Genomic DNA, 144,179 nt, shown 5'->3' with positions numbered 1-144,179 from the left:
TTTACACGGGCCGGCAGTCTTTTACATGACTGCCTGAGTACTGATGTCACCGCTAAAGCCATCAGCGCTCATGCAGAGCATTTAAACTAAAAGACTTGCCACCGGCTTGCGGGCTTCTCATCTGTTTCTCGCTCAGCACTTCAGCTCCTATGGGACGTGTTGAGCGGAGAGCATTTACACAGAATGAGCAGGTTTTTTAAGCTTACTGAAAAGTCAGCTTAAGAAACCGCGAGCGACAAGTGAGCGATTTTTTTTTCACATTCGCATTGAACACTTTACGCTCAAATTTGTTCATTTGAACCAATTTTGAGCAATAATCGTTACATGTAAATGGGCCTTTAGTGCAAAGACAATAAGTCTCATCACCTATCCAGCTATTCTAGCTACAGTAGTTATGTGGTGTTTTCTATGGAGACAAATTCTCTTTAAGGGTATGATCGCATGTCATAAAGTAAATCCATAATCCACATGCAGATTTGGTGCGTATTTTCAGCACGGAATTTACTCATTGCATCCCAATAAATGAATTTCTAAGAAAACCCCATTCGTTTACAGCAGAAAAAAATCCACGGCAGAAGATAGTTATACTGCAGATTTTCCAATCTGGAGCATGTTGTCTTTGCAGAAATGCTGTAGATTGGAAAATCTGCAGTATGACTATCTGCTGCCATGGATCTTTTTCTGCTGTAAGCGAATAGGGTTTTCTTAGAACCTCATTCACTTACATTGTACTGTACATTGCACCCACAGCTTGTATGCCAAAAGGTTCCACAAAAGTGTATGTATAGGAAAACGTAAATAAGCACTACACTTTGAATACTCTTGTGCTTACATGATGGACAATGTGATAACTTGCAAAAGTTTGAATTACTTTAACTAAAATGATGTTTCTGTGCTGAAAAATTTGCTGTAAAGTGCTGGCCACTGGGGCCTTACTTCCTTCTAACTTGCTGTCCACTGCCTTTTATCATATCAAATCCATTTCAGAGACACCGAGACAAATTAGAGGAAGTAGTGGATTCGCCGCGGCAAATCTGCTTGCGGACGCTAATCCTGGCATTAGCCAGCCATGTGGACGAGATTTCTCAGAAATGTTAATTTTTTTCTTCTTCCGCTGCAACCGCGCTCTCCTCTATGGGAGCGCCGGCCGCAGTGGAAGAGCGTGCAGCCAGGCCGCTTCAAAACCCGCGGCTAAGTGCCATGGGTTTTGAAACAGCGGATTTCCAGCGGAAATCCCGCAGTTTTCGCTGCGGCCAAAACGCAAGATCTCCGTCCAGAATCCTCCCAATGTGAACCCAGCCTTACAGTGCAATCCTACTCCACCTCATAGCTGACACAGATCGGTCTGTCTGGCACACGATGTGGCTGGAGATTCACTTAATTTATTAGGAGGCATGTGCCTCTTAATAAATGAGGTGCATGTCTCTCCAGCCCACTTTATATTACAACATATACACCATATGGAAACACCTGTCTTTATATATTCCAATGTTATTTGAGCAGATTCAGTGACAACTGAACAAAATGCCTATAAGAAGGGCCAGGTTGAAAAGAGTAGGGCGATTCAATGAGGTTGGCATAGTCTGTGAATGAGGTTCCTTTCAACCCAGTGCAGCCACATATCTGTTGGTGCCAGGTAATCTGGGGAGAGGTAAGGGGACAATAGTGAGACGTCCTGTAGCTGCAAGTATAAAGTTAACTGGATGAGGGGATTAGGAATGGAGTAGTGTGGAAGGAACCAGTGAGGGATAGCAGGATAATCCTGTTTCTACAATAGGTTGTAAACCAAATCAGGTCCTGAGGCTACTGTCTAGACTATGAGATGGTGCCAAAGTCTTCATTAACACATATATAGTGTCCATAGTATATGTAGACATAATGAATGCTCTTTTGTTTGCAAGTGTAACTTTGTGGCACTATAGTTTAGCATACAAAAGAATGCCTGCTCACAAGTTAAATATCCCAATGTGGTATCTAACCTTCTACAATAATATGTAATTGTATAAAATGGATGGGCATACAATTACTTGTATGTTGTGCTACAGGGTATTAGCAATGCAATGGAATTTTATATAGCTGCACATGAAAGAATCATGAAGTTTTCTTCTAACAGGCGGATTTCATGTAATGTTTTAAGTTGTCAGTTAGAGAATACGTGAAAAGGAGATTAAAGCATGAAGATCCCAAAGGGCTATAACCATCTGAGGCTTTCATGGTATATCCACAGCATATATCATACCCCAAATAGATACTGTATGTACTGCAATAGACAAAGAGTTGAATTTTACCAAAGGACTGCAAAAAGAAAATAAGTTTGGTACAATGTAAGCCAGTTAAAAAGGGGTGTTATATTACTTTCAGTAAGAGGAACAAAATAATCTTGTAGATATTACTGGCTATTACTTACTGGATATTACTTTTACTGGCTAACAAAAATAAATAATATTAAACGGCAAGCTTTCAAGACTACATAGGCCTCTTCATCAGGCAGGCATGTCTGAAGAAACATATATACACGCACCTACAACATAGTTTATTTTAACACATTAAATAAACTGTGGCACAAAATATTTTTGCCATTTTAATTGCTTTTGTTGTGTTAAGATACCTTGTTGCAGCAAGTGTTGGGTTAAGCCCTGCTACATGTGTACACAAACGAGCAGAGACATCATGTAATAATTTGACATAAAAAACAGAATAAGGGCTCACACCCACTTGTGTTTTTTTAACGCTGTGTTATCGCTGCGCTTTTTTAACACGGTTGTCAATGGGACTTTCTAATGTAATGCTTCGCACAAAAATCGCAAAGCGCAAACTTGCAATTTTTGTGCGATGCATTTTTTAACATTAGAAAGTCCCATTGACATTTGCGTTAAAAAAACGCATCAATATTGCAGAGTTTAAAAATCGCTAGTGGAAAGGCACCCTAAGGGCTCCTTTCCACTGGCGATAGCAATGTCGCTGCGAGAAAATCGCAATGTTAAAATGCATCGCAACTCTGCAAAATCGCAAGCTTTTGCGTTGCGAGAATCTGTTTTGCCATTGCAGTGTATGGATGACAGAAAAATGCAAACCGCTGAAACAATCCTCCTGCTGCGATTTTTAATCCTCGCATCGCAGCTTGCCCTTAAACATCGCTAGTGGAAAGGTTGTCATAGAACAACATGTGTGGGATTTTCTTGCGAGAGCTCGCACTCTCGCATCACACTGAAAACGTGCAATTACCTCGCCAGTGGAAAGGAGCCCTAAGAGAGTGAACTTGGAGAGTAAAGGCTCATTTAGACAGGACACATACTCACTCTCGTGCTGCTGCACAGGAGCTAGTAGCGCTGGCTCACAGCTGGGCGGCTGGAGATTTCACTCCTCGCTCTCCCTGCCCCTCTCTATAGACTTAACATAGCGGCCATTCAATACTGAATTGCTGGTATTTACACTGAACGATCAGCTCATCGTCCATCGTTTATGCAGCATAAACTATGGTCGATGAGCTGAACGATGATCCTTCAGTGTAAATAGCAGATGTTCAGTATTGAACGGCCGCTATGTTAAGTCAATGGAGAGGGGCGGGGAGAGCGCGGAGTGAAATCTCCTGCAGCCTCCCGACCCCCTTGCTGGTCGCTCTGTGAGCAAGCCAGCAATACTAGCTCCCTTGTAACAGAACAGGAGCGAGTATGTGCATGGACGCGTGTCGGGGGGGATGGGGGGCCAAACAGACCCTATTAGAGTCAATGGGGTTCATATGACACTGTTTGGGTGCAGCATATTCCAGAGCTAGGGGTTCCAATATTACCATTATTTGTCTCCAAAGATGGAGACAGACAATGTAAATTATAGTAAAGTGCTTCACACGGGTGTGAGTGAGGTCTTATCATTTTAAAAGTTTGTCTTCAAATTGAGGTTAGTTCAGAGACCTGGGTGCCCCTACTATCCCTGCGGCAGCCATATTCTCATTTGCACAAGGAAAGACTAGAAGCAATGGGATTAAACTGAAAAGGTGGATAGCACTGAAAGCATATTTCTCGGGTTCTTTTGTTTTTGTTTTTTTTGATGATGTTCATCATGCGGGGTAAATAACGTATTATTTTGATAGCTCGGATATGTATTTTTGTTTTATTAGTTTGATTCTTTTATTATAAATATGGCAAAAGGTTTATTTTTTTACTTTTTTTTAATAATTAGTAAAACTTTATTGATCTTATTTTTATTTTGTCTGGGGACAATAACTTTTGATCGCTCCTGCAGTATGATGTAATCCCATAGCATTACATCATACTGTGATCGGACAGGGGCATTTTGCTAAGACAGCCCTGGGGCCTTTCCCTGCGATCTCATCGTAGGAGGCCGTATGGAACCCCCAAACATCAGTCGGGGGATTTAAATGCCGCTTTCAGAATTGACAGCATTTAAAGGGTTAACAGCTCCGATGAGCCGCGTGGCTTATTAGAGCTATTGCTGCTGGGTGTAAAAAACAGCCGACACCCACAATGCCACAGCTGCAGGACATAAAGACACTATAGGCTGGTCACTAAGGGGTTAAAATAAGTTTACTACTGATTTGTGCCAAAAAGAATGGAGGTTATTCCTCTTACTCCAGTTTTCAAAAGTGTCTAGAAAAGAGGGCTGAGCTTGAGTTGAGTGAAGATTTTCGAGACATTTTTGAGGCGCAACTTTTTAAAAAGTGTGAACTGTACTCTGTTTTTGCACCTGCTATACTTTGATATGAAATAAAGTGCTGCTTTTAATTCTGCATAGTCCCGCCTTTTCATCTTCCCTTTCTGGATATTTGATGCTCTTTAATTCAGGTTGAAGCACCTCTGAGTTACCATGTAGAGTCGCGGTCAGCGGTGGTTGTACATTGGTGAGTGCCATTTGCCTCTTTTCTAAGTTGGATTTTACTTTTTAAAAAGTTACAAAACTTATCACAATCTCACTTCAGTAGCTCAGGGGCATATTTAACCCCTTAACGACCAATGACGTACCTGGTACGTCATGGAGCGTCGGGGTATGTATGAAGAGAGGTTGCGTGGCAACCTCTCTTCATACAGTGCGGGCATCAGCTGTTTATAACAGCTGACACCCGCGGGCAATAGCCGCGAGCGGCCGCGCGGCCGATCGCGGCTATTAACCATTTAAACGCCGCTGTCAATTCTGACAGCGGCATTTAAATCCCCCGAACATCCCGCGCGGCCCCCCCGCGGTGAGATCGGGGGAGCCATGCACGTATCATGGCAGCCGGGGGCCTAATGAAAGGCCCCAGGGCTGCCTTAGCAGACTGCCTATCAAGCCGTCCCCGTGGGGTGGCTTCATAGGCTGCCTGTCAAAAAGCAGTATGACGTAATGCTATAGCATTACGTCATACTGCAGGAGCGATCAAAGCATCGCATCTTAAAGTCCCCCAGGGGGACTTCAAAGTAAAGTAAAAAAAAGAATCAATAAAGTTTTTTTTTAATTGAAAAAAAAAAAAGTTGTAAAAGTTTAAATCACCCCCCTTTTGCCATATCTATTATTAAAAAATCTAAATAATAAATTAAAAATATGTATTTGATATCGCCGCGTCCGTAAAAGTCCGATCTATCAAAGTAGCACATAATTTTTCCCGCATGGTGAACGTCGTCCGAAACAAAAAATGAAGAACGCCAGAAATGCACTTTTTTAGTTACCCTGTCTCCAAGAAAAAGCGCAATAAAAAGCGATCAAAAAGTCATATGTATTCCAAAACTATCAGAAACTACAGGACATCCTGCAAAAAATGAGACCTTGCTCAACTACGTCGACGGAAAAATAAAAAAGTTATCGCGCGCACAAAATGACGACAGAAAATAATTGAAAAAAATGTTATGTCTTTTTAAAAAAAAAAGGAGTATAGTAAAAAAAAAACTAAACAAGTTTGGCATCGTAGTAATCATACCGACCCATAGAATAAAGTTATCATGTCGTTTTTGTTGCCATTTGTGCGCCGTAGAAGCAAGACGTACTAAAAGATGGCAAAATATCGTTTTTTTTTCCATTTTACTCCACTTAGAATTTTTCAAAAGTTTTTCAGTACATTATATGGTACTTTAAATAGCACCATTGAAAAATACAACTCATCCCGCAAAAAACAAGCCCTCATACAGTGACGTGGATGGATAAATAAAGGAGTTATGATTTTTTTAAAGGGGGGAGGAAAAAACGAAAATGGAAAAAGAAAAATGGCCGCGTCATTAAGGGGTTAAAGATGAAACAAATTTCTCAATATCATGCAACATTTGATACATTTACACACCTTTAAAAATGAGAGAAGGGAAGAAAAGCGGTCATCAAAATTCCCCTGATGATATATATTCCCTGTAGAATTGTAGCACAGATTCATATTGGCTGCAGTGTACATCTGGTGGTAAGTTGATCCTCATGGGGGATGTTGGAATACAAAAACTCCATAGCCATGGTGGCTGGGATAGCAACATTGGAGAGGGGACCTTTAGCTGATAGTTTATTCAATAGGTCAGGAGTGTCCTGCTCTGGAAGTATGGGTATCAATAGATACTGGCAGAATGCTTTGTGCTTATAGGACTCAAACAGTAAGCAATGGAAGAGGCCAGGATATCACCACTGATAAGGCGCCCACAAGCTATGTAGAAAAAGCACTTGGACTCAGTATGTAATGTATTGTTCAAATTGGATGCTTACATTCGTCTGACTATGGGGATATGCTCAGATAGTCACAAATGTTAATCAGGCTTATCATCATGCTGATCAATGGCTACCGAGGTCAATTCAATGCAGATATATGGATGGCCCTAAAAGTGGGCTTTAGGCCTGGTAGTATAATGGATGGTTCTAAGAGGATGGCATACTTTGGTCCGATATTGGTCTTAGTCGTCTGGGCACCAAATCTTTGCTTAATCTGGTCTGAAGACTGTATGTGGGTTGTGTTCTAATATTGGGTACTGTATTTAGTGGGGGTCCGTATTTAGGGAGGTTTCATCTGCGATCTACTTAGGGGGGGGTTGATCTGGGGGTCTGTATATAGAGGAGTCTAAACGGGGATCTGTATTTTGAGGGGCTTGATCTGTCTGTATGTAGGACATCTGATCAGGAGGTCTGTATTTGGAAAGGGTCTGGACTGGGGTTTGTATTTATGGGAAAGCATGGACTAATGTGCGCATTTAAGGACTTCGGGGCTGTGGCCTGTATTTAAGAGGGGGTATGGAGAATTAATTTGTGGTTCGTTATTTAGAAGAGGTTTGAACTAAGGTCTGTATTTAGGAGGCAGTTTGGACTTGGGTTTGTAATAGACGGGTGAGGTCTAGACTAAGGTGTGTGTTTAAAGGGTGTCTGGAATGGAGTCTGCATTTAGGGGTGTCTGTATTTATGAGGTCTACACTAGAATCTGTATTTGGGGGTCTGGACTAGGGTGTGAATTTAGGGGGATTGATCTGTGGACCTTTATTTTGGGAGGGGTTTGGGCTGTGTTCTTTATTTAAGAAGGTGTGGTATGGGTCTGTATTTAGAGGGTGTGGGATCTGTAGTTTTACCTACAGAATGCATTTCACAAAGAACTTTCTGAAAAGCGAGTTTACACAAGGAGGCCACAGGGCAGACTAAAACATTTTTTGACAAGAAGTTTTACCACAAATTGGGAACACGTTATTCAGATTGATTGTTAATGCCTGTGCGGTTAAGTGAGTGAAACTGCTGCTTACCTGCAAAACTACATCAGGGTACTCCAGGATGATACTGGTAAGGGTTTAACAACTACACTCCTAATTATATTCACTGTCATAGAGTGGCCTCTACTAACAACATTCTTATAGAAAAGAAGCAAGAAATAGTAAGCATGGATTATTCAGACTACGACAGTAAGAGCTCTTCGGGACCTTTCACATGGACTGAAACTGAAACTGGGGAAATCTGTACCAAAAACCACAAGGCTGCATGTTTGAATTTATCTGTAGTGAAGAGGGTCCCTCTAGGCATACACTATCCAGAATGTATAATATACACTCACTCCTGAGGAAAGAGAAAGAATTTTCATCATCACGCACTCTTCATCAATATCTATTAAAATACAAAAATCGGGATTTAAGGTTCCCTCCAGGTGGTACAGGGTGCCCTCCCATTTACATAAGATATTTCTGTCGGTCTCTCCTTTATGCTGCAAATGCGGGGCGGAGCAAAGGACTCTGCTGCATGTTTTTTGGGACTGTCCGGTGCTGGCGAGCTTCTGGTCTGAGGTTTAGTGGATTATATCTAAATTCACACTTTACCCTCTACCAAAATCTCCAGCTTTTTCCCTTCTGCATAAGGCCGCCTGCAGACGAGCGGGTCGGATCCGGCAGCGAGAATTCTCGCCGCGCGATCCGACCCGAGCGCCTGCAGGGACGAGCGCGTACTCACCCGCGCCTGGCGGCCCCGGCTCTTTCATGTGCCGGCTGCCGCGCAGCCGGCGCATGCGCAGACCGGAGCCGGCGGCCGCATGAGTGCATGCCCCGCAGAAAATTAGAACATGCCGCGGTTTGTTTGCCGCGCGAGATTTCGCGCGGCCAAACCGCGGCCGTCTGCATAGGAGTGCGTATTTTAATGCACTCCTATGCAAACTTTCAGCGGCGGAAATCCCGCGGGAAATCCCGCGGCGGGATTTCCGCTCGTGTGCAGGCGGCCTAACAGTGATATTCCACTGGCGAGCTACAAAAAAATCTGTTGTGTGCGGCAAGATCTTGTATTCCCAGACGCTGGAGACAGACAGCCCCGCCATCGGTTGTGTAAGATGGATTATGGAGATGGAGGACCACTTGACATCACTAAAGGGTACACAAGAAATGTTTTGGAGAACCTGGTATCATTGAATAGTGTTTCAGGACTCAGGAGTATAGGTCGCTACTCAACCCCCAAGCTGCTTAGTTTTGTTATAGTTACATATTTACATTCATTGCTATCTTTATTTGTACCCCCTATGTGTCCTGTCTGTTTTGTTAGATAGAATAGGTTTTGATGTCTGGAGAGAAAAGATATGAGGTTTTATATAGTGTTCTGTTGAAAGAGGTGCAGATTGAATATAGAATATCGGTGAGACTCGGCTATTGGAATCTGCTTAATGTTGTGTATTTACTTATATTAGAGAAACGTTTTTAATTTTTGATATTAAGGTTTTAGTGAAGTTTGTATTATGCTGATCAGAGAAAGTAACAACCATTTTACTTCACTTTGAAGAATAAAATTCATCACGCTAAAGACAAGCCCTCAAACAGCTATGTAAATAGAAAAATAAAAGAACTAGGATTTTTTTTAAGTGAGGAGGAAAAAAAATGAAAAGAAATAAAAAAGGCCATGTCTTTATGGGGTTTATGGTACATGCTCTTATTAGCTCAAAGTTACTAGTTGGGTACCACAGGGGTCAGTATTGGACCCTATTTTTAATATATTAATGACTTTGTAAAAGGATTGCGCAGTAAAATATCAAAATTTGCAGGAGGACACAAAATTATGGAAAGTAACAGAGGACAGTATACATTTGTAAATGAATCTGGATTAGCTGGAGTTTTGGACAGAAAAGTGGCAAATGAGATGTAACACTGATGTAAGATTCTGAACATGGGTAGAGGAAACACATGTCAGCATTACACACTGAATGGGAAACCACTGAGCAAAACAGACATAGAAAGAGACTTGGGGATTTTAGTCAACTGTAAACTTAACTGGATCAACCAGTGTCAGGCAGCTGCTACCAAGGCAAGTAGGATCATGGGGTGCATCAAAAGAGGTATAGGGATTAACACGATTGCACATTGTGTGAACAAGTACGCTCATGTGAACGAACCCTCAATTTATTATTAGCTTTTCTGACACTTGCCCTTCAGTTTCTGCAGACTGCATTATATTCTTCTTTAGATATGCCCTCCACTTTCCATTTGATAAACATATGGTAAAAAGGAAGAAAAATAAGTTCTGTGCTCATCCATCCTGGTTTCTTTAAATGCTTCCCATTCTTCCTTCTTTTAGGGATTGTTACAGATTGTGTTTTGAGAATCTAATTTCCCAACCTTCTTGTGCATTTCTTTCTTTAAGGACATCCATCCGTTGGATCCTTCCTGCCTTCTTTCTGAATTCATAACATCTGCCTTTTTAAAATCCAACCTTGAGGTCTGAATCTTCTCAGGTCTTTCTCCCCATCTTGTTATCTAAAATTCAAATGAAATCATGATCACTGCCTCATAAAGGTCTCAGCCATCCTTACTTCCTTAATAATTTCCTCACTGTTGGTAAGAATTAGGCCCAAGATAGCAGATGCCCTTGTTTTCTCTTCTACCTTTTGGAAGATAAAGTTGTCACCAAGAGCGGATAACAATTTGTTGAGCCCATTACTTTTGCCGGAGAGAGATTCCCAACAAATGTCTGGATAGTTAAAATCTCCGATGATCACTATGTCGTATGATTTAGAGAGCTTGGCCATCTTAGAAAAAGTTTATCCATATCCTCTGCTTGTCCAGGCTGCCTATAGTAAATGCCTACAATGGTCTCCTTTCTATTGTTTTCTCCTTGTATTCTTACCCAAACAGTTTCTACAGAACTACCATGCTCTGAAGCTTGAATTTCTGTGGAGATGTATGCTTTCCTAACATACAACACAATACCTCCTCACGTTTTATTAAGTTGGTTTCTTATAAAAAGGTTGTATCCCTCAGGCCTTCTATTCCAATCATGTGTATCATTCCACCAAGTTTCCGTGATGCCTATGACATCATATTTCTCTTCCTGTGTTAAAAGCTCCAATTCTCCTAGGTTTGTTTCCCATGCTCTGTGCATTTGTGTAGAAACATTTTAGTTTATGTTTAGTGTCTCTTGCTCTTCTACTTTCCCTAGGAATTTTTGTTCCTTCTTTTCACTTCTAACAGAAAGGTTGTCACTTGTATTCATTGTGCTTCTTTACAAGTCACTAGTCAAACCACGCATGGAATATTGTATACAGTTTTGGGCACTGGTACTCAAGAAGGACATATCAGAGCTTGAGCGGGTACAAAGGCGGGCAACTAAAGTAATAAGAATAGGTGGACTACAATACCCAGAGAGATTATCAAAATTGGGATTTAGTTTAGGAAAAAGAACGGATGTAGGGCAACCTAATAACTATGTACAAATATATCAGGGGACAATACAGGAGATCTCTCCCATGATCTATTTATACTCCGGACTGTGACACTACGTCTAGAGGAAAGAAGGCATGCAATGATACAATATTATATGTTATAATCGTTAATAACTTCAAAAGGGTTGTTATCCAGGGATTATTCCGATTGCTGGATTGGAGTCAAGAATTAATTTTTCCCTTAAGTGGGAAAAATTGGCTTTTACCTCATTTGGTTTTGTTTTTGCCTTCTTCTGGATCAACATTGGGGGGTAATAGGCTGAACTGCATAGACATGTGTCTTTTTTCAGCCTTACATACTATGTTTCTATAACTGTATATTTTTGCCTGGCCTTTTATTTCCCTTCCCATATTGTTCTAGTTTAAAGCTCTCCTGATGAGTGTAGCATGGTGCCTGCCAAATATATGCTTATCTGTGTTTGTAAGGTGCAACCATCTCTAGCAAGGAATCCATCCTATAGGTAATTTACTCCACAGTCTAGAAATCCAAATCTTTGCTGACAGCACCATCGATGTAGCCAGTTGTTGAACTCTAGAATTCTGTTCCATCTACTTATTTCATGGCCATCCACTGGGAGAATGAATGAGAAGTAGAGATGAGCGAATGTGCTCGGCCACGCCCCTTTTTCGCCCGAATACCGCGATTTCCGAGTACTTCCGTACTCGGGCGAAAAAATTCGGGGGGCGCCGTGGCGGCACGGGGGGTAGCAGTGGGGAGTGGGGGGGAGAGGGAGAGAGAGAGGGCTCCCCCCTGTTCCCCGCTGCTACCCCCCGCACCGCCATGCCTCTCCCCGCCCCCCGAATCTTTTCACCCGAGTACTGAAGTACTCGAAAATGGCGGTACTCGGGTGCGTAAGTACTCGAAACGAGTATGTTCGCTCATCTCTAATGAGAAGACTACTTGTGCCCTTAGTTCCTTCACTTTCCTGACGAGGTCTTCAAAGTGTTATTTGCTCCTACATGTATCAGTAGAAATGGGTAATGGTCTGTAGGACTGAAGAGTCTTGATAGATCAGAGACATCTTTGATTTGTGCACCTGGAAGACAGCACACCTCTCATGAGGTTACGGCAGGTCTGGAGACAGCAGCCTCTGCTCCTTTCAATAGGGAATCTCCCACAACCGGCACTCTTTTTCTTCACAAGAACACTTCTTTTTCTCCATCCAAGAGCATTCTGGGAGCCTATTATAGTGTTCTTTGTGTACCTCTTTGTTGCTCTGCTACGTTAGAGCATGGTATTGGTTTCTGAGGATTATGGGTGCTTGCTGATTCCTGACCCTCCTGCTTGTTTAAGTCACATGCTTTCATTTCTTTGCTTCTGCAGGTACGCTGAAAATTTATTTTGCTTCAATTTTCTGAAATAGATATTTCAGTTCTGTCAAGGAAATCCTCATCTTCCTTAACCCCTTCCCTTCCCTCGTAAGGGTACGTCATGGGAGCAGGGTACTTCCCGCATCTGGACGTACCCTTATGTCCTAAGGATAGCGCCAGATCATGGCAGATCTCATGCTATCCCGCAGCGGGAGCCGGCCTCCCGCTGTGACAGCGGGGGTGCGTCGGAGATGCGCCCACCCCCCCCCCTTCCCGCTGTTAACTCCTTCCCTGCCGCGATCTAAGTAGATCGAGGCAGGGAAAGGGTTCACAGAGGGAGCGCGCTCCCTCTGTAGCTTCAGACGGTTCTCGCGATGTTATCGCAGAGAGCCCAGCTGGTTGCTATGGCAACAGGACGCCAGATACCAATTACTTTGGGACGTGGCCAAGGCGGTTATACGTGGTAAAATAATTACCTATATGTCATCACTTAAAAGAAATATGAACGATAAAATTACCCAATTTAGCGATCAACTACGTAACGCCTACTCGCGATTCCAAGAAACACCAAACAACAAAAACAAGCAAAATTGGATCATAGCATAGGAATCCTACGAAACCTGGCTACATAAAAGAGAAATGTTGGCCTACTCACGCAAAGAAGCAAAACTATTCAAATTTGGTAACATAGCAGGGAAACTAATGGCAAATTTAGTACGAGGACCCTTACAGAAGGCCAACATAGTAGGCTTGAAAGACACATCGGGAAATGTTCAAACACACCCCAAAAAGATCAACCACATATTCTATGAGTTCTATTCAAAACTCTATGCACAAGCACAAACGAGAACAACTCCACAGGAAGATAACTCTCAAACATAACCTGGCCTACACTCTCGGAGGAACAGCGCGCCATGCTAAATTCTCCAATTTCCCAAACAGAAATTAAAGACGGTATCAAAGGGTTGGGAAATAATAAAGCCCCGGGACCTGATGGATATACGAGCGAATTTTTTAAAATATTAAAAGAACAAGCTACCCCAGTGCTTGAAAAATTGTTCGAAGGCTATATGTGAGATAGCCCCATTCCCTCGGACATGAACACAGCATACATCAAATTACTGCAAAAGCCGGGCAAAGACCCCGCCGATGCTAAATCCTACAGACCAATCTCCCTAATCAACACCGACTTAAAATTAATGGCCAAAATTACGGCAGATCGTCTAGCCAACATCATGCCACACATGCTTTCACCAATGCAAACAGGTTTCACGAAGGGACGCTCGGCCATCACGAACATAAGAAAGATTCTAACAATCCTAGATGACATCAAACTACACCCGACGGCCCACCATTCACCGGCCCTCCTCACAATAGACGCGGAGAAGGCCTTTGAAACGTGTCGTGGTCATGGCTAAGGGGAACATTGGATAGGATGGGGTTTACAGGCCCCTTTTTACACCTATCAATGGAAACTATACTCCTCCCCTCAGGCACAAATCAACACTCCAGGCTTTCTCTTAACAAGATTCCCTCTACAGCAGGGCACAAGGCAGGGATGCCCCCTATCTCCCCTTCTATTTAATTTGGCAATTGAACCGCTAGCAAGACTATTAGAGAACAGCACAGAAATCAGGGGCATAAAAATTAGAGGAAAGGAGATAAAAACCATGCTATTTGCAGATGATAACCTACTAACACTCGCCCAACCAAAATCGGATCTGCCAAAAGTTTTTGCTTTACTTAAGGCCTTCGTAAATATGTCAGGTTTCAAAATCAATACCACCAAGTGTGAGCTACTAAATATCTCCCCCCAGGGTAAAATTACAGATAAAGACCTCGAAAAATGCCCCGTAACCATAGCACAAAGTCACATTAAATATCTAGGTATAAATATAGGCAAGAGACCGGAGTCCCTGTACACACTAAATTACCCCCCCAACATAAATCAAAATAACAAAAGAATTAGACAGATGGAACAACCTCTCCCTCTCTGGTAGATGCCACTTGATTAAAATGATCAGCTTCCCAAGACTCCTATACCCACTACAATCAATTCCACTACTACTCCAAAGACGTGACCTGGCGAAACTGCACACAGCGTTTCTAGCCTTTGTGTGGTCAGGCAAGAAACCACGCATTGCTTTGAAGAAGCTAATGCTATCCAAAAGTAGAGGAGGACTCAACTTCCCAGACATCAGGCTATATAACATCGCTAGTCTTATGAGACACGCCTTAGACTGGCTGAAGGGCACCAATAACTATTCAAACATTACCCTGGAAAAAGAACTGTTTGAACCATGGAGCCTCAACGCCCTCATTCACACAACTTACGCTAAGCTGCCTGCGAAATGTAAACAATCCATTATGGCAAGAGATACTATAGCGGCATGGAAAATAACACGCAAATCATTTGGTTTACCATTTAAAATCTCAAAACATATGGATATATGGAACCACCCAGAATTCAAAGAGGGGAGAGATAATAAAATGTTTAAGACATGGTGACTCAGAGGAATTACTAAAGTCCACCACCTTCTCCAACCAGAGAATTCTAGATATAAAACCTTTGAAGAACTGCGTAGGGAGTATAACCTACACGCATCGCATTTTCTGCCCCTAGCACAAGTGCAGAACTTTCTAGGGGAAAAGACTAGCAGACATAACAAAAGAAAAAAATACTTAACCCAACTGATATAGTGATAAACAATCGCACATGCAAACAATCAATCTCTGGCCTATACAACAGACTTAGAGAGGGATAGATGAAAGAAAATGACTCCGGGCTATTTAAAAAATGGGCAAGAGACTTAAATGAGCCAGAACAGCCTGAGGGAATAGTTAAAAGTTGGAATGTAGTGAGGCAGGCGACACCAAACAAGCGATGGCGAGAAACATACTTCAAATTTATTCACAGAGCAATATACGGGTTTGACAAACCTAGGAGCCATAATGGCCCAGAGAGACTACAGGCATGCCCTCGATGTTCCCTGTCACACTCGGACTTCCTACATGGCATATGGCATTGCCCTAAAATTGAGAAATACTGGGAAGAGGTACATAAACTAATTCGAGATATGGAGAAACAAAATCTACATCTAACCCCACAAACATTTATATTTCACCAATTACCAGAAAACACATGAAAGGCCAAAATGATTTACCACATCCTATTAGTTAGCAAAAGATGTATTTTAAACAACTGGCTGATAGCTAAACTACCAGAAGTAAAAGACGTCATACAACAACTAAAGTATGTGTTAAAAATGGAGAGAATAGAGATAGACAGATGTGCGGAGTCCCAAGCTAAAAATGTTTACAAAAAATGGAGAGAATTTATAGAAAAATATCTTGACCCTAACGAAATAAAAGAATGCATGCAACAATTTACCAACACAAAATGATACCATGAACAAAATCACATGAACCTATTGGGAATTCTTAAAGTCACATGACAAAATATAGAAGGAAAGTGACCATGGGAAAGCGTACTGCGGGTTAGTTTAGTAAACCACTAGCCACTTGTTTCATTTATGTTTATTTAACAAAGTATTACGTTTTGGGGAATTAGGGGGAGGGGGGGATAAAAGGAAATAAATAAAAGAAAAATTGGATGGCACATAAGTGTAATTAAAAACGTTTGACAAACAGAAACTGTTAAGATGCGACTAGAACTTTATGTTTAATATGTTTTTATTGAAATTTCCATATTAATTACATATAAACAGAGTAGACATTAGAGAGAAAGAAAACAAAGAGAAGTGGCAACCATTTTATGGCTGATCTCGCGGGACTGCCGCTTGCGATTAAGATTTTTAAGGACAAATGTCGCTACAGCTGCATACATTGTAACTTCGTTTGAGAGTCCTTCTCATAGAGTCCTTCGGGAGTCTTTCATAAACTGTTAAAGTATGGCACTTAGCCCTCGTATCCAATACTTTCGGATAACCTATCAGGCTCGCATATGTATAAGTTACTGGCCAACTTTGAGATAACAAAATAACATAAGAAGTAACTAAGGGAGATTAGAATATAGAGACATGGGAGAAAGAGAAATTCCCGTAGAGAAGGAGGTAGTGTAGGGGCATGTGAAAGGAGCCCATCAAGGTTTATGCTGTTATTAGTTTGTCTGGTTAAGACTAAGGCTGGAGGCTTGCTCCATTTGCCCTCTGCGGCCCATCCCATCACCACCCCACTGCCAGTTGGAATTGTGGTGAGTCACGGAACATATTCCATTGCACCCAGGCTCGGTCAGTCAGTCTGGGGACCTCTACTCCTATATCACCCAGTTCTTCCATGTACATTACCTGGTTTAGTTCTTGAATGAATTCTAGGACTGATGGCGCCTAATTACTGCGCCAGTGGCGTGGTATGACCGCTCTGGCTGCCGTAAGGAAGTGTCGTAATAGTCCTTTTTTGATGGCAGCGTACGGGCCCAGGATGACTGACAGTAGCGTTAATTGAGGGGTGACCCACGCTGCGCAGCCCGACGCCGCCTCATATAGCTCAAAAACTTTCCTCCAGAAAGGTTGGATGAGTGAGCATTCCCACCATATGTGCAGCATGGTACCCCGCTCGAACCCGCACCTCCAACTGTCGTCCGGGATTGAGGGGAATATGCGGTGTAGTACATCTGGGCATCTGTACCACCTGGAGAGGAGTTTAAAATTTTTTTCTTGTGCAGCGCAGGCCAGGAGTAGGTTGTGTGCGAATGTGAAGGCCTTCTCCCAATCAGTCATGCAGCTCCACTGAAAGCTCCCTCTCCCACTTCCCGACATAGCCTGGCAAACCCCGCGTGAGCCTATCCAGGATGATTCTGTAAATTCGGGATAGGGCCCGGGTCGGAGGCTCGGTTTTTAAGATCAGTTCCTCAAAGGGCTCAGGGGGGCCCCCAAAATTACGTGACCCCAACTGGGAACTCCAGAATGAGATAGCTGAAGGTATTCCAACCATAGCAATCTCTGCTCGGGCCTGGACCTTTGTAGCTCATTGAAAGATGGGAGTCCCCCCACGCCCACAATCTGACACCATCGGATATCTTCCGACTCCCTCCAGCCTAGAAATTTCCGTCTATCCCAGCTTGGTGGGAATGCCGGGTTATGAAACACTGGAGTTAAGGCTCCCCTGCGGACTCCTACTTCCCTTTTATTCGTCACTCTGTCCCATACTTCTAAACAATTCAATGTCACCGGGGTGTGGTGTGGGGCAGGTCTATCGGTCTATCCTCCTTCTTGATCCAAGGCAGTAGTCTCATGTGGGGCCAAACCATTGTTGCCTCCAATCCCACCCATTGTTTTGAGGCTGAGTGGTGTTGCCAGTCTACCAGCCTAGTAAGGACTGTTGCTGAATAGTACAATTTAAGATCCGGAAGGCCTACCCCTCCCCTGGATTTTAGGCGTGTCATGGTTCGATAGCTTATGCGGCTGTTTCTTCCTCCCCATACAAATCTACAGAATATTTGATGGATCTGTTTGAAATACTGTACTGGAATCCTAATTGGTAAGGCCTAAAAGAGGTATAGGAACTTTGGGGTCACGTCCATTTATAGGACATTTATCCGCCCGAACCAGCTTAACTGTTTAGTGGCGTATCCCTTCAATTCTTTTGTCACTTTTTCTAGTAGGGGAATATAATTAAGATGATATAATGATGTCGGGTCCGCTGCTATGTGAACCCCCAGGTATTGTATGGAGGTTGAGTGCCATTTAAAGTTGAACTGGTCAGCTAGATGGGCTACTTCTCTAGGGGGGAGCGAGATGTTCAAGGCCTCAGACTTATGCAAGTTTACCTTGAAGTTGCTCAGGTGGCCAAAGTGGGCGAATTCCTGTAGGATTGCTGGGAATGTGATACGGGGCTGAGATATAAATAGTAGAAGGTCATCCACGTAAAGAGTTGTCTTACAGGGCTGGTCTCCCACCTGCACACCCCTCACATCTAGGTTACTTCGCAATGCCACAGTCAGGTGTTCCATGACGATGGCATACAGAAGGGGGGATAAGGGGCATCCCTCTCTCGTCCCGTTCCTGATGGGTACCGGGTCGGACACGAGGCCATTTACCCGGATCCACCCCGATGGGTTCCCGTACAGCGCCATAGTCCATCTCAGAAAGCGTGGACCTATACCCAGCTGCGTCAATGAAGCGTCCAGGAATTCCCAGCTTACGCGATCAAAGGCCTTTTCGGCGTCGATTGAGAGGAGACAAAATGGCTGCGGCAAGCGTTGGGCCTGGGATATCAGGAGAGTTTTATTGGTGTTATCTCTAGCCTCCCGTCCTTTTATGAAGTCTACTTGGTCGTTGTGGATATGGGATGGGAGCCAGCCTGTTCGCTAGTATCTTAGAGAACAACTTGACATCGATATTAAGAAGTGATATGGGGCAGTAGCTAGAGCATAGATCAGCATCCTTGCCAGGTTTGGGGAGCACCGTGATGTGGGCCATGAGCGACTGCGGAGGGAACGGGGCCGAAGGTGAGATTTGGTTAAATGTCTCTTTTAAGATTGGGGTGAGAATCTCTCAGAATTGTTTGAAAAAACGGGGAGTAAACCCGTTCGGACCCGGGGCCTTTCCCGCCGGTGAGGATTTAATGGCTTTATTGACTTCCTCCACCGAGAATTCTGAGTCCATGAACTCTTTAGCCTCTCCTGGGATACCCGGAAGGGCCGTCCTTTGTATATAAGCCTCTATCTTAGCTATCCGAGCGACGGGAGTCATATCAGCCAGTTGACCTTGTATGTTATAAAGGTCGTGGTAATAGGCCCTGAAGGCCTGTTATTTCCCTAGGGTTGAACTTCTTTTGACCTGTACCATCCGCTACGTGGGGGACATGTGCTGAGCTAGCTTTATTATGGAGGAAACGCGCTAGCGAGCGCCCGCATTTGTTAACGTGCTCGTAAGAGTATCATTTCAAGTTGTCCCTGAGGCATAGATATTTCTGGTCTAGGAGGTGTCGCAGGTCTTCCCCGGCGTTCATTAGTTCGTTTTGCGTAGATAAGTTTCTTGATTGACAGAAGGCCCTTTCTAAGTTTGATATTTTTTCTAACAGGGAGCTAATTTTGGCCGCTTTTTCCTGTTTCAGACGCGCCCCTTGTTTAATAATCACCCCCTTCAAAACGCATTTAAGCGCCTCCCATTGGACCGGTTTAGGAGTTGGGTCTGCAGAGTGGTCAGCCAGAAAGTTCTCAATGGTGCTTCGTACCTCTGCACAGCACACAGTGTCCTTCAAGAGATTATCGTTCAATCTCCACGACCACGGTCTCTCCAAGGCCCCTGGGACTGTTAGGGTGAGGAGGACTGGTGCGTGATCTGACCAGATTGCTGATCCAATAGATGCCTCCGAGTTCCAGGTCAGGGCATGGTGACTTGTGACTAGCGACTAGAACTTTATGTAAAATTGTATTATGTCAATGTATATTTTTTCTTTATCTGTGTTAAAGTGCCAATAAAAAAAAGAGTTTTCAAAATAAAAAAAACACCTTTTTTTATGCTTTCTCTCATATTAGCATAAAAAAAACACATATTTGGCATTGTCCTATCCATAAAGACCCGTACAATAAATCAAACATGCTTTTTAGCCTGCACGGCAAAAAGCGTTAAAAGCTAAAAAACCAAGGCAAAATGCTAATTTTTAGCATTTTGCCTCCCAAAAAACACAATAAAGGTGATAAAAAAATGTATCACCAATAAAAACTACAGCTCGTCTCGCAAAAAATAAGCCCTCATAGAGCTCCGTCCATGGAAAAATTTAAAAGTTATAGGACTTTGAATGCAGCGATTTTAGAAAAAAATCATTTAAAAAAAAAAAAGGGCTTTTATTGTGGAAAAACCTAAAAAAAATTAAGAATTTGGGTATCGTAACCGTACCATCCCGCAGAAAAAAATGTTGTGTCATTTATGCTGTATAATTAACGCTTAAAAAAATAAAATAAAAATCTATGGCAGAATTGATGTTTTCTCTCCCTACGATCATAAAAAAATAATAATAAAAGTTTTACACTATATTCTATGTACTCAAAATGGTAGCAATAAAAACTATAGTTCACTGCGCAAAAAACAAGCCCTTATACGGCAGCGTCGACGGAAAAATAAAAAAGTTATGGTTTTTGAAAATTGGAGATAAAAAAATACCAAAAATCGTTTGGTTATCAACGCCAAAATAGGCCATGTCCTTAAGGGGTTAATGAGTTTTAATGTAGCTATTCTCTCCTGAAGACTTTTCACCTTTTCCTCCAATAGCTCCTCCAATAGCCAAGCTTGCATTTCTGGAAGGTGAAGTTTGACTTTTCCTCTGGTAGGTCTGTAGACATATAGCATACATTGCAGCTCACCATATGGCTAGTCTCACCTTCCATGTTTATGTCCACTTTCAAACATCTAAAAGTCAAGAATTCTGGTGATATTAAGTGTACAACTTTGCACGAGGCGCAGAGAATCGCGATGCCCTCGGAGCAGCTAGACCTAATGCACCATGAATATGCACATTGCAGCTGCTGGAAGGTAATCTCGGGTCTGTCGATGTCCTCTAAGCAGCTAGACTCAGCTAAACTCAGCAATTGTCACACTCATAGTGACTCTTCGCTCTTCCCAGAATGTATTATTGGGTATGTGAGGGTATATGTATATATTGCATATGTTTTTTATGCCTTTATACCTGTATGCAAGTTCTATTCAATGCTAAAATAAAAAAAATTTAATATGCCGCCTTACATCAGATATTCCAAAGGCCTTGCAAGGCGAAGACAAAATGTATCTTGAACACCGCAAGCAAGAACCGGATACGAAGGCCGTGTGCTTGGCTGTTTTCCCAGAAGCGCCGTATCTAGATAACGACTGTTTAACTACGTATATAACTATCAGTGCCTCAGGCGGAAATGCGGACATCGCATATATGGTTATGCGGTGGATTTGAGCCAATAAGCCCATCGCCCATTCCTAGTGACGTGACCAAAGGGTATAAGATCCCATGTAATCTGTAATAAAGTGCGCAGTCATGTCCCCGTGTGAGGAACTATACCAGACCTCCGTGTGTGGTGTCTCTTCTTTACCGCCAGCAGCGGGGCATTGGGGTGGGCCTGATTGGTGCTGTAAGCAGAAATGTCCATAACAGGTATGTGCAAATTACCTTCCAGGCGCTCCAATCTCTGATATTACAAGTTATATCACTGATTACTTCAAAAGGTTTAGTGATCCACAGATTTATTCTAACTGCGATATTGAAGTTGGGAAGGAATTTTTTTCCTCTAAAATTACGCGGCGACCGGCTGGCTCCACAACAGTAAATGCTACCTCCACATTTTTTCGGCCTCTCTGGCATGTTTTTATGTGCCCAAATACACGGGCCCATCAAAGTGGTGCACAAATATGCAGTAAATACATAGGTTTCCTGTCTATATGCAGCGGTCCATTCACTTCTACAGCCTATTGCGGTGTGTAATACGCACCAAAGTAGGTCATGTTGCATTTTTTTTAAAGTGATCACACATTGGGTAAAAAAGTACAAATGTGAACGAACCATTGAAATCAATGTGTTCTAGTAACCAAGTATAAGCCCGTGGCTCACACTCGTGCAATTTCACCGCGTATTATGCGTATGTAATACGTGGTGAACGGAGTCAATGAAAGTACATCGATTTTCATTAATCTAATCACACTTGTGTATATTCATTTCGTATATGTGCGCAAAAATGAAAGTGGCATGTTCTATTTTGCCATGTACTGAGTGCGATAAAGCCCTATTGTTCTCTACGGGTGCCTAGGTATTAGTGTATCTTGACGCCACCGGAAGCTAGGGGTTTGACAGGAGGAACGCCACTCTCCCACCCCTAACTCCCGATTGGGGCAAGAAGCAAAGGTCCTGGAATGAGCTAAAGTGCATAGGGAAGCGGTGTAGTAACTGAGTGAGGAGGGCTCGGTCTCAGTTAGCCGCTGCTCGCCTAAAGCGCTGTAAGCGGCTCTCCTCGTCCTCGCAGTTGTCATCCTGCTACTTCTGCTGTCTGAGGCAGTGTGCGGCCAGCCCATGTCTGAACATCTTGCCCTCCGCTGCTGCTCTGATGCTGTGGGTGGACGGGCCAGCGCTGTGTCCTGGCAGATGGCGACCTGCGGTAAGGCAAGGGGGGGGGGGGGGGGGAGCCTTAAGCTGCGCCGCCAGGAAACGCGGTTCACTGCCCTGTGGGTTCCCTGATGGCCACCCCGCTCAGCGCTGTCACACACAGCGGGGTGCGCTGCTCTTGCCTGCCGCGGGTGAGCCCTTTTCAACTACGCCAATGCGCGCGGCCAACAAGAAATATATGTGCAGCCCTACATTAATGTAAGCGGGGAGGCTTTGGCCCGACGGTGGGGAAGGGGTTTCAGCTGGGATGCATAGCAGAGGGGTCCGTTCTTGTGACCGGCTGAGGGGAGTGAGTTTTAGGTGTCCCCAGGCACGGATTGGCAATAAACGGAGCTAAAGGAATACTTCTGCTGCAGCCTCAGCTTACTGGACTCCCAGGACCTGCTGCACAGCAAGCTCCTCCAACCAATCAGGTAGAGGGGGCTTCACTCCCTGTCAATCTTGACTCCACCAGTACACCCTGGTGGCGTCAAGATACACTAATACCGGGTACCTAATTAACCCTGTATATACATGTGTGGTGTTTATACACGCCATTGTGAGCTGACAAGAGTCGGAAATTTGAACAAAAAAAGAAACCAAAAAGACCACATATGACGGCGGGCGTGAGATACCGGCGGCGGGCGTGAGATACCGGCGGCGGGCGTGAGATACCCTGTTATGCACAGTCCCAAATCGCTGCCATACGCGGCGACTGGCCGGCTCCACAACAGTAAATGCTGCGGGATACACACAGCATGTTAAGCTTACGGTCGTATCAGCGGCCTTAGGGTGCGGGCAGACGAGCGCATAAACGGCGCGTTTTTGCGATCAAACATATATACGTGACCATCTGAGGCAATGGTTTCGAATGTATTTGTTCACATGGGCGATTTTACGGCGCGTAAAAACGGCAATTCGAAAAAAAACGGAACATATGTGACCGAAATACGCGCCAACACATATTCGATCGCCGAAAAGACCGTTTGCAAAGTAGGAACAAACGAAAATACGCTTTCTAGCTCTGGTCATGATCGGTGAAAAACGATCGCTCGGGCGATTATACGTTGCGCTCGTGCGAACGTAAATACGCCTACGCTCGTCTGCCCGCACCCTCATGGACACACAAACTGCGCACATAATACGCTGTGCAGGTACGCTGGTGTGACCGAGCCCCGACTACACAGCGGTACAGCAACAAGCCGCCCTCTGGAGGCAGCGGGAAGGTGATGTGGCCCCCGTGACAGAACAGATAGCCCCTGCCATTACTAAACTGAAGCCAGCTGTCAGAGGCAGGAAGCACCGGTGGCCACTTACAGCCCCGCTCGGCCAACGGCTGGTGGGAACACATCACTGATAAAAAGGACAGCTTTGTCTCCGGGTAGCAGCCGCCGGTGACTGGGAACTGCGGAGCTGATAGAAGGCCCCGTGAGGTAACCGCCGGTCCAGAGGCCCCTGCGCGGTGTGCCAGCCGCGGCCCCGTGAGGTACCCGCCGGTCCAGAGGCCCCTGAGCGGTGTGACAGCCCGGCCCCGTGAGGTAACGGACCGCTCAGTCTTATACCTCAAAGTTCCACAACGTCAAATCACTATATGAAAATGGGCGGAGCTCTTCGCCCGACACGCGGCTCCTCTGCTGCCCGTTCATTGGCTGAGACTGCTGTCAATCTCACACTATACAATTTCCAGTCACCCCCGCTCCCGCCAATTCCCGGTGAGCTTCGGCTCAGAATCCGCAGTCTATTGGTCGGGGCGGGGTCAGAGCTCTGACGTCACGGGGAAGTTAAAGCGCTGCTGATAAAGTGAAGTGTTGCAGTGGTGGAGCTGCGGCGGCGGAGAGGGAGGTGAGTGCGGGCTGCTGCAGCGGCGGCTGATGGGGGAGGGAGGTGAGTGCGAGCCGCGACAGCTGTTATAGGGGCAGTGTATGTAATTAGTGTCCCCCTCACAGAGCAGTGTATAGTGCGCTGTAGTGACCCTTCGGCTAGTGGAGCTGTATGCTGTCCGCTCAGTAACGGTCCCCGCATCCAGGGCGGCGTGTACATTGTGCGGCTCTTCTTACCGTGCAGTCATCAGCCGGCTGCTCCGTGTGCTGTCCGGGCCTCCTGCAGCATTTAAGGGGTTCAGTGAGTCTGTACCCTCTGGTGACCTGAGGTCCTCCAGGTGTGACACTGTTGGCAGGGGTGGGCACATGGCACCCTGCATTGGTTGCTCTGGCATTGCCAATGTTTCTTAGAAGTATTGTACCCTGTCTCTGGATGGCTGCTGGCATGGTGACTGGTGGGTCAGTATTGGGCAGCTTCTTGGGCTACTTTTTACACGGAGAGAAACATTGTTCGCCCAAGCAAATGAGAGAATGGTGAGTCTGTGCGGGCGCTGAGTTTAAATGCAAATCACTTACGTTTTTTTGTTGCGGTAATTTTGTCCGCTGGCTGTTAACCTGATCGAGCCAACTATTACTTGCATAAAATAAACGATAAGCGACAGGATTGGTGCTGGCAGCGTTTACACCATCACTACCATTTGAATGATCCTGCCTTTGTTTTCCCGTTTCGTGTAAAAGTGCCTCTATGCTGTCTTGTAACCCATAAAGCCCCTGCCCTGAACCTCAGGTGTTACTGCTGGGGATTCTTTACACCTTTCCTTTATTTTAGGGGTTATCCGACTACAGACAACATTCCCTGAAGTTTCCATGTTCTGCTTACATCTGTCTTTGACCCCCTGCACACGGGGGATAATTCCGCAACGGATTTCCCTGCAGAATTTCCGCCCGTGCCCGCTGCCATAGGCGTGCATTAGATAACGCAATCCTAGGCAGACAGCTGCGATTTGATCGCACAAAAACAAACTGCGGCCAGTCCTGTCTCGGTGCGAGCCTCACTGAGCCCCGCACAGAAACGTCACGGCTGATGCCGGCCCTGCGCTGCGCATGTGCCCTCCTTATTAATTTCAATGGGCTTTCATAAAAGGAATGCGTTCAGCCTGCTTCCATTCCGTTATGTCTTCTCTAACAGAACAGTTGGCACCGTCGGCAGCGCTGTTTGTACAGTTAGTAAGGTAAACATAGCGGCACAGAGGAGGCGAGGCATGCTGCTTTTTTTTAAACACACTGAAATCAACAGGGAAAGAACAGAAGCGCTTATTCACATTTTAATTTGAGTATCTGCTCCAAAAACGGAATGGAGAGACGGAAAGCCGTAACACAGGTGTGAATGAGTCCTAATAAGACTTTGTTCTAAGCCTCGGTCGTGACATGTGGGACAGCAGGGTTGTTGGGTGCCGTCTGTAAATTGCTGGACCCGGCACTTCTGCTATCTTTGTGGTTCAGCTCCTATGACTGCCCAACAATGGAAAAGATGAGCAGAGCCTAATTATGTGGTGTGGCGCAGCACCATTACCACATGCAGCTTTGCAAATTAGGCAGTGGTGCCGCTCAGGTAGTCATGTTGGTTCTATCTATTTAGGCTGGGTTCACACGGGGCGGAATTGCCGTGGAATTTCCATGCTGAAAGTCTGCAATTTTTGTCCACTTTGCTGCTTTATTGCAGAATAAGACTTGCAAAAATCTCGTCCACAAGCCTTTTGCATCCAAGCTGCGCTGAAACTGACATGCTGCGCAGAATTCAAAGTCGTGGTATGTCCACTTTATCGCCATCTCCGCTGCGGCCATCTGAGGAGAGATGGCTGCAGCAGAATGCAGTCAGTGAAGCTGTTTCAAAACCTACAGTGCGAGTTTTGAAGCAGCATTTCTATTGTGACACTCTTGCGGTATTGCTGTGCGGTCCTGCTGCGGTCATTCAATGAGATTTCCATGGGATTTACGACCTGTGTGAACCCAGCCTTAGTTGGTTTTCTTACCACTCTTTGCTACAGTCGGTTTGTAGAAAACTCCTAGAATAGCCTCTCTGAACCTGCAATGGTCATACAATAAAAGTGGGGTTTTTGTATCTGCCACTGACTGTTGATAGTAATGTAAGTAGCTGGTTCTCTGCTAAGAACGTTGTCTGGGCACGTCCTTCCTCAGGAGACGTGATGGCCGTGTGACTGGACCCCACAGCGGACAGATTATGCCATTTAAAAAACGTAATGATTGCACTTCATCGGGGATCCAGATACACATCGGCCTGCAGAACCGCCTACAGATTCACAAGTGAAACTGACCATTCCCAGCGGCTGTCTGAAGCACGGTCAGCATGAAACCCAGACGGGTACCACACTGCACAGATGTAGGCTGCTTTTTGCTCTGAAAGGCTGTGCCACTTCAGAGGATACATACTTTGAAGAGCTGCTGGGAACACGGGAAGCGATGTCACCGGGCTTCTTCCTGCTCGGCTAGATCAACAGGTATCGCTAAACACAAACTGTGACAGACCTGTCAGTCTAGCTGGCCCAGGCAGGGGGAAGCCTCTAGGGTTTTGTGTTGCCCACAGCCTAGGCTCCATGAAGCTAGTGACAGGTTGTCTTTAAAGCATACTAGTAGCTTCAGGGGACTCATTGACCCTTTCACATGGCCTAATGATTGGGTAAAATGGATAACCCCATTTCTGGCCCCTGTAACTTGTTTTGTTTATCACTAAGCAGGCTGTACTTCTAACCTTTCCTGAGCTGGAGGGTGGAGACTGCTTGTAGATCTCATGTATACTGTGAAGGGAACGTAGAGGAGGAGATCCTATTCCACTATCACTTGCTGGGAAGTAGTAATACCATAATTTAGGACCACAGAGTAGTACTGAACAGTATGGGCATGAATAAAGCACTTGGTGTGTCCCACCTCTCTACATTGACTCCTATTGGCAGCATGTAATTTGATCTTACAATGAGCTGAAGATGGACTTTAGCTTTATGGAACCATTTAGAAGGGAGCCTGATAAAGAACAAAGCATTTTTTCTAAGATCTATGATGCCCCATTTACATGGGACAACTGTTGACTAAACGCTATGCATGAGCGGGTCACTTTATTGCTACTCGTTAGCGCTCCTGTGGAGTGCTTAGACGGGCAAATCCCAGCTGAGTATCCGCTGGGCAGAGGGCCTTTAGACGCAATGAAAAGGGAGTGAACCAGCTATGATTTTATGCTGGATGAAAGTGAGTGACAAAGTAAACCAATAGTTAACAATGGCTTTGCATTTAGACGTAACAATTATTGTTCTTTCTTTGTTTGAAACAATTTTTGTGCGCTACTAGTCCCATGTAAATGGCTTTAAGCGGGGTTCATGTCTGCGTCAGAGGCTCTGCTAAGGATATGTTCACATGTAGCGGATGTTTCACAGCAGCAATTCTGCAGCTAAAAATACGTGCCCATTTGAAGAGGTGATATCTGCACTGAGAATACACAGCATAAATTGACATGCTGCAAGTTCACAATTTGCACCTCATGTTGGTTCTGCTACGGATTTCGTGCAGAATTTCTCTGCGTTGTGTGGATGAGTTTTAAAGCTCGTCCACATGGCTTGTACTGTAAAAGCGATGCTATATGAACATATCCCTAGAGCCTCGGCACAAAGTACTGCAGCATGGTGGCCTATCTAGTCTGAGAAAATGCTGGGTGGCATAGCATAAGCCCAGCAGACCTCGTTATAGTCAGCGGGTCCATCAGGCAGGTGCTTTTCATACCAGTCATGTCCCGGATTCAGCATTTCAGTTGCTTGGCTGCTATAATGGAGCTGAATGGAAATATTTCGCAGAGGTGTAAATGAGGTCCAAAGCGTTTAGAAGAGAAGAAAAACTACAGAATCTCCACAGTACCAGGGACCTCTGCTATGAAGAATCCAGTTCTGAATCTCGTCCCCTCCAGGCTTTGCATTCTGAACTTTTCTTCTGGCTTCCAGCTCATATGACCAACACTCTGATAACGTTCTGCGGGACCCGACCCGAGCGCCTGCAGAGACGAGCGCGTACTCGCCCGCGCCCAGCGGCCCCGGCTCTTTCATGTGCCGGCTGCCGGGCAGCCGGCGCATGCGCAGACCGGAGCCGGCGGCCGGGTGAGTGACGTATCTGTGCGAGGCTCTGTGAGCCCCGCACAAAAATAGGACATGCCGCGGTTTGTTTGCCGCGCGACATTTCGCGCGGCCAAACCGTGGCCGTCTGCATAGGAGTGCGTATTGTAATGCACTCCTATGCAGGCTTTGAGCGGTGGAAATCCTGCGGGAAATCCCGCTGCGGGATTTCCGCCCGTGTGCAGGCGGCACCTCATGTCCACGGGCACACACACAGTGGAATCCTGCAGCGGTTTCCACGTGTGCCCCCAGCCATGAGGCTAAAAATTTAACTATCCTCACCTGTCTGGATGTTACGGGTCTCCTCTGTCGCAGCTGGATCTTCTTTTTTCTGCCCGGCGGATGTACTCGGCATGCCGGCAGCGCGCCACGTGCATCTTTATTTATTTTTAATCTTCTGCTCTCCCACGTATCCGCTGCACAGCACAAAAACAGATTGACGTCAATGGGACCCGTCCGTACGGGAGATCTGCAGGAAATGGAGCATGCTGCAATTTCTTCCCGCGCGTGCAATCTGAATCCGCATGCTTTAAATTGCCCTGCAGATGCTAATGCATCCCTATGGGCTTCTAGAGCTGTGGATCTCCCAGATGTGGGCATTGGGTCTAAAACTTTCTCACTACCTGCTCTGTTTATTTGGGCTAGGCTACATTTGTAAGTTAAGCACATTTTTCCTAAGAAACATCATGGCAAAGGCAAGAAAAGTGTGTAAATGCACGTTTATCCATGATTTGTTAGCAAAAAGAAAATTGGTAGCAAAGAAGCGTTTGTTAGTTAAATAAGCCTGATGAAAGGAAGTTGTGGTGTTGTATATAATCTATTTTTCAATTTCTCCCCAGACTAAAGATGGCGTTATGAGTTATGTGACCCGTCTGCATTCTTGTGCTTGGCTAACCAGCTACCCCAGTTACACCCACTTTTCTCTTCACCTTGTAATTGGAAGACGTTGCCTTAGCTTACTCATTGATTCCTTGCTTTACTGCTTGGGGTCATGTCTTAATTATTTGTCATTTTGATGAGCTAATAGAATTTGTGCTTTTTTGACTGTCGGGCTTCTTGTTGGAGCCGTCGCCTTTTTAGTCACTATTTTTCATCCACCTTATTTTATCTAAGTGATTAATGGGGAGCGACTGTATCTCTTCAGCCTTGAAAGCCGTAGAGGGCAAGGACTACTTGGAAGGGCTGTCCCCGGAGTGTTGGCGACTGTTACCCTCAGCATATAAGAGTTGTTTGGACTATATATAATCTTAGAGGTCACAACCATGCCACCTGTTCCTGAACACCGAGATGATGGTGTTGCTGCCAATGGGGTCTATCCTGCTCTGGAGAACCAGCAACACTTGGATGTAGATAACAATCCTCTCATGGTGAACCCAGACTTCTTGGAGCCAGATGAATCTGAGGTAGTGATAATAGGTTCCCGTGCAAATACCAAAGGGGTGCAAGAGGAGGATGCCTTACTGGAGAATGGTAGCCAAAGCACAGAGAGTGAAGATCAAAATATGGAGCCTTCTTGTGAGGCGGTGGTGCCATTGAAAGAAACTTCTTTTTCTATTGGACTCCAAGTTCTGTTTCCTTTCTTATTGGCGGGATTTGGAACGGTGGCTGCAGGGATGGTTCTCGACATAGTGCAGGTAAGCCTTGTGCCATATGTATCTTGTAGATAAGAAAACTTGACTAAGTTGATGAACATATTGCTGTCTACTCATACAGTGCTGAAATTTGGATGCTGTTAGGACATGTACATTGAATCTGCTGGAATGGACAGAACATATGTGGAATGTATGCCAACTTGGGTTACTTGGTGTGACGCGTACTACAAGTGAAATATCACTTAGTGGCCATACGTGCTGGTATACTAGTACAAAGATGCACAAGGGCAGGTATACACCATTTCCCAACCACAGGCAGAAAGGCAGATTGCTATATGGAGGAGCATTGCACAGGGCAATATACTGATGAACAACCACTCACATACTGACCACATATTGGGGTGTCTACTTGGTACTATACATGCACACAGGGAAGGCATACAAAGAGTGCCAGACCAACTGATATATGTAGTGCACCATGCAGGCTTACATCCTATTAATGATGCCACACACTATACAGCATGGCAGGTTGCCCTGCACCTCAAATGTGAACCACACTGGCCCTGACACCAGCCTGACTGCTTCCTGCAAATATAATAAATATGAGGTATTGGTTCACAGCACACATCAAGGGTCCTCGTTTTCTCACGCATCCTTACATTAACATTACAAACCACAAAAAGGACAGAATTCAAGAATCACAGAAGGTGGTCATACCTACTCGTATACTAGTACAAAATACAAGGGCAAACTGCTTTAGGGTGCATTCACATGTGTGTTTTTTTTAAACCAAAACCCAGAGTGGGTCCAAAAGACCTTAAAGGGGTTGTCCCGCGCTGAAACGGGTTTTTTTTTTGTTTTTTTTTAACCCCCCCCCCCCCCCCCCCCCCCCCGGTTCGGCGCAAGACAACCCCGGTGCAGGGGTTAAAAAAAAACAAACCGGGTAGTACTTACCCGAATCCCGGCGGTCCGGCGTCTTCATACTCACCTGCTGAAGATGGCCGCCGGGATCCTCTCTCTCTGTGGACCGCAGGGCTTCTGTGCGGTCCATTGCCGATTCCAGCCTCCTGATTGGCTGGAATTGGCACGTGATGGGGCGGAGCTACAGAGGCGGCATTCTGCACGAGCGGCCCCATTGAAGACAGCAGAAGACCCGGACTGCGCAAGCGCGTCTAATTTGGCCATTAGACGGCGAAAATTAGACGGCAACCATGGAGACGAGGACGCCAGCAACGGAGCAGGTAAGTGAAAAACTTTTTATAACTTCTGTATGGCTCATAATTAATGCACAATGTACATTACAAAGTGCATTAATATGGCCATACAGAAGTGTATAGACCCACTTGCTGCCGCGGGACAACCCCTTTAAATCCCTTTCTCCTTCTATGATCCTCAGCTGGCTTTGCTGCAAAACCTGCTCATGTGAATGCACCCTTATAGGAGCATTGCACAGGTGCAATATATGCAAGTATAAAACTAAACCGCTGTGTCGCCCAATGTTTGGTAGGTGTATGAGTGGTTGTTCATCAGTATAAGGCACCTGTGTAATGCTCTATATAGCTTGCTTGTCTGCCTGCTGATGGATGTGGTTCTACACCCTCCCTTCTATTTTGTATCAGTATACCATTAAGTACGGCCACTTTTTTTTTTTTTTTTTTTTTTGAATTGGTAACTTCTGTATATGTGACTTGTTTGCACCTTACAATGGGGCACAACCTACCCTTAAAACTAAACGTAATTCACACTCAGCCATCTGGGTGGTTTTCATTACGTGGTGCTCTTCCTTGCATTTACATGAACGATTCAAAAAAATCGCTGGACTGTTCGAATGTGACTGGTTTGGTTTAAATCGTTCAGTTGATGGGATGTGCCGCAATGCTGGAAAACACTGTTAATTTGTGACCCTTAAGTACTGGAGTTGGAAATGCTGCTGTATAGTGGAATTTGTTCATCAAGGCATGTGCATTTTAAAACCCTGAACATAGCCATAGGGTGCAATTAACCTTATATGGTATACTTCATAAAATCACGGAGGTGAGAGAAAAAAATGCACAAAGACATAACTCGCAGAAAAAGAAGCCAAATATGCACCACCTGCTACTGCAGGGCAGGCTCAATCACCGTATGCCCTAGTAGTATGCAGACAGCCAGATTGCAATATGAGGGAGCTAAATGTTCAATGCAGACTAATGTGCAGCCACTCAACTCAACCCTAGTTTGGGGGGAGAGGTGACTGCAAACAACATAGTCTGCACATCTGAACTAATACCAAGGATGCCAGCCATAGAAAATTTTGACACTTCATACAGTAATCTAATCCCTACTGGCAAAGCAGTGGATTGCCCTGTATCACCACAGTGTGCCACACTGGCAGGGCCTCCCAGGCTCCCCCATCTATAGTACATTGCGTGTTGAGGAAAAAAACAGCACCTGATAGATGCAGGTGTATACTTCCTTTTAATGTTATGGCTGAAATCTTGCACTTTGACTATATACTGGCATACGTCAGAGGTAAGTCAGTAGTGTACACCTGACCTATACCATTAGTGTGGTGTGAACAGAGCCTACAGGCCACTAATTTCTGCAAGGTCGCTGACTAAATGTACATGTAGACAGGCTGGTTTCCTGACTCTCCCCTCGATGGATGTCTGTGCAAGAAGGATCGTGTACATGGAGTCTCAACCCTTACTCCTTGTGTTTCTTGGAGATAAGCAGTCACCAGCAGAGTCTGGTAGTGACTTCCCTCTATCCATGAACAAATCAGCTGAACCCAGCATTGAAGTAGAGGGGTTGAGAGTAATGGCTCTCTTGGCTGACCTCTATTGAACATATGTGGGGATCTTTTAATCTGTTAATTTTAGTACCTAAGGCTTCTTTCCTACGAGCGTATATCAGCCGGCCTTTTTCACAGGTGACTGATATATGCTGTGATCTGCTGCATTGGATTCCAATGCAGCAGATCACATGTCCGTATTCCTGAGACGTAAAAGCGCCCGACCAGGCCAATATAGTGCTAGGTGTTTTTACATTGGGCCCAAAAGATGGTCCTGGAACTATCTTTTGGTCCGGAATATGTTGGCTGCTGCATGGGTTCCTTTGGGAGCCCATGGCAACTGCTGCAGGTGGGAGGGAGTTTAGCAGCATGGCTGCTAAACTTCCTCCCCACTGGCTCTCTGCAATGGGAGGGGATGGTAGAACAGGGGCAGAGCTAAGCGCTGTCTCGTCTCCTTCCATTGCTGGCTATGGATAAGGGGTGGGATGTTGGCAGAGCTAAGCTCCTGCCCCTTGTCCATAGCCATCAATAGGAGGAGGTGGGATGGGCTGGTGCTTGGCCCCACCCCCTCCCATTGCAAAGGAGGAGTGGGAGGAGAGGACAGGTGAGCCTGCGATAGGGAGGGAAAAGGGGCGACGTCATGGTAGTCTCGGTGTATGTGTGGTGGGACCCATGCCGTCTCAACAGGCGCACAAATGCTTGCTTTGTGCACCCGTTGACCAGTTTTAGCTCTCCCAACGTAGCGTATATTGGCTGGCCATGAAAATGGCGGCTGATATACGCTTGTGGGAAAGAAGCCTAAAACTGTATGCCAAGATAAATTGTAATTAAGGTTTGTCACTCATTTAGCAGCTTACAATTCTTGCCTTGTTAATCCTCATTAAAGGTGGAGCGGCCGTTTCCTGCTGGTTTCACTTGAATGTTTGAAGACGATAAGTGGGATCTAGAAACTAACAATTATTGGATTTAATATTACCTTGACAACAAAGACCTTTATTAAAAACCCACTTTTACATTGCATTACATTTGTCCGTCAAGTATTAGTTTAAATTAAAGCCAGGACAAGGCTTTCATTATATCTTAAGAGCGCGCTCTGAAAGCTAGTGACTGCACACTGTAGAGGTGGGTTCACTCAAACTGATAGAGGGTAAAACATGTTACAATCACACCTCACTCTCCTTACTTAGCAGCCTACTAATTGCAGCCAAGCTTAAAGGGGTTCTGTCAGCAAAATAAAAAAAATTATACTCCCCTGCATCCCTTTACAGTCTAAACTGTAGAAAGAGAAAAGTTTAAAAAAACTAAGCATACTCTCCTAATCCCATTGTACTTGGTCCCTCCGTTTAGGTGCTGGGAAGGGGGACGCATGCGCACTCACCGTCGACTCTTTGGCCTGGCTGCGGCTAACCCTGCCGTCCTCAATCAGTGGGCAACGCATCACTTGTGACGCATCAACCACTGACCCGGGCGGCAGGACTTTCCATCCGGCAGGGGTCAGAGCAGGGGTGGGAGCTGGAACTTTGCCAGCTTCTGCCCTGCGATCGGATGGCTGCTAGAGTGAGAGAAGACCAGCAGGTTCCCAATGACCGGCCCCATAAGGCACAGGTGAGTTATTATTTTTTCTGATAGAACCCCTTTAAGGGTATGTTCACACTTAGCAGAGAGCAGTGTGACTTGTCCATTGTAGACCATCCACACAAAGTTCTGCATGAAAACCATGACCAAAAATGAGACCCAATGCTGTGGTTTTTGATGTGGATCCACTGCAAATGTCACTCTTTCAGTTGAGTGTGAAATCTGTTGTGGATCTGTCTCAAATACACAGCAATGGTGCAGATTTTGTCATTTTTGGTTGTAGTTTGGATGTGGAATTTGGTGCAGATTGTTGATTGTAAAAACTTTCCACTAACCTAAAAAGCCAATATTTAATGGAAAACCCTATCTTAAGAATAGGCTGTTGGTTCAGACTGGTGGTTCTTGGAGCATCTACTGATCAGCTGATTGCAGTAGCCACGATGCTTGAGCAGGTATCTCTGCCCCTTCACTGCATATTGTACACCATTCATTTTCCTTGGACTAAGCTGCAATACCGCGAGCGGCTGCTGTCACTTGAATGGAGCCGCTATCAAGCCATGTGACTGATGAATGTGATGTCACAGTCCTGAGGAGCCATAGCACTCGCCTATCAGCCTCGTCAGCTGATTGGCAGAGGTCCTGAGCACCAGACCTCTACCCATATGATACTGAACATATTCAGTAGTTCTGGAAAGTGTGTGTGTGTGTGTGTGTGTGGAATTCCATCTCTACCCTTTCAAAAGCTAGAATTTTGAAAGCTAAGCTTTTACGCAGGGAGAATAAGCTTTTACTTAGTAGATGCCATTGACATCTGCAAACTCTTCAAACATAATTTTTGTCATGGTTCAGCAAATCTTAGATGCCACCTAGTTGATGCACCTTTTTTGACGCTTGAAACCTTCTCAAACTTCAGCTTTTTTTATTGGTTTCTGGCAGTTCTGATTCCTGGTCCCTTTTAAAATAAGCATATTGTTGACCAAAATTAATATGACCATTCCTATTCCTGAGGAATCTGCAGGTGCCCCATCCCCTCCAATGGTATTGCCAAAGTCCTTGAGGGACGACTCTTACCAGCTGTTAGGCAATTGCATGTGTGAGCTTTTGAATAGGCTTATATGCAGACTAGTAGTTTCCTGATATATTGCAGTCCTGGAATCTATTCTTAAAAAGAATCCCATTAAAAATCTATATAAACGGGTAGATGAAGTAGGATCACTAACTGGATGTATTTTACATGGTGCATTTGGGGGATCATGCTGACTTGCAATTGATTGCCTCCTTTCTCCCCTTAGCCATAATGGCACTAGGAGAGAGGGGATTGGAAGGAGGAAGAATATTATTTTACTGAAATTCTGAATAAAGCTACTCCTGTCTTCTACAAAATATTTTCTAACTAGTTTAAAAGACCATTTCAAAGTTGTCTGGTCCAGCAATTGTTAGGCAATCCTGCTAGTACTTTTTTTCTTTTTTTTGACACGTGTGGTAGCGCATCTCAGGGCCTCAGTAGTGGCATTCTTTGTGTATATGGAAATATATATCTTATTGGCATTAGTGCCTGCTTCCATGGCGGAGGTCGATGTGTGTACTTGGAGAGGGTTGTATAATGTGCAGTCTTGTACGTATCCTGGAATATCTGTGTACTCTGGGATAGGATTGCCAGTACATCAACTTGAACAGTCCGCCGCACAAAGTGAACCCATCAGCATTGTGTTTAAACTCTGATCTAAGAAAGGGTTAACTCTAAATTTAGGCCTGATCATGGAAAAGCGTTTAATCCCGGAACGTAATATAGAAATAAGCGTTATGAACGTGTCTCCTTATGAATGCTCCACTGTGTATCTTGTTTGCTAATCCTGGCTGAGTTTCATTGGCAGCAGACTTACATTTAAATCCAGGCATGAGATGATTAAGATTTGCCTTCCTAGAGCGCCCCTCCACCCTTGGGTGAAATAGGACCCTTGCTGTGACCCTACATGACGGGGACAGTTGGCTCGGTGGCCTTTTAGAAACATGTGCTGCCTATACACGGAGGGGAATGATGGCCTCAGTCTGTCCCTCTTTATTCTCTTCCTTTTTTTTTAAAGTTCCCCTTCAGCTCAAACAGCCCGGGCACAGATCTTCCAACTCAAGACGTCTATTGTCTCTTCAAATTGAAGTGCAGCAGTGCAGACATCGGCCACTTCAGTAGTAAAACTGCCTGTCCATCTCTAAACGTACATGAGTGGCCCTCACTACTGACACATGGGCTACCCCCTCCTAGCCTGACCACATAAACAAAAAGCAGTGAGGTGTGTGCTCACACAGGTTAGAAGCTCCCACAGTTTTTTGGCAGTCTCTCTCCAGGGCAGACATAACAGCTGTACTTCTTCTTTCCTTATAACAACCACCCTCTGCAGCTTCTCAATTAACTAGGAGGTGAGTCTGCTCCCTGCTGCTTCACAGAATGTCAGGACTCTGAGAAATATGCCTCCCCCTCCTTTAAAACGCCTGTCGCCTGACACCCCCCCCCCTTTTTCTTTTACGGATGTGCCCATAACCCCCCCCCCCCCCTCCAAATTTATCATTTTTACAAATGGCCACAAAAATGATATCTATATTCTCAAATATAAATTATCTTTCTTCTAGTAATAAGTAGGTTTTTGTCAATAGAACCTAATAGCTGCGGGCAACGCTGCGGATTTCCTCCGCGAATTATGCGGCGGAAATCCGTCCGTGTGCAGGGGGCCTTAGCCTCTCATATTCTGGTCTTGGAGATGTGTGGTTTTTGAGGTGCTTGTTAAAACCAAGCAAACCCAAAACCACCCAGCTCTCCTTATCTCTCCCTAACTCCTCCCACAAAAATCAAGCCTTTGTGGCTATGCCAGTGGGAAAGAAAAAAAAAAGTCAATCAGGGAGGCAAAAACACCCAGGTTCCTGTTACAGCAGCTGAGATCAGAGCTTGTTCCAATCCTGGCCATTTAACTCTGTAGATGCTGCTGTCCATGTAGACCACAGGGCTTGCAGAGGGAGGATACTCCTTCTCACTCCTCTGGCACCCCCACAATCTGATTGTAAGGTGCTGATGGTTGCCATAGACCAAATCAATTTATGTCCTGTTTGTCAAGTACCTTGTGCCCAGGACGTAAACTTCTGTCCTGTGGCGTTGGGGGAGAAGAGGTGAAACCTTCTATGCATTTTGTTTCCTCTTGGGTCACCCATGCACCACCTTCTGGCATCCATACTAAGTAAAATGGGGCATATAGGCTAACACTTCAGTTTATGCCAGTTTCTAGCATGAGTTCTAGAGAAGTCAGTGGATTGTAGGAAGCCTGGCCCACTGGGCCTGGAAGTAGCTTCAAACACAGGTCATTTATGTTTATCTTCCATCATAACGTGTTTTGGATTTTTCACTTTTTTTTTTGGTTTTCTTTTGTCCATGGTTAAAAAAAAAAAACTTGCTTTGCTCCAAAGTCTAGACTTTCTATCTCTGTCTTGCAGTCTTCCTACACATCCTTCCCACGTGTGTGATTGTTCTTCAAGCAGATACAATATTATCATGGTCTTTGAATAGTTGCTGATTTTAGTCCTGTTTAAATGCTGGTGGTGTAATGTTACTTCTTGGCAGGGAGGTTGGGACTGCATGTCCATGTGATGCTTACGCCTCAGTGTGACCTATTCAGGGTACAGAGGGGGGCGTACATGTGTTACCTTCAGTGTCCCTGTAGGAATGTGTATTATACCTTCCTTCAAACATGGGAGACTTATTAGACTGGCACATCCCTTCATATTTTCAGTGATCTCAGCAGCCTTCTGTGCCTACATAAAGTACGAGGGCCAACCTGGCATACATTTCTAGTATACTTTCTGGCCTCTCCTGGCACAGCATTCCCACTCTTACAAAAGTGGCAAGGGCAGTGAAGAAGCTGAATCGCCACCTGCATAAAATTGTTTATTTTTTTACAACAAACTAGTATAAAATTATATAATTCCCCCCCCCCCCCCCCCCCCAAAAAAAGTGTTCTCTTTGCTATATCCACCCCAACACCACCATGTTTTCTTTATTGCTCTATGAAGATATATTGATGGAAACTCATGTAAAAAAGCCAAACACTGGTGCTTTCCCTGTGGACTGGCAGCCAGCATCTGGCACTAGCATTTGTTGAAGAGATGCAGGGCCTTTCTCCTAGCGTGTGAAACCACCATATATGTCCGCACGTCATTCCTGCTATTGGCTAAGAGCAACTCCTATGTGTGACTTAACCCTCAAAGGACCACGCACTGTAAATATGCAGCACCTGGTCCTTGCCTGTCACTAACTGCCAAGGACCCGACCTGCTCCGCTACAGTGGTGGAGCTTTAATCCTGCACCATATGTTTACTACTGGCTGTGATTTAAAGCCCAGTACCATAATTAAACCCCCCCCCCCCCCCCAAATTTATCAAGACCCTTAGAAAGCCAACCTCTTTCCTTGTATATATTGGAAGTCAAGTGACCTCAGCAGCACCGTCCTGGTATCCTGGCACCCAGGACTCCCTGACTTTTGCGCTTCTGCCAAACATACATACAGGGAGCCAGAGCTGCTTCCAAAGGGCTGAAGAGGTGAATATTGCCTTTTTTGTTTGGACAAGGGATTTTTGGGCATAACTCGCATTGGCCAGCCCAGACACCCATAAAAGATCCCATTGCTGAAATACAACAAATCTGATCCTTATTTCCCCTGATGGCTCTTGTAGGGTGGCAGTTGTGATGTTCCCATTGGATAATTTGTAGATCTGCCAGTGCTGTAAGTGGCTCGCATGCCTTGTACCACATGTATTGTGTGTCAGCCACTTTTGGCTCCTCACTCCGATTTATAACCTAGTAGGGAAGGTATGGCTTGAAATGCAACATTTGTACCACAATTTTGTCTCAAAGTAAGCCAATACGTAGTGAAAATTTTTAAAACGATGGTTTACAAATGTGCTAAATTTATCATACAGTATGCGCCTTTGTGATGAACTTGGTGCATCTTTGGACTATCTGGTTTAAGGGAGGTTTAACATGGGCAGATCTGCCGATCATAAATGGTGCTGACAAAGTGTAGGCTGTTGACTGGCGCTCAGTAAGGTGTTACACAGGCAGATGGGGGATATATTATGTTGTTCGTTTCCATGAAGACTCAGCGGCACACTTGCCTGTTTACCTGGGGATATGTGCTGCTGATCACGCATCTTTATGGTCGCATAAACTATCCAATCAGCTGCGCAAGAGTCTACTTGTTTCCCGTCTGGTCTGAGGCATAATCCTAGAATAGAATCATAGAATGGTAGAGTTAGAATGGACCTCCAGGGTCATCGGGTCCAACCCCCCTGCTCAGTGCAGGATCACTAAATCATCCCAGACACATTTGTCCAGCTTTTGTTTGAACACTTCCATTGAAGGAGAACTCGCCACCTCCCGTGGTAACCTGTTCCACTCATTAATCACCCTCACTGTCAAAGTTTTGATTTTTGTTTTTTTTTTCTCTAATCTCTAATCTGTGTCTCCTCCCTTTCAGTTTCATCCCATTGCTTCTAGCCTTTCCTTCTACAAATGAGAATAGGGCTGATCCCTCTGCACTGTGACAGCCCTTCAGATATTTGTAGACCGCTATAAAGTCTCCTCTCAGCCTCCTTTTTTGCAAGCTAAACATTCCCAGATCCTTTAACCGTTCTTCATAGGACATGACTTGCAGACTGCATGGCTGACTGAGCATACGAATGTTATGAATGTTTGTGCCCGATCAAGAAGCCACAAACTTAAAGGGGTTTTTCAGGCAGCACCCACTGGGATGCTCACTGCAGTAGAAGTGGTGCTCCGACCCTCGTGTAGTGACCGATGCTCCTAATTACAGCTGGGGTCCCATTGATTTCAATGAGCTGTGCTTGTAATTACGAGTGTTTGCCACTAGACAGGGAACAGAGCAGCACTTCCACTCCAACCCCCCAACCCCCCCTTCATGTATCCCAATGTACCGGGAACAACCTGGCCTGACTGGTTGTCCCAGCCGTAATCGTTCCTAAGTTTTTTTTGTTGTTTTTTTTTTAAACATGGGAATGAGCATCTCACAGTGAATTGCATTCGAGTGGGCTGGGGATCGTTCCGGCCCACCCGCCTCCACTAACATTAAGTCAGTCCTTCATAAGTGAATGCCTGTCTACATGGTCAATCCGTTGTTTAGTTTCCTCTATGCAGAAACTGAACGACCAATGAAAAGCAGCCAAGTCTCGTTCATCCAGCCGGGCAGCATTTACACTGAACGATTTGTCCCATAGATGGGATTCGTAAACCTGCTTTATCTGTCTCTTGCATCGGACTCCTTGGTGCAGCCTATGTTTTAACACCATTATGGAAAAGGTAATTGTAAAGATGGCAAGCGAGGGTCCAGATATTAATGTACTGAGCTGTTGAATTCCTCCGTATGATTGACTCCCCCCTTTTTGGGTTGTAACGTGCCGAAATACAACTTCTATGGCTGGGCCTCCGGCCGCCTTCAGTGTTTAGAAGGAAGTATTGTGGGTAACTTGAAAGATCTAGAAGTCAGAACCCAATTCAAAGATAAAAGACAAGGTAGAGGAGGCCAAGTGTTGTGCCAAAATGGTGCTTACGTTTACTGGGCACAATATTCCTTGAGGATCTAACGTTTTGTAACTTTTTATTTATTTTTTATTTGTGATGTCCTTTTTCATATATTTAAAAAAAAAAATGCTTTGGTAGGGTTCTCATTGATGGGTTGACCAGTCTTTGCTCCTATTACGAAGGTGCCGGCACACAGACGTCTGCAGATACAGGTATTTGATGTGTCAGCTTTATACGAGGTTTTGTATCTGAAGATATATCTAACAATGATTAGCAAACTGCGACCTAAAAACAATATTGTGCAACTGAACACGGCAAACCTCGTGTGTTACAGTGCTCTAATTTCTTATCACTCGGGTTCTTTTAAACTGCCAGTAATAAGTGCCAGTCAATATTGTAAGTCAAACTGCATTGGTTGAAGGGCGGTTTTTGCCGGGTGACTGACATATATGTATACAGTACTATGCAAAAGTCTTAGTTAAAGGCCATTTAAGTGTGGAAAAAATGCTTACAACTTTTTTTTTTTTTTTTTAAATAAGCAATGTAAATCAAATCTGTTTGACTTGCTCTCAAAACAGCACCAATTCTAGGTACACTTGCACACAGTTTTTGAAGGCACTCAGCAAGGAGATTGTACCAGACATCTTGGAGAATTACAGATCTTCTGTAGATGTCGGCTCACTCCAATCCTATCTCCATATAATCCCAGACAAGCTGGATGATGATCGGGGCTTTGTGGGGCCAAATCATCACTTCCAGGAGCCCCTGTACTTTTACACTGAAGATGGTTCTAAGGCTTCATTCACACAGGGGGTTTTAGTTTTTATTTTTTAACGTGGCTATTTGGCCTTCATAAAACGTCGGCATAAAATCGTGACCACGTGAAGCATTGGATTCTAATGCATTGATTCATATGGGCGCTGGAAGCTCCCATTGACTTCTATGAGAGCTGGAAAAAAGGTAGGGGGAGGGAGTTCACCTGCATCTGGCTCTCCAAACAGCTGGCGGATTACAAGTCATTCCAAGGATTTCTGTTAACTAAAAGAATTCCGTGCTGCAGCATATTTTATATGGGATACGATCATCTGAATGGACGAGAAAACGCTAATTATTCTCGGGGGTATTCCACATTGATTTTGTGGCCGGTGTAAAATCGCATCACTAGTGTGAATGAATCTTTAATGACACTTCAAATTTATTCTGTAGCAGGACAACAACCCCAAACATCCAGCCAATCGCACACCTATTTATGAAAAGAAAAATCTATCTTTGCAGCATTTTTTCCACACCTGTCTAAAGCTCCTGCACAATACTGTACAAACACAATTCCCCATAACTTGCGGCTGTGCACCTGTTTGGCTTTCATTTCTATCAGCAGCGCATCCCCCTGTTTTACAAGAGGGGATAGCCTGCTGATAAATGCTAGCTTTGGTCAACAATAAATTGTATATATTTATATTTACTTGCTTAAATTGTGAAGTGGGAATCTGTAGGTGTGATTTGCTTGTGCCATAACCTCCCTCTTTAGAAGGCGCTCTAGTGACTGTTGCTTCCCTAGACAGTAGTGCATGTAGGCTTTCAGTTAATGCATCAGTATTTTCTTTGCTCCTAAGACGGTCGGCTCAAGTGATACGAGAAATAAGACTGAACGCTGCGAGCGTTGCTGCAAGATGAATGGAATGAAACTTTACTTGTGTTCCATTACTTCAGTATTTATATCACTTGGCGTTTTTGTCTTTCCAGCACTGGGATGTATTTACAGAAGTTACAGAGGTTTTCATCTTGGTGCCTGCTCTGCTCGGCCTTAAAGGGAATCTAGAAATGACTTTGGCATCTCGCCTCTCAACTGCGGTGAGTATTCTGTAGCTTCCTGAAAGCATTCAGTAAAAATAGCCCATGCTGTTTCATCTGGCAGGGTACCTAGATGCTGTAATGCACATTTTCGTCAAACGAGTGTATCACTGCAGTGTGATATGGATGTTGGTGTATTATGCTTTTTATTATATGCACTGGTGCATTGGCTTTGACTTTCAAATTTAAAGGAACCATGTCAGTCTTCTGGTAACTCTGTGCTGGCATGCAGACCCAAGTGTTTTGTTGTGCTAAACTTTGTCTTTAATGTTACCCAGTTAGACCAAAGATTTTACATAGGGATAACATATGTAGTAAAGGGTAGAAAGAATATGCACATAGGCATTCTACTCTCCATGGAACTCGGAAAGATGCGTTCACTCGTTATACAATGTTGTGTAAGAATTGTAGTCTCTAAATATGACTTTCTCAAATACAAGCACAAAGAGGGGAGAAGACCTTCTAGTACTTCAGTAACACTGGAACCATGGCACCAGAGTCATAGAACAATCAACTGTGCGCCTTATAAATGTCATGGATGGGTACAGGACTTGTCCTAATACATAAACACAGCCACTACAAGGCATGGGTCTGCCCCTGGAGGATCTATGTTACTTGGACTGCCTGTTGGATTCAGTGGGCATCCTCTAATGATACAGTAGAAGCTTTCCAAACACTTCCTCTCCCACCATCAGTATGTGTTTTCCAAATGGGAAAACCCTGTTAAGGGGTTGTTCACACTGGGCATAAAGTCCTTTGTGTTTACAGTAGCAACAGCGAAGTGGATGAGATTTGAACGAATAACACATGCAAGTTGCAGAAAAAAATCCATTCTGAATTGTGTGGACTTTAATGACTGCCCATACGACTTGCATTAAGTCGGGGTCTCCTGTGTCAAGAATAGTGGGTGCTCGGCTGTCATTCAGCAGATGACTGATAAAACCACCAATCCCCGCTGTTTAACTTCTAGCATGCCGCGATCAGTGTGACTGCAGCATGTAAAATGCTGAGAGGTGCTCCGTCACCTATCGGACCCCTGCAATGTGATTGCGGGATCCCGATGAGTTATGGCACCCATAGACTTGAATATGGCCTCCGAGTTTGCCAGTTACGGTGACCTATAGACATTAGGAGTTAAGGTCACCATTCAAAAGTGAAGGGTTATAAGAAGGTACATGTCATAACATGAACCACAACACAACCTAATTTCCTGGATTTTACCTGGGGACTGAAGGCTTTGTGCTGAAGGTTAATTGGACCTCTCCAGCTGCTCAGTAATGACTCCTATTAAATGTTGACTTTGAAGAAATGTCCAAACTGCAATGTAATGTTTACTGTTTGGCAGGGGAATTGAGGTGACATGAAGGTACAAGGTGACCGGGTCGCCCTGTCTAGTGCGGTGTAACCTGCTGATTTTTGGAAGCTAAACAAATATTTACTTCTGTTTTTGTTCTGACAAGTATGTCTGGTTGGCCAAGCTAGACGGTGAGTTTTATTATAGCCAAGTTCTTTCTGATGATGGCCCAATACATAGTAGAACTACTCTGGGTTCTGACTTATTTAACTCCTGGAAGCTTTTTATTTAAATGGACCTGTCAGGAGATGACTTATCCTTTATCAGTAAAGCAGGCAGTTATAAAATGCTGGAATTAAAGACCAAGTGATGGAAATGAGTCATAAATTAAGTGTAATAAAGGAAATCTAGGTGTGGCTTAGAGCTGTGAATGTCAAATGACTACATTCATGTAGTTTGTGGTAGAACAGGGAAATCTAGTATTTTCCCTTTTGTCTTTTTAATTTAAGTGACTTGCTCATATATTCTGTACTCCAAACTGTGCCTTAACCCCTTAGTGACCAACCCATAGTGTTTTTGCGTCCTGCCTAAGTGGGCTTTAATCCCCAAGGACGTAAGAACATGAATCCTCTGAGGATTAAAGCCCTGCAGGCTCCCGGAGGTAGCTGACAACATGGAGCTGTCATCCCGGGCAGTCATCCCAGATGTCATTACATCACGCAATTGTGCAGAAGCCGGGAGACCCAGGAAACTTAATCTCCTGGATGAAGGCACTGGGGACTGCAATCACTGCTATCCAATACATAACAGCGAGCATGGAAAAGTGTTTAAAGGGGAAAAAAAGTTAGTGTCAACTCTCCTAACCGGTCGTATCCGTGAGGGGAGATAAAATTACATACCCAATGTCCCCTGATTTGTCCTTTAATAGAGATCTTTCTCAGCTTTGGTGCATGCGCCTGTCATGTGTACGGCATTTTGCCGATGGGCGCATATGCAGAAGCCGGGAAAGTTGAAGGGAAGATGAAATTTCTTACCGGAGGCCTCCCCATTTGAACCCCGACGCAATCCTCCTCCGTGGACTTTTCTGGTTTCTGCATATGCGCCTACTGGCAAAATGCTGTATACATGCGCAGGAGCCGGGGAGTTCCTGCGAAATTTTAATCTCCTTTTCCCCCGGTTACTGAAGGCTCCTCGTTGAGCAGTTGCCAGTCTTGTGATGAAAACATAGCGATCTTCCATTAGGGCCCCCCTCCCTTCACAAGTGAGCAACGGGGCCTGGTATTCAGTTGAAATCCAATGGTGTTCCCTCCATTATAGACCTAGCCATGTGTCCTAGCCATGTGTCCTATAAGCAGATTGGGGCCACAATTTCTGAACACGGGACAAACGGGTATCCATTTTGGGTTAAAGTCTTTATTCATGTGTGTGCTATGCAAAAAAAGTCTTCAAAAATGACAATTGCCAAAAAATCATATATTTTTTTTCCTTCTGCTTTGCTTAGATTCATTCAAAAACTGTGGGGTCAAATATGCAGTACTCCCCTAGATGAATTTGTTAAGGGGGTCTAGTTTTCAAAATGGGGTCATTTGTGGGGGTTCTGTATCACTTTGCACACTCAAAGGCTCTACAAGTGGGCAATGGGGCCTAAATCGCCTTCAAGCAGAATTTCTGTCCTGAAAGCCATCGGCTGCTGCTTTGGGTTTGGGCCCCGTTGTGCGTAGAGGCACAATATTAGGGCCACATCAGTTAGGTTTCTGAAAATGGGACAAATGGGGGGGTATCCATTTTAGGGTGTAAATCCTCATTTTCATGTGCACTATAGGAAAAAAAAAACTGTCGTTTTAAAATAACAGATTAGCAAAAATATGAAACTTGACTTTTTCTCTAAATTGAATTAACTCCTGAAAAAAAATGGTGTCAAAATACTCCTGACACCCTTCAGTGAATATATTAAGGGGTGTAGTTTTTAAAATGGGGTCATCTGTGGGGGTATCTATCATTCTGACACGAATGAGCCTTTGCAATCTTAGCTTGGTGTAGGAAAACAAAATGTTCCTCAAAATGTTAGTAGATGTACAAATTTAACATTACTTAAGTGTGTTTTTTTTTCCCCAAATGTGCGCTAGAATAAAGTAAACAGATGGAATTGTATATCCTAGCAAAGATTTTTACAGTGTTTTCACATTTTTTAATTGCAATATCTCAAATATGTGCAGACACTTTTTAAAAAAAAATTTTTCTAATTTTGGCGCTTTTAATATACACTAATTCTATCTATTTTTACCACCTAAATAAAGTACAATATGTGGCAAGTCAGAATCACTTGGATATGCAAAAACTTTACAGAGTTTTTCTATGTTAAAGTAACACATCAGATTTCCAAAACTTGGCTCTGTCACTAAGAGGTTAAATTCTACGATCATTTAATGTTTGTTCTTTAATCTTTCAGGCCAACATTGGACAAATGGAAACTTCTAAAGAGAAGTGGACAATGATTGTTGGTAACATGGCACTAATACAGGTAGGCCTTGGTCTTCCCTTCTGAAGTATTTCAGTGTATTGTGAATGCTCTGGATATTGTCTGTAAAGTTCAAGGTCCCAAAGGAACACTAAGCTCAGTTCCTGCTCCTGGCTCTTCCATCCTCCCCCCCCCCCCCCCCCCCCCCCCACCCTGCAGATGAGGACAACTTATATCAGCTCGGCGTGAAAACCGAGCCAATATACGTTCGTGTGAATCCAGCCCACGCGAGATGACCACAACAAGCAGAAGGTTATCTTGCTCAAACTCGGTCCAGGTTTTCCTACATATTTTTGAAACTGTCTTGTAGAAATCTTGCACAAGGCTTATTTCCTCCTATTCCCTTACACCTTTTTCAATGGTCCTCAGTCAAAAGTGCTTGAAGTAGTTCTTCTGGGGAAAGATGCCTCCTTGAGTCAGTTTTTTTAGGCTCCCCATACGGTTTAGATAACTGTCAGCTGAACAAGTATTTGGCCAGCAGCTCTGCTACCTGCCACAGATGTACACGGCACATGGCGAGTGGAGAACGATGTTGCCAGGGTCCTGGCATGGGAGAACAGAAGGATCAAGCACCTGAAATCCAGCTACTTGCTACCCGATGCTTAACATCTGTCAGGAGGTCCCAATACACATTAAATGACTGGCAGGTTTGGCCAATCTAGATCTCAGTATGCCCACCCTTACAATCCCATGCAACTAAGAGGAGCGGGAGTGAAATGGCTGATCTCTCAAAATGCTCATACAGGGCTTTAGATTTCTGTAATATCAGGGAAATGGAGGGAGCAATTTACTGATGTGGCTGGTCTGTTATCCCAGTCAGGAATGGACAAACAGATGTACCATTAATGGGTACATTGAGTGAACTGTAGTAGTGCAGGCAGAAAGTGAGCCTCCTGTAAATGACCTCAAGATCTAGTTGGCAAAGGGTGTTTTCAGTCAAGGGGAGAGGATTGGAAGTGCAAGTTTCATGGGTGCGCTTTTTTTTTTTTTTTTTTTTTTTTTAAGTTCAAGGAACACCAAACCCGGTTGGTTATAAATCTGTCTTTAAAAAAAGCTACCCAGGGATTTAACCCCCTTAGTGACGTCCCTATAGTGTTTTACATCCTGTACAGGATGTGTATGAAGGGCGATTGCAGGGCAACCTACCTTCATGCATCCTGTTGTCGGCTGTTTCTTACATCGGACACCTGGCGACAACAGCTGCGACGAGCCATGTGGCTGTTAACCCTTTAAATGCTGCTGTTAATTCAGCGGCTTTTATACCCCTTCTAGACCCCTTTAGTGAATTTTACCTCACCATAAATGTAACATTGAGCTATTTAGATACAGAACTTAACTTTCTGGACACCACCATAAAACTTCAAAACCATTCATTAGACATCACTGTACCCAAAACCTATTTATCCCGCATGCTTCAGATTGGACACCTTACCTCCAAACACATTAAAAAGTCCATAAATGAAGGAGTTACGACTTTTTTTTTTTTTTTTTTGGGTGGGTGGGGGGGGGGGGGGGGGGGGGAATGAATATAAAAATAAACAAAATAAAAACCCATTGCTAAGGGGTTAAAATCCTTGCCTGCACCTGCTGCATCAGTCCAGCCACTTCCAGATGGGCTTCAACAAGGGGTCACGTGGTATTGTGGACCTCCAGTGTCAGTGACGTCATAGGTGAGGGCGGGCTGTCGGCTCATTATAATAGTTAAGCCCCTCTTTCTATCACTACATTGATGGACAGCCACTTCCAGGTTTGGACTAAATTTAAAACAGACTAATGGCTCTTGTTCTGGTTGCAATGTAATATCACTGTTGTAGCCAAAGTGCATGCCTGTCCTGTTGTGGGTCCCATCATTTCTGGCTTATTCCTCCTAGGTACAAGCAACAGTTGTAGGCTTCCTGGCTTCTATCGCAGCAGTTATTTTTGGCTGGATCCCAGATGGCCATTTCCTTGTGGAACACGCTGTGCTCCTGTGTGCAAGCAGTGTCTCCACTGCATTCATTGCCTCTCTGGTCCTGGGTAAGCACTCTTATGTTTCCTATCAGGATGTGGTCATACATGGCATTTACCCAGTATTCTTAGCTTTTACAATGTGTGAAGATGAGAATATTGGCTTGCAAACCTATAGAACGGATATTAAAGATATTGATATTTCTGTTGATAGGTCTTGTCATGATCGGCGTGATCATTGGCTCTAAAAAGCTTGGCATTAACCCTGACAACGTGGCTACACCTATAGCTGCCAGCCTTGGAGACCTGGTTACTTTGGCATTGTTATCTGGTATTAGCTGGGGCCTTTACAAAGAAATGAGTAAGTAACCAGTATGTTGGCATATCATATAATACAGTGCAGTGATGGCGAACCTTTTAGAGACAGAGGGCCCAAACTGCTACCCAAAAACCCACTTATTTATAGCAAATTTCCAACACGTCAGGGGGCAGGGCTTATCACAACATATGATTTTTTTATAAAAAGGACAGGGCAGCTTCAAAATGGAGAGGGAGGAACACCCTGTCCCTTTTCCCCCATAGCTGGAGCACTGGAGTACAATTGGTACAAATTTTGACTGAAAATTATTTGCATAACCCACAGCTGATTTCAAACTATGCAGTGATCCCCCTCACCACCTCCTGAAGGCTTTTCCCCTGTCAGCGCTCCCTGGCTTCCAGTTCCCAGCGGCCTCAACTTGCCAACGGCACCACGCCAGAAGCCAGTGGGTGCTGACGGCAGAAAGCCTACGAATGAGGCGAGGGGGAGCACCGCATGAGGCGAGGGGGAGCACCGCATAGTATGAAATCCGCTGAGGATATGTGGTTGCTTTCTAGTCAAAATTCGCACCTCTGGTACAGATTTTGACCCCCAACCTATACACTTACCACCTTGTCATCAGAGCGCTGCTGCTCCTCTTTTCGGCGCTGGTGCTCCTCTTCTCGGCACTGCTGGGGTCACATATTGTTGGAAGTGTGTGCTGCCTTCTCTAGTCCTCAGTTCTGCAGGAGAGCGGAGGATCCCGGATGCACACTGCCATCAGTGTGTACAGGGATCAGTGCCGCTGCGTGACTTCTGGCTGGGGAGCCGCAGTACCCCAATCAGTAATCGCTACTGGGGTGAGCAGCCGTCGGCATGCAAGCCAGTAGAGGGCTCTGTGTGACGAAGGTTCACCACCACGGATATAGGAAGTATAGGCTTGGCTTTCTGATTTACAAAACGTTTGTCTAGAAAATTAGGTGTTTTTTTTTTTCCCTCTATCCTTGCACTTTTTGTGTGTGGTGTGTGTGTTCATGCAAAAGTCTACATTGAGAGCTGCGCACACCATACACATGCTAACGTTTTGGAAATTATTTTGAAGTCCAAGTGAGAAGAGAACGAATCTACTCTAATTACACAGTATGATATATCTACAGTGTAGACGCTAGATGGGAGAGGGTAATATCTGTGCAAATCAAAGGCTGAGGTATCTTTACCCTGTACCATTTGAAGTAAAGTGAATTTATTAGGATAATGACTATTGCTAATGTGTGTTTTTTGGTTTTTCCTCTTCGACAGAATTGGGAGTGTTTGTTAACCTTGTTGTGTGCCTGCTGTTCATAGCTCTGCTACCTCTCTGGTTCATTATTGCAAGGAAAAACCCAACAACGAGGCAGGTGCTGTCAACTGGATGGGAACCGGTCATCATTGCTATGGCTATCAGCAGGTGAGATATCGCACAGCTTTAGTGTTTAGAACTGTTCCAGTGTTTTTAAATACTACTTTGGGTGCATTTACTGGTTTTTCATTTTCTACTACTTTTAAAGGCAACCTGTCATCCCGGATAAATAATGGCCACTCAGCCCATGTATGTTAGGTTTTTTTTTTGTGTTTTTGTTTTTTAAATTTAAAAACATTTTTATTTTTATTTTGAAGCTAGGTGATCTAGCACTGTGCAACGCACGGGTATAAGTGCAGGAATAGGTTATTGAAAGTTGGGTTTTCAAAGTTATTTTCTTTTACATAACTTATGTTACTATGTCATTAACAACCAATCACAGCGCAGCTTTCATTTTACATCAGCAGTATAAGAAATGAAAGCTGTGCTGTGATTAGTTGCTATGGACACCAAAAATTACAGAAGTCGTAAGTTTCATTTTTAATTCCGCCAGTATTCGCCACCACGTGCTGAACACTCATGCAGAATTTTGTACTCAAATCGGACCAGAACTGTGGATTTGTAAATGAACAGATTTTGTATTGTATGTAAGATTTCAGAAAAGGCATGCTAGAGGTATGTTCACATGGTGGAATATACTGGTATTTTCCATGTGAATTCCATCATAAAAAAACCCCCACAAAACCCAGTTTTGGTTTTTTTTGCAGAATTCTGATGTGACTTTTGGCATCAGGATTCCACACATGGCTTTTGCCCATTGAGGCAAATTCCGCATGTTCATCAGCAGAAAGACATGGAATTTCACACGTGTTCATGTGAAAACAGCCTTGCATCACTGTGGAGTTTCCTTCATCCCTGCCGTGGCTGTCACAGCCGCGGCATCGGATCGCAGAGCTCTCCTGCTTTCCATGGGGCCAGCACTGCTGTTGCCGCCGCCAGCCTGTTGATTGCAATGGGCAATATCGCAGGAAGATAGAACATGCAGCGATGTGTTTTTCGCATAGCATCATGGTGCTATGCAGAAAAACATTGCTCGTGGGTATGACCCCATTCAAAAGAATGAAATTCATGATTCTTTATTGAAAAGTATCTGAAAACATACACACAAGGGCTAGACCAAATGGGATAGGGGTAAATATGCCCCAAAACCCCATGAAAAAACACACAAACTGACTCCGACACAAACAAGAACTAAAAGATTTTTCCCCACCTCTTCATAAAACCTATCTAAAAAAAAAAAAACAGCAGCGCCTCTGGCCTGGATGGTAGGTCAGGGCTCTGACCTATGTTCCCCACCCCTTCATAGGAAGTATCTTTTTCCTGATGTACAGAGATTTCTGGTCTGACAGCGATATCCGCTGTTACCAGAAGGGCTATTTACTCTTTAATTCCCTAACATCCCAGCGACCAAACCAGTTCCCCATATGGGGATACTGACAGCTGATCACTATTGAGTCAGTCCCTGACCCATTTTTTTTCTAAGGGTGACTGCATAAATATTGCCGCACCCATAGCATTTTATGGTTTGGTGACTGGACCACATTCTTTTGATTATCTCAGTTGGCCTTAACCCACACATCCATATCTCCTGAAGATCCGCCACACGGGCAGTGAACCACATAGAGCCTGTAGAGATGCTCATTTGTCAACAATAATTAACCCCAATGCACTTCTATTGAGACCCTCTGATCCTTATCCATTACACCTGACCCTTATACTAGAGATACGGATGTGCATTGGGTCCTCTTCTCGTATCCTCATCTTTAGCCCTTGATGGAACTTGACTGGAGAGAGGTGTCTCTTCTAGCTCTTGTTTGTGTCGAAGTCAGTTTTTGTGTTTCATGGGGTTTTGGGGCATATTTACCCCTATCCCGTTTGGTCTAGCCCTTGTGTGTATGTTTTTAGATACTTTTCAATAAAGAATCATCATTTTAAAGAGTGTAGTCTGAAGGGCATTCAAAAAAATGGGGTTCATATTTGTGCGTTCCACGCAGAAATCTCGCACGTTTTTTTTTTCTTTTCCTCCCCCTGGCCGTGTGAAACTGGTTTTGTAAGCTTTGACTCCAAGCTCTGTCAAAACGTCAGGCTGTGGCGGACTCTCCCCACCTGCAGTATAGTGACCCCCCCCCCCCTCTCCATGCTGGTGTAGAGGAAGTCTTGATGTGGGTGGGGAAAATCTGGCACAGCCTGCTTCTTGGACTCGAATTCTAGCTGACTCGCTCAAATTTGTGTTTTTTTTGTTTTTTTGTTTTCTTGTGTGCTTTCCTGAAATTTGACAGGGTTTGAGTAAAACCTACAGGAGCCCTGTCCCAGTTTCACATTAACATGTAACTCTTTTTTCCACATTCTTATTGCAGTGTTGGAGGACTGATTTTGGATAAAACTGTGTCAGATCCAAACTTTGCAGGAATAGCAGTGTTCACACCTGTCATAAATGGTAAGCATGTGATCATCCTCTTCGTTCCATGTTGTGGTGCCATCCAACCCCCCAACCCCCCAACCCCCCCCCACCTTCCTTTCTTATACCATGGCGAGAGCTTCTCTCTAAAATAACTGGATAAAGCATGTAGGACTAATTTTAAAAGTAATTGTGTAGTTTTATTTTCTGTCCTCCCCCCTCCTCTCCTTTTCAGACGGTTTGCTGTTAAATGCAGATAGTAGTAGCTTTTACATGCTTCACAACAGCCTTATGGAGCATAAGCACAAGACCCATTGACTGTGTGTGTGACATTCCCCATTATGAATGGTGGCTCCTATGATTAGCTCTACATGGGTGTTCTTTCATTGGAACCCTGTCCGATGACCAAAAAAGCTTTTAAAAGGTATGTTTACATGTAGTGGAAAATGGCTCTTTTCTTGTCCACTACAGACAACCTGCACCATTTTCCACTATATGTAACCCTACTCTTAAACAGGAAATGTCAGACTTTTATTAAACTCAGTGGCCAGAGAGAGAACTACAAAGTGTTTTGTTTTTTTTTTGTTTTTTTTAAATATTACTATTTAAATATAAATCACCAAAAATTCATTTTTAACAAAAACTTTGTACAATCGACTTCTGATGACCGACTTCCTTTAACCCCTGCATATTTTAAATGTATCATGTATGGCCATGGGGTTAGGTGCGTGTATGAAGCAGGCCTGGTAGCCAAACCTGCTTGATGTCTGGTGGTTGCCAACTGTTCAACAGCTGATGGCTGTGATCAGAGCGAGCTGTCGTCAATGACCAAGTCTAAGCAGTGCATATGGGTTGCTGCATAGCAGACTATGGCCTAATGAAGGCTCCCAGGGCTGCTGTTCATATACATTTTGTTTGCTATTAAGCCCTACCTATGGAAGGCTGGATTCACACAGGGCGGATTTGCTGCGGTTTTGCCGCAGCAGATCCGCCCGCGGCAAAACCGGCCACTAATCTCGGGATTAGCCAGCCATGTGGATGAGATTTCCCAGAAATCTCGTCCACACGGGACTGCTAATCCGCTGCGGTAAATCCGGTTGAAGCTGCAGCTGCGGTTTCAGAAGATGCAGCATGTCTATTTACTTTTTTTGTTTATTTACATCGCGGCCACGCTCTTCTCTATGGGAGCGCCGGCCGCAACGGAAAAGCATGCGGCCGAGCCGCTTCAAAGCCGCCGCGGCTTAAACCGCAGCGGTTCTCCCGGCGGAAATCTCGCGGTTTTTGCTGCGGCCAAACCGCAAGATTTCTGACGGGAATCCGCCCTGTGTGAACCCAGCCGAAGAGCTTAAAGGGGTTGTCCCGCGCCGAAACGGTTTTTTTTTTTTTCAACACCCCCCCCCCCCCCCCCCCCCCGTTCGGCGCGAGACAACCCCGATGCAGGGACGTACAGAAAGCTTACCGGAGCGCTTACCTTAATCCCCGCGCTCCGGTGACTTCTATACTTACCTGTGAAGATGGCCGCCGGAATCCTCTTCCTCCGTGGACCGCAGCTCTTCTGTGCGGTCCATTGCCGATTCCAGCCTCCTGATTGGCTGGAATCGGCACGTGACGGGAAGGAGCTACACGGAGCCGGCATCCTGCACGAAAGGCTCCATAGAAGAAAGCAGAAGACCCGGACTGCGCAAGCGCGGCTAATTTGGCCATCGGAGGGCGAAAATTAGTCGGCACCATGGAGACGAGGACGCCAGCAACGGAGCAGGTAAGTATAAAACTTTTGATAACTTCTGTATGGCTCATAATTAATGCACAATGTATATTACAAAGTGCATTAATATGGCCATACAGAAGTGTATAGACCCACTTGCTGCCGCGGGACAACCCCTTGAATGGAAAACAAAAGTACCATGGACTGTAAAACAGAAGTATTCTAGTATATGGTTCATGTCGTCATAAGTGAAGGGGGTTTCCATGACTCAAAACCTTTTTACAGCTGTGGAACAGTAAGTGATCAGTGGCTCCCTGTACAGTGCTGGAGCCCCAACCTGCTCTGTCTCCATTTAATGAGCAATCCTCAGTCCTATGTGAAAGCACAGGAGCAATTGCTGGGACAATCATCCCATGTAAAAGGACCCTGAGGGGGCCATCCTACACAAGACTACCTGTCAGGCATAGATGCCCGACAGATCGTCCCAGCAATGACTGCTCCTGTGCTCTTGCACAGAGACAAGCATCACTGATTGAAGGAAGGCAGAGTGGACCAGGCTACAATCCGGCCCGCCTCAGTTTACAGTTCATTTCCCTCACCCTCCAAAAAGGCTCTCTAGCTTTTTAATGCTGCATTGTGACCTTTTATGTAAGAAATCGTTACAGAAAGGCACAGTACACAAGAACGGGACTGGTACATTATTGCGTGCACACCTTTAATGTGACTGTAGTTTTGCAAGTAAACGGGTTTTTCTTTTCAGGTGTTGGTGGGAACTTGGTTGCGGTGCAGGCCAGCCGTATATCTACATACCTTCACATGATTGGCTCCCCGGGTGATGACCTTGGTCTTGTTCCTCATAAATGCTCCACTCCTTGTAGAACATTCTTCAGTTCTGGTACTTTTTTTTTTTTTTTTTTTTACTTTTTTTGTTGTGCATAAAGGCTCCTATGATTGTATGTTAACAGCTTTATTGTCTGAGTAGATTCATTGATTTAACATATGATTTGGCATCAAGACTATCATTAGTTGGGAAAACTGCTCTTAAAGGGGTTGTCCAGCTGTAAAACATTTATGGTTCGATCCCCAGGAGAGGTAACATTAATAGATCGTTGGAGTCTGTTGCCCAGGCCCCCTGCTAACCCGCACTTGTGCATAAAGCGGATGGCCTACAATACCGTCGCAAGCCACTGTGGTGGAAACAGATACCAGCAACCGCTGTTCAAGCCTTAATGCATTACATAATCTGTTCCAGAAAATTAGAGGGTCATATCTCAATATATTCACGGTCTAGAAATTGCAGGGTTTACAGAACCATATAACTGGAAAGTTAGAAAACCTAGACTTGTATAGGTAGGTTGTTTCTCTGTTGGTCTTCATGTTGCCCTGCATGGACTGTCACACCAGACTATTCTGCTACAGTAGTAATACACGCATGTAAATATTGATGAAATGATATAATGTATCAGATGGTTTCAGTAATGGTTTTAGATATCACTTCTGAAAATATATCTACAGAACTACTCTGTAGGATATCCTGTAGCACCGCCAATATATTGTGCACGGAATCTTAATTCTGTCCATGGTTGTCATGCACGGATGCATTTTTTAAAATCTTTCAATGGGTCTTCTCATGCAAAATTGGGTGCTGCTTGGGAATGTTTTTCAAAACTGTCTGCCTGTTACTTCACTTAGCTGCAATTTGGTTGTGTACAGGAGCTGTATACTGTCTGACAAGAATTGTGTCCCCTCAAGACAACGCAGGGAAACCTTTCAAAGAGGGTGTTTGGGAAATGTTTTGTTTTGGGTTCCGATTTTCAGACCTAAAGGTTGGCTGGGAAATCGGACAGATGGCACCTATTTATTTGAAAAAGCAATGGTGGAATTTCTTTCCCCATTCTCTCTAAAACAAAAATTACCAAGTTGTAGAATATTATGATGCCCTTCAATACTTGTCCCAAAAAACAAACCCTCATATGCCTGTGTTGGTGGAAAAATTTAAATTTATGGCTCCATAAATGCTGCGATTTAAGATATAAAAAAAAAAAAAAAACTGAAAAATGAGTTGGTCATTGAGGCACAAGCAGGTTTTGGCACTAAGAGGTTAAATATGCTATTCAGTTCCCTGTTTGGTATTTCAAGGTATGAATTTTAGGTGACTATCAAAGATGCCGTACCGGAGTATAGAGCGAGCTGCAAATTGTAGTAGCACCCATCTGCTGCAATGACCAGGACGGCAGTGATCCTGGCTATTTACACCTTCAGATGACTGTTAATGAGGACCATAACACCCAAGTAGTTCTACAGAGGTATGGGGCTCCCTCTGCAAGTCCATTGACATCCCTCTAACATGATCACAGAATACTGATGGATTACTATGGCAGCCAAGGATGTAACAATAGCTCCTAGGTCAACCATGTATCAGAGCTTACGAAGGCCTGCCTAGGGCCAGGCTCACGCAGGTGGATTTGTATTGCAGATTCCGTGACCGTCATCCGCACGGGCGATTGACAGGCATGCATTCTTGCTTTTTTTCACACTTGAAGATATGAATTGCGTATTATGAGAGTAGAAGAAAAATTGCAGCATGCTCAATTTTGCGACAGAATCCACACGGACTGTGCAGTAAATACAGGGTTTTTCTTTGTATGGTGCGTGACCACCTGCAAGCCTTTGCGGTCATGCACAATACAATTAATTGCTGAACTGTCACCGGACGGGCTCACAGCCAGAATCCACTGCAGGCCTCCCTCACGTGGAATCTGATCCACCTCGTGTGAGCCTGGCCTAAAATGGAATTTAATAGGTTATGCCTGTCAGTGGAACTATAATGGGCAGAATACTCTGCAATAGAGACATATTGCAGTATTTTGGCAATCAAAGGATAAGAGTCAAATTCCATTGTTTAACTGCAAGAAAGACCAAAACATGGAGGGAACACACTCCATGAGCGAAGGAGCATGTTCTATTTTAGTGCGGATTCTGCACGGATGGCTTTCTTTGAAGTCGATGGAAGCTGTCCAACCCATGGCCCTTCCGTAATAGACCTTCCAGAAAAGTGACGGATTCTGCGTCCTCGCCTAGCGATGGCGTGGGGAAAAAAAAATTTCTTAAATCTATGCTGCGGAAGAAAAAACGACAGGTACGTGTGGACGGCAGCTGTGGTCAGGCCCAGATTCCACTGCGGGCTCCCACATGCAGAATCCGGCTCGTTCGTGTGCAACCAGCCTTAAACTGTTTTTTTGTTTGTTTGTTTTTTCCCCTCATCTCTGGGGGAAGAATTAAACTTTACATAATTGGTACTGATACATCCATAATGACCTGTGCTATAAAATTAAAATTTCCTGGCCCCCCTTTTTAAACTTGTTTTGGGGTCTCAAAAACTCTTTAAAGGGCTTATAATGAACAACAATTGCATACTCTTCGATTTCGGTGGCTCCCTATTCAGTGCTGCAGAATTGCTAGGGTCCCAATGGTCGTACCCTGATCATACATAATACCCTAACCCCTTGACAGGTGATAAATACATTTAGTGGGATAACACCGAATTCAAAAATGAACTACGTGGTCATGGGATTAAAATGCATTTAAGGCATCAGATTTGTGCCAACTAGATTTACTTGAGAAATTGACATCTACAATTAAAGTAACTTCTTTTTTGTTTGTGATTAGTGTAGGGCCCAATGTCCATGTGCAGCCTTTATTTATAAAATCTGTGCGTGGCCCCTCGCAAGGGAGATCCATGCACCTTGCTGCGCATAAGGATGCATTAGCATCCTTAGGGTCGCTAAAAACATGCGGATGGGATTTCTGCCTGGCCTGGCATGCATGGGGAGAAATCGCAGCATGCTTCATCTTCTTGCAGATGTGCCGCATGGATGTCTCTTGCAGCTTCTATTGAAGCCTATGAAAGCCGCCTGTATCTGCAGCACAGCCACAGCTTTTTTTTTTGTGTGTGCGCTGTGGATACACTGAAGAGCAGGAGTTTAAAAAAAAACAAAAAACTGCGCGGCACACTGCCGGCGTGCCAAGAAGATCCGGCCTGCACAGAGGAGATTCCTGCAGCGTCTGGGGAGAGTTAAGAAAATGTATTTTCCCTCTCCATGGCCGCAGGCATGCACAGATACCACTGTGGGATTCAGCAGTGGTATCCATGTGTGCAAGTGGACTTGAGGTCCACCGGAAGCCTAGTTTATTGGGTTAGTGTTACTTGGAGCTCAGTTTTTTGTGTTTTTGTATTTTCACTGACTTTTTCCTCTTGTGATTTGTGTAGATGTGAACTCCCGTTCATCCCGTGTGTTGTTCCTCCTTGTGGTGCCCGGCCATCTAGTTTTCTTGTACACCATCAACTCATTGAAAGGTGGACACACAACAATGACATTGATTTTCATTGTCTTCTACATGATGACTGCATTGCTTCAGGTTAGTGCAACATAAATTGTGGGTGGATTCTCTGGACGCATAAGACCCACTGTCCACGGGTGGTTTTGATTTGCAGAATCCACACAAAAGATCTGTAAATTAAGCCGCCCCTTAGGAAAACATGGGTGTCCACAAATGTTTATAAAAAAAACAAACAAAAACCCCACAAAACATGCAGATTTGAATTGCGGACCTTTTTGCTCCATTTCAGTGCGGATCCCACATGGACTGCTTCCATTGAAGTCAATGGAAGCCGTCCAATCCGCAAGAAAGCAGGAGTTTAAAAAAAAAAAAATCTTATCTGCCTGTGGACATGAGGCCTAAAGGTGACATACGTATAACATTTATGTAACTATAACATGGGATGTCTGACTTTTTACACTTGACTATAACTGAAAAGAGAAGGGAAAAATCCTAAATATATTTAATACACTACAGTTTATTTACTGAACTTGTAGTGGAAATGATGATCATCTCATGCAGGGAAAAGATTAGGCTGCAGTGGATTTATCACTACAGAAGATGTCTAAGACCTGTGAGTTGAGGAGAATCATTGATACAGGCAGTCTGTCACCAGAAAACTGCCAATAAACTACTGGTAACAGTGCATTGGTGCTATGGTCTTATGCCGGATGGTATTCTTTTTATGGACGTTCAGCCAACTGGGAGATGCAGGTTTCTGCACGCTGTGTAAATCATCGGTCTATTGCACAACCTTGCAGCTAGTTTTAGCTTGTGCTGTGTACTGCTTGGTTCTCAAACAGCCCCTTCCTCTAGTCTGAGCTCCATGTCTTCAACATGGGGATGGGCTGAGGAGGACTGAGTAGTAGACAGCCTGGATCAGAACAAGCTACAGGGAGGCCAATCAGGCAGACTGCAGCTGACTTGCATAGCTTATGGGGAACATGTAACAGGCCCATATCTCCTGAATGGCTGCACTTCCAGAAAGTACCATTCTGCATGACTATAGTGCCAATGTATTGTTTGTATTGGTTTATAGGTGGTCTTCTGGTGAGACTTCCTTTATGTCCCCTCTATAAAGCACAAATTTAAATTGTGCTGTTAGCGGAGGTGTCAGGGAGCCGGGGGGGGGGGTTTGTTTGTATATATATTTTGCTCCTGCGCTGTCCCCTGCTGATCGCACAGCAACTTGACTCTTCTCAGATGGCTGTCCCACAAGTCTGTGGGAGAGCACAAACACAGCAGTCTGAGTAGAGTCATATTGCCATGCTGCGCATGATCTTTGGCAGGTGATCCTACAGAAACCGGGATGCTGGTGAGTGTAGAAATGAATCCCTCAGCTCCCTGTTGCCTTCCCTCATGGTGCCATAACTTAACTTATCACCAATCTATTTTGCAGCAATGTATGGAGATTTCATCCCTTGTATCAATCACTGTCCCCAGTGGAACTCGCAGTCTATCTTTTCTCTATCATACACAAACTGGGGCTAATTGTTTAGGCATGTATTGTACATTGTAGTAGGCTTTTTGAAGTGTGCCATCCAAACCCCGGTAGAACATACAAACTCCCTGTAGTTGTTGTCCATAGTCCGATTTGAATCTAGAACCCCAGCACTGCAAGTGAGTTGTATAATATTGGTGCATATATCTACACCACACACTTGCCTCTGGATAATAAGTAAATGTGGCGACATCTGTATAATATATTTCAAATCGGAATGACAGAAGAAATGCCCCATACAATGGGGTGCTTATCCACCGGAATGCCCCATACAATGGGGTGCTTATCCACCGGAATGCCTAATACAATGGGGTGCTTATTCATCGGAATGCCCAATACAATGGGGTGCTTATCCACCAGAATGAAAGACCTGGTACACTCGGGTAACTTTGAATCTGAAACCTACATTGCTATATGAATTATATATGTATGCCAAGTAGTCTTATGACCCACTTAAAGGGGAAAAGATAGAGTTTCGGTGTGGTTTTGTTTTTCCTTAAAACTGCTGTGCCATTCCTGTGGTGGTTGTCCGGAAAAAGTAGGAGTTAGCTGGGTGGAATGGCCCCTTTTATACAGGCTGATGATCATTCAGCGTCCTGCGGGAATTCGAACGATATTCGTCTCCTGTAAACGTGTGCAGTGACTGAATGAGAATTGTCCTTGATCCAGAAACCTGAATAACTTTTGAATGACTGTCTGCTTATTGTGAATGGAGGCAATCTGGGGGAGACTGCTCCTTGGCCCCCTCTGCCTCCATGCCGGCAGTGCTGTGAGCGATACTCCTGTGTAACAGCACAGGAGCAAACCTCATTGGGACGAGCTGTCTGACAGCCTCTGCCCCCACAGCTCGTCCTGTGTAAAAGTACATGTTGGTGTTCCTACTGGTCGTGTCCAAACTAGGTGTTGGGCTATGTGAAGACTGTGGTTATTTCACTGGAAATACAAAGATTTACCAAAATAAACAGGTCAGCAGAGCTGTTGGATTCTGTTACCTGGCTTTTCTTAACTTATGGGAACTCCCCACCCCCACCCCCTCCAATTTGCACACCGCAGCAAGAATTAAAAAATATAGTATGTTTTGTAGTACTCTTAAGCTACATTCATATGAATGTGATGTTGGGCTGAGAAATCTAATCCGATATCACTCTTGTCAATCTGCACTTTACCCATGTATGCGAGGCTCGCAGCACTTCAATAAAATTCCCATTCTCTGGTGCTTGTTTCACGCACGTCGGAGGATCGGCAAGTGTTTCTCATTGACTTCAAGGAGAAACATCACATCACACAACGTGCTATATATTGACTGTCCCATTGAAAACAATAGGCAATGCGTTTCGAGGGAATTGAAAAAAAAATGTGCAGCTTTTTTTTTCTCACAGCATCGCTGTGAAGGGACAAAATTGCTGACGTGTAGGACTCCATTCATGAGGTTCATCTTGGTTACAGGGACCCACAAGTGTGTTCAGTTCCTTTTAGGCACCATAAATGTGTGGCTATCCTTGGCATTCTTCTATTAGATTTTCAGAAGCCAAACGGCTGATCACCGCGGCTGCTTGATTAGTTGCCTTTACCACAATCAGTCACAGCATGAATTGCTAGGGCCTCCTGCATGCACACACTGTAACTATCTCTTATTGATCACGTCTCATGTGCTTGTCATGCAGGTTCTGGTTCTTCTGTACATTGCAGACTGGATGGTTCACTGGATGTGGAGCAGAGGGATGGATCCTGACAACTTTTCAATACCATATCTCACTGCCTTGGGGGATCTGCTGGGCACTGGGCTGCTTGCTCTTAGTTTCCATGTACTTTGGCTAATCGGAGACCGTGACACGGATGTGGGAGACTGAATGTCAGCCTGCTTGGACACTACAGTGTGGGACCATTTTGTGGCCTGGATGACTTTAACAGGAGACTAAATAGAAATAAGTGCAATTTTTTTCCCTATAAACCGTACACAGCGATGTATGCTAAAGATGTGCTAGATTACTTTGTGCTGCTTTGTTTTGCACAGCGAGACCTGGCACTCTTGTATGTGCAGCTGGACCTGCTTCTGAGCCCCCTTCCCCGTGCTGCCTATTTCAGCAGTGTTAATATGCATGTTTGAGGCACTAGTTGCCTTATTTTTATTCTGAACGGTTGGGTAGGAATTCTCTCTACTTCCGGACGCGTGATATGTACAAATTTTGAGTTGTGTAAAGGGGCAATAGTTAGCCAAGTAATTCTTAAGATGTTTACATTTTTGAACAAAATTCTTGAAAGATGAATGTCACTGGAAAATCTATACAATGTATCTTGCGCAGCTTGAAGTCTTTTAAAGAGCAGCTCCTTTCCCAAAGAGTTCCATGTAACAAGACCCAATGAAGAATAGGGTCTTGAAGAAAGTCTGACTGACAGTTATCTGGTGAAGTATTTTTTGAGGCCTCATATATGTTGTCCATCTACAGCATTTAAAAGGGGTCTTATACGCTGACAGACGTCCTTTAAACTATTCACACCATTAGATTGGTGCTGAGATAGTGATGGCATACCCTAATTTTTGTCACTACTGAGAAGTCTGTTTTTGTGCCCACATGTGACTGAGAATAAGTGCTAGCCTGTCCGATGGGCAAACTGATCCTGAGTTTCTACTCTCCATCAACTTCTTCCCCTGCTTAATGATTGACAGCTACAGCTCCCTTAGGCTTGTGACCAAGGGTGCCGTCAATCACCTAGACTAACGGGAAGGGTTGGGGGAATATTGAGGAGAAGCACTGGACCAGTCCGAGCAAATAACTAATTAAATTGCCTGCTAAGTTGATATTGGCAGATCTAGATTTCTGTTAGGCCTCCTCCACACAGACGTTTTTGTACAGCGTTTAGCACTGCTTTTTCAGTGCAGCACTAAACATTGTACAAAGCTCCCATTCATTTCAATGGAGCTGTTCCAACAAGCATCAAAACGCAGCGTCCTCAGAGCATGCACTGTCAAAGCGCAATGTTATCTTTGGCCGTTTTCGGCTCTAGGTTGCCCATTGAAATGCATGGGCAGCTTCTTCAGCGCTGCTGAAACTGTGGCATACCTTAATACCGTGTTTAGGGCAGAGCTAAACAGCCTAGCTACAGTACCTGACAGAGAAAAAAATCCACGCTCACCCAGCTGGTGCAGTTGGGGTCCATTCAATGGCTGTGATTGGCTTAGCCAACTCGGCCAATCAGAGCAATCTTTCACTGGTGGTGGGGTCTTCAAACCCAGTCACTGGCAAAAGATCCTCTGTCGGCTTGACAGGTGCCCAAGAGCAGGCACAGAACTATGGAGAACACTGGCGGGGACCCTGATGGCACCTGGTAGGGGAGTATGGCTTTTTAAAATTTTTATTTTATTTTTTCAGCATCCTTGGCTGCGCTTTCAGCACCGCTAAAAACGCTGGTATAACGCATGCCAGCAGTGCTGGAAACGCTGAGTTACTGCAAACTACTGTGGGAAGGAGGCCTTAGTGTTACCATCATTGAAATCTAATAGTGGCAATAGGGCTATCCCATAATGACAAATGTCTTGGGGCTAATTGACATGACTGTGGCTGTGTTGAGTCTGCGAAGTTGGCGACCAAAAAAAATTGAATGGCACACTGCATGCCCCACACTTGCTCATTTGGGGAAAAAGGTCATGTGAAAAGCCTAATTGACTATTATGGTTCAGTGGAATACACAGACCTAGAAAATACAGCTATGAGAATAGGCCTTTAAAGAACCCACTCATGGAGTCCTCCACCGGCTTCCACATACATAGAGGATGGAATCTCAGGGTCCCTACAGCTTTGTAGCCCGGATCCACAGGGGACTCTTCTCACACACAAGTCTATATCGGAGGAGAACAAGTCCAGTCTTCATTATTTTTTAACCATAGCAGTATTTTTCAAGATGTTCAATCTTGAATAAAGATCAAACTGACACTTGGAATTATAGCTGTGCAATGCTGGTGAATGGAAATGAACTAGTCTTCATTCACAACTGCCTAAATCTACACTTGCGCCTTTTGTATTAGGCCATGTTCACATAAAGCAGAGCCTTCCGTCATGTAACAAGCCAGCAAATGTGACCATTTACAGTTCTGTATATCTGTGGCAGAATAAAGCATCCTTCAAACTTGAAAATCTGCAGTATGCCCTTCAGCCTGCACAGACTTCTAGATATATTGTACTGCAGCATTTGAATGTGGGTCTTATAAACCTCCATTCTCTTCTCTACTGTACCTCATTGTGGATTCTTAGTAGAAAATCTGCCACATGTGAACATGGCCTGAAGCGTGCTGGAGTTGTGTATTCTTTTTGTTTTTGTTTTTTAAACTTGTACATAATTTTTGGGGTTTGGGGGAGAACAATGTCTGTCTATTTAAAAAAAAAAAAGCCCTATGCACGAATGTATAATATGCAGTACTGCACACGTAGCTTCAATAGAGAAGTTTCTACAATGGTTCTGTAAAGAGATGGGACTATTACAGCAATATGACTTTTTTGCCATGACTTTGGTATATTTAACGACTATACTATCTTTCAGTCCGAACCTGACTGTCAATTCAGATGCACCTTTTTCCACTAGATTCTGACACCACATCAATCTTATGGGCAGTGCAAAAAACTGTGTGTGCAATATATGGGCTTGTAGCGCAATAAGTCTCCAATAATGCAAAATGTGAAATTTTGATGTTACTGTGTACATATGCAGATCTATCCATCCACCTGACTGTATGTGTATCTATTCTCAAAGGGAAATTGCTTTTTCACGGTTTTCAATTATGTTGATCTAAGAATTGTGTGCTTGGGCTCCTGTAACAAATCTGCCTGTTTCATCCAGATTTTACAAGTCCGTGATCACCTATTGTTTACGCCGCCCCTCCAACAGCTGTAATTATTTGCTACCTCTCTCCTATGAGTCTGCTATGAAATCTATTCTCTTGTTATCCCATTTATCACTCAGTAGACAATGCTGTGTAAGGATGTGACACACGTGGAACTTTCTGATCATTAATGTCTATTGAATTTCTTTCCCAAATTTTGCTGTGGACATTATCCATAGCTTCAAATTTCTGCTAATTTTCTAGCGGCTTCCCTCTCTATGATGAGGAAACGTCATCTCTGATAATAACCACCAAGATCTAGTGAGTCTTTTCTTTTCTAAATGGTCACCTTTTTATGTCCTTCACTGAACTTGCAACATTTGTGTTTTCACAGTAAATTAAACATTGTAGCTGTCCTTGTAATTGTTACACTTTAATGGGATAAATGGATTGTTTGAAGAGTACTGTGGCTGCTGGTTTCTGTAGTGTTTCTGCGTTTTTTTTTGTGTTTTTTTTCACCCTTGATTGTCTTCAAAAAGAAACCAAACTGAAAGCTTTGTTTTTGCTTCTGTTCCATTCTTGGTTTCTGTTTTTAACTGAACAAATAACGCTGCAATAGGTTTCCGTTCTGCTTGGTGTCAGTTTTCTTAACAGAAACTTTTTTTTTTTTTATTAAACCCATTGGAATCTATGGCGAATAAGAGGATCCGTTTTTAATTCCATTCTGCTCTGAGAATGGAACAGACATACATATGACTGAAGTCAAAACACAGTTGTGAAGTCACTTAGAAGAAATGTGTTGTAACTTGATATCACCCTAGTACTGCCTCATTAATACTCAGTATTAATACTACCAATCTTATAAATGGAAATTCAAGTCTTGCAGAATATTTCACAGAACATCCTCTCTATGGGTACATTAACATGTAGTGGGATTTCTGCAGTGGAAAATTCTGCATCCAAAACAGTCAAAACCTGCATCACTGGTGCCGATATCAGAGGATGGAGCACTCCTCACCTCTGAAAGCTTTGTGCTGTCAGTATACTTTCACCGGTCACATCTAGTGAGTGCAGCGCCGCTGGACAGGTGATGCCACTTCTGCATCATCTGACCAGTAGCCCTGTGCTCACTAGATGTGACTGATGAAAGTATACTGACAGCACAAAGCTTTCAGAGGTGAGGAGTGCTCCATCCTCTGATATCGGCACCAGTGATGCAGGTTTTGACTGTTTTGGATGTAGCCTGTGTAAATGTATCCTGTGTCAGTCTGTTCCATGAAGACTTGCTGGCATATGTAGGTGTAGTTCTGAAGATAGAAGTACCAGGAGATCGTTTTTTGTTTTTTTTCTGGTGTTCCCTTCTTTGTGCATTCTGGGCATAAAAACAAAGGGTTAATATAAAAAGTTGTCACAGCAGAAAATGCTCTTGTGATGCCTGGGTACTAGGACTCATTGGCATTCTGAACAAGATGGTATTGGTTTTTGGTGGTGGTTATTCCCCCCCCCCCCCCCCCCCCTGCCCCCTCCCCATTTAAAGACCAATATTAGGCCAACTGCTTCAGATCATTGACCTGCTTTTTAGCTGTTAGAGCCTGGCACTTCAGATGTGAGACCATGCATACCAGCTGCCAGAACAAGCTTTGATATAAAGGGATGTTGCTCTGTAACGGCATCTTTTATAGAATTCTCAGTAAATCATGCTTTACTCCCTAATTGCTGTGGTAGTCATCATGGGTTTTTCAGATGCAGTGATGTATCAACAGCACCTTCTATTTATCTTGAACACTGTTTTTTTGACAATTTATATGGAATTGCGGTAGTTTCATATGTGCAATCTGGTTCTATTGAATCTTGTTGTAATTTGTAAGCCGCAATAGGAGTGTTTAAATCTAATGACTACATGTGATTGCAATTTTCATTATCCCTGGCAATGCAGGGGGGTTTCCACCATTGATACAGTTCCTTTAGAAAATCTGATTTTTGGCAGTTACATATTTGCATAATAGGTTGCTCTATTGAATTGATTTTTAAATTATTTGTTTATGGAAATAAAGATTTCATAAAATAAAGTTATTTAAATACATCCCACCTGTCTGTCTTATGGTGTAAGGTTACACTGTGTTTTGCAGGAACTAGTTGCCAAATTGTTAAAGATGTGCACAGGACTTTATTTAAAGCACTTCTAGTTCTCCAATGCTGCATTAAAGGACCACTTCAGAAGAAACGCCTTTTTCTATTCCTGCCACAATCACCTGCCTGACTATCACATTCTGGAGGTCTCCTCTGTGTATTAGTCACTTTCATGCAGTGCAGCCCCCTCTCTGATGCTTATCAGCTACTATCTTAATGCAAAGATTTCTACTTTGACTATTCTGTGCAGTCTCTAGCTGCTCCTTAAGTGCTGTACTATCTATGCTGCAGGGAAAACATGGCCATTACATCCTGTATTCACTTAAGCTACAGACCGTAAGGATACAATCGGGTGGATGAGCTGTGATCTCCTCTATTATATCAGTGGCAGGATCTGTGTGATCATGGTCACTCCTATCACAGTTACAGATTTATCTCCCCCCTCTGCAGAGCTTGTGTGGTACACACCATGTAAGATTAGGGCAAGTAAAGTAACTGAGAAACTGACAAGTTTGAGAATTCATAAACCAAAGTAGATCTGAGCTGGTCCCCATTGGGATCTCATGACCGTCTGAGGAAAAAGAGGCCAGAAGTTTTGGATGAAAGGAATAATAAACCAAGGTAACGCTGGCTGATTTATATAAGAGTACTGAGGAATGGTGGTATAATTCATAAGAAATAAAGATTAACTGGAGTGACCCTTCAGGTCACACTTGTGCTTTGAAGAAACTGCAGTCTAATCAGGTAAAAGATGAAACTGCTGGACTTGGAGGAAGAGCAATATGAGAGTCCAGAATAAAGGCGGCAATATATGAGACGTCTCTTTTAAAATGGCCAACTTAAGCAATTGCATGTGAACATTAATATGGAAGGTGGTGATATTGTGATGCATGAATGTAGTGTGATAAAATATTGTGATTCATCAGGTTCAAAAATCTATTTGGTCTGTAAATGGAGGTGCATGGTGTAATTGGCTTATAGTAGTTATCCGCTTTGCACAAACCTATTGCATCATGAGTTGTCGGTGGGTGACGGGCACTCCACCCCCTGTCAACCACAGACTATGTGCTATTAACCACAGCATGTAATGGGTTAAGTCTCAAGGATCAGATGTTGCTCTGCTCTGGGCTATTGGGCATCTGAGCTCCAGCTCTTCCCTTTATAGAATTCTCAGTGAATCATGCTTTACTCCCTAATTGCTGTGGTAGTCATCATGGGTTTTTCAGATGCAGTGATGTATCAACAGCACCTTCTATTCATCTTGAACACTGTTTTCTTGACAATTTATATGGAATTGCGGTAGTTTCATATGTGCAATCTGATTCTATTGAATCTTGTTGTAATTTGTAAGCTGCAATAGGAGTGTTTAAATCTAATGACTACATGTGATTGCAATTTTCATTATCCCTGGCAATGCAGGGGGGTTTCCACCATTGATACAGTTCCTTTAGAAAATCTGATTTTTGGCAGTTACATATTATTTGCATAATAGGTTGCTCTATTGAATTGATTTTTAAATTATTTGTTTATGGAAATAAAGATTTCATAAAATAAAGTTATTTAAATACATCCCACCTGTCTGTCTTATGGTGTAAGGTTACACTGTGTTTTGCAGGAACTAGTTGCCAAATTGTTAAAGATGTGCACAGGACTTTATTTAAAGCACTTCTAGTTCTCCAATGCTGCATTAAAGGACCCCCTGTCAACCACAGACTGCGTGCTATTAACCACAGCATGTAATGGGTTAAGTCTCAAGGATCAGATGTTGCTCTGCTCTGGGCTATTGGGCATCTGAGCTCCAGCTCTTCCCAACATAAACATCTGTGCCAGGTTAAACTTGCAATGCATGAAAAGGTGTATGTGCAGGCTTAAAGGGGTTGTCCCGCGGCAGCAAGTGGGTCTATACACTTCTGTATGGCCATATTAATGCACTTTGTAATGTACATTGTGCATTAATTATGAGCCATACAGAAGTTATCAAAAGTTATTCACTTACCTGTTCCGTTGCTGGCGTCCTCGTCTCCATGGTTGCCGTCTAATTTTCGCCGTCTAATGGCCAAATTAGACGCACTTGCGCAGTCCGGGTCTTCTGCTTTTCTCAATGGGGCTCCGTGTAGCTCCGCCCCGTCACGTGCCGATTCCAGCCAATCAGGAGGCTGGAATCGGCAATGGACCGCACAGAAGCCCTGCGGTCCACCGAGGGAGAAGATGCCGGCGGCCATCTTCAGCAGGTAAGTAAGAAGTCACCGGAGCGCGGGGATTCAGGTAAGCGCTGTCCGGTGATCTCTTTTAACCCCTGCATTGGGGTTGTCTCGCGCCGAACGGGGGGGGGGGGGGGGGGGGGCTGAAGAAAAAAAAAAAACCCCGTTTCGGCGCGGGACAACCCCTTTAAAGACCTTTCAGTTGCTACCATAAAATGGTGCATTGACAGTCACTAATGTGGTAATTGTCTTGCAAACTTAACCCCTTACAATCCACTGTCTGACATCTGAAGACATTATGATTTTAAGCTGTACAGCTCCGATGTTTGAAGACATCCGTTGGGGTTCTCTAACTGTATATTGCCAGCCTCTGCTGTCGGAGCCTATACAACGTGTCCCCTCATGCAGTACTGGCTTTAGCCAGCAGATAGCGCCGTTGTATAACGGCAGAAAAGAGTAAGCCCCCTAGGAAAACCAGGACACAAATTGGATTGGAAAGGGTTAATTCAGTGCATTTAAAATCTCTATGGCCGCCTTCACATGCAGTGTTATTGCTTTGGACATTTTGCAACAGAAAACTGTAGTAGCTAAATCCTCACCTAAAGGGCTTATTTACACATGTGTATTGGATGGCGTTTTGCTGGCCGATATACACATTCATCTGAGCAGTCTGTGTCCCCCAGCCCCAGCTCTCTGCCTCTCCTCCCATCTGAGCGGCTTGCAATAGGAGTGGGTTGGATGAGGTGGAGCTAAGCTCCCTCCACTTGTCCACAGCCAGCAATGGGAGTGAGTGGGATAGAGCAGAGCTTAGCTCTGCGCCCCTTCTGCCTCCTCCCATTGTAAACGCCAGGAGGCAGAGAGCCACTTAGATGGAAGTGTATAGCGCCTGGCCAATGTACCCTCATGTAAATAAGACCAAATGGTGTCTGCTTGGGGTTTAATCCCTGTGTTTCAAGGGTTAAATGTTTCAGCATAAATTAGACATGCTCCAAATGTAGAATCTGAAGCTAGTACCCCAAAAGTACAAGTCCCAGCCCTCAGAACCTTTTTTTTTTTTTCTTTCAAAGCAAATGTTAGCAGAACATCCTTGGGCTTTTAATATTTTGTCAGCCCTTGTGTTGGCCCTGGAAGTGCTCTCAAGGTAGCTTTCTTGTTTAGTTTTAGGGTCCCAAAAAAAGGTATAGATTTAGTAAGATCACCATTGCTAGATGGATTACTTTAATTATCAAGAAATGTTCTTGAGGTGCGAAAAGAACTACTAAAGAAGGTACAGGGAGGAGGCCATTTAAAGGACTCTCTTTAAGAAAAGAATTCTAGCATTGTGTATATATTAGGGGTTTTCTTTGTTGTTTTTAGTGCTGGGAGTCATGGCACTAATTAAAAAAAAACACCATTTAGATGATATTCAAGGGCTTTATTAATCAGATGTGCCTAATTATTACGATGTATCAGAGGAAAATAATGAGAAACACGCAGGTAATGTTTTGAAGTTGTTTAGTTATATTGTTAGAATGCAAGAGTTTATAAACTTTAGCTTCCCCCAAAGCCAACAATAAAAAGACCGCAGCACATGTGACACTTCTCTTTTAGGCTTATTCAGAGGTGTGTATATCGGCCGGGTTTTCAAGGCCGGCCGATAGTGTATATCTCTCTCTGCAGGGGCAGGAGGCAGGCCAGGAGCAGTGCTCTGAGTTCCTGCCCCCCCCCCCCCTCGCCACTGTTTGCGAGGAGTGGGGTGGGGTTGGGGCAGAGCTAAGTTCCGCTTCTCTCCTGCACCCTCCCATTGCAAATAATGGCAAGGGGCGTAGAGGGGGCAACAGTTCAGTGCACTCCTCCCGTCCCAGCCTGCCTCCTCCCCCTGGAGAGAAGTGCAGCGACTATCGGCAGGGCGTGAAAACCCAGAAAGTGAGAAAGGTGGCTTTGGAGGCCTTTCTTTAGCGCTGAAAAACTCCCAAGAATAATGGAGAGCAATAATCCCGATTGAGTAACTGCTCCAAGAGCTACCTTTTCATATTAATCATTAATTTGGTATAGCTCCTTTTTAAAAAGCTTGGAGGGTTTCTGCTATTTTAATGGGATCGTACGGTTTCTGCCCAGACTTCTTATTTATGGAAGATATGAAAGTGTGGCCTCTTCTAGCATGTAGAAGGCATGCCAGGGCATCACCCACATTTATTTAGTATTCGTTAGAGAAGCTTTTCAGTAGGTCACGAGGCCGTAGGTATTTTTGGTCTAATATCCGTCGCAGGTCTTTAGCATTAAGTAGTTCATTCAGGATTGATTGGGATCTGCTGCTTTTATAGGCAGTTTCCAGGGCAATAATTTTAGAGGATAATGTTGATATTTTGGGGAAATTTTCCAATTTTACCATATCCCGTGTTACACATTTTAGAGATTCCCATTGGAAGAGGTGTAGAGTCTGAAGTGTAACAGAACAAAAGTTTGCCGTTGCTTGCCTGACCTCTTCACAGCACACAGTCTTTAAGGAGGCTGTCAATAAGCTTCCAGGTCCATGTTCCTGAAGGAACCTTTAGGGCTTCAAATCAGAGGAAAATTGGTGTGCAGTCAGACCAGAGCATGTTTCCATGGAGGCCTTATGGTGTAATGTCGGCTTAGGAAGATGATGTCAATACGGCTATATGATTGATAGGTAAGTGAGAAATAGGAGTAATCCCTTTCTTGTGAATGTTAAATACGCCTGACGTTTGCTAGCTGGAGAGTCCTATTAAAAGCCTAATCTGAGCAGAGGGGAGACAGTCTCTACGGCTGGGTCCAATGGGAAGTTGATGTCGCCCCACCCTCCCCACTACAACTATGCCCTCTGCAAAGTCTAAAATATATTTGCCCTCGGTTGCAGAGGTACCAGTTTAACAAAGGGAAAACTTTCCTCTAGGCCCTGAATTTGAGAAAGACATACCCCTGTCCTATGAATCAATGTGGGTGTCCAGCATGGGTTGTAGATGGGTTCGTGGTGTGAAGCTGAAGATGTGTAATGCCTATCTTTGATGGTGGAGGTGTGCCTGGAATGGAAATGAGTTTCATGTAAAAACACACTTTGGATCTTTGTTTATGAAGCTGATAAAAGACTTAGGAACTATTTTGTGGGAAGTCCAAGCCCCTACGTTTCAGAAACAGATATTCAGTTAGGCCAATGTCTAGAATTGTGCAGGGCAAGATCTCTACTCCCAACCTCCCTCTCAGGTTAGTTTCACATGTCCGAGCGCGATATCGCGCTCATGGGATGTCCCCACGGATGCGAGGCGGTTTTGTGTCAAAAATGCCTCCCATCACTTCAGCACAGTTGAAAACAATACGGGTGTTGGCTGTTTCTTACAGCTGACACCCTCCAGCAACAACTATGATAAGCTGTGCTGCTCCTCAGAGCTGTTAACCCTTTAAATGTTTTAAATTCTGACAGCATGTAAGTGCCTCAATCGATGTGCGGGAGTCCCATACTGCTCCCCGCAAGAAGATTGCAGGTTGCCATGGCAGCCAGGGGGCTTCTGATGGGCCCTGGGGCTGTCCTTGTAGAATACCTGTCAGATTGCAGTATAATGTAATGCTATGGCATTACTTTATATTGCAGGAACGATAAAAGCTTTGGAATCACTGTGCCTGCAAAAGCCTGATCTATAAAAGTAACACATTTACCCTGTACAGTGAACGTCATCTCAAAAAAAAAAAAAATTTGCACGTTTTGGGTCACTCTATCTCCAAGAAAAAATATAACAAAAACTTATCAAAAAGGTGTATTTACTCCAAAATTGTACCAATAGAAACTATAGGACGTCTCATAAGAAATGTGCCTTCGCAGAACTATGTCAAAAGAAAAATAAAAAAGTTATGGCTGTCAGAAGATCGCGGCAGAAAATAATTTTAAAGAAAAGGATGTTTGGTAAAGGTTAAAAGTAGTACAGAAAAAAAAAACTATATAAGTTTGGTACCGTACTAATCATACTGACCTATAGAATAAAGTTATGTGGTTTGTGTTGCAGTTTATGTGCCGTAGAAACAAGACGCACCAAAAGATGGCTGAATTTCGTTTTTTTCCCCATGTCACTCCACTTAAAGTTTTTTAGTACATTATTTGGTACCATTGAAAAATACAACTCATCCTGCAAAAAAAACAAGCCCCCAAACATCTATACTGATGGTTAAAGAAAGAAGTTATGTATTTTAAAACGAAGGGGGAGGGGGAAATGAGTATGGGGAAAAAAAGGCTGCGTTCTTTAGGGGGTAAACATGTATGCTAACCAAGTTTGCCAGCAATACTCATCCGAAATCGTGTCAGGTTTTTCTGTTTTTTTTTTTTTTGCTCAACAATCGCTCCATGTCAAAAGTCTAGATGTAAAGAACTTAAAGGGGTTGTCCGGCCGTGACATATGCATTTATACACTTCTGTATGGCCATTACAAGGCACTTTGCAATATAGTGCATGCTTTGTAAATGAGCCATACAGAAGATATATACTTACCTGAACAACACCCCCCACCCCCCCACCCCCGTTAACGATTGTGTCGTCCTTGGATGCGACAAATCCAGCCGGCTCTCTTCTTCGTTTGTTGTGCAGGCGCAGTGGCACTTGTCAGCTTCTCTGGAACATGCGCCTGATCCGTTACCCATGTGCAGTCCATTTACTTCATGGTTGTGACTTCATCATTGTCTGCCTGCTCCTGCTGACTGTCCGGAGCTGAAGCCGATCCACAGCAGCGTCCACCAGCCGACTGTCCTCAGCTGATGGGTAAGTGGGGAGTCACTTTTACTACTAGGGGCAGTATTGACGGTCACTATTGGGGGGTCTGCATTACTACTGGGGCAACTATTGGGGGTCTTTATTACTACTGTAGCCACTATGGGGTCTACATTACTACGAAAGCTATTGGGGGCTTCTGTATTACTAATGGAGCAACTATTGGGATCACTATTACTACTGGGGCAACTATTGGGGGTCTGTATTACTACTGTGGACACTATTGGTCTGCATTACTACTGGGGCAACTATTGGGGATCTGTAATACTACTGTGGGTACTATGGGGGTCTGTTTCACTAATGCTGCCCACATGTGGAAGGGGGGGGGGGGGGGTCACTATTACTACTGTGGCCAGTATCGAGGGTCACTATTACTACTACTGCTGCCACCAAAAATGGGAGACTTGTCATTGTGCTGTGGGAGGTGTAGGGTACGTCCCCAGCTGCTGATTGGCTGGGCTGTGTGATACCCAGTTCCCTTCACCGCTGAGACCCTCCAGTCTGAGCTGCAAGCGCCTTCCCAGGTGGCCTCCCTACAATGGTCCTGGTGAGTAGACAAAGTGGCCGGTAGACGGAAGGACAGCTTCAAGTGGCTTCCCAGGCGGCCTCCCTGCAATGCCCTGCGGAGAGGAGACTGCCAGCGGCCAGAAGTGCAGAGTGCCGGGGGACAGTGAGGTCAGCACTCCGCCATTGTTGGCAAAACACTGTCCCTGGTGATGTACAGTGCCCCTCCACTACAGTCACTGTGCACATGGCTCTGTGGCTGACAAACCCCGTGCCTGTTCTTCTGTCAGTGTGACCATCACATAACGGAGCCTCTGCATCTGGGCGCCGCAGTGAAACTGCGCCCTACCAGCTTCGTTCTCACACTGCTCACCCCCACGGCGCACTACCATCTCCCCTGCCTGCGCTGTAGGAAAAGTCCCAGCAGGTTGCCCTGCATCTCTCAGTCACTATGTAGTGCTGGGCGGACAGGACAGCAGACACACAAACACCCAATTGGAAGCTAGGGGCTTGATAGGGGGTGTTAACTATAGCAAAGCCAGGTCAGCCCCTAGCTTCTGGTGGAGACAAGATACAACAGTACCCATTATTACTACTGCTGCCACCATGGGGGACACTGTCAGTTCTGGGGCCACTATCCCTCCTTTGGCCCCTGTGGGGGTCACTGTCACTCCTGGGGCGAATACAGCTGTCACTGTCACTCCTGGGGCCAATATAGGAGGACATATCTGTTTGACTTCTCTGTACTGTGACAAATGAGCTCTGCTACATAGCTGTGTGGCTTCTCTGCATTGGAGCACCTATCATGTATGATATTGCCTGCTGAGCTGATGTATGTAAGTCGATCCTGTGTGATACGACTGCTGAGTCACTGTATCTAAGCCAAGTGTGGGGAAGGAGGGGTAGTGTATCTAATCCGAGTGGGGGGTGGGAGGGGTTGTGTACCTATGCCTGTCAGGTTGTTTTACAGCATCTCAGTAGACAGTATCACACCTGAGTGGTTTAACAGTCAGTCAACACCGTGAAACTAGAATGGGCGAGAGCAGAAGAAAGTCCCGTACTGTACAATGAAATCAGAGAGGGTGGAAGCTGGGCGTGGGCAGGAGAGACTGCCAATGAGTCCGATGCGTCCTTCCGTCATCGGGAGCGTGCACCCAGAGGTGGGTGGCGCAGAGCATTGTAGCATAATGGCGCCATGTTTGACATCTGCTTGCAACATCAGTTTACAAAGTAAGAAAAAGACAGAACAGGTAGTATGGCTGGCGGTTTGAACCCATGTATGCCATGTTTTAAAATGGTTAGTGAAAAGAAAGCATTATTATTATAAAAAAATGTCACCCTGCGTGGCCGGACAGCCCCTCTAACTATTAATGAAACATAAAGGTTGAACATTAACATTTTTTAATAGAGAAAACATACTTATAAATTCTGTAAAACATTTCAAAAATAACAATGTACAAAATCTCAAGTAAATGCCTGCCTAGACATTAAAAAAAATCAGTGAGCTGCGGGCCCAGACTCACCGGTCTGGAAAAGGCCCAAAATCTGTGACACTGCGACTTGAAGGTTTTTTTTTTTTTATGGACAGCAACTGCAGAGTTATAGTACCTTGCAGTAACCCATGGTCATACACGGCTGCTTTGAGGCGAGGGTGGTGGTTGGTGCTGTGGTAGCGCATGATAAAAGTATCGCCATTGATCTATCAAAGTATGTAAACCATGTGGTGTGGATGGCGGTATGAGAAATCCAACACTCACATCATGTATTTTTGCGTTGTAATCTGCAATTTGTCTGGAACCTGCCGGATGATGCCTGCGATAGTGCGCCCAAAAACATCTGCCCATTCCTCTGTCTCTCTTTGCCACAAAACTTCAAGCACCTGTCTCTGTAGCCGGGTGCTTGTGTGACTTCTTAATTTGCAGCTGACATCTGAGCAGCTGCTCCCCTGCCTTGAGGTGGTGGGTGTACAGGGACCATGTGCTGAGCCCTTTGTGCAATGGTCTGACTAGTGCTCATCTCTGAAACGATGGTAGCGAGAGTTAACGGCGAGATCAGCACAGTTCTGCTGATACGTCTCCCGCCTCCTCCTGCAAGCTCTGCCTGTTGTTACAAGTCCTGTTTTTAACGAGAAAAAAGACACGCTTAATTTTGCACATTCAGTGCTACCTGTGCCACGGACTGTTGATGCCACTGTTCAGAAACACGCTGTCCCCTACACTATGTAGGCTGGTTATCAACGTATTCTTTTTTACTGGCCCTCCTCACGGATCACATCCATGAAGGGGGCTGAAACTACTCACCCCCATCTCTTTGCAAGGAGGCGCATGCGCAGAAGAGAAGATCGGCGTTGGACATTTGAAATCGTCTGGTTCCCAGGTCCGTGATCGCTGCTATTCAATGGATAGTGGCAATCACAGAAAAGTTTTAAAAAAGTAAAATAAAGTTAAAGTTTCCGATCCATGAGGGGAGGTGAAAATATTCACCGGCGTCCTCCGCGATGTCCCAGTCTTACAAGACCCAACGTTCCCTGCAGTGCATGCGCGTCTGACGTCATACATGCACCATGTGTAGCCGGGAGCAGAGAGATGTCATCGGAGATGTAATCACTGTTATCCAATGGATAACAGTGATCATTTAAAGTAAAAAAAAAAAGTTTTAAAAAGTTAAAAAAAATTTTTTTTACGTGGCCCCTAGTCACGTTATCACCACTATCCAATGGATAATGGCGATCACATAAAAGTTAAAATAATAAAATTTCACCTCCCGTCATGGATCAAATCCATGAGGGGAGGTGAAGATACTTACCTAAGGCCTCTGGCGATGTCCCCCGATGGGATCTTTATCCACGGACCTTTCCCGAACTTCGGTGCATGCGCCCATCAGCAAAATGGCATACGTCAGTGCAGAAGCTAAGGAGGGCCCAGGAAATTTAAAATCTCCTTGCACCTGGCTACTAAAGGTAGCCGAGAGCGTGGAGCAGTGACTGAGGTCTGCGGTCCCCGGTCATGTGATCGCCGTTATCCAACAGATAATGGCGATCATGTAAAAGTTAAAAACAGTTGAAGTGTAATGCTCCTTTTGTTTTGCACCCCCTTGTGCATGCCAACGTAATATTAGGGCCACAAAATGTTGATGAGTAACGTTGAATTTGTACGTCTCCTAAATGGTAAAAAAAAAACTAACGTTTTTCAAATGTGCGTCCAGAATAAAGTAAACAGATGGAAATATATATCTTATCAAAAATGTGTACTGTATGTTTGCACATATTTAAGATATATTTGAAAACATAATATTTTTTTCGAACTTTCCCCAATTTTGGTGTTTGTAATAAATATACACAAATTCTGTTGGTCTATTTTTACCACCTAAATGAAGTACAACATGTGGCGAAAACACAATGTCAGAATCAGTTGGATATGCAAAACCTTTACGGAGTTATTCTGTGTCAAAGTGACACATGTCAGATTTCCAAAATTTGGCTCAGTCACTAAGGCACAAACAGGCTTGGTAACTAAGGGGTTAGACCGCGGGACCCCCACTGCTTCTGACATGTCTGTACGGCAGCCATAAGTTTCTATGAAACTCCAGGTAGTGGTATTTCCTAGCACCTTTGTCATATAAAATCATCCTTACAGATGCAGGGGTATGGTTGGGGGAGGTACCTCAGCCGCTGGAGATATATGTATGAAAACTCTTTCTTATTCCTCCAGCCCCGTTCTTCCCTTAAGAGGAGTACTCTCTCCAAAACTGCCTAGTGTTATACCTCCACATAGATACAAAGGTGCTCTACATGTATCACTGGCACCCTTTGTATGCCTCATCTATGTGCATATATAATACTAAGCAGCCCCCTCCATAATATGCGGTGGTAGGAGGAGTTGTTGGTTAGTATAAGGCACCTGTGTAACGCTCCTCCGTATTGCAGTTTGGCAGTCTGCATGCTGAGGGTTGTGGTTCTACACCTGCCCTTGAATTCTCTATCAGTGGGTATGGCAGGCAGTGATTTTTTTATTTACTGAGTTGTCCCCTTAGGCCAGTGTCACATGGGCGGGCGCGCTCCCCAACATGTGATTTCCCCACGAATGTGAAGCGTTTATATATATCAAAACTGAATCACTTTGGTGAATTGGCGCTCCTCTGCCCCAGATTACCGGGTGTCTCCCATTGTTTTCAGCGGGAGACCTCGCCTTGCGCGTGCCTGGCATGTGGTGTGCTGCTGCCGCCTGCCCCATTGACAGCAATGGGCGATGCGATGCCCAAAAATAGGATGTGTCGCGATGTTTCCTGCATTGTCCTTGATGACAACATCGCTCGTGTGTGCGACCGCATTCATAAGAATGGGGCTCATATTCATGTGTCTCACAACGCACAAATCTCACACAACTTCACACATGCGAGCACAATACGGAGCTGTGCATCCCGCCACACATCGCGTCTCAGCCATATGAATTCCCCGAGCCTCGCATCACTTTGGGGATCCTCCGTTATGGCTGTCAGCGAGGACCGCGGAGGGTCTCCTATTGTTCTCAATGGAATACCTCGCATCGCGTGCACATGGTGCGCTGCTGCCAACTGGTGCATTAAAAACAATGGGCGCTGCCATGGCACACCCAATGACTGGACGTGCCGTGACTGGTTTCTTGCATTGCATCGCGGTGTGAAGCAGAAAAACATCATTCATGTGAATGGGGTTCATATTTGTGCAATATGTCAGCTTCCCAAAACCCACAACTCTCGCACGATTTTCCTGGCCACGTGCAGCCGGGCTTACTGCAATTTGTGAGGGAAAACCCCGCAGCGTGGCACGGCTCACCAGCCTGCCAAATTAACGGCCATGTGTAAGTATGCAAAAAAACTGATTGGGTGTGGGGTTTTTTTTAATATAAATCAAAAACATCGGCAGAAAGAGGCAGGAAATCATTGTATTTTGGTCCGTGGATGCCCTGCCCATTCGCAGACCGCCATACGTGTGAACGAGCCCTTCAGCGCACGCACACAAAATGTATTCTTTACCATTTATTCACATAAGCAATTTTTCCCCTCAGCGTTGGGGCGGATTTATAAAATTGCGCTGCGTTCTATAGTTGTGTTTGTTTGGAACGCCTCGCCCGTTGCTTACAATGTGACCTTGAACGCCATCACATGGCCCTCACATACCGCGCCGCCTAGGTGAGGTTTCCCATTGACGTCAGTGGCAACCACCTGCGATCCCCTCACCGCCAGAATCCAACTTCACAGCAGCCATGCGATTCCTAATCAAAAACGCTTTGAATCGCCTTGAAAATTGCACAACAATGAACGCCATATCAGGCCAAGCCTCTCAGCCGGTGCGGCGCTCCATGGAAACCGAACAAACCACGTGTGAGGCGGCCCGCAGGGGTAGGTGGCCTGCAGATCAGGCGCCAAGGCCGGCTGGGAGGTGAGAAGCGCCGCGTCTGCACTGACATCAGCCTGACGGGTCTCCGCCCACACTGCGTCCTTCCGCCGCGCTGCTCTCTGGGAGTTGTAGTTTTTGCTCTGCCCCGTATACATTGGGGCGGACGAGTTAAAGAGCGCAGAGACTCACATGATAGGCGGAGTGCCGCTGCCCGTCCCCAGTGTATATAGGGGCGCCTGCGGGCAGGAGAGGCGCTGGGCTCCGGCTGTTATGTCGGCGGGATGGGGAGTTTTGATTACTTATTCAAGGTGCTTGTTGTGGGGGATTCTGCAGTTGGGAAAACTTCACTGTTAAATAGGTACGTCCATGACGTGTTTGGCAAGGAGTACAAAATGACAATGGGAGGTGAGTGTTGTGGCTCCTCTCTATGGAAATAAAGGTGTTGGGCACTTTCCTGCCCCCTCTGCAGCAATGTACCCCTGGGTGGTGCTGTTCCCCCTCAGCAGTGGTGGGTAACATCCCCAAATGCCCCCCCCCCCCCCCTGTACCTTCTGTGCAGACGGCTTATCACCCTGTTTTTCTGCATCTTTGCGCCTTCAACCCCTTTGCAGTACCTTACGGTATATTCGCACAGTGGTTTAAGGGTGCATTCACACGTTACAGAAATGCAATTTTTGGGGGGGTTTATTTCTGTAGTAGAAACGTTTACTTTCAAAGTGAATGGCATTAAAGCAAATTCTGTTCACATATAGAGGAAGACCTCACTACAGATATTTTTTTGGACCTTTTGGTTTTGCCACAGAAATTCCTCAGTGTTTCCGCAGTGTGCGATCGCACCCTAAACCGGGTGTCCTGCAATTCTTTACAAGCTAAATCCACATTTTACATGTTTTGCCCTTTTTATAAGCCGCCTCAGTACTGCAACACACAACCATGGTGAAACCTCATTTACCCAGGTGTGACTGGCCAAAGGCTTCGCCCCTCCCTCAGGGTCTGTAGGTGCCGCATGGGTCGGCTTTCAGCATTTATAAACTATGTAAAGCTGCTACAGATTCTAGCATTGTACCCCCATATCAGATGGGTGGGAGCGGGCTTCAATTTGGTTGCATCCTGTAGGGGTGGGGGTTGGACAGGGCAGTCCACGTGTGTGTTTGTTTTCTTTTAACCCCATTGAAATAAAAGGGGGGACAAATGATCCGAAAACGGAGCAGAGACAGAAATCCTGAACTTGGCCCTAAAACAACCTTGAACGACAAGTAACCGATTAGAGAGATAGAGATATATATATATATATATATCTATATAATATATTTATTTTTTTCTGCAATCGAACGCAGCAATTATCGTTCAAATCCGTTTGTTTAAACAAACTCAGAGTGATAATTGTTACGTGTAAATGAGCCTTAATGCAGGTGTAAAAGTAATCTTATATTGTGGGAACACTCTCCCTAAGGAACAATGCAGAAGATGGATGTGGCAGCACATTGCTATACGGAAACAATATATTATGGAAAAGCAGGAAAATGCAGCTCACCAACCACCTCTAAACCAAACAGCCAGAGCACAGACCTGTACCAGAAATGTAGTAGAAAAAGTTCAGAAAACTAGTTTAAAAACAACCTTTATTGGGAAATACTTAATAGTTTGGGTATAGGAAAGGTGACCAGAGAAACTAGAATATATTTTTGATTCTTGACATGTATAATTTGTCTTCTAGTGGATTTTGCCCTGAAGGTCGTCCAGTGGTCGGATACAGAGCTGGTCAGGCTTCAGTTATGGGATATTGCCGGTAAGCTGCTTGTGTTCTGCCATATCACACATCTCTTTCCTATATTGATGCTTTGCAACAATGTTTCAGTGTAGCGAAAATGTATCCTTGTAGAGATCAGGCTGTTTAGCTCACAGAGCATTGCCCAGACTGCGTACAGTTGCATCTGTTTCACATGAGGCATACTGGGGAGTGCGGGGGGCCAGATGGGGTGAACTTCTGTGCGCAGGGTTTGCATGGAAATTACGTGACATTTACAGTAGCAGTAAAGTGGATGAGATTTTGGAAACCTCTTCCACAAGCTGTGGAAATAATCTGCACAAAGCTATGCGTAAATTGATAATTTTATCACCGTTTCTGCTGCGAAATTCACCTCTTCCCAATGAGGGGGTGAATTCCACACAGAAATGCGCAATAAAGCCAGCTTCAAAATCTGCACCATATGGTATGGGTTTGGAGCCAGGCTTTTCCGTTGCTGATCTGCAGCAGAATTCCCGCTGCATACACCCTGCTGCAAATCAGCCCCATGTAAACCTAAACTTAATTCACATTTCGTTCGAAACCTCGGTCACTGAAGCTGCACTGTTTCGGGAAGCCTCGCTATTTCATCCTGTAAACTCCAACAAAATTTCAGACTGTTGGCTGGAAATTAAATGGAGCCCATTGTAGCCAATGGGGGTCTGGGCAGTGCCGTTTGGTTCTGTCCTAAGACCAAATACAGAGCTAAACTATACTTGTCTGAAAGCTGCCTGCTGGGGATCGAGGTTTGTGCTTTTAGGGCCAACCCTTAAATGGACATGGCCACTGTATGAAAGTATGTTTGTAGATGAAGTTTTAGGGCAGATCACAGGCGTGCTTGCACACGCAATACCAGAGAATAGAACCTATTGACTTCAATCAGTTTGTTTATTTTATTGCATGCATTCTCCATGGGGACAAAGAACACAGCATTCTGTATTTTAAGCCCCATCAATCTATTCAATAGATTGCACAATTTTGCTAGAAAAGGAACACATCTGGAACTAAATTTCCCTTTAAATCGGGGTGTGGCTGTGTCCTGCGACTATGTGTAAAGGCCCTGCAAGCACAAAGTACAGTAATATGTGCAAAAAATGCACGCAAAAAGCGTCATTCTCTGCGCAAATACACTGTACTACGTGTGCGTTTTTGCGGATACGACTTCATGAGTCCGGCCTACGACTGCATTCACGTGTGGCCCGTTTTCTGCAGTGGTAAAATCGCCAGGTGCAGATCGGCAGCAGACTTCATCTCTACGTTCAAAATCCACCGCAGAAAATATGTTGCGTGTTTGTGTGTGAATCCTCACCAAAATCCACCATGTGTGGACATCCCCTAAATGTCACTTTGGAAGGACGTTTAACAAGCCATAGTCATGTCAGAAGTGTTGATTGCTGGGGTCTATGTGCCAAGACCCCGGATTGCTGACATGAAGCTGCAGAGGTGGTCACCTGACTGCTGTCTGTGCTTGCTAGCTCGTAAACACTATATGTGGGTGAACTCACATCAGCACCTCTGTTGCTGCAGTTTAAGTGATTGGTGGGGGTCTTGATACTCAAACCGCTCCAATCAGAACTTCTGACATCTCAGAAATCTTTTACAGCTCCACTTCAACCATTTACATTGTCCCAGGTGTTCCCAGGTATTAACAACACAGGTGTCATTCATACCATAGGCTTGCAATCATGTCATCTGATGGTGGCGCTCTTATTCTAGGGACCCTCTTGTTACTTTTGTAATGGGGGATATTTTCTCAGCTAAATATAAGCACAAGTTCTACTTCCTCAAATATAGTACAATTTTCATATTGCGCAAAGCAGAACAAGAAAAATATCTGGATTCATGACTTCCTTGGTCTTTTCTGACTGCTTGGAATGATTTTCAATGAAAACAAGAAAAATGCTATGATTTTCGCTGTTAAACATGATTGTCTGGATTGGACTGATTGGATTTTTCCAGTCTGTTTTCCCCACTGGATGGTGTCATAGTTGTCTGGCAGCTGCTGATTCCATCCCGTTCCATAGGAGTTAGGGCCTTGTTACACGGGATGTCATGTTGGGCGCAGATGCCCAACAAGTTGCCCCAGCAATAATCGTTATTGTGTTTTTACACAGGAATGATCATCGCTCAATGAATGGAATCGTGCCTGTCTGACACTATTCACAGTAAGCAGGTAGTCAATCATAAGTAATACTGCCTGTTTACACGGCCGATCCGTCGCTCAGTTTACTGCATGCACAAACTGACCAACAAACAGTAAACTAACGAGTTCTCGTTATTGCTGAGTGTAAGTGAATGCCCCGACTGAATGACAAATGGTTCAGATTCCCGCTGGATGCAGGTATCTGAACTATTTAAGGGTCCTAAATGGTGCCTGTCAACTTGTTGCAATGGAAGAGTGGTTTGAAGTTTCCATTGTTGTCAGTGATTGGCTGTAGGGGGGGTCACACGTCAAGGCAACACAATATAGCTGTAGCTGGGTTCAACGCACTCTGTTCAGGATCAGCATCATTATAGTTTTTGGTTTTTTTAAGCTCTATTCTGGTGTCCAAGGATTGACTGACCACTTTAGAAAGCCAACATAAATCAAATGTAGTTCTTGCTACTCTTCCAGAAAATCTGCACTCCTTGCCACCATCATACATTGTAATATTCCATAAGTGTCAATCTGATCCAGGTGACAGGCAGATCTTTAAAAGCCAGCTTCTTCCCCAGTGAAACCTGGGTTATGCTCTGCAGGTGTGCCGCTCACAGCTTGATTGTGCCTTTATCTTATATTTTTTTTCCACTACCTGGGGCTGCCTTCATATTGTGCATTGTATGAACCCCATTCTTTTTAATTGGTTAAATCACATTAGGGGTGTTTTCCTGCACCACAATGCTATGCGGGAAACTCATCACAGCGTGTCATATCTTTCTGCAATATCACCCATCGTTTCCAATGGGGCTGGCGGCGGCTGTGTTTTTTTTTTTTTTTCCCCATAAAAACTTGTACAGCAGTGCAAATTGTGTGTTTTCAATGAAGAAATGCATCACTGATGCATGAAAATCACAGACAAAACAAGTGCGATATAGGTCAGTTTCTCAGCCCTATATCTCACTCGCCAGTGTAAAATACTGCTTGAGGATGTTTTGTGGATCTTTTTTTTTTTTTTTGTCAGGATTTCACCTCTAAAGTGAGGGGTTGAAATTTGTATCCAGATTTTGATGTGGATCTACAGCAAAATCTGCAGCACAAAATCCACTACATAGTAACATGCTTAAATTGTGCATGCTGAGGAAGGGTATATAGAAGTCACTATCTTATTTGGGAGTACAGGGCGATGAAGTGGCTGTTGGGGCTCCTGATAACTGTATGATCAGCCACTTACAGTGCCTATTATTCCACGATGCAAGATTACTGAAGTAGAATTTTGATTCCATATCCCATATGGCAGAAAGAATGTATATACCTTTCATAACTGCGTTATAAATGATCCAAATGCCACAATGAATCTGAACAAAGGCATGAAGAGAAGTATATTGTTCCTGAGTTTGTAAAGGGAAGTGATTTATACATTTCCTGTTCTTGCATTCTTGTGATTTCTATAACTTTTTCATAAATGATGCTGGTTTCACGTTGGTGGAGAGATGTATACTGGTGCAGCAAACGCACCGAAATCTGCATGAAAATTTAATTCCTACCTAAATAGCAAATTTACATGTAGGGCCTGTTCACACATCTAGCTCAGTTTTGGATATCTGTTTCTCCGTTCCATTTTTGAATCAGAGAAATGGAAGTAAAAATGAAACAAAGTGTTCGTTTTTTTTCCCCATGCGTAAACTATAGACGTAAATTCGAACGTCTATTCAGTTGGTGGCAGTTCAACATCAGAATAGAAAACCAACACTTCAAAACTTCAAGAGTGTGGTTTGTTTTTTTTCTTGTTTTTTTTTTTCCGTTTGTCTTTTTTTTGAGTTATGCTGGTCCTTTATTGGTGGATTCTCCAGGTTCCTGTCCGGAGGGAGGCGGGCTCTCACTGCTGCTGTCATGGGCTCATAGAAAACGGACTGCAGTAAGTAATCTTCAGGTTTTTTTCCTCTAAACAAATTGAAATCAGTGGGGAAAACCTGATCAGTTCATCACAATGGCCAATTATATCATATATTACTGCCTAGGATGACAAATCGGTTTCATCAATCATTGCTAGTCACTAGTTTTACAGTATTTTTCAAGCATGTTGACTCATACATGTTTATCTCTTCTTGTTAACAGGTCAGGAGCGCTTTACTTCTATGACCCGACTCTACTATAAACAGGCTTCTGCTTGTATAGTCATGTTTGACCTCACTTGTGCCGACTCGTTCAGAAATTGTCAAATGTGGAAAAATGACCTGGACAGTAAGGCGACCCTACCAAATGGTGATCTAGTGCCATGTATACTATTGGCCAACAAGGTGAATGGCTGTACAATAATGTGTGTTTAGCTGGCTACTAATTGTTTGAAGGGGCAACAAGTACACTTGTAGACAGAAACGGCATCACTATTGTTAGGTGTCAAAAAGTAGAAAAACACACATTGCATGAAGAAAAATGCCGATAAATATTTGTTTGAAAGTTTAATGCATGGTTCTTCACAAAATAACCAGAACTCGAGTCCAGAAATGTGTTTTTGACCAGCAAGTTAAAAAATTTTTGAAAAGTGACCCCTTGTAACTATGAATTACAAACTTTGAAAACTGAGCTTACCTCCACACCTTGTATATCTATTGATGGCAGGCTTGCAGAATGTACTACGTATTTGTTTAGTCATGACTGTAGATTACGGTAGGCAAAATTCATATATGTGGTCCCTCAACATGCAAGATTAATTGGTTCTAAGTTGACCATTGTGTATGGAAACAATCAGGCTGCTTTCACACGGCCAAGCAAATTGCACGGATTTGTGAGTTGCGAGACGCACTAATATGAATCCCATTCTTTTGAATGGAGTCAGATGGGTTTCCTTTTTTTTTTTGTGGCATATTCTAACTTTTTAAGCTCCTCGGAACGTATCGTTTTCAATGGAACTGTAAAACGCATCGCACAGCGTATGATGTGCAATGTGAGGTTTCCCATTGAAGGTAATGGGGAAACGCTTGCCTATCTGCCACGGCCACTGAAAATCACATCAGAGAATCAGTACCTTACTGCAGTGATGGCAGACATCTTTGACATGAAAATGCCTTGCATCCACGGTTACCTCACATGTTCACAAGCGCAGTATTGGGCTGAGTTTCAGGACTCTATATCGCATCCACCCGAGTGTAGGAAGCCTACCTCTATGCAAATCTGCTAATTGATTCTAAGGCCCCAAAATGTCAACCAAAAGGTAAGATTAAATGAAATTAAAGGGGTTGTCCCGCGCCGAAACGTTTTTTTTTTTATTCAATAGGCCCCCCGTTCGGCGCGAGACAAACCCAATGCATGTGTTAAAAAAAAAAAAGTTTAGTACTTACCCGAATCCCCGCGCTGCGGCGACTTCTTCCTTACCTTACTAAGATGTCCGCCGGGATCTTCACCCACGATGCACCGCGGGTCTTCTCCCATGGTGCACCATGGGCTCTGTGCGGTCCATTGCCGATTCCAGCCTCCTGATTGGCTGGAATCGGCACACGTGGCGGGGCGGAGCTACGCGATGACGCGTAGAAGGGGCGGAGCCAGAACACCGCTCATGCCGTGACCCAAGAGAAGGGAGAAGACCCTTCTGCCCAAGCACGTCTAATCGGGAGATTAGACGCTGAAATTAGACGGCACCATGGAGACGGGGGCGCCAGCAACGGAGCAGGTAAGTGAATAACTTCTGTATGGCTCATATTTAATGCACGATGTATATTACAAAGTGCATTAATATGGCCATACAGAAGTGCTTAACCCCACTTGCTTTCTCGGGACAACCCCTTTAAGCAGTTTTGTTTTTTGTTTTTTTCTAGGAGTAGAACTATTGATAACCTAATAAGTCACTAGTAGTAGATTGGCAGAAGTCTGCCGTATGGAATCTCTGGCGATCAGCTGCTGAGCAGCCACTACTGTTGAAACACTGTCCAGTGGCCCAGTTTGGCAGTGCAGCTCTCTTCCATTCATTTCAATGGGTGAGAGCTGCAATACCAAACCAGTCCACTGCATTACAGATGGCCCTATGACTGTCCTTTGGCAAAAAGTCTGCTGATAAGGTTGCAATCTGCTTTTGGTGAAGATAGTTCACTTATAGTTGCTTTATTTGCACTTGTTATCTACTTGGGCCCAATGTCCACAGTTGGATCGGATTCTGCATGCGGGAGCCTGCAGCAGAATCCAACCATGCCACGGCTGAGGATACTGCGTTACCTGTCCCGGTCTTCTATTTCCTGGTCTGCAGAAGCATGCGTAAGTGCAGGCCGGCGTGCATGTGCAGACTTTTTTCTGAACTTCTGCTTTCCCGCAGAATCTGTGGCTCTGTCCGCAATTCAATTGACTTCAATGGAAGCTGTCCATGCGAGATCCGCACTGAAATGGAACATGCTGCGATTTGTTTACCAGAGCATAAGGTCTGCAAATCAAATCTGCATGCTTTATTTCATTTTCAGACGCCCATGTTTTCCTATGGGTGGCTTGATTTGCGGATCTTCACCCGCAGGGATTCTGCAAATCAAACCCACCTGTGGACATTGGGCTTTAAAGGGATTTTCCCAGGAAGAAAAACAAGTCCTTACATATAATGCCCCATTTAGACGAAACAACTATTGTTTAAACAAGCAAAACTGAACGCTCATCATTGTTCAGTTTAATTCGGACAGACAACTGAACGACAATCGTGAGGTTCTCACTTGATGTTTAGTTTCAGCCAGAATAAAAATCATCGTTCCCTTGTGCTCTTCATGCAGTTTAAACACTGGTCGTAAGTGCATGCACCTCAGAAATACGGGGCTTTTCCCAAGTGCTCCTCACCGATCTGGACTGTGTGCTGAGAATATTGTATCCTGAGGCCATTGGAACTCCAGGAATCGCTGTATAACATAATTGTCTACATTTACAAGAGCTTGTGCTTTAAAAAGAATTGAATTAGTACTTTTAAAACTACAATTCTAGGCTTTTATGATGCCAGATAGTCTAGTGTAAATCCTCGTTATGTCGGGAGGTACTGCATACATCTTCGGCAGTAAAAGTGTTAAGTAGCAATAAAATTCAACATGAATTAGCTTAAATTTACAATGCCTATTGGACTACACATAACTCATAAGGAAAAGGCCCAGCAAATATGTGCTTTATACTGTGGGTACATGGACCACTACTAAGATACAAATCTCACATTAAAGCCAAAACTAGATGCAAATGTATATACTCAAGACCTAATTCCCCTGACTTCCCGCTATGTGCAGGAGGTGTTGTACCTTCCCTGTTATATAACTACCTATGTCCAACAGGCGCAGTAAGCTTGTTTCCCCCCCCCCTATGCATGTTAGTCCAATGGGCATCTATCTGAACCACCTTCTCTGTGTGGGGATTGATGGGCGGTATAATAGAGCTGACTGCTGTAGTTTTGTCTCGTGCGAGGCTAGTTTCACACGGGCAAGCGTGATATCGGACTGTCAAACTCTGCCTTATATCGGGCACAGGCAATGTACCGGCAGATGCAAGGTGTTCTGTGTCAAAAACTCAGCCTATCACTTCAGTACAGTTGCCAGAGGATCGGTAACTGTTTCTCATTGTTTTTAATGGAAAACCTTGCATCGCGCTCGCGATGTTTTCTGGCTCCGTTGAAAACAAGGGAAAGTTCAAACCTAGGATATGCCGCATTTTGGTTTTTTTTTTCCCCACACCATGCTATGGGGGTAAAAAAAAAAATCTCTCAGGTATATGACCCCATTCAAAAGATTTTCTCAGCTGGGTGATGGTAGCCTTAAAGACCAATTCCTCCAGTTTTAACCGCCAGGAATGGAGAAACCTCAGATCCTGGCAGTTAAACCCCTTATACGCCACAATTTGCAATGACTGGGGCTCTTTCTGTCACCTATCGGCTTTTGGACTGTATTTATGGGACAGCCAGTGGAGAGGTTGCTGCCTGGCTATGTCCCCTCTGAATTCATGATGGATTGGAGGATTGTAAGTTTTGGATAGAGGATCGCAGAAAAGGATGTTGCAATAAACAAGGTGGGACATGAAAGCATGAACTAGTGCTTGTGGGGAGTTGAGGAACGGTTGTATCCAAGATATGTTTGCGTTGAAGGCAGTGAGGGCTTGAGGGGCTGGGCAGAATCAGCGGATTACCCCATGACCATAGACTTGTGAGACTGGGGAAAGTATACGAGGGACTGCTGATAAGTCTTTGGCTTTATCCAGAAAGAAGCGAGATAGGAAGAAGAAAGTTTACATTTATTCCACATACTCTCCACTGATGTCAACACACTTCTTACATCAGTATTCCAAGTTCTGTAAGCCTTGCAAAAAGGAGGATTGCGGTTGTGCCTCAAATCAGTCATCCGTAGCAGCCATGGCATCAGAAATGGTGTGAAATTTGGTACCCTTGAGGTGTTTTTTCAGGTTTGGAAACAGATGATAGTCGGAGGGAGCTAGATCTGGTGAATAAGGTGGGTGGTCAACCAGCTGGAAGCCTAGCTCCACCAGTTTTGCCGCTTGTGCAGTGTGAGCGGAGGAATTGTCTTGCAGGAACAAGATTCCTTTGGACAGCTTGCCGCACCTTTTGGCCTTCAGAGCTGCCTTCAATTGGTACAAAAGTTCAACGTATTACCTTGCATTGATGTTGGAAGCATTTTTAAGGTAATCCACAAGCAGCATGCCCTCCTTATCCCAGAACACAGACGCCATCACCTTAGTGGCTGATTTTTGCACCCTGAACTTCTTTGGGCGAGGAGAACCACTGTGCCTCCACTCTTTTGACTGCTCCTTGGTTTTAGGGTCATACAAATAAATTCAGGTCTCATCCATAGTGACCAGTCGATCCAGGAAGTTCTTATCAGTCCGGAAACGCTGACAAATGGACCGGGAAGTTCGCATGCTTTTCTGATCTGTTGTCAAACATTTGGGGACCCACTTTGCAGATAGCTTCTTCATGTTCAAATGTTCATGGATAATGATACAAACACGTTCACGAGAAATCCCCATGGTGTCTGCTATTCCTTTAGCTGAAATTTGCCGATTTCTACAGTATGAGGTTGTGCACAGCATCGACGATCTCCGGAACAACCTCCTCTCTGGGTCGTCCAGGACGTTCCTCATCATTGGTGCTGAAGTGGCCGGCTTTAAATTTGGCAACCCAGTTCTTAACTGTAGAATATGAAGGGCATTGATCCCCCAATGTCTGCGACATATCACCATGAGTATCCTTCGTGGGCTTTCCTTGCAGAAACAAGAATTTTATCACTCCTCTGCTCTCATTTGCTGTGACTATCGCCTTAGACTCTGCCATTTTGTTTTCCCGCGTGCCTAGATCACTGTTGCCATAAGCTACAAGCACAAAATTTTGAAAACATATATAAGACACATAAGACTTTCATGTGATGTAACATTCGTTACCATAGAAACAAAAAGGGAACACAAAGCCAAAGACTTATCAGCAGCCCCTCGTATAGCTGTTAACTGTGATTGAAAAGCCTGGTGGGGGATTCGGTAAGATGGTAAGTTCAATTTTCTCCATGTTGAATCTTGGGGCTTGTTGTGTAATACTCAGTGAATAGAATCCAATAGGTTTGTTCACATGTGCGCATTTTATTTTGATGCAAGATATGCACCTCAACAGACCAGCACAAATGTGCAGTGACTACACAGGAAACCTACATATTTGCACAGCAAATCAATGGGCTCTTCATATTTTATTTGCACACGTAAATGCTACTTACTCATTTATATGCACAGGAACGGCTAAAATACGCAGGCAATTGTGATTTTCGTTGATGTGATAGGGACCCGTGAATCCGGCCCCCATATCGCACTCGACATCCATGTGAAAGCCCCCTGGATGTGGGGTGTTTTTCATATGGAAATGGCCTTGCATCACTGTTGGGTATGAAGGGAATCCCCCTGCGGTAGAGTGTGGAGTTCTCTCACTGCTTTCAATGGGAGATCTTGTAGCTAGATAGAACATGCCGTGATTTGTTTCTTGCATGGCATTGTGGTGTTATGCAGAAAAAAATCGCTTGTGTATGACCCCATTGAAAAGAATATTTGTGCATCTCACACAATTTTCTCAGCTGTGTGAAGCTGGTCTAGGAGTCCAAACTATTAAAATATCAAAATGGTATCTTGCACAGTGTATTAGGATTAAAAAATATATATAATATACTGGTCATTAAGGGGTTAGAGACCAGATCATGTATATCGCAACATTCTAACTTTTTTTTTCCTTCATGTTTTTATGGAAACTAAAGATACTGTTTGTTTTTTCCTTCAGTGTGACCTCTCACCATGGGTAGTGACCAAAGAGCAGATCGACAAATTCAGTAAGGAAAATAATTTCATTGGTTGGACAGAGATCTCAGTTAAGGAAAATAAAAACATCAATGAATCCATGAGGTGAGCCACTCTGCAGTGTGTTATTAGCGTATGCACCCAATGTATAAAGCTCGCAGTATTGTAAACATCGGAATTGTATGCAAAGATACCCAAGTAATCATCATTTCAGGTCTAATCTTTGGAAACTCCCAATATCAAAAACACAGGGGGCTGCAGATTCTTCAGTATTTTCTCTGCACGGAGCTTAAAGGGGTATTCCCGTTAGTGGAGGAATTTACAAGTGTTCACCCGTCCACTTGATGGATGAAAACTGATAGCGGTGGAGGTCCCACTGCTGGGACCCCAACCGCTCCGGAAAACGTGGGGCACTTGTCCTCCCTACTTCGCAGTGTGCTGCTCATCGCACTTGTGTAGCGGCGCCTCCTCTCATTTCAATGGGGCAGACAGCTGAGCCCCGTTTTCATCAGCCCAGTTTAAATGAATGTAGCTGTGATCACATGTGCCACCAGCAGCCCATTCGCTTCTGCTGCTGAATTACACAGCGTGGTCAGAGGCTGAACCGTCATATAGGGCTTAAAGGAGATGTCCCGAGGCAGCAAGTGGGTCTATACACTTCTGTATGGCCATAATAATGCACTTTGTAATGTACATTGTGCATTAATTATGAGCCATACAGAAGTTATAAAAAGTTTTATACTTACCTGCTCCGTTGCTAGCGTCCTCGTCTCCATGGAGCCGACTAATTTTTGGCCTCCGATGGCCAAATTAGCCGCGCTTGCGCAGTCCGGGTCTTCTGCAGTCTTCTATGGGGCTCCGTGTAGCTCCGTGTAGCTCCGCCCCGTCACGTGCCGATTCCAGCCAATCAGGAGGCTGGAATCGGCAGTGGACCGCACAGAAGAGCTGCGGTCCACGGAGGAAGAGGCCATCTTCAGCGGTGAGTAGAGAAGTCACCGGAGCGCGGGGATTAAGGTAAGCGCTCCGGTGAGCTTTCTTTACCTCCCTGCATCGGGGTTGTCTCGCGCCGAACGGGGGGGGGGTTGAAAAAAAAAAAAACCCGTTTCGGCGCGGGACAACCCCTTTAACTCCCACGGAAATAAATGTGAGTGCTGCCTTCTATTACACTTCTGCATAAGATTCCCCCTAGTGTTGGGGGTGGGAGTACCGGAAGTGTAATAGGAGGCCTCTGACACTTCCACCAAAGTGACAGCGGGCTGATCGTGGGACATCCCAAGTGGCGGGTTCCTGGTGATTAACTATTGATCACCTATACTCCAGATAGGGGATCAATAGAATTTGCCCGGAAAAGCCCCTTTTCACAGGTCAGTCATGAATTACTGTTAGAACGCTCTCACTCAATTTTTGCCCCGTTGCGTATAAAACGGGGCTGCAATCAGCCAACAAGCAAAAGCTCCATCAGCTGATCACATATCTTGTACACATAGAAAAATAGTCCTTCTCGGCAGCATATCACCTTGTGTAAACTGAGGGGTGGCAATAATTTAACCCCTTACTGATATTCACCGTACATGTATGTTCCATGGCGTTCGTATAGTGGGTTATGGTAAAACTAATCATTAACCTTCTTTGCATGGGCTTTCTGATTACACCATTGTGTAAGGCATTGTATCAAATACCCTTTTTTAATAAATTTTTCTTATTTTCTCTTAAAATCCTGTTAGAGTGCTAATTGAGAGAATGATGGAGACCAGAGAATCTGGCCATTCCTCTATCCAACCGCAGGGGGAATACATCAACATAAATGACATCTCTGTGCCCGGATCGGGCTGCTGCTGACATGATCACTCAGGACTAGACTGATCTACTACAGGAAGACATCTGCTAATTGGATCAAACCTACTTCTCAGAATCCGTGTTCCTCCTGAGAATACCGTTTGGATGTGGCCTTCTACTTGTACATTTGTTTCTCAGTATTGATCAGCTGCTTCCTTGCAGTTGGAATCTGGTGTTAATTTTCAGCCTTTTTTGTATTCCATATTTCAACCTTAATATGTGTATTGGATGAACTGAAAATGTGTTGGTTGTGTCGGAAGGCGTCTGCACTGTTATAGTCTGTATATATTTTGATATGTGTATATATTGCCAGGTTAGCAGTAGTCCTAAGAATTTAAGCTGTTCTGCCAGTGGATAGTACAAACATATCCCTAAAACCTCGTGTGCCTGACCTAAGGGATTGTCTCAGGTATCAGATTCAGTAGATCACTTTATTTTTATTTTTATTTTTTTTTTACTTAAGCTGAATAAACTTGGCTAGTAACTTTTATTCTGTTCTAACATCTTTATCCTCATTATGTTGATTTTTCTCTGCAGTAAGTTGGATATGTATATTGTGTAATAAGAGGGACTAGATCTATTACAATGATTTTAAAGTTGTATTTTTAAAAATAAAGATAGAATACAATATAAAGTGGTACATAATTGATAGAAAACTCTTATGGTTGTATGAATTATCTACTCAATGTCAGCAAGTAAAGATCTTGAAATTGAGGAACTCAAGGAAATTCTATCAGGAAGTAGCATACCTTTACATTGTACACTGAAGTCTCTTTATTTATGGGAAATGTCCTCTATGTACTGCAGTAGCATTCCATTCAATAGAAGGGGTTTTTTTTCCATATGGTATTGGAAGATGTAATCCAGAACGTAAGATTTAAAGTAATCTAGGTGTAGTAAAGACGCAGGATATGTCACTGGTTGGAAATACTCGTGGTCAGAGGTTGGATTATACAAATTCAAATTGCAAAAACATTTTAAGGGTCATATTCCCACATTCTGGAAAATGGTGCCGCTTGTCTGAAGCAGTGAAATCTGCTGTAAATCTGCATCAAAATCCAATTCAGTGGTGCGGATTTTGATGTGATTTACTATTGCAGTTTTCATGTGGAATTTGGGCAATTTGCACCACTTTCCGCTATATGGGAATGTACCACAAAATGTAGTTCAAATTATAGAAATGTGTATTGGTAATCTGCTACCAATCAAACTTTTCCATGGTTAATGATACTACCTTCCCTACTGAAAGCAGTCATGAGAAATGTGTCCTTGATGTGGGATTATACTTAAAGGGGTTGTCCCGCCACGCAGGGTAAAACTTATTTAAAAAAATGATGCTTCCCTTTCACTAAGCATCCTAACACACAGCATACAGGGGCTCAAACGGGCAGGCAGATCAGCTGGAATGTCTGTTTCTTACTTTGTAATCTTATGTTCAATGCAGCTTTCAAAGATGGCGCTGTTGTGCTGCCTTCCCACAATGCTCTGCGCTCCCCCACCCGCTCTGTGTGTGCGCTCCCAATGGCAGCAAGAGACATGAAAAAGCAGCGTTTCCTGACCTCTCTATCCCTGCTCACGACACGCCCACCTCTATTGAACTGATCTACAGTCTCTCCCTGCCCCCTCCAAGTCCCTCTACAGTACAACATGTTCTCCTGCTGTACAGTGTACTTAGTCATGGTTCAGGATAAAATCCTCAACCATGAGTTCAGTGTTAACAGCAGCTGTTCAGTACTGAACGGCCGCTGTGTAAAGTGAATGGAGAGGGGCAGGGGAGAGCGAGGATAGAAATCTACAGCGGCCCTGCTGTGAAACAAGGATACCTGCTCAACAGGTGCCATTAAATACACACTTGACCTGATTGAAATTTGGAGGCCAAGTCTACACCTTGAACTTCATGTTCCTGAAACCCTTACTGAGCCATTTTCACAGTGTTGCAGGACACACTATCCTTCTGAAAGAAACCACTGCCATAAGTGGAAAACCATTACTATGAAAGTGTGTGCTTGGGCTGCAACAATGTTTAGGCAGGTGATGTGTGTCAAAGTAACGTCTACTTGACTGCCAGGACCCAAGATTTTCTACAGTGTCACATTGCCTCCACTGCATTTCCCCATGTAAGCAATGCATCTGCCTGTCGTGATATGAAAGAAAATGTGATCAGACTAGGAACCTTCTTTTATTGCTACAGTTCTGATGCTCATATATGTTCATTGTCCGTGCTTTCAGTGGTAAGCCTGGACTCTCTGCCTTCTCTGTGCCTACATAACCCTATACATAGCCTGATGCATGTATGGGATTGAGTCAACAATGTGATGCAGCAGCCAAAAATGCAAACACATTTTTGTGATGTATTAAGAGAAGCATAGAGTCTAGATCACGTGAGATAATTATCCCCCGCTACTCCTACTTAGTCAGACCTCATCTGGAATTCTGTGGCCAGTTCTGGGCACCCCACTTTAAAAAAGACATAGACAAACTGCAGCAATATCAGAGAAGTTACCAAGATGGTGAGCGGTCTGCAAATCATGTCCTATGAGAAACGGTTAAAGGATCTGGGGATATTTAGCTTGCAAAAAAGAAGGCTGAGGGGAGACTTAATAGCAGTCTACACATATCTGAAGGGCTGTCACAGTGCAGAGGGATCAGCCCTATTCTCATGTGTACAAGGAAAGACTAGAAGCAATGGGATGAAACTGAAAGGGAGGAGACACAGATTAGATTTTAGAAAAAAAAAACAATTCTGACCAGTGAGGATGATCAATGAGTGGAACAAGTTAACACGGCAGGTGGTGAGTTCTCCTTCAATGGACGTGTTCAAATAAAGGCTGGACAAATATCTATCTGGGATGATTTAGTGATCCTGCACTGAGCAGGGGGTTGGACCCGATGACCCTGGAGGTCCCTTCCAACTCTATGCACTGTGGATCTGACACCACTGCCCACCCCTTCCTCCTCGTCTTACAGGTAGCATTAATTTTGTCAGCAATTTGTGATACATTAGCTCTTCTGTGAGATCAGACCAGTCGGACGAGCCTTTGTTCCCCACACACATCAGCGAGTCATGAACCCTCATGTCTGTTGCTGTTGACCTTCCTTGTACCACTTTTGATAAGTACTATCCACTGCATACTTGAAGTGCCCTGCAAGAACATAAAACTCAATTTTGGAGACATCCCTTACCCAGTAACCTAAGCATCACAATTTGGCCCTTTTCATAGTTGCCCAAATCCTTACACTTACTCATTTTTCCTGCTTCCAGACCATCAACTTCAAGAATTGTTTACTTCTTGCCTAATATATCCCACCCTTTGATAGATGCGCTCATCACATGATAATCCATGGTCCTCACTACATGCGTCAGTGGTTGTAATGTTGTGGCTGATCGGTGTATTATGCATGTCTAGTGGTTCACAATAATTTCCTGAATATGAACCTCTTGAAGTAAGCATCCTAGCAGAAGAACTTCAGACATAACTGACTCTGCTGCCCTCTGGTGTCTAGGACCGAATACGTTTTCCATTTTCCATTAATTAATGTACTTCTGAATTGTACTACTGAATTGTTTGTATGAGTTGGATGAAATTTGCGGTTTGAAGACTGGCTAAAGGAAATGCATGTGTGATTCCAAGGTAACTTGAGAAACTTCAAAGAAAATCAAGGTGCACTGAAGGGAGGACCAGTGTAAAGTAGAAGCAAATTTTATTAAGCAAGAGGCAATGCATTTCGGTGCTGGCCGTTTATACTTCCAACAAGATATTTATCTTTAAACTGTTTTATTGGTATTAGGTAATATAGTCATACAGCATATGGTGCAAAGATTTATCTTGTTACACACAAATACAATGCCTGTATATATTGAACACAGCACATCGGGTACCAACAAGATATTTAAAAGCCACGGCAATAGCAGGCAGGTGACATCACAAGATCATGTGACAACTATGGTGTAACATTGTACACAATGAACTGAACAGTCTCTTGGCGCATCTGGTGAACAGAACAACCGATACACATAAAAACAACGGCGTGTTGCATATATAGGAATATATATCAAAAGTATAAATAAATATAAATGATATCAGAGCTGGTAGGTCAAAGCCGATACAGAAACATGTTGCCTCTTGCCCAATAAAGATTTCCTTATATTTTACTCTAGTCCTCCCTTCAGCGCACTTGTTTTTTCTTTGAAGTTTCTGAAGGTCCGCACATGGAGTTTTTGACTGTCATGTGGTTGCTGGTTGCAACTGGAGTGCTTTGTGCATCTGTTCTGCCGCTACACAATCGTTGGGGGTATCATTATTCCAATTTCTGCAATTCAATTCCCAGTCATTGTTACAAGGCTTGTATAAAGAGTTTAACATTGACTTGCAGGAATGCTGCCTTGCAATAGATGGCGCTGCACAGGTATTGTTCCATTTCCCTTATTTCCAAATTCTACTTTACACTTATTGTCAAAAAAATCAAGCACCTAGACGTTGTCGGAATGGGGTAAAGCTTTCTCTGTGTGATTGTAACATTGAGGTGAGTAAGTGATTACAATATCAGAGCAAAAGCATCATTTATTGTGGAGAACTGACCCCTTGTAGGGAGGCTCTCGTAGCCTGTTATACCCCCTCTAGCTTGGATACAAGATGTAATTCAGATGGGCATGGAGGCTCTAGTACCCTGTTGTACCCCCTCTAGCTTGGATACAAGATGTGATTCAGATGGGCATGGAGGCTCTAGTACCCTGTTGTGCCACCTCTAGCTTGGATACAAGATGTGATACAGGTTGACATGGAGGCTCTAGTACCCTGTTTTACCGCCTCTAGCTTAGATACAGAATGTGATACAGGCAGGATTGGAGGCTCTAGTACCCTGTTATACCGCCTCTAGCTTGGATACAAGATGTGATACGGGTTGACATGGAGGCTCTAGTACCCTGTTGTACCACCTCTAGCTTAGATACAGAATGTGATACAGGCAGGATTGGAGGCTCTAGTACCCTGTTGTACCACCTCTAGCTTGGATGCAAGATGTGATATGGGTGGGCATGGAGGCTCTAGTATGCTGTTGGGCCACCTGTAGCTTGGATACAAGGTATGAGATGGGCAGACATGGAGGCTCTAGTACCATTGTACCGCCTCTAGCTTGGATGTAAGATGTGATGCGGATGGGCATGGAGGCTCTAGTAACCTGTTGGGCTGCCCCTAGCTTGGATGTAAGATATGATACAGACTGGTATAAACGCTCTAGTACCCTGTTGGGCCACCTCTAGCTTGGATACATGATGAGATACGGGTTGGCATGGAGGCTCTAGTACGCTGTTGGGCCGCCTCTAGCTTGGATACAAGATGTGATATGGCTGGGCTTGGAGGCTCTAGTATCCTGTTGGGCCGCCTCTAACGTGGATACAGGATGTAGTACAGACGGGCATGGAGGCATACAGGTTTGGTATGGTATCTTGCGGTATATCATTCTACATTTGCTGTAACTGAACTTCTAGATTATGCAAACTTGTAGGCTGTGTAAGTTAGCATCCGAATTAGTCCCATACATGTTCTATGGGCTATAAATCTGGCGACCGGGCAGCCATGGAAGTGTGACAATGTTGTGGAGTCATTCTTGTGACACCCTTGTGTGCGGCCGAACATTATCCTGCTGCCATGAGAGGCAACACATGTGGCTGCAGGATGTCCTGAATATATCTTTGTGCTGTCTTTGTCCTAGTCATATGCAATGGCTTCTTCCAGACTATCACACCATCAGTGGGGGCAGTGTGCTACTCCACAGGAAAGTCAGGATTAAGGCCCTCATCCCTAGTTCTCCAGACACAAATGCATCTGTCATCAGTGCCCATAGAAACCTGGATTTGTCGCTTAAGACAACCCGGTTCTACTCCAAGGCATTCCAGTTTCCTTGTTCACAATACCACTGCAAGTACAGGTGATGGTAACATAGTATGATAGGCTGAATGACGACAATGTCTATTCAGTTCAGCCTGTTTCACCCCCCCCCCCCTTCCTTTTTGATCCAGAGGAAGGCAAAAAACCTCAACGAAGCAGAAGCCAATTTAGCCCATTTGGGGGGAAAATTCCTTCCCAATTCCATAATGACAGTCAGAATAATCCTTGGAGCAACGTTTGAATTCCTACCTGACTCCAAGACCTGGAACAACAACCCCGCTGGTTAATTAATGTCTATATCCTGTAATATCAAAGTGCTGTAAAAAGATATCTAGTTTCCTCTTAAACTCCTCTATGGATTTTGCCATCACCACATCCTCAGGCAGAAAGTTTCACTGCTCTTACAGTAAAGAACCCCTTTCTATGTTGGTAATAAAAATCTTCATTCCTCTAGAGACCAGCCGCATGGGATTCACAGCGATCACCTGCTCACCCGGCCTAGGCATGTAGCGGGCTGGGTCTATGTCATAGAAGACTGGGCAAAAGCGGCCTAGCTGACTTCACTCCCATTGAAATCAATGGGAGCTCAAGCGGCTATTACACTTTCGTGCTTGTCCTGGGAGGTATAATAGCTGCTTTAGGTCCCATTGATTTCACTGGGAGTGAAGCCAGCTAGGCGAATTCCGGTCCCGTCTCTTATGACACATGTCCGGCCCGCTGCACTGACAGCTGGGCCAGGCAATCAAGTGATTGCTGGGAATCCTGTGCCAGAACAGCTCTGAAGTATCCCCAATGGACTCTATGAAATACTATCTTTATATCTTCTCTGTTGTTCTGTTTATGAAATGCCGAAATTCCACCAGAAGTCTGTCCTTTAACAAATCCCACTTAATCGTAGGAAATCAAGAATGGGAGTATGAAGACCAGTCTTGAGATGATAATTGAAGCATAAAGCTTTAGGTCAGTGTTTAGTAAAGATATAGGGCGGCAGTTGGGGAGTCTATCGGCTGATTTACCAAGTTTGGGAGGTGTTACAATAAAGAGAGTAAGCATTTCTTTTAAAAGAGAAGCCCTCTGCAATAGCATTGAACACTGAAGTAACAAATGGGGACAGAATAAAATGATATTTGTTATGCCTGGGTCTGGAGGGATTTCTGAAATTGTAAATGGTTGTAATAGCTGTGAAACTTGTTGCTTGGTAATATTTAGAAGTGAAATTTTGGCAAGAAAGTTTGATGACCCTTTGAAATGGTTGTGGGGTATGAGGGTCAAATGATAGGTTATTTAGATTAGCGTAAAAGGCAGCAAGGGTGCCTGTTAGGGCCTGAGGATATATAATGTGTTGATTATCATGGATATAAGAACTGGGGATCTTAGATCTGGTCAACTGAGTTTTGAATCACCTAGCTAACAGTGAACAGGCTTTCTTATCCTGCCAATAATATGACATTTTGAGTCTTCTAAGGGCTAAATCCAGTTTGTAGGAATAAGTTCGTATAGATAAGCTTGAAGGCAGGAGATGTCCTCAGCTCTAGAGGAGGAGGAAGAGGAAGAGGCCTTGTTCAGGAGTATGGAGAACGAAGGGTGATTAACTGTGTTTGGATTTGCAGTACTGAAAATTGTCATTCTTTTTTTCATGAGAAATGGTCTATATAAAGTGATCTCTCATGTATGCCTTATGAGCAGGCTTGGAATGGACCACTGGGGAACCAGTGAATCTCTGGTGGGTAAGAGAGAGACCTCCATGTCCACTCAAATGCTCTGCATTGTTGTACGCAAGCGGCCACCCCTGCAAACAACACACACAAGGGCTTTGGAGTCTGCTTGCAGCTGCCTGTAGGGCCCATTTCCTTCCCTCTTCGGGGGCCAGAGCTCCATAGCTACTTCTTCCTTCCATGCCGTAGTGCCGGAGCCTGAGGGTGTCACACTGCTCAAGCAGTGGCTCTACGGCATGCCAGGAAGAAATAGTACGGGAGTAGTAAGCCATTGCGTGTCTCAATAGATGTTTAAGACTGAGGAGGCAGCCCTGGGCCCCCGAAAAGGGAAGGAAATGGGCCCTACAGGCAGCTGCAAGCAGGCTTTACAAATCTCCTTGCCTAGTTGTCTGTCACTGAAGCAACATGACATCTTCACGTAACAGCAGCTCGCCGAGCAGATAGTAATAGTTGGCGAGCGGAGGGTGAAAAAGGATTGTAAAGGGACCACATATGTAATACATTATTAGGTATATCTATAGAGTAAATTAATTCTTGCATATACTGTATAAAAGTGTGATCTCTGAGTGTGTCTGCAAATGCATGTTGCTGTGTTTATTAGCTAAAGTGAAAACGAAAAAAGTTTGGTACGGTGTTAGCCAGTGGAGCAAAATGTGATTGTTCTCAGCCTTATAATGGCTAACAAAAATAGGTTGGAAAGCTCGCTGTAGCAGCATGTATTTTTGTTAGCCATTAAAAGGTATCATATCTACAAGATTATTTGGTTTCTCTTGCTGAGAACAATCACATTAAGCTAAAGTGTTCATGTGTATAAGAATCAGTGCTGCTCTGTATATACGGATATTAAAAAGAAGCGTGGAGCACTACCAGTAAGATTGTGTCGGTGAAGAAAAAAGCGGGTTTAAGGAATGCGATGGTACTATAAGTAGAGCAGGTACTGCTTACCAGATATCACATCACCTGAGTGGGTGTGAGTGAACAGGATGAGACTAAAAGAACTGGTGGTGATGACGCAAAAATATTAGCGTGAGAGAATTATTTAAAACAATGTGGTACAAAACTTCTCCTTTATTAAGTATAGTGTGTAGCCAGCATAAGAAAACACGTTTTAGGGGAAAAAACCCTTCATCAGTGTAGCTGATAAAACTATGCAGACTAAGTATTGCATAGTAAAAAGTAAGATTCAAGGGGAGGAGTAAACATGAAGAATGAAAGCTAGGTAAAAAAAAAATTGGAAAGAGGGAATAAAAGTGTAAATATAGTTATAAATATAATGCACATTAATATATGAGATATAGTTAATGAAAATGTATATATATACATTATAAAACATATAGTATATAAAAAGGACAAACATAAATGTTTGCGGAGAATGGTCAGTCATAGTTATAGTAAAAACTATACAAGAAAATGAATATAAGATATTGCACATTAACGCCTTCTCGCCCCATGACGTAAGGGTACGTCATGGGAGCGGGGTACTTCCCGCAAAATGACGTACCCATACGTCATAGGGATAGCGCGAGATCATAGCAGATCTCGCGCTATCCCGCAGTGGGAGATGGCTGTCACTAGCAGCCGGCGTCCCGCTGCGACAGCGGGGGGCATCGGAGATGCGCCCCCCCGCTGTTAACCCATTCCCTGCCGCGATCTAAGTAGATCGCCGCAGGGAAAGGGTTCACAGAGGGAGCACACTCCCTCTGTGACTCCAGCCGGCTCTCGCAATAACATCGCGAGAGCCTGGCTGGTTGCTATGACAACAGGACGCCAGATACCGGCGTCCTGTATTGCCATTGCCTGTGATCGCTATAGTAAGCGATATGGCATGGCAGGAGAGAAGTCCTGCCATGCCTTATCGCAGCGATCATTAGTGCTGTAGTAAAAGTCCCTCAGAGGGACACAGATTGTGTAAAAATAAGAGCAAAATAAAGTACAAAAAATAAAAATGTAAAAAAAAATATTAAAAAAACCTTTTTTAATGCTTTTTCTCATATTAGCATAAAAAAAATTTACAATATTAAAAATCCCACATATTTGCTATCGACGCGTACAATAAATTGAACACGCTTTTTATCCTGCACGGCAAAAAGCATTAAAAAAAAGGGTGTACCCCAAAAGGGTACCAATAAAAACTACAGCTCGTCTCGCAAAAAATAAGCCCTCACAGAGCTCCGTCCATGGAAAAATAAAAAAGTTATAGGACTTTGAATGCAGTGAGTTTAGAAATAAATAATAATTTTTAAAACAAAGGGGTTTTATTGTGGAAAAACCTAAAAAAATATAAGAATTTTGGTATCGTTGTAACTGTACCGTCCCGCAGAAAAAAATGTTGTGTCATTTAAGCTGCATAATTAACGCTTTAAAAAAAAAACCCGAAAATCTATGGCAGAATAAATGCGTTTTCTCTCACTACGATCATAAGAAAAATAATTAAAGTTTTACAAGGTAGTCTATGTATGCAAAAATGCTACCAATAAAAACTACAGTTCGCCACGCAAAAAACAAGCCCTTATACGGCCGCGTCGATGGAAAAATAAAAAAGTTATGGCTTTTGAAAAATGGAGATGAAAAAATACCAAAAATCGTTTGGTCCTCAATAGAGATGAGCGAGCACCAAAATGCTCTGGTGCTCGTTACTCGGGACGAACTTTTCGCGATGCTCGAGGGTTCGTTCCGAGTAACAAACCCCATTGAAGTCAATGGGCGACCCGAGCATTTTTGTATATCGCCGATGCTCGCTAAGGTTTTCATTTGTGAAAATCTGGGCAATTCAAGAAAGTGATGGGAACGACACAGAAACAGATAGGGCAGGCGAGGGGCTACATGTTGGGCTGCATCTCAAGTTCCCAGGTCCCACTATTAAGCCACAATAGCGGCAAGAGTGGGCCCCCCCCCCTCCCAACAACTTTTACTTCTGAAAAGCCCTCATTAGCAATGCATACCTTAGCTAAGCACCACACTACCTCCAACAAAGCACAATCACTGCCTGCATGACACTCCGCTGCCGCTTCTCCTGGGTTACATGCTGCCCAACCCCCCCCCCCACGACCCAGTGTCCACAGCGCACACCAAACTGTCCCTGCCCAGCCTTCAGCTGCCCTCATGCCACGCCACCCTCATGTCTATTTATAAGTGCGTCTGCCATGAGGAGGAACCGCAGGCACACACTGCAGAGGGTTGGCACGGCTAGGCAGCGACCCTCTTTAAAAGGGGCGGGGCAATAGCCCACAATGCTGTACAGAAGCAATGAGAAATCCAATCCTGTGCCACCTCCATCAGGAGCTGCACACGTGGGCATAGCAATGGGGAACCTATGTGCCAGACACTATTCATTCTGTCAAGGTGTCTGCATGCCCCAGTCAGACCGCGGTTTTTTATAAATAGTCACAGGCAGGTACAACTCCGCAATGGGAATTCCGTGTGCACCCACAGCATGGGTGGCTCCCTGGAACCCACCGGCTGTACATTAATGTATCCCATTGCAGTGCCCATCACAGCTGAGGTAACGTCCAATTAAATGCAGGTGGGCTTTGGCCCACACTGCATGCCCCAGTCAGACTGGGGTGCTTTAGAAGTAGACACATGCAGTTACAACTCCCTGTGGATCGACAGCATGGGTGGGTGCCAGGAAGCCACCGGCGGTACATAAATATATCCCATTGCAGTGCCCAACACAGCTGAGGTAATGTCGTGCTTAATGCAGGTGGGCTTCGGCCCACACTGCATGCCCCAGTCAGACTGGGGTTCTTTAGAAGTGGACACATGCAGTTACAACTCCCTGTGGACCCACAGCATGGGTGGGTGCCAGGAAGCCACCGGCGGTACATAAATATATCCCATTGCAGTGCCCAACACAGCTGAGGTAATGTCGTGCTTAATGCAGGTGGGCTTCGGCCCACACTGCATGCCCCAGTCAGACTGGGGTTCTTTAGAAGTGGACACATGCAGTTACAACTCCCTGTGGACCCACAGCATGGGTGGGTGCCTGGAACCCACCGGCGGTACATAAATATATCCCATTGCAGTGCCCAACACAGCTGATGTAACGTCAGCTGTAATGCAGGTGGGCTAAAAATTCATTTGATTACACTGTAGGCGAGGGCCCCCAAAAATTGGTGTACCAACAGTACTAATGTACCTGAGAAAAATTGCCCATGCCCAACCAAGAGGGCAGGTGAAATCTATTAATCGCTTTGGTTAATGTGGCTTAATTGGTAACTAGGCCTGGAGGCAGCCCAGTTAAAATAAAAATTGGTTGAGGTGAAAGTTTCAACGCTTTAAAGAGCATTGAAACGTATAAAATTGTTTACAAAAATTATATGACTGAGCCTTGTGGGCCTAAGAAAAATTACCCGTTCGGCGTGATTATGTGAGGTTTCAGGAGGAGGAGCAGGAGGAGGAGGAGGAATATTATACACAGATTGATGAAGCAAAAAGGTCCCCGTTTTTGATGGTGATAGAGAACGATGCTTCCATCCGCGGGTGCAGCCTACGTATTGCTTAGGTATCGCTGCTGTCCGCTGGTGAAGAAGAGAAGTCTGGGGAAATCCAGCCTTTGTTCATCTTGATGAGTGTAAGCCTGTCGGCACTGTCGGTTGACAGGTGGGTACGCTTATCCGTGATGATTCCCCCAGCCACACTAAACACACTCTCTGACAAGACGCTAGCCGCAGGACAAGCAAGCACCTCCAGGGCATACAGCGCGAGTTCAGGCCACGTGTCCAGCTTTGACACCCAGTAGTTGTAGGGGGCAGAGGCGTCACGGAGGACGGTCGTGCGATCGCCTACGTACTCCTCACCATCCTTTTACAATGCTCCCGCCAACTCAGCCTTGACTGGGGAGCGGTGACACAGTCTTGCTGGGGAGCCATAAAGCTGGCAAAGGCCTTGGAGAATTTTCCCCTGCCTACGCTGTACATGCTGCCTGATCTCTGCGCCTCCCCTGCTACCTGGCCCTCGGAACTGCGCCTTCGGCCACTAGCGCTGTCGGATGGGAAGTTTACCATCAGTTTGTCCACCAGCGCCCTGTGGTATAGCATCATTCTGGAACCCCTTTCCTCTTCGGGAATGAGAGTGGAAAGGTTCTCCTTATACCGTGGGTCGAGCAGTGTGTACACCCAGTAATCCGTAGTGGCCAGAATGCGTGTAACGCGAGGGTCACAAGAAAGGCATCCTAACATGAAGTCAGCCATGTGTGCCAGGGTACCTGTACGCAACACATGGCTGTCCTCACTAGGAAGATCACTTTCAGGATCCTCCTCCTCCTCCTCCTCAGGCCATACACGCTGAAAGGATGACAGGCAAGCAGCATGTGTACCCTCAGCAGTGGGCCAAGCTGTCTCTTCCCCCTCCTCCTCATGCTCCTCCCCCTCCTCCTCCTCTGGCCATACACGCTGAAAGGATGACAGGCAAGCAGCATGTGTACCCTCAGCAGTGGGCCAAGCTGTCTCTTCCCCCTCCTCCTCATGCTCCTCCCTCTCCTCCTCCTCCTCAACGCGCTGAGATATAGACATGAGGGTGCTCTGACTATCCAGCGACATACTGTCTTCCCCCGCCTCCGTTTCCGAGTGCAAAGCGTCTGCCTTTATGCTTTGCAGGGAACTTCTCAAGAGGCATAGCAGAGGAATGGTGACGCTAATGATTGCAGCATCCCCGCTCAGCATCTGGGTAGACTCCTCAAAGTTTCCAAGGACCTGGCAGATGGCTGCCAACCAGGCCCACTCTTCTGTAAATAATTGAGGAGGCTGACTCCCACTACGCCGCCGATGTTGGAGTTGGTATTCCGCAATAGCTATACGCTGCTCATAGAGTCTGGCCAACATGTGGAGCGTAGAGTTCCACTGTGTGGGCACGTCGCACAGCAATCGGTGCACTGGCAGATGAAACCGATGTTGCAGGGTCCGCAGGGTGGCAGCGTCCGTCTTGGAGTTGCAGAAATGTGCGCTGACCCAGCGCACCTTTCCGAGCAAGTATGACAAGTGTGGGTAGCTTTTCAGAAAGCGCTGAACCACCAAATTAAAGACATGGGCCAGGCATGGCACGTGCGTGAGGCTGCCGAGCTGCAGAGCCACCACCAGGTTACGGCCGTTGTCACACACGACCATGCCCGGTTGGAGGCTCAGCGGCGCAAGCCAGCGGTCGGTCTGCTCTGTCAGACCCTGCAGCAGTTCGTGGGCCGTCTGACTCTTCTCTCCTAAGCTGAGTAGTTTCAACACGGCCTGCTGACGCTTGCCCACCGCTGTGCTGCCATGCCGCGCGACACCGACTGCTGGCGACGTGCTGCTGCTGACACATCTTGATTGCGAGACAGAGGTTGCGTAGGAGGAGGAGGAGGAGGGTGGTTTAGTGGAGGAAGCATACACCGCCGCAGATACCACCACTGAGCTGGGGCACGCAATTCGGGGGGTGGGTAGGACGTGAGCGGTCCCAGGCTCTGACTCTGTCCCAGCCTCCACTAAATTCACCCAATGTGCCGTCAGGGAGATATAGTGGCCCTGCCCGCCTGTGCTTGTCCACGTGTCTGTTGTTAAGTGGACCTTGGCAGTAACCGCGTTGGTGAGGGCACGTACAATGTTGCGGGAGACGTGGTCGTGCAGGGCTGGGACGGCACATCGGGAAAAGTAGTGGCGACTGGGAACCGAGTAGCGCGGGGCCGCCGCCGCCATCATGCTTTTGAAAGCCTCCGTTTCCACAAGCCTATACGGCAGCATCTCCAGGCTGATCAATTTGGCAATGTGCACGTTTAACGCTTGAGCGTGCGGGTGCGTGGCGGCGTACTTGCGCTCGCGCTCAAACAGTGGCGCTAGTGACGTCTGGACGCTGCGCTGAGAGACATTGCTGGATGGGTCCGAGGACAGCGGAGGTGAGGGTGTGGGTGCAGGCCGGTAGGCACTCGTGCCTGTGTCCTCAGAGGGGGGTTGGATCTCAGTGGCAGGTTGGGGCACAGGGGGAGAGGCAGTGGTGCAAACCGGAGGCGGTGAACGGCCTTCGTCCCACCTTGTGGGGTGCTTGGCCATCATATGCCTGTGCATGTTGGTGGTGGTGGCTCCCCAGCTGATCTTGGCGCGACAAAGGTTGCACACCACTGTTCGTCGGTCGTCAGGTGTCTCTGTGAAAAACTGCCACACCGTTGAGCACCTTGACCTCTGCAGGGTGGCATAGCGCGAGGGGGCGCTTTGGGAAACAGTTGGTGGATTATTCGGTCTGGCCCTGCCTCTACCCCTGGCCACCGCACTGGCTCGGCCTGTGCCCACACCCTGACTTGGGCCTCCGCGTCCTCGCCCGCGTCCACGTCCTCTAGGCCTACCCCTACCCCTCAGCATGGTGTATTACCAGTAGTGCAGAAACAGAACGCTGTAATTAAATGTGCCGCTTATTGGCCTGTGGTTGGAGGCTGACTTCGCTTACAGAACACCAGGAAATAATTTGTAGGACTACTACACCCAGCAGAGACCCAGAACACTGAGGACAGTCACAGGCAGCCCAAATAGATTTTTTTCCCCAAATGTTTTGCAAAGGCCCACTGCCTATTTTCAATCAATATATCTCTTCTCTCTCTGCGTCACCACTTCTGGCCCTGGAGTATGTCAAAGAACTGCAGAGTGTTGCACTGTGGACTGCAATACAGCGGTGATTTAACAGCCCAGACAGAGCCAGGAAATAATTTTGCGCAAGCCTGCTGTAACACTTAGCTGGCTGCGTATGAATTAGGAGGACTACTACACCCAGCACAGACCCAGAACACTGAGGACAGTCACAGGCAGCCCAAATAGATTTTTTTCCCCAAATGTTTTTGCAAAGACCTACTGCCTATATTCAATCAATATGTCTTCTGTCCCTGCCTCACAATATATGTGTTCTGTCCCTGCCTCACAATATATGTCTTCTGTCCCTGCCTCACCACTACTGGCCCTGCACTATATCTAATTACTGCAGGGCGCAATGCTCTGCACGGCCGATATACAAAAAAAAAAAAAGTGCAACACTGCAAAAAGCAGCCTCCACAGTACTGCACACGGTTAGATGCGGCCCTAAGAAGGACCGTTGGGGTTCTTGAAGCCTAAAATACTCCTAACACTCTCCCTATAGCAGCTCCACCAAGACAGCACTTTCCCTCCTCTATGTCAGAACGCATCTGTGGCGAGCCGCGGGAGGGGCCGATTTTTATACTCGGGTGACACCTGATCTTGCCAACCACTCACTGCAGGGGGGTGGTATAGGGCTTGAACGTCGCAGGGGGAAGTTGTAATGCCTTCCCTGTCTTTCTATTGGCCAGAAAAGCGCGCTAACGTCTCAGAGATGAAAGTGAAAGTAACCCGAACATCGCGTGGTACTCGTCACGAGTAACGAGCATCTCGAACACGCTAATACTCGAACGAGTATCAAGCTTGGACGAGTACGTTCGCTCATCTCTAGTCCTCAACGCAAAATAGGCCATGTCATTAAGTGATTAAAATTACTAAACTTCTGGCAGAAATATGAGACCACAAATGAGGAACTAGTAATTTGGGATGAAATTGAAAGGCAACATAACATGAAATACAGATCCATACAGTTAGAAATTCATATAAAATAATACTATATATGGAGTGCACACTAATATGAAGGGAGAGAGAAAAACAATATATATATGTTATGTGTTTACTGAATGGGTCTATGTAGCGGACTTACCAATTGGAGAACAAGGTTTCTGGGGGTCCCAAAGAATCGAAAGAAACCTGATATCATGCTCGGGAACATTCGATGTTCCCGTGGGTGCAAGGAGTTTTTGCATCAAAAGTAGCGATCCTTTCAATGGGAAACCTTGTATCGCATCGCATGCACGTGCTCCTCGCACACCATGCAATGTTTTTTCTGGTCCCATTAAAAACAATGGGCGAGGCGTTCCTAGGGAATGCCCAAAGATGGAGCATGCTGAGAATGGGGTTCATGTTTGTGCAAGATTTGTGTGTCTCACAAAGCACAAATCTCACATGACTTTCTCAACTGTGTGAAAGCGATTTAAAGGTGCTTTCACACAACACACTGCTGGATTTCGTAAGGGGGGGGGGGGGGGGGGGTTCCTTCACCGGTGCAGAAAACAGCACTCACTGTAACAAAACCCCTGAAAGGAAAGTAACAATTCTATTCACTTGCATTGTGAAACGGAGACTGTGTTGCTGTCCGTTTTACAAGGTTGCCATTTGCTTTCATTATATATGGAGTATAGAATAATGCAGTAGACTATGCTATTCTGTATTCCAAATAGAACAGAAACAAAGGGAAACCTTGTAAAACGGTTCACAATGCAAGTTGTAAGAAAGTCCTCCAGGGGGTGGGGCGGCAAAGACACACTGGACCAGGAAAGTCAATAAAACTTGCTTCAGTTTTATTTTAATGCAAAGTCCAAACAAAGCAAAACAGAGAAGTCCTCTCAAAAACAGCAGGTGCACCATGCAGAGTGCTCAGGTCCATGTAGTGAGGTGTTGGACATGAACTCTTTCGAGAAGTTGACCGTTATCAATACTGGCTGTTGGCAAAGTGCAGACTTTAAATTTTGAAAGGCCTGCTCGGCCTCGGCTGTCCATGTTACCATTATCGACTTGCCCCCTTTCGTCAAGTTCGTAAGTGGTCCTGCAATGTAGGCAAAGTTAGGCACAAACCTACGGTAGTATCCGGTCATTCTTAAAAAGGCTCTGACCTGTTTTTCTGTTAAAGGTCTAGGCCATGCCTGTATGGCCTCTACCTTGTTGACCTGGGGTTTAATGACGCCATGGCCAATAACATAGCCAAGGTACTTGGCTTCCTCCAAGGCTAGTGCACATTTTCTAGGGTTTAAAGTTAAACCTTCCCACTAACGGGGTCAGTGCCTTCAGCTGAGCCTCCTAAGAATCAGGGTGAAGTTGTGGACTGGACCACCACCCTGTCCAGACTAAGAGCCTAGGAGGGAGATATACTCCATCCACAACTTCACCCTTTAACTGCCTACATAGTGAATGGCTCCATTAGCTTCCGTTAGGAGCTTATGTCACAATGCTGTTTTTGCATCTGTGATGAAACCCCCTAACATAATCATTTTCAGTGTACTGAAAAATGCAAAAACCGCACTGAGACGCAACGTTGGGATGGGATCATCTGGTTTAATGTTTACCCCTCAATTACGAAGCCTGTTTGTGTCTTAATATTGAACTAATTTTTCATTTTTTTCATTGTTGCATTCCTAGAGCCATAACTTTTAAATTTGTCCATTGACAGCCATATTATGGCTTGTTGTTTGCAGGACAAGTATTTTTAATGGCATCATTTTTGGGTACATATAATGTAATGTATAACTTTTATAAATTTTTTCTAGGTGGATTGTGGAAAAATAAAGAAATTCTGCCATTCGATTTTTGGATTTAATTTTTACAGAGTTCAATGTGCAAATAAATAATGTGATTCTCTGGGTCAGCACGATTCCAGTGACGCATATCCCACATCAAAACATCAAATCATTACTGGGTAGCCACCCTCCTTGTTCCTTGCTACCAGGCCCAAATGACAAATCTCATACCAACAGTGGAGAAGGATGTCAAAATAGGGCACTTATATCAGGACAGAAGGTTAAGCAGCTTGAACAGAGCATTTCCACATGGTAGCAGGGATGCATCTGCAATAGATCGCAGCTCTATGAGCAGATGAGCAGGAAGCCACTGCAGCAGCACCACTACTGGTGTAGCAGGGGAAGCCTAACAGAGGGGTGACATAGATTTTTCAGCCCGTCACAGCCTGCAGAAAATGCACAAGGTAGGGCTGACTATCACAGGCAGCACTTATCTATGATGGTCCCAGATTATGTAACCTCGCTTATGAATGTACTCAGATATGGTGTTGGCCCTTTTGACTTCTGGGTATCTAAGCTCTATGACTGTCCGGAGCTTGCCTAACATGTTTTAGAGGTGCTTGGCTGCCCTGCTGCCAGTGTGCTGTCAGAACCAGGTGTGAATTTTACCTGACTTCTGCACCCCCTCCCCATGGCAGATTCCACTGAGTAGTTAGCATGCTGGTGATTTCCTCACATATAACCGAGCATAGATTTCGATCAAACACTACACTGTGCCCTCAAAGTGCTGTTACATATGGTGGTGCCGCTGCTCTCCTTCTCCTGCCATGTTTTCTCCTCCTACTTCCTTCCAACTAAAAAAATATGTCAATAAGTAAATACAGAGCTATAGCTCTCATGTTTTCACGAAGAGCACATTCTGCACTCAATGTGCCGTTGCTGCTGGTAGTGGACCTGCTGCTGCTCTCCTCTTGCTTCCGCCATGTTTCCTCCTTCTCCCAAAACAAAAATTTTCGAAAGCATAACAAACAGCTATATCTCTATAGCTTTTCCTTGGAGAAGGTCCGTGTTAGGCTGTTCTCTTCACCTGGTGAAATTTGTCATTTGTACACTATAGGACATTGCTTTTAAAACAAGCAGCACACCTGCTGTCTTGCGTAGCTCCACAGCTGTTCTTTGGAGTAGGCCTGTGCTTGAGTTCTGTTTTCATTTGCAGAATTTCTCCTTGTAAAATTTATGACATTGCTTTTTTAAACAAGGTCACCTGCTGTCTTCCTTGGTGCAATTTTTAGAGCTGGTAGACTCTATATGGACCTTATTTTGTTTTCAGTGACACCCCTGTGCTATGATTGACACCCTACACAACTGTTCACTATTTTGACCAATTTTAGGGAAATGTTTTCCATGGATGCGCGGTTGTATTCCAATGTAATTTGGGAGACTATGGTTGCATCGGGAACTTTATGGAGGGCAAATTAGTGAACCTGATTTTTACTTCCATTGACTTTAATGGGAGTCAGGATCGACCTTCCCGATTTACAATGATTTTTATGAAATCAGCTTAATACCATCACAAACCCACTAATTCCACTAATCGCTCATCACTAGTCAGAGGCTGCTACAGCTAATGACAAAGACAAAGTGCTAGACTGATGAGATCTGTCGTTGGTTGCAGCAGCCTGTGACGTCCCATATCAGGCTGAACTGCAGCTTGCAAACAAATAACAGAAGTGAAGGACCGAGCAGAGCTGCGGGGAAAGGTGAGTATATGCCAGTTATGTATGTTACTGCTTGGAGGACAGGGTTTTTCAGAAAAAAAGCAACTCCGACAAACCCTTTATGACTAGGCAATTTTTTTTTTTTTTTCAGCGTTGTGTTCCAAGAACTGTTTTCTGCAGGACGTGCTGTAGTTTTTTATTAGCCCCACTTTGGGGTACGTATAATGTATTGTTTAACTTCTATCAATTTTTTTTAGGGAGCTTATGGAAAAAAATGAAATTCTACCATTGCAGTCCTTTTTTTACTAACAGTTTTAATTTTATCTTTATTCTTTTACACAATACTACCTTTCCACTAAAAGAACACTTAAAAAAAATTGCAATTCTGGCATTGTTTTTTCTTTTTCATTTTATGCTGCTCAGCATGAGACTTTGTCTGCGTGAAATTCATATTAAGCTTTCTAGATGATACAAATCGTAACTATCTTCATAATTATTATGTTGCTATGCTAACCCATCACTAATTAACTTATGTTATAAATAGAGATGAGCGAACCTACTCGTTTCGAGTAATTACTGGATCGAGCACCACGATTTTCGAGTACTTCCGTACTCGGGTGAAAAGATTCGGCGGGCGGGGGGAGGCGTGGCGGAGCGGGGGTAGCAGCGGGGAACAGGGGGGAGCCCTCTCTCCCCCCCCCCACTCCCCCACGGCGCCCCCCGAATCTTTTCGCCCGCGTACGGAAGTACTCGAAAATCGCGGCGCTCGGGCTAAAAAGGGGCGTGGCCGAGTAGGTTCGCTCATCTCTAGTTATAAACCTTTATCTTTCGTTATCATATATCTTTGGTGTTTGTTTATTTGGGCTCTTACCCAGTTGCGTTTTTTAAATGCTTCGATATAGCTGCGTTTTTTTAACGCAATTGTCAATGGGACTTTCTAATGCACAAAAATTGCAAACCACAAACTTGCGATGCGCTTTTAACATTAGAATGTTGCATTGACAATCGCGTTAAAAAAATGCAAGTGGGTAGATGTCCTTAGGGCTCCTGCACACTGGTGAGAGAGATATCGGGATGTGTTTGACCCCACGATATCGCTCTCGCAATCCTTCTGAAGCCCTGGATGCGATGAATTTCCACAGCCTCTCATCCCTGCAGAGCTGAAGGAATCTGTTCTACTCCCATTGCTTCCTATGGGGCCGGTGGCAGCAGCGCTAGCCCCATAGAAGTCAATGGGAGATGCTTGCGACTCTTTGCATTGAGGATTTTCGGGGGCGGGGGAGGGGGGCTTCAAATATAAGCCCCCCCCCCCCCAAAAAAATCAACAACTGTAGAAAAATAAAGAATACATCACCTTAGTAGCACTGCCATCTCCAGCGCGTCTGCTTGAAGGTCCCGGCACTCTTTTCCTGCTGCTCTTCTGGCTGGGGATTGAAAATTGATTGGCTGAGCAGTGTGACTATAGGCCCTATTGTGGACAATGGGTGAGATCGCAAAAAAGGATGGACATGCCGCGATTTTGTTTTAATGCTGCATTGGAAGCGTTAAAAACTTCGCAAATGTGCATGGAGCCATTGGAAGCAATTGGCTTCATATTTTAGCGATTTCTTGCAGCTTCACAGCTCATGCTCCAGCCCCATTGAAATTAATGGCCGATGATTGTGATCCGCTGCCACTGCTGTAAGAGCAGTGGCACAGGATTCCTTCACCGCCATGGGAAGTCCCCTCATCACTGAACACTGTGACAGTGCTGTCACAGTGTTCAGTGATGAGGGGATTCCCCGCGGCAATGATTTTCGGGAAGGGGGGCAAAAATCATCCCAAACGTGAATTCATGAATGGCTGAGCGCTGCCTATGATTGGCTGAGCACTGTGACCAATCACAGGCAGCGTTCAGCTGTCATTCAATGAATGGCTGAGCTCTGGCTATGATTGGCTGAAAACTCAGCCAATCAGACGCAGAACTTTTAGGAAGCAGGGATTTTAAATCCCTGCCGGCTGAGAGATCATCAGTACAGTCAGGGCATCAAGCGGAAAGTCGCACCGAGCACAGAAGCAGCGGAGAGGTGAGTATATATATATATATTTTTTTTATTTTTAAAAAGAAGCTAGGGACGATTTTCAGGGTACCATTTGGAGAGGTGAGTATATATATTTTTTTATTTTCTACACAAACTAGGGATAATTTTTTAGGGTAAGGCTTATATTTCAAGCCCTTTACCAAAAATTACTGCTGGGGTTGCCTGCATCCCATTGCTTTCAATGGGGCTGGTGGTTGTAGAGCCATATCTCCTAAACTATGCGAAATGTTTTTAAAAACATTGCACTCCCAAGTTCAGAAAGAATATATCTTAAAAAGTGACATTTTTTAACCCGTAAATAACAAAAAAATGCGTCACTTAAGTGACTAAGCTGTCATTTGTTCTTATTTCTTTCAGCATTCCAACTCTACCTGCATTCATCCCATACTATTAGCTTAGTCTCTTTCAGCACCTGCGCCATACTACCATATATACCGGCGTATAAGACGACTTTTGAACCCCGAAAAATCTGCTCTGAAGTCGGGGGTCGTCTTATACGCCGGTAATACAAAAAAAAAAGTGTCAAAAAAAAAATTCATTACTCACCTCCCCCGGCGTTCTGTCGCACTTCGGCAGGCTGTCGCTCCCTCCTGGTCCCCGGCAGAGCATTGCTTTCTGAATGCGGGGCTTGAAATCCCCGCCTCCAGAAAGCTAATACACACGCCGTCAGCCAGTTACAGCCATTCAATGACATCATTGAATGGCTGTGATTGGCTGAAGGCGCACGTGTGTTAGCAATCACACCCATTCAATGATGTCATTGAATAGTGTGATTGGCTGAAGCCACGTGTGTTTTAGCCAATCACAGCCATTCAATGATGCCATTGAATGGCTGTAACTGGCTGACGGCGTGTGTATTAGCTTTCTGGAGGCAGGGATTTCAAGCCCCGCATTCAGAAAGCAATGCTCTGCCGGGGACCAGGAGGGAGCGACAGCCTGCAACTGCGCCGCAGAACGCTGGGGGAGGTGAGTAATGATTTTTTTTTTCTCCACTGTATTACCGGCGTTTAAGGTGAAAGTTGGGGGGTCGTCTTATACGCCCCGTCGCCTTATACGCCGGTATATACGGTACTCTGCTTTGATAAGCTGCACAGAGGTGTCTCTACATGCATTAGATTTAAGGGCAGTTTAAAAGCAGAATGAGTTGTCTTACCTCCATCTAGTAATATGGCAGCAATGCCAGAGGAGGCAACAGCCAAGGCTATCCCACAATCTTCTGTATTCTGGCTAGGAGTAACATAGTATGTAAGGCCGAAAAAAGATGTATGTCCATCCAGTCCAGACTATTACCCCACAATGTTGATCCAGAGGAAGGGAGAAGCCAATATTCCCCAATATTGGGGGAAAAATTTCTTCTTAACTCCAATCCGTCAAACGGAATAGTAGCTGGATTATCAACCCTTTTGAAGTTAATATTGATTATAACATATAATATTGTATCAGTCAAGAAAGGTATTCAGGCCTCTCTTGAACTCTTTTATCGAATTTGCCATCACCACACCCTCAGGCAGTGAGTTCCATAGTCTCATTGCTCTTACAGTAAAGAACCTCTTCTATGTCGGTGTAGAAACCTTCTTTCCTCTAGGGTGGTGCCTTGTTATTGTCACAGTCCTCAGTACAAATAGATCATAGGAGAATTCTCTGTATTGTCTCCGATATATTTATACATAGTTATTAGGTAGCCCCTCAGCCATTGTCTAAACTAAATAATCTAAACTTGATAACCAATCTTTATAGATTTAGGCCGCCTGCAGACTGGTGGGTCGGATCCGGCGGCGAGAATTCTCGCCGCGGGACCCGACCCGAGCGCCTGCAGGGAGGAGCGTGTACTCCCCCGCGCCCGGCTCTTTCATGTGCCGGCTGACGGGCAGCCGGCGCATGTGCACACCGGAGCCGGCGGCTGGGTAAGTGACGTTTCTGTGCGAGGCTCTGCGAGCCCCGCACAGAAATAGGACATGCCGCGGTCTGTTTGCCGCGCGACATTTCGCGCGGCCAAACCGCGGCCGTCTGCATAGGAGTGCGTATTGTAATGCACTCCTATGCAGGCTTTCAGTGGCGGAAATCCCGCCGCGGGATTTCCGCCCGTGTGCAGGCGGCCTTAGGAAAGATGTTTTGCCATTACCTCCTGCAACATCCAAGAAAAATATCTGACCAGTGCCCTTCTCAACACTTTCTAAAATTTGGTTGTAACCTTTAAAATGTTCTTCAGTTAACAAAGTTTTATTTTTAGACACTACTTCTGTCAGGAAAATTGTGTTATAACTGATTTCTCTAAGGTAATCTCTATTTTGTAAGACTGCATTACATCTTATAGGTTCAGGTCAGCCATAGTGTTCTAAGCATTGTACACCTAAAAACAACACTGTTTTCAATAGAAATCAGGCATTTATTATAAATTTCATCCATAATGTGGTGAACATTTTCTCACAATTTTTACACTGTATGACACTATATGTCCTCCGACATACAATCCTTGTATTTTTCTCAAAGGCATAAAGCGTCTGATAGTTGACAAAAAAGTTCCCTTAGTCTGAATGGAGAATCACAAAGAGAAGCTTCTTCCATAGTCAGTGCTTGTCATCCTCTAGCAAGGCTAGAGCCTTACAGACTGATTGATATGTTGGGTGAATACCATTAACGGTCTTCAAATCCAAAAATGATATTGGACCTTTCATGAAGTAGAAGACGAAGATAATAGCACTCAGCGTTATTAGGGTGGACGGTGTACACTCTGCCTAAAACCTGATCCCTTTTTACTTTTGGCTAGCTATTAATGTCATTTCCACATTTTTTCCTCTCAAATCTGTTACTTTTCCATACATAATAGGAAGGAACTTCCACATAAAGCCTCCTTCACATGGGCGACAAAGTCACGTTGCTACAAATCGCATGTATATGAAGCCCATGCTTTACTATGGGTTCCTTAACACATGCAATGTTTTGTAGCATGCAACAACCTGACATAAAAACCTTGCGGGTCCAGCGATATGCCAGTGACTCGTTGTTTTGCCAACTGAAAGGCAACAAGTTCGGATACGGCTTTAAAGAAGGACAAGTGGGTTGATACAACAAAATTTATTAATACAAATGAATAAATGATAAAAATAAAACAAAGTTACATAAAAATAGATGATATTGCGTAAATGTTTACAATGATTCTCTACAGGTAAAACACCTACAGCAAGTGATAAAACATAAACACACTTTACAATACAAAAGACTTACAGAGACATACTTACAACCTTAAACACTTCTGCCTGGAGTTCATCTTTTCACTGTACGAGCCACAGTGAAAAGCAGACAGCTTTCATGGACCAACACTGTAAGAGATCGTCTTCACCTTACAGGTACAAGATGCTTCTGATCTGCATTACAATTAGTCTCCTAGTTTACATACTATAACTTGCTTAGTCATACCCAAGCTTTGTATTATTTTAAAACAAAGCTGTTACCAAACTCTAGAATTGACCAGTTTCTATAGAGTGATAAGATCTAGTCAGACAAGGTCTACCTCCTAGACAATAGATATGTATATGGTGGGCTTCTACAAAGACAGCCTGATTGGTGTTATAACAAACATCAAAGCCATTCTCTTACTTACACATGATAAACATGTATAACAGGTCTGGGGTTAGTTCCTTAGAATGCGGGGCCTAGTTGATATATTAAAGCCTGTTCATATATATATATATATATATATATATATATATATATATATATATATATATATATATATATATATATATATATATATATATATATATATATATATATACAGTGGGGAAAAAATATTTAGTCAGATACCAATTGTACAAGTTATCCCACTTAAAAAGATGAGAGAGGCCTGTAATTGACATCATAGGTAGACCTCAACTATGAGAGACAACATGAAAAAACACATCCAGAAAATCACATTGTCTGATTTTTAACGAATTTATTTACAAATTATGGTGGAAAATAAGTATTTGGTCAATAATAGAGATGAGCGAGCACCAAAATGCTCGAGTGCTCGTTACTCGAGTCGAACTTTCAGTGAAGCTCGAGAGTTCGTTTCGAGTAACGAACCCCATTGAAGTCATTGGGCGACTCGAGCATTTTTGTATATGACTGGTGCTCCGCTAAGGTTTTCATTTGTGAAAATCTTAGCAAATCACCAAAGTCATGTAAAAAACACAGAAATGGATAGGGCAGGCGAGGAGCAACATGCAGGGCTGCATTTCGGGCTCCGAGGTCTCACTCTTAAGCCACAATAGTGGCAAGAGTGAGACCCCCCCCCCCCCCCACTGTCAGCCGACTCCATTGAAAGCAATGGGCTGCCGGCGAGCGCGGGATGAATTTTCGGGAAGGGCTTAAAAATATAAGCCCTTACCTGAAAAAGAAAGATTTTAGTGTAAAAAAGAATAAAAATGCAGGCATTCTCTTCAATGGAGCCGCTGCTGCTGCCGGCGACTCCATTGAAGACAATGGTCCGCTGGCACACCTGAATTCTTTTTCAGGGAAGGGCTTTACATATAAGCCATTCCCTGGAAATGAGTTAAAAGTGATTTAAAAAACAAAAAAAATAGATACTCACCTCCCTTCAGCTTCCGGGGCACAGCCGCATCTTCTCCTGCTGTCCCCTGCACTGTGGTGCTGAACTGCTGTCATTCAGCTGAGAGCTGCGCTGAGCCAATCAGAGGCAGCATTCACTCACCCATTCATGAATTCATCAATGGGTGTGAGTGAGATCTGCCTCTGATTGGTCAGGCTGTGACCAATCAGAGGCAGCTCATTCAGCAGGCAGGAGAACTGCCAGCTGGCCGCAGCTGAACTCCGTCTGCCGGGACCAGGTGAGTATATATATATTTTTTATTTTTACACATTTCTGGATGAATTGCAGGGAAGGGCTTATATATTTAAGCCCTTCCCGAAAATTCATTGTGCGATCGCCGGCAGCCCATTGCTTTCAATGGAGCCGGCTGTATTGCCGGCTCCATTGAATTCAATGGGCTAACATCGTTCTGCCGGGACAAGGTGAGTATATATTTTTTTACTTTTTACACATTTTAGGATGATTTTCAGGTAAGGGCTTATATTTTTAAGCCCTTCCCGAAAATTCATCCCGCGCTAGCCGGCAGTCCATTGCTTTCAATGGAGCCGGCTGTATTGCCAGCTCCATTGAATTCAATGGTCAGTGCTCATTTAATCAAGACGAGCACCGCGTGGTGCTCGTCTTGAGTAACGAGCATCTCGAGCACCCTAATACTCGAACGAGCATCAAGCTCGGACGAGTATGCTCGCTCATCTCTAGTCAATAACAAAAGTTCATCTCAATACTTTGTTATATATCCTTTATTGGCAATGACAGAGGTCAAACGTTTTCTGTAAGTCCTCACAAGGTTGGCACACGCTGTTGCTGGTATGCTGGCCCACTCCTCCATGAGATCTGGAGACTGGCTAGGCCACTCCAGGACCTTAAAATGCTTCTTACGAAGCCACTCCTTCATTGCCCTGGCGGTGTGCTTGGGATCATTGTCATGCTGAAAGACCCAGCCACAGTTCATCTTCAGTGCCCTTGCTGATGGAAGGAGGTTTGCACTCAAAATCTCATGATACATGGCCCCATTCATTCTTTCATGTATACGGATCAGTCGTCCTGGGCCTTTTGCAGAAAAACAGCCCCAAAGCATGATGTTGCCACCCCCATGCTTCGCAGTAGGTATGGTGTTCTTTGGATGCGACTCAGCATTCTTTCTCCTCCAAACACGACGAGTTGTGTTTCTGCCAAACAGTTTTACTTTGGTTTCATATGACCATATGACATTCTCCCAATACTCTTCTGGATCATCCAAATGCTCTGTAGCAAACTTCAGTCGACCGCAAACAAGTACTGGCTTAAGCAGAGGGACACATCTGGCACTGCAGGATCTGAGTCCCTGGCGGCGTAGTGCATTACTGATGGTAACCTTTGTTATGTTGGTCCTAGCTCTCTGCAGGCCATTCACTAGGTTCCCCTGTGTGGTTCTGGGATTTTTGCTCACCGTTCTTGTGATCATTTTGACCCCACGGGGTGATATCTTGTGTGGAGCCCCAGATCAAGGGAGATTATCAGTGGTCTTGTATCTCTTCCATTTTCTAATTATTGCTCCCAGAGTTGATTTCTTCACACAAATCTGCTTGCCTATTGCAGATTCAGTCTTCCCAGTCTGGCGCAGGGCTACAATTTTGTTTCTGGTGTCCTTCAACAGCTCTTTGGTCTTCACTATAGTGGAGTTTGGAGTGTGACTGCTTGAGGTTGTGGACAGGTGTATTTTATACTGATAACAAGTTCAAACAGATGCCATTACTACAGGTAATGAGTGGAGGACAGAGGAGCCTCTTAAAGAAGAAGTTACAGGTCTGTGAGACCCCGAAATCTTGCTTGTTTGTAGGTGACCAAATACTTATTTTCCACCATAATTTGCAAATAAATTTGTTAAAAATCAGACAATGTGATTTTCTGGATGTGTTTTCTCATGTTGTCTCTCATAGTTGGGGTCTACAAATGATGTCAATTACAGGCCTCTCTCATCTTTTTAAGTGGGAGAACTTGTACAATTGGTATCTGACTAAATACTTCCCCCCCACTGTATATATATATATATATATATATATATATATGTGTATATATATATATACACATCTCTCTCTCTCTCTCTCTCTATATATATATATATATATATATATAGTATCAAGGATTAATGGCTACAAAATAGCCATAAGAAATATTTCCATTACACTCGTGAGGTTTTCTAGCCCATGTTTCCCTATGGAGCCTTCCTCTCTGTTGCATCACATCACACAAGAACGTGATTTTCATGCAGTGCGATGCAACTTTGACAGTAGGAAATCCTACTGTCAAAGTCTAATCTAAGCCCTAGCTGCAGAAAATGTAAAAAAAACAACACATACATCACCTCTCTTGCGCTATCTGGGGTGCTGCTACAGCTTCTCCCCGGGTCCCGGCACTGTTTCTCTTAATCATCCTCTGGCCAGGGATTAAAAAATCGCCACCTCTTGGAAGTGCTGGCTATGATTGGCTGATGCATAGCCAATCACAGCCAGTGCTTGATGAATGACTGTGATTGAACCAATCACAGCCAGTCATCGAGTGTTGGCTGTGATTGGCTGACGCTAGCACTTACAGGAGGCAGGGATTTTTCAATCCCCAGCCACAAGATGATGAAGTGAAACAGCGCCGAGGACCAAGAAGGAGCTTCAACGACACCCCGGACAGCGCGGGAGATGTGATGTATAGTTATTTTTTCTTCAGCTACAGTTTATTTTCAGGGTAGGGCTTATATTTCATGCCCCTCCGAAAATCCTCGCATGCGATGCTACAAAGTCGCGCGACTTTGTAGCACCACATGTGACTTTGAAGAGCTACAAAATCGCGGTATTGCACAGACCAGTGATGCGATATTGCTGTGATTTTCTTGTGGCAATGCCGTGTCACCCACGTGAGGGAGGCCTAAAGAAGAGTTTTTGCAAAATTATATTTTGCATAGGTCAAAAAAATGCTAAAAGTGTAGTTTTCTGAGGGCTGTTAATCTACAGTAGCAAATTTGCCTTAAAATAGATATGCTGGCCATATTCCAAATGCGCAGCGAGATGAGCGACTGTTGGAAACTTTTTGTGTATGGAAAACACCAGAATTTTCCAGACGGCCTCAGAACTGCTAATGTATCAACTACTTTCATATAGTTTGATCTCATCACTAACATCACTAGACCAAATAAAACCTGACCGCTGGCTTTCTAAACATATTTACATATGTAGTTAGTAGATTTTACAGAGCTGCAATACTCTATGTTAATATGGGCAACAAATGTACGAGAAAGATCGTATTATAAGGCACCACCCAGTGGTTATCCAGGGTTACACCATTGATTTCAACGGTGTAACCTCCATCCTTTGGAGCTCTTCGTCGATACTGGAGGTATTCATCCTGTTTGATTTTCTTTCATGAAGGGTCCAGGATACTTTTTGTTGCAGCGACCTTCTTTCATACCAACCGCCTCCATAAATTCCTCTGTAATCTTAAAATCAATTATTTTATTCTTATGCATAAGAATAAAGAGTTTTTTTATGTATATATCGAGGAGAACCAATGAATGACGATGGTGCACCACCATTTGCCCAAGCTGGGCGTCAATGGTATCCTGCCTCCCTATAGCATCTTTAAGATATATAGATGCACATAGCTATCTACTCTGAATTGGGTGTGGTTGTTTTTAATATAATTTAATAGCTCGGTCTCTATTTTTGCATACATATCAACTAAATATTGACTGAAAAGACATTGATAGTACAGCAAATGGTTAGTATCAGTTTCTCTGCTCATGATGGAGTAGAAATAAAAAATTAATGCATATACTGCTTTTTTAAAGGGAAACTTTGTTTTAGGTCCACACTGGGGAATAACAATAGAATAACCATCCTCACCATAACAGAAAAGCAATGGATACTGTAAGGCATCGTACAGGCACAACTCACTGATACGTTGCAACCTATTATCATGGCTTTGTAATATATGTTGTTCAATCTGCTGTCCAACTATGAGCAGCACCACTTGCTGTAGTAGCATTGGCTGGTTTTCTATTGGCATGGACAACTTCAAACGTTTCATAATTGTGAGGTATTTTTCTCTAGAGTAGTTTTTTAGGCCTTTATGTACAAGTTCTTATTTATTTATATTATATATTTATGAGTCATAATTCCCAGGGCAACAGTTTTATCTGATGCATCTACGTCAGAATCGTACATTCCGGACAAAGCTTTAACCTTCCATGGAAGCAAACGACTTTTTGATCGTCCTCTTGGATTATTTCTGTCACATCTATTAGCATCTGCTCTGTGAATTTTGGGGTTATTCAACTGATATTTAGCTGATGATGTTCTAAGGGACCTACTGGTTTATTTTCTTGGTATATAGCTGTTGTAGCTTTATGAACCTTTAAGTAATTCTGTTGATAATTTGCTGCAGCAGCTTTATGAATCTTGGGTTTATTTTCTTGGAATTAAGCTGCTCCAGCTCTATGAACCTTGAGGTTATTCTGTTGATAATTCACTGCAGCAGCTCTATGAACCTCGCGTTTATTCTCTTGATATTTAGCTGCTCCAGCTCTATGAACCTTGGGGTTATTTTGTGGATAATTAGCTACTGTAGCTCTATGAACCCCAGGTTATTTTTCTTGGTATTTAGCTGCTTCAGCTCTATGAACCTTGAGGTTATTCTGTTGATAATTTGCTTCAGCAGCTCTATGAACCACGGGCTTATTTTTTTGGTATTTAGCTGCCGCAATTCTATGAACCTTGAGGTTATTCTGTTAATAATTCACTGCAACAGCTCTATGAGCCTGTGGATTCATTTGCTGGTAAGCTGCCACTGCAACACAGTGAACCTCCCTATATCTACAGCTGTGACAAACTGTTTCGTAATCCCGAGCTTTATGTGATGAGGTGACATCAGAATCATCTTAGGATCTACTTGGGGTTCCCACTTGACGTTGCTTTGTCCGACAGTGAAGTCAATATGTTCAGGCCAGTCTCATTGATGATAGTGTCCAGTTTTGGCTCTACTATCCCAAAGACAAAGACAGCAAGGAAACTTTGTGAAACCACCTTGAAGACCGATTAGGAAAGCAACCAACTTGAAATCTCCAATTACCTCCCAACCATATTGATTGTATTTCAGGACTTGTAACAGTAATTTGACACTACTGTACCCCTCTTGAGATGTGCAGAGTGAGCCACTGGAAGGGATGGAAGTTGATTTCCATTGTGGAGCAGAACTGCTTTCAGGCTCTTGGAAGAACTGTCCATGAGTCCACCTTGAACAGTGAAGGTAGAAAACATTTGATGACATTTTCTTTGACTTGTAACTTACAAGCTATTATCCAGCAAGTTCCACTCTTTTAGCCTGAATGTCAGAATTTCTGTTTTAGCTTTTATAAGACTAAGAACTCTTACCAAATCATTAACATCCTTCTGGTTTGGGTAGTATGGTCTTCTGTCATGTTTGCCGTCATGGAAAGAATCTGTTTCATCTTCACTTGAGCTGATGTTTTCAGAACACGTCTGCATGCTATGCATGCTCTGTGGAGGCATTGGAATAGGGAGAGCAATGTGGTAACTGGGTCATAGACGAAGGAATGTTTGGATATCTCACAGCAACTGCATTTTTTCCATGTCAACGTTTGTAGGGGTCTACCATGGAGAAAAAACAGTTGGTGGAATGATCAGTTGACTCCCACCAAATTCTTGGTATCGCAAACTTCATGGCTGTATTTTCACCTCTGAACTAACTTTCAAGAAGTTTTCTTGCAACTATCGCAGCTGAAGTGAGGTGCCCATGACTTATCTTGATCACCCATAGCCATTTCAAAATATGCTTTGTAGGCTGCATTTATTTTTGCCATTTTGCCAAGGAGTGCTACTTTGCCCGTGTTTTGATGAACTCTTCTCATACATAAAATAAAGCATCTGCAGGATATTAAGAACCTCTTGATGCTATACTTGATCGAAACCAATTTATCTACAAATGTAAAAAAACAAAAAATAACAGCATTATATTAGCATACAAAGTAATTACTGTACATATATAATCATGAACCCGCACTGTACATATAATCTTAGTCGGCAATGTGACAATCAAAGTTTTGGCTCAGTAATTGTTAATAACCATTTGTTTGTTATCCAAAAATGTGAAAATACCACTGATTTCACAGATACACCCCAAAAATTTTTTGTTGCCTAGTGTAGTCATTAGCATGAGATAGAAAATGATGATCAATTTTAATCTACTGCTATAAAATAGCATTTATGTCTTTTAGGCGAATTTTTTTTAAAATAATTTTATTTTTATCACAGTCAAATTTTTCCAACAGAAAAACCAAAAGTGAACAAAAGAGGCACGTTTCCAGAACTAGGTATACATGGTACATGTAAAGACATATGTATCGGGTGAAAGGAGAACCTTGTATACATTACTTGCAGACTCAGCTGGAGTCCCGCAAGCCCTTCTGTATACATGTCCAACAGACCCCGCACTGAACTACCTCCACCAACATGACCACAAATCTCCTGGCCCTCTACTGTGGAGGATTCGAAGAGCTGTAGTCTATCCATGTTGCCCAAGAGGCCGACCAGGACGACTTAGTGGGATACCTATGGGAGTAAAGGCCCATTTACATGGAGTGATGAGCACTCAAAAATTGCTCAAAAAGAACGCTGAGTAGTGCTAATATTATTGTTTCAGCTATTTAACCCATCGGAGAACAAAGGAGCTGAATGCAGATAAGAGACCTCCAGGTATTAACTGCATTCAGCTAAAGGCTTCATTTGCAGGCTAATAAGCTATTAAGTAGCTGAGTAGCTACTTAATAGTTTATGCAAAACGATCGCTCGAAACTGACACTCAAACTATCATTTGAGCGATTTTTGAGCGATCATTGCTCAGTGTAAATTGGTCTTAAGTTTCTTCCAGGTGGAATGTTTGGTTGATTGAGTTAATGACCTCAGAGATTGAGGAAACTCCCACTGATTTCCAGTGTCTAGCAATCGTTAATCATGCTGCAAGAATAATGTGAAAAGTGAGGACTAAGTGGAGCAGGGAAAGCTTGTTCGTATTTAAGAAACAGAGGGCCAGATAAAGTCAAAAACAATATTTGAAAAGGAATGCACGACCGGGCATGTCGACCACATATGGAAATATGTGCCCTTCAGCCCACATGCCTGAAGTAGGAATTTGAGATATGAATTGGGGAATATACATTAGACATGGATATGGTTCATGTTTCAAAAACATGTCCTGATTAGTAATTTTGAATGTGCCTTCTTAATGCTTTTGTTGTTTTATTTAACCCCTTAGTGACGAAGCCTGTTTGTGCCTTAGCGACAGAGCCAAACCTTGAAAATCTGACGTGTCAATTTAACAGAGGATAACTCTGTAAAGGTTTTGCATATCCAAGTGATTCTGACAGTTTTTTCACCACATATTGTACTTCCTTTAAGTGGTAAAAACAGACTAATAGAAGTTGTTAATAATTATTAAAAGGAAAATTTTAGAAAAAATCATATTTTTTCACATTTTCAACTGTAATATCTCAAATATGTGCAAACATACTGTACAATTTTTTGATAAGATATATATTTCCATCTGTTTACTTTATTCTGGGCACACATTTGAAAAACGTTGGGTTTTTTAACCATTTAGGAGACTTGGAAATTTAACATTACTTATCAAATTTTGAGGAACGCTTTGTTTTCCTACACCAAGACAAGACTGCAAAGGCTCATGAGTGTCAGAATGATAGATACCCCCACAAATGGCCCAATTTTAAAAACGACACCCGTTAATATATTCATTAATGGGTGCCATGAGTATTTTGACCCCACAGTTTTTTTTTCCCAAAAATTAATGCAAGTTAGAGGAGAAAAAGTAAAATGTCATATTTTTGCGAATATATAATTTTAAAGACATATTTTTTTCTATAGTGCACATGAAAATGAGGATTTACAGCCCAAGATGGATACCACTGTTTGTCCTGTGTTCAGAAACATATCCATTGTGGCCCTATTCTTATGTCCGTATGCACAACAGGGCCCAAACCAAAAGGAGCAGCCGGTGGCTTTCAGAAAAGACATTTTGCTTGAAGGTGATTTAGGCTCCATTGCCCACTTGTAAAGTCCTTGAGCCAAAACGACAGAGAACCTCCACAAGTGTATCCTGTTGTGCAGTTAAGTTGACTAATGCTTTTTTTAAAATTCGTTTTATTTTCAAAGACAAAAGACAATGTGGAATACAGAATAAAAAAGAATTTTGTTAGATGTGTCGTTATTCATACATACATTTTCCATTATGTTGGAATCGGTATAATTTGTTACTGCATTCCTTGGGTAACTTAGCAACAATAAACTTTACAACTTTTTTCAAAACGATTCTGCTCTGATTTGTTTCAATTTTAATAGTAATAGTAGAGTTGAGGTGCAGGTCTGTTGACACTTATCTGGGAGGGGAGGGGGGGTGTAAGTCGGGATTTGAGGCTCATTCCATATGTAAGGTAGAGTGGGAGTCAATCCACAACCCCCATATTTTCCTGAATTTGGCCGGGCATCCTCTGTTTTGGTAGATGATCTTCTCGTAGGGGATTACGGTGTTTACCATTTGGGTCCAGTGTAGGATTGAGGGGGTCTCCACAGCCATCCACCCCATGGCTATTGTCTTGCGGGCCAAAAACAGTACCTTTTCGAGAAATATGCGGGTGTGGTGTGGCCACATCTCCTCCTCCAGTAGGCCAAACAACGCCACCTTGGGGTCTAGGTCGATAGTCAATGGGGGAGGCAGTAGTGTGTTTATAGTGTTGGTAATTTCCGACCAGTATTCATTAATTGGAGGGCATTGCCATATTAAGTGCCAAAAGTTCGCCTCCGGTTGGCGGCATCTGTGGCAAGCATCTGAGGATGCAGTGCCCATTCTGTGTAGGCGGCTAGGGGTGAGATAGGCCTGGTGCGTTATGTATAGTTGGATCAATTTATTATTTACAGCTGGGGAAACTGCCAGATGGGATTCGGAGATGTCCTGCCACTCCTCGGGTGTGAGAGATGGGATAACTTGCTTCCATTTGTCATATGCTATAGGCGGGTTGGGGGCTATTTTAGCCGAAAGGAGATGTGTGTATAGGGCCGAGATTAGCCCCTTGGGTCCCTGAGACTTTAAGATGCCGATTGTGGGGAATTTAGATATGTGTTGAGGCGGGTGGGAATTGAGAGTTTAAAGCGTGTCTTAGCTGGAAAAATCTGAATAGTTGGAGATGCGGGGATTGCAGCCTATCGCGTAGTTCTGTAAATGTGGGGAGTGTTCCGTCTATATATATGTCGTTTAGTGTATGCACCCCTTGGGCCATCCAGTATTGTGGGTCTGGGATTGATTGTAGGGAGGTGAGACCAGGGTTATTCCACGGACAGAGTTCGGGTATTATGTCTCGATATCGTTGCAGCGTCTTCACCTCCCTCCACACATCGAGGGCTAGTTTGTGGAGCGGGACCACGTCAGTAGAGTTGGTGTATTGCGGGAATTCTAAGTAGTTTAGGAGATTATTGCCTTTTACTTGCATCGCCAGTTGTTTATCTGCTATCTGTTCAAAAACCAGGCCCGTATGTTCCTCAATTGTCCTGCCAGATAATAGAGTCGAAGGTCCGGGAGGGCCATTCCGGCTTGCTCTTTGGGCCTTTGTAGTGTCGACAGACTGAGTTTGGAGCGAGAGGAGTTCCATATAAAGGAGATGATCAAGGAGTTTAGTGACTGAAAGAAGCGTTTGGGGACCGTTACTGGCATGTGTTGCAATATATACAAACATTTAGGTTGGATGGCCATTTTAATGAGATTTATGCGCCCCGCCACGGAGAGCGGTAGTTTGGTCCATCCTTTTAACTTGTGTTTTATATTGTCCAGTAACGGGTCTATGTTTTCTGCTATAGCTTTGTTGTGGTCATATGTCATTAGTATCCCTAGGTATTTAAATGTTTGGACCGGTTTTAGTCCGTATTTAACTACGCAGGGGTCGTTTCCGGGGTTAGAGTTTGTGTACAGGATTGTCGATTTAGACCAATTGACATATAGACCCGAGAAGCTGGAGAACCTATCTATGTGGATCATGGCTTGGGAGAATGAGTTCATTGGGTCTGAAAGAAAGAGAATTGTGTCATCCGCGTATAATCCCACCTTGCTCTCAAGGTCTGTCCATCTAATACCTTTTACATTGGGGGTGCTTCTTAGACGGATCGCTAGCGCCTCAATGGCTATGGCAAATAGGGCCGGGGATAGAGGGCACCCCTGTCGGGTGCCTCTTTCCAGTTGGAATTCGGGTGATGGAATGCCATTTACTACTACGTTCGCGCTCTGGGATTTATATATGATTTTGATCCATTGTTGGAATGTGGGTCCGAATCCAAAACGGACCAGACAGGCCTCGAGAAAAGCCCACTCCAGTGAGTCGAAGGCCTTTGCCATGTCCAATGAGACTAAAGCCCAGGGCATGTTGTATTGCTTACCCAGTTGCATGGCTGTCTGGACTCTACGAATATTTATTGTCGTAGATTTCCCAGGCATGAATCCTGTCTGGTCCGGGTGAATAACGGATAGAATCACTTGATTTAATCTGGTGGCTAGGATTTTAGTTAGGATTTTGTAGTCGGTATTTACCAGTGAGATTGGCCGGTAGGAGCTGCAGTCTGTCGGGTCCTTTCCAGGTTTTTGTATTACTACTATGGAGGCTTTGTAGAATGAAGGTGGGATGATATTATCTGTTTGGGCTTGATTTAGTGTCTCAAGTAGTAGCGGGGCTAGTTGTTCGCTGTATTTCCGGTATGTCTCTATTGGGAGGCCGTCTGGACCGGGTGATTTATTAAGGGCCATATCCCCAATCACCTGCTGGATCTCCTCTAACGTGATCGGGGCTTCCAAAAGTTCAACCTGATCTGCGGATAAGGTTGGGAAGTTTAGGTCCTCCAAGTAGCTCAGGATATCCGCCACTGTGCTCTGAGAGGAGGATTTGTACAAATTGCTGTAAAAATCTTTAAAACAGTTTGTGATAGATGGGCCATCAGTCAGCTCCTCCCCGCCTTGGTTTTTGATCTTAAGGACCGTATTAGTTTTGTTTTCCCGTCTAATGAGGTTGGCCAACAGGTGACTGGATTGATTCCCCAATTCGAAATAATATTGCTTAGTAAAAAATAATTTGCGCTTAGCTTTCGCATATATTTGGTGTTTATGAAGTCGGAGTAGGCTGAGCCAGGCTGTTTTATTGGTGTCTATGGGGTTGGATGTGTACTTCTTTTCAGCCTCTATTGTCTGAGTTTCTAGTTCTCTGTCGGCCTGGGCTGTCGATTTTTTAATGTAGGAGATGGCGGACTTGAGGAATCCCCTTACGTAAGCCTTCAGAGTGTCCCATTTCAGAGCGGGGTGGGTATTCTCGCTGTGGGCCTCTAGGAATAGGGATATATGGAAAGGCATTTGGTCGTCTGGTCCGATTAACTTCAACCAGAAGGGATGGAGCTTCCAAGTGGGTATTATATTTTGTTGGGGGAATTTCAGCGTTAACAATATGGGGCTATGATCGGATATGCCACGCGGGCAGTGTGTGATATTGGAAAGATATATTGCCAGTTCCACTGAGCTAAATATATAGTCGATCCTTGCCAGCGCGCTATGTCCCGGGGAGTGACAGGTGAACTCTTGCACGTCAGGGTGTTTAAATCGCCAGAGATCGATCCAGCCGACACTTTCAATTAATTGTCTTAGGGAGGAGCTTTGGGTGGGGGTCATATTAGGGGATATGTGGAATCTGTCTACGGCGGAATCCATTACCATATTGAAGTCACCTAAGCAAATCACCCCCGCCGAGGGGTATTGATGTGCATATGTTATGGCAGATTGTAAAAGTTGGAGGTTATTATGGGGTGGATTGTATATAGATAGGATAATATAAGGTTTATAGTCTATTTCGCGGAATATGAATATAAATCTTCCTTCGGGGTCCCTGCGAATATTAATGGGGTTCCAACGCAATGACCTGTGAATGAGCACGGAGACGCCCCTGGAAAAGGAGGTGTGGAAGGAGTGAACAGCCCATTGTACCCATGGCTTTGCAAGGACGTCGGCCTTTTCTTTGATAAGATGGGTCTCCTGCAGGCTTATAATGTGTGGGTTAATTTGCCGAATATAAGTGAAGACCGCTCTTCGCTTGAGGGCAGTGCCGAGACCCCGAACGTTCCAACTAAGACACTTCAAAGTCATTGTTGGCTGTGTGGGCATATAATTGAAGTATTGCCTCTCTGTCCCTGGGGTAGGGAGGTAGGGGGATGACCTGTGGGTGTAGGGAGGGGAATTGTGTCAGTGCAGACCTGTTGAAGAAATTGTTAAAGAGCAGATTACAACAATTTAAACATTTAACCTTTGACATTTTGCTTAATTTCGGCATAAATGTCAAAGATAACAGACAAAAATAAAACAGTTTAGCTACAATCTATTCAGAAGTAGCAGATGTTACTCTAATATGGGGGGGGGGGGGGGGAATATCCCTGTGGCCTACAGAGGATAGTGGGTGTCTGCCAATTCGATTGATGATTCAAAGTATCGTCGCCCCACGTTTTAACCGTCTATAGGTCAAAGGGGCATCAGTCGCATGAGTGATGACTGGATTTAAAGTCCTGCCATAGTTGTTGCGGGATCAATCCTCTTTCGGTATTTGCGGGTGCATGTCCAGCCACTCCGAGGCCTCGGTGGGAGATTGAAGAAAAACCACTTTTCCTTGGGTTACGATACGCAAGCGAGCTGGGTACGCCATTGAGTAGGGGATGTTTCTTTCTTTGAACTTTCTTTTGATTTCTATGAATGTGGCTCTTTGCTTTTGTAGTTCGGCGGAAAAGTCAGGAAATATGGAGATTGTTGCATTATTATGTTTTAATGGGCCCTTTAATCTGGCTTGGCGAAGCGCAGCGTCGCGGTCTCTGCAGTTCAGAATCCTTACTAGGAAAGGGCGCGGGGGGGCTCCCGGCTGTGGTGGTTTTGTTGGGACACGGTGGGCTCTTTCCACTGTGAAGTGCGCAGAGAAAGTTTCATCACTTAGTAAAGACTTCAGCCAGGTTTCAGCGAATGTTTCTGGGTGGGAGCCTTCTGACTTCTCGGGCAGGCCAATTATCCGTAGGTTATTACGGCGCGACCTGTTTTCTAGGTCGTCCGTCTTGGACTGACAATATTCCGCTGCTCGTGTGGCTTTTTTAACTGCCGCAGAGAGCGGACGTAGGGAGTCTTCTGCATTGGAGATGCGATCTTCCATTTCTCGCATTCTACCTCTCATGTTCTGTAAGTCTTGTCTCAATAGCGAGACGTCAGATTTTATCTCTTCTATTTTATTGGTGAGAGAGGACTTGCAGGTATTAATTGCTTCAAGGAGCTGTCGCATGGTCGGTTCCGGGGGCTGTCCGCTCTCGTCTTCGGGCTCCCTCATCTGGGTAGGTCGTATTGGCCGCGGTGTGTGGTCCGGGGTCTTAGAATGGGCAAATTCTTTTAGTTTTTCTGCTGCCGAGCCACTTTTGGCTCGTGTGCTCATGATGAGGGGACGTAGATTAGTATAGTGGTTTATGAGAGTGGATAGCTTTTCTTCTTTTCCGGGTTGAGATTTCAAGTTGCAGTGGGTTGGTGTGCCTCTTACAGAATTTAGATGTTATTAGTTAGAGTCTTTGTGATTGTGCAATTGCGATGGTTATTAGAAGGTAAGGGTCTTTTCCTGCTTGGCGTAATAGGGTGTATAGAGTATTGAGGGTTATTAGTTATGGTAGAGGCCGGAGGGTGATTCCGGTGGTTTGGCGTGACTTTGCTGGGTTTAGATGTTGATGGTTATACAGTCCTTGTAATTTTGCGCTTGTACTGGTTGTTAAGGAGTGAAAATTTCTGTCTTTTTTCCCGTTTAGTTTAGTATGATGTGAGAGGTATCACAGATGTTATTTATGGCAGGTATCTAATAGCAAAATCAGCAGTTTGATGCGACTTTGTGGGGTTTAGATGTAATTAACTATTCAGTCCTTGTAGTTATGCAATTACAATATTTGTTAGAGGGCGAAGGTCCCGCGATCTGGGTCGCGATTACATAGAATTTGACAGAGTTTGTGACTGGTTATAGTAGAAGGGTAGAAGATGGCGCCGGTTCCTTGACACGATCTTGTTCGCCGCGGGTAGAGGGTCGGATGGATGATGTTATGGGCTTAGGTAGTCCGCACCTCGTGTATTTCCCCGGGTGTTATTATAGTCGAATAGGTAGCTAAGGATGTTTTCCAGGGGAGTAATAGGAGCCTATTGTTGTACGCTATTTGCCCGGTGTATGGTCCCAGAGGGGTCAGTGTCTCTTGGTGGGTGTATTGTCCCTCCGCTGGTTACTTACGATTTTGTTGCCGGCTCCGCTGGGCCGGGCCCGAGAAGGAGGATATTGCTGCACGGGGTCCCCGGCGCCGCCTGGTGTCGCGGAATGGGCCGCGGATGGTTGACCGGTGGTATGGTCGGGCCGACCGCGGCTCCGGTTAGGTCCGTGACTATCTGTCCGGTGGGTATGTCGGTCAAGGAGGCTCTCAGCCCACCGGCTCGTAGATGAGGCGGTCCTCAGGGCTGAAATCGGGGCTCTGCATAGATATATATCTAGTATTTCGTTGCCGGCTCCGCAGGGCCGGGTCCAGGAAGAAGAATCCCGCAGCACGGAGTCTCGGGGGTCGCCGGCTGTCAGGGAGCGGGCCGCAGGTAAATGTCCGGTGGGGCGGTCGGGCCGTCCAGCAGCTGTAACTAGCGAGGAGGCTCCCGGTCCGCCGGCAAGACGGGGCTCCGCGAGGCGCCCGGCACCACTAGCAGGCAGCGGTGGAGCGCTGCAGAGCGGCCGGCCGGTCAGGTGAGCCGCTGTGTCTCCGCAGCTCCCGCAGTAAAGGAAGGAGTTTGGAAGCTGTCAGCCGAGCAGCCCCTCCCGTCCAGGGAGGGCCAGTCTCCCGGCGTTGCAAAGAATCTCCGGGGGCACGGGGACGGACAACAGAGCGGGCGGCGGTCCCAGCCGAGGGCTACAGAGCGGGCCCTCCAGCCCGGGAAGGTAGGTTTCGTGCGGGTCGTGCTGGTGTAGGCAGGCGGAGGCAGGGGTCCCGGGCAGCGGAGCGGCCGGAGCGATCCGCGAGCCGCGGTCCGTCCCCTGGACCCAGCGCAGCGGCCCCTCTCCCAGGGGTAAATCACTCCGTCCCGTGGGTCGGGGTCCGGTCCCCGGAATCCCACCCGGCCGGGGTCGCGCCCGGTCGGCGGCAGCGAGGAGGGGAGGGTCGGCCCAGGCGGGGCAACCGGGTCCTGGAAGGGGGATCCGCCGTGCAGACTGAGCGCAGGCAGGCAAAAGCAAGGCCACGGGTCCTGGTCCGGCTGGCAGGTAGGAGGTTGGGGAGGTCGGCTTCAGGCTAGGCGCGGGAAACCAGCAGGGCGTTGGCGTCGCTCCTCTTCCTCCTCGGCCCCAAGCCCCGCTGTAAGTGTTAGGAGGTTTTAGTTGCTTTCGGTCCCGGTCCAATCGCCCCCTCAGGGTCTAAAGGTCCTTAGGCAGTGTTTTGGATCTCAGGATTTGGGTATGGCCAGGATTTTAGAATTTCCCCTGGGGAGCTCTCCTCACATGCGACTGTTCATGTCGGTCGCTGGCCACGCCCCCAAGTTGACTAATGCTTAGTTGGCTCAAAAGTTGATCCCCACACTTCCTTGGCCTGCAAGCAGCCCTGATTTGTAGCCAATTGAATCCTTATGGGGAAAGATGAAGCAGGTGCTGTGTGAAAATCCATGCCATACCAAGGACAAATTAAAGAGGAAGATTCAGCAAATTTGGTATTCAATCACCCCTGAAAAGTACCAAGCACTAGTAAACTTGATACCCTCTTGACTAGAAGTCATTTTAGGTAGAGGGGACAATAAACATGTTAAGTAAGCTTTTTATTGTTTTTTGCTGGACTCATTGGATTAATTTGATACACAGCATTGTGCAAAAGTGTGAAAAAAATACGGCAAAAAAAGAATGCATCCAAAAATAGAAGTGTTAATAGTTTATTTTATAAATTAACAAAATGCAAAGTGGATGAACAAAAGAGAAATCAAAATTTGGAGTTACCTCGCTCTGCTTTCACAGCAGCATGAATTCTTCTAATTACACTTGCACACAGTTTCTGAAGGAACTCAACACAGAGTTTTTTTCAGACATCTAGGAGAACTAAGCATAGATTTCCTGTGGATGCTGGCTTGTACAAATCCTTCTTTCTATTCATGTAATCCCAGACAGACTGGATGATGATGTTGAAATCAGGGCTCTGTGGGGACCACATAATCACTTCCAGGACTTCTTGTTCTTTATGCTGTAGATAGTTTTTAATGACATTGGCTAGATGTTTGGGGCCATTGTCATGCTGCGAGAAATAATTTGGAGTCAGACGCCTTATAGTTCTTACTTTGCAGTATTTTTTTACCATTTGCCTAAAACATTTGCACAGTACTGTACGTCCACTGATAGTTGGATTATTATGAATGTACAGGCTGTGATTTAATGTAAGAAACGTTTTTGCTCCTAGTAGCTTATTTTTTAACATTTCCTTATCTACATATGTAAAAAAATAAAAATGGGATTTTTTTTTTATAAGCTCAAACATGCCTTGATGGTTCTCGACTAGAGATGAGCGAGTATACTCGCTAAAGGCAATTGCTCGAGCGAGCATTGCCTTTAGCGAGCACCTGCCCGCTCGAAACTGAAGGTTCGGGTGCCGGCGGCGGGCAGGGAGCTGCGGGGGAGAGCGGGGAGGAACGGAGGGGAGATCTCTCTCTCCCTCTCTCCCCCCCGCTCCCTCCTGCTGACAGCCGCTACTCACCACTCCTCCGCGCCGTCACCCGAACCTTCAGTCTCGAGCGGGCAGGTACTCGCTAAAGGCAATGCTCGCTTGAGCAATTGCCTTTAGCGAGTATACTCGCTCATCTCTACTCTCGACCCAATTTGGTACACAAACTCTTCATGATCCAACTTAAATACTGCTGGGGGTGTTCAAATGTTTGTTTTAGATAGCAACCAATCATCATTACTAAGCAAACGCAGGTGTGAATCAGCCATTATACTTGCTTTAACAAAATACTAAAAAAATTTTAAAGCAGAGTGATAAACACTAATTACTTCAATTCCTTCAAACTGAACCTAGTTTTTTTTTTAGAAAATGAATTTCTTTACAAGTAAAAATTCCCTACTTTTAATAAAAAAATATATAGTGAAAGTATTTTCAAGGGAAAAGAAACTGACATCTTCAAGGGTATTGAATGAATCCACAGTTGTTGATGGGCTAAATAGTGATATTGATGATTTTGGTTTGAATCTTTAGTTCTGAGGTAGAGCTGATAAACTTGATGTAGCTGCTAAAAATATAGTAACAGTTTCTGCTGAAATTGTCATGATGAAATTCACAATGAGCTTGACATTTCATTGTCTCCAATGCATGTTGGATTGTCAAATCATAGCTCTATAAGTACAATTCATCATGACAATTCATCATTTTGAATTTAACAAAGGAATCCAATGTTTCCAGTGAAAAAGATTAGAATTTAACATTTATTGAAAATACAGAAGATAATGAAATTCTTAGTAATATAACAAAAAAAGAGGATTACACATTGGTGTATGAAAAAGCACCGAGAGAAAGAAAATTCATTGTGTTTGCATCTTGCTTAGATTTTTTAATAAAAAAATGTATTGTCGAGCATGTGGTACCTGCGGTGCTAAATTAACAGAGATTGAGAAAAAGAGGATGAAAACCTTCATCTCAATACACTTAACATGTGCAAATCACCATTTTTATAACTTGTGGAACAGTCAACCCAAGTTGAACAGAATGCCCATTGGAAACATTCTGGCCTCATCTGCTATTTTAAATATTGGATTCATCTATATGAAAACAAGCTATTTTTTCTATCTGTATGGCATTCAATCTATATCAGAATTAACTTATATATACATTATTGTGTTTACATTTCCTAGCATTGATGATTTTTAGAAGGAGTAAGAAATAATGTGTGTTAGTGAAATGAATATGACGCCATGTTGTATCTTATGCCTAGCCAATTTGTAAGCAAGTAGCTATCTTCTGTGTTTCTTTTTACTGTATTCATTTGTCCTTTTTCTGGACGATTTATGGTTATTTAATAAGCCTTGAGTGAATCACTAAGGCTTTTGCTCTAGTAAGATAGCTATATGGCCTTCAGACTGGCCGGCGGATCAAACTGATATGTTCCTAGCTGTTCACATGTTCCTAAACAATCTCTCTAAACAACTTATTGTTTAAATTTACTGTTCCAAGAAGTTAATCATGTATGGTCAACTCTGCGCCTGCGTACATTTGGTTGGCATTTTAGATGTTAAATTCTTAATCTAGTATATTTATATATTGTTTATGTTTATTTAACCAATGGTAACTAATGAATTATAATAGATGTGAAGAATTTTAATTGAACATGTGACCCTATAAAAACTCTTTTGTCACTCAATAAACAGATTACTTTGGATCACATCCCATGCTGTGTGATTTAATGTTAGTCTCCTGAGCTCAGCTTACCCCAAACTAAGAATTTGGACCCCAATAGCATATTGTATAGCAAATATTGGTTTGCACTAACAAGTATCTGACTTTGGCCAAGAAGTTGTATGTCTATCGAATGATGGTCAGTGTGACAGCTGGGCTACAGTGCTAAATTCTGTGTATATTCTCTAATGGAAATGTAAACAAAAAAATCTTGGTTTTCACAGTCATCATTTAGGCTGTGAATTTGAGGGGCCTCAAGAAATCTGCCTGCCATTCTGCTCTTAAAGCGGTTATTAAAAGAAGTGTAAATGTTTAAGTAATGTGCACAGACTTTCACATATTTGAGTGGATTTTCTGCTGTCATACATCAATATGAAGTATAGTACATGGCCAAGAAGAACAGTAGTAAATAGCCTGCTGCCAGAAATAAAAAGGACTACTCAGTTTTGAGCATTTGGTTTTCTGCAGACACCTATGTTGGTGAGGATATACTATAACCCATTAACTACCACCCATACGCCTTTTTAAGACAGCCATTAAGGGTCTTTAGGCCAGTTTTACACAAGAAATCCATATACCACATGTGAGAGCCCGCAGCAGAATCTAGATCTGCCCCTGGCTGGTGACTATCCTGTAATGCGAATGGCCGCAGATGCTGGCCGTTGATTATGCGCAGTACAGATTTTTTTCTTGAATGTTTTTCTTTTCTGCACCGTCACTAGGCGATGACGCGGGTACCCGCATCCTATCTGCAATGTCAATTGCGGACACGCTGTGGGTCAGATGGCTTCCATTGACTTCAATGGAGGCCATCTGCACAGAGTCGGCAGCAAAATACAGCATGCTGCGATTTTTCCTCCACTCGCAGAAATCGTAATTCTTTTCCTTGTGCCATCTCCGGGGCGATGACATAGATACCCACGGCCTATCTGCAATGTCAATTGCGGATTGGCCGCGGGTCAGACGGTTTCCATTGACTTCAATCGAGGCTGTCCATGCAAAGTCCGCAACAAAATAGAGCATGCTGCAATTTTTCCTCCGCTCATGGAAATCACAATTCGTTTCCGTGAATATTATGTGAAAAGAAAATCCCAAATTTCATATTGCCACTTTTGCAATGATCCAGAGAAAAAGGTTAGTATGTTATTTAACCCCTTAACGACCAATGACGTACCTGGTACGTCATGGAGCGTCGGGGTATGTATGAAGAGAGGTTGCGTGGCAACCTCTCTTCATACAGTGCGGGCATCAGCTGTTTATAACAGCTGACACCCGCGGGCAATAGCCGCGAGCGGCCGCGCGGCCGATCGCGGCTATTAACCATTTAAACGCCGCTGTCAATTCTGACAGCGGCATTTAAATCCCCCGAACGATGTTCGGGGGTCCCGCGCGGCCCCCCCGCGGTGAGATCGGGGGAGCCTTGCACGTATCATGGCAGCCGGGGGCCTAATGAAAGGCCCCAGGGCTGCCTTAGCAGACTGCCTATCAAGCCGTCCCCGTGGGGTGGCTTCATAGGCTGCCTGTCAAAAAGCAGTATGACGTAATGCTATAGCATTACGTCATACTGCAGGAGCGATCAAAGCATCGCATCTTAAAGTCCCCCAGGGGGACTTCAAAGTAAAGTAAAAAAAAGAATCAATAAAGTTTTTTTTTAATTGAAAAAAAAAAAAAGTTGTAAAAGTTTAAATCACCCCCCTTTTGCCATATCTATTATTAAAAAATCTAAATAATAAATTAAAAATATGTATTTGATATCGCCGCGTCCGTAAAAGTCCGATCTATCAAAGTAGCACATAATTTTTCCCGCACGGTGAACGTCGTCCGAAACAAAAAATGAAGAACGCCAGAAATGCACTTTTTTAGTTACCCTGTCTCCAATAAAAAACGCAATAAAAAGCGATCAAAAAGTCATATGTATTCCAAAATGGTACTATCAGAAACTACAGGACATCCCGCAAAAAATGAGACCTTGCTCAACTACGTCGACGGAAAAATAAAAAAGTTATCGCGCGCACAAAATGACGACAGAAAATAATTGAAAAAATTTTTATGTCTTTAAAAAAAAAAAAGAGGAGTATAGTAAAAAAAAACCTAAACAAGTTTGGCATCGTAGTAATCGTACCGACCCATAGAATAAAGTTATCATGTCGTTTTTGTTGCCATTTGTGCGCCGTAGAAGCAAGACGTACTAAAAGATGGCAAAATGTCGTTTTTTTTCCATTTTACTCCACTTAGAATTTTTTAAAAGTTTTTCAGTACATTATATGGTACTTTAAATAGCACCATTGAAAAATACAACTCATCCCGCAAAAAACAAGCCCTCATACAGTGACGTGGATGGATAAATAAAGGAGTTATGATTTTTTTAAAGGGGGGAGGAAAAAACGAAAATGGAAAACGAAAAATGGCCGCGTCATTAAGGGGTTAATCCTCATGGTGCATGCCATGAAAAAAGATACCAAAAAGGGCAAATATAGCTAATTTTGCCTATCTCACCTTATAAAAAACAGACTAGAAACCAATGAAAATGTTGTAAGGATCAATAAATTGTACCACTAAAAAGTACAACTCATCCTGCAAAAAAAACCCTCACACAGCACCATTGACAAAAAAAGGAAAATGTTAGAGGTCGTTGACTGCAGTGATAAATACATTTTTTTGTAAAAAGTGTGAAAAAGTTCCCTATATAAATTTGTTATTGACATAATTGTACTGACCTGCAGAATTAAGTTAACATACTATTTATTTTGCACGGTGATCGCCATTGCATATTTTGTTAGTCTTGTCTCTAGAAAAAAATGGAACAAAAAGCAATCAAAATGTTATATTCTCAAAAATTGCATAAATGAAGACTGGATTTTATCCTGCAAAGAACAAGTTCCCATAGAGATCCGTTAATGGAAAAATCAAAATGTTATGGCTCTTCAAATGTGAGGACACAAAAGCAAATATTTTTTTCTTTAAAAAGTGTTTTCAGCGTACAAAAATAGCAAAACATAAACACAATGCATAAACTTTGTATCGTTGGAATAGTGCTGACCTAGAGAATAATGTTGTCACATTGTTTATTTTGCATGCTGAACGCCTTAAAGTTGTAATTCAAAAACATAAATAACTGAATTTTTTCCTGATTCCCCCTAAAAAAAATTGATAAAAGTTATATAATATATTATATGTACCCCAAAATGATGTCTTTAAAAATACAATTTTTCCCGTAAAAAACAAACGCTCATATGGCTATATCGACTGAAAAATGAAAAAGTTATAGCTCTTTGCATGCTACGATGAAAACAAGCTGCGTCTCTCAGGGGTTAATAGCAAAGTGGAATTCTCTACTATACCATGTAATCAATATACACAAATGGAAAGACAAGAGCGGTATTTACAAATTGTTTCAACATTACCCTCTGGACTTGGAACTACAGACTAAAATGAAATGGCTAAGGAAAATGAGTTTTGCTTCCAGAAACCTTGCAGGAAATTGTAGAAAATAAAAGATTACAAAAGGATCTGTGTCACTTATGTCAATTTTGCCACAAAGACACCTTACAAGTTTTCCACAGCACCATTTCAAAAATACCACCCAAGGCATCAACATTTTTTTAAGAATGGAATGGTCACAAGGGCACAACTGGTTGTCCAAGATCACAGTCACAATTGTAAAATATTCCAGCCTACAGTGACACAAATATGGAATGAATCTGATACCGTTGCAAAGTTGCCTACTCAAGCAGAAGAAATGACTGGTTTATTCGAGTGATATATGAATACACAAATCAAGATTTCATATTTGAGATTCTCACCGAGGTACTCGAGTTCTCAGCAGGCAATCCATCTTAAAATTGGTTTACTCGCCATAATACCGTACAAAGCAACACTGCTTTACTTCCAAGTCCAAGCGAAGACTGTTTGTTACAGAAACACAAATCCAGTTTGAAAATATAACTTGTGACTTCTCTATAAAAACTACAGGCCTATTAATATGCCTTGTGAGCCTACAACATGAGATTTGCTGGGGGAAATGTATATCACACGCAGTAAACTGCATCAAATACAGGAAAAGTGAATTTTCTTACAAAATGTTTGCTAGGCTTTTGTTAATTTTCTATTCTTTCTTATGGGTCTAAATTCTTAAGGAACGGTGAGTAAAGGTGCATTTAGACGGAACAATTAGCTTTCCAAAAATCGAACGAAAGTGAATAATAACCGTTCAGTTTAAACGCTAGCTGACAACTGAACAAAGAATGATAATCGTGTGGTTCTCATTCAGTTTCAGCTGGCATAAAATTATTGTTGGCTTATTGGTTTCTTGTTGTATTTTAACACTGATCATTCAGTATTTTACATAGGAATGTGAAACACAGAATGAGAAGTTCACCATTGCCAATGATAATTTGCAAAGTTGCACAAGGGTGATCAATGAGTGGAATAGGTTACCACGGTAGGTGGTGAGTTCTCCTTCAATGGAAGTGTTCAAACAAAGGCTGGACAAATATCTGTCTGGGATGATTTAGTGAATCCTGTATTGAGCAGGGGGTTGGACCCGATGACCCTGGAGGTCCCTTCCAACTCTACCATTCTATGATTCTATGAATGAGCTGGTGATGAGATCACCAGCTAGTTCACTCGGGCGAACAAGAATCGTGAGGTTCTCATTTGGTGTAAAAGGGCCTTAAAATGGCAATTCATGGCAGCTCATTCAATGTATCATATAGGGTTAACAAAATTGTTACTGTAATTAAATCCCTGTACTTAAGTTAAAGGGCTTGTCTGATTCTTACTGATTTCTTATACCAATACCAAATAACTTTTTGTAGCATAAATTCTATCCGTGCACTCTACCTACCGAAGCACCTGACATGTGTTGGGTTTTTTTCATTCTCAGCTTGCTGTGATGTCCTTTCCCATAGCCCTGTACTATAATTTTTACATAATTCTATCACCGGGCTATCAGCGAATACTAGATCCACCCCCCTGTGTCATTATATTACGCTTTCACTACCTATTCAGCCCCTTGCTGCTTAAAGAGGCCACGCACTGCACTGTGATTCTAGTCCAGGCACAGGAGCACATGCAGTAGTAGTAATGTTCTGTGTGTGCCTGTGTGAGAATGGCCAACTAGAACATCCAGCCCTCCTGCAGTGATGAAGACATTGATGACGCACCATTCTGAGACACAGCAGGAAGGCATATAATCTGAATGGT

At 44.2% G+C, this 144,179-nt stretch overlaps 2 protein-coding genes across 2 annotated transcripts; both read left to right on the top strand.

Annotated features, from left to right (window-relative positions):
- Positions 1–24,316: 24,316 nt before the first annotated feature.
- Positions 24,317–66,307, top strand: SLC41A1 (solute carrier family 41 member 1). The gene is made up of 11 exons (XM_066600183.1): positions 24,317–24,364; positions 29,354–30,148; positions 42,775–42,882; positions 46,626–46,697; positions 48,566–48,710; positions 48,856–49,002; positions 50,239–50,386; positions 52,696–52,775; positions 55,202–55,336; positions 58,712–58,860; positions 61,987–66,307. Exons 2-11 carry the CDS (start codon positions 29,777–29,779, stop codon positions 62,170–62,172), a joined length of 1,542 nt encoding a protein of 513 aa, XP_066456280.1. The 5' UTR covers positions 24,317–24,364; positions 29,354–29,776; the 3' UTR covers positions 62,173–66,307.
- A 13,945-nt stretch (positions 66,308–80,252) lies between these two features.
- RAB29 (RAB29, member RAS oncogene family) lies at positions 80,253–94,773 on the top strand. Its single transcript, XM_066600182.1, has 5 exons — positions 80,253–80,505; positions 81,818–81,889; positions 86,142–86,323; positions 92,293–92,414; positions 94,034–94,773. Exons 1-5 carry the CDS (start codon positions 80,382–80,384, stop codon positions 94,146–94,148), a joined length of 615 nt encoding a protein of 204 aa, XP_066456279.1. The 5' UTR covers positions 80,253–80,381; the 3' UTR covers positions 94,149–94,773.
- Positions 94,774–144,179: the final 49,406 nt, after the last annotated feature.

The sequence above is a fragment of the Eleutherodactylus coqui genome, chromosome 4, assembly GCF_035609145.1.
Source record: "Eleutherodactylus coqui strain aEleCoq1 chromosome 4, aEleCoq1.hap1, whole genome shotgun sequence".
Lineage (NCBI taxonomy): Eukaryota > Metazoa > Chordata > Amphibia > Anura > Eleutherodactylidae > Eleutherodactylus > Eleutherodactylus coqui.
This window is presented reverse-complemented; position numbering and strand designations above follow the sequence as displayed.

Excerpts from the sequence above, each read along its gene's own strand:
- SLC41A1 (XM_066600183.1), top strand. The coding sequence starts at position 29,777 with ATGCCACCTGTTCCTGAACACCGAGATGATGGTGTTGCTGCCAATGGG. Across the intron at positions 30,149-42,774 it reads TGGTTCTCGACATAGTGCAG|CACTGGGATGTATTTACAGA; the intron begins GTAAGCCTTGTG and ends TTGTCTTTCCAG. Across the intron at positions 48,711-48,855 it reads CATTGCCTCTCTGGTCCTGG|GTCTTGTCATGATCGGCGTG; the intron begins GTAAGCACTCTT and ends TTCTGTTGATAG.
- RAB29 (XM_066600182.1), top strand. The coding sequence starts at position 80,382 with ATGGGGAGTTTTGATTACTTATTCAAGGTGCTTGTTGTGGGGGATTCT. Across the intron at positions 80,506-81,817 it reads GTACAAAATGACAATGGGAG|TGGATTTTGCCCTGAAGGTC; the intron begins GTGAGTGTTGTG and ends TTTGTCTTCTAG. Across the intron at positions 86,324-92,292 it reads GTATACTATTGGCCAACAAG|TGTGACCTCTCACCATGGGT; the intron begins GTGAATGGCTGT and ends TTTTTCCTTCAG.